Below are 144,179 nucleotides of genomic sequence, written 5' to 3'. Positions count from 1 at the left end.
GGTGCCAATTTTCTAAGTGATCCTGGGCACTACACTCCCCTCACCAGCCTAGGGAGGCCAGGGCCGAGCTCATGCCTCCTCCAATGCATGAGAGCCAACTGACCTTCTTGTCATCTGACAGGAGGGAGTTTCCATGGTTGGACGTAGCGCGTGGAAGGAACACGTTATTCCAACCAGTTCCCTTCCCCTCCATCAGGCGCCCCGGCTGTCATGGGGGAGGAGTTTAGTGACCAGGATTACTACATGTTTTTGTGAGGGTATCAACTACCCTGAGAGACACGGGGAGAACATGCAAACTCCACACAGAGTGCGGACTTTTCACTTATCAAACACAACAAGCTTTGGAAGGGAAAAATAGTGGAGTCTTACCGCCTGGCTGCCCGTCCTTCACCATGGAGAGGTTGATACTAGTAAGGGTGAGAGAGCAGAGAGTATTTGTAGCCTGTCTGGCTATTTGTAGCCTGTCTGGCCATCACACAGGTGCGCTGAATTGTAGTTGATCGAGGAGGTAGAGTGGCAGGGCGATATGGTCTATGACGCTGCGGTGGGGCGACGGCTGGCTCTCCCAGGCCTCTTTTGCAATGTCGAGGAGTCCGCGGGGCCTCCGGCCGTACACCAGCTCGAACGGGGAGAACCCTGTGGACGCTTGTGGCACCTCTCGAATAGCAAACAGAACTAGGGGATTAATTGGTCCCAATCTTTCCCATCGACATCAGTCAGTTTCTTTAACATCTTTTTCAGAGTCTGGTTAAATCGCTCCACCAACCCGTCTGTCTGGGGGTGGTAAACGGAGGTCCGAATGCGTTTAATCTTCAGCCACTTGTACAGCTGGGACATAACGCGGGACATGAAGCAGGTCCCTTGGTCCGTGAGCAGCTCCTCTGCAATACCGACTCTACTAAACATCATTAACAGTTCATGTGCTACAGCCTTGGCCGTGTCGGCGCGTAATGGTATGGCCTCCGGATAGCGCGTTGCGTAATCTAATATCACCAGAATATAGTGGTGGCCACGGGCCGACTTCGGCAGTGGGCCCACTATATCCATGGCCAGACGGGAGAACGGGGTGCTAATAATGGGGAGGGGCACCAGGGGGTTAAGGAAGGTGGGCCGAGGGGCGGTCCGCTGGCATTCGGGGCAGCCCTTGCAAAAGTCTTCGATGGCCCGTTTCAAACCGGGCCAATAGAAGCGGGCTAGAATGCGCTCGTACGTTTTCTGAACCCCCAGGTGGGCCCCTAGCTGGTGAGTGTGGCCCAAATACAAGACACGTGAGACATACTGCTTTGGCACTAACAGTTGTTCAACAATTTCCCCCCCCTTGCTCAGCACCCCTCTATACAACAAGCCTTTTTTCACTAAGAAGTCAGTTCACTCACCCCGTCACACTTCTTGCCGTCTATGGCCATTACGCGCTGGCGGGCCATCTCCAGGTTGGCGTCTGTCCACTGCGCCGTGGCGAACTCGCCGGCGTGCGCGGCGGCGTGCGTCTCGGTCACTGGAAACTCCGCGAAGGGGTCTCCTCCTTCGGTCGGGGTCGGGGTGTCGGGTTCCGCCGACCCCTGGTTCTCTTCTCCTTCCTCCTCCTCCCCCTCCTCTTCGGCTCGCCGTGGTTCCTCCTCGAGGGAGCTGTCACTCACGGGGCCCTCAATGGTGGGCCGGAACGCCGGGCAGGCACGGAGGGGTTCCGGGGCTCTGGGCCGCGGCGCTCGGCGACGGCGGCGACGGGGGGGTCCACTCTGCCGGCCGGGGGTCCAGTACCGGCCGAACAGCGAGCAGTCCGTTCCAATCAGCAGGGGAACGGGGAGGTTTGGCACCACGCCGGCGGTCACGACGGCGTTTCCCCGGGGCGTCTGGACATGGAGCTGCGTGACGGGGTAATGGCGGACGTCGCCATGGACGCAGGTCACGGGCATGGAGGCGTTGCCGGTCGGTCCCGCCAGGTCGGCGCGGACGAGTGTGACCACGCTCCCGGAGTCCAGGAGGGCGTGGGCGTCCTGGCCCCCCACCTTCACTGGCAGGGTGGCGCGCTGGCCGTCTCTGGTCCCCGTGTGCAGGCAGGCCCGCGCTCCGTCGGAGGCGGTGGCGGAGGCCATGGTGGCGTCGCGGTCTGGGCAGGTCCAGGAGATGTGGTCCGCCTTCCCACAAACGTAGCACCTCCTCTTCGGCGGGGTTCGGCTGGGCGCTGGTCCCCGGGGCCGAGTGGGGGAGGTGGGTGGCGGCGGCTGCCTGCGGTCCCGGCCGGTCCTTCCGTCGGCGGGGGTTTTCGTCGGTTCGGGTCGAGTGGTCTTCATCATCTCCACGCTTACTTGGTGGTTCTCAAGGAGAGACACAAGGGCCTCGAGTGAGGTGGGGCTCACTTGTGAGGCGTATCGGCGGGCGTCAGGCGGCAGGGCACGGATACAGCGGTCGATGACCACCCGGTCGACAATGGGGGGCTCACCTCCTCCCGCTAGCCAGCTATGCGTAATGCGGAGGAGGGCCGCCACTTGGGGCTGGGGTGGTTTTGCGGCCTGGTAGGTCCAGTTGTGGAAGCGTTGCGCACGGCCGGGGAGGCTGTGGCCCTAGCTGGCCAAGATGGCGTCTCTCAGCGCTGGGTAGTTTCGTGCGTCAGCGTGCGTTAGATCGTGGTAGACGCGCTGTGCGTCGCCGCTGAGGAACGGAGCCAGGAGGGAGGCCCAGTCGGCCACCGGCCACCGCTCTCGGGCCGCGGTGCGCTCAAACACTTCGAGGAACACTTCAATGTCGTCATCAGGGGTGAGTTTGGTGAGCACCTCTCTAGGTGCGCGTGCATTAGCTACATCTCGGGCCATTCTATCAATTAACCGTTGTACCGCTGTCTGTAACTCAGTTTGACTTTTGAGTAGCGCCGTTAGAGCCTTGGCATGTTCCATTGTTTGAGGTCTTGGCGTTGATCAGCATATACCCGTATTCTCCACCATTTGTGGGGTATCGATCAAAGCCAAGAGTCAGACAGTGGTGGTACAAGCCCAAACATGGGTTTTTATTGATATGAATGGCACAGAATCACTGCATAAACGGTCAAATAATAAGAAAGGTGAGTATCTAGCACTGTGAATAATTGTTTAACAAAAGTTCTTCCCAGGGCTGGGGCTCAGTAGACGTCAATCATTCAACAAGGTGCGATACAGCTTCAAGGGGGGGGGGGGAGCAGTGAGCGCCGCTTCACACCTTCGGCTCAGAGAGCATTGTCTTTACAGGGAATCACTTATTTAGAGGGGCCGTCCTCACCCCTTTCAGTAGGCCTCGCTCTGCCTTTGCATGTGAGGCTGCTATAAGATCCATACGGTGCCTATAACATATAAGAGACAATACTTTAGCGGACTTTTCACTTATCAAACACAACAAGCTTTGGAAGGGAAAAATAGTGGAGTCTTACCGCCTGGCTGCCCGTCCTTCACCATGGAGAGGTTGATACTAGTGAGGGTGAGAGAGCAGAGAGTATTTGTAGCCAACGCCCTGGCCATCACACAGGTGCGCTGAATTGTAGTTGATCGAGGAGGTAGAGTGGCAGGTACCGCCCCTCGATGACGCAGCCTAGACTGAGGCGCTGCCTTTTGGTCCTCTCTCTGTCTCTCTCTCCCTGCCTCTCCATGGTTATGGGCTTACCTGCCAGGTGGTCTCGTGGCGAGACTCCACAGTACACAAACAACACATTGTAGCGTCCATGTACCACCGTGGATTAAGACCTGAGGCCGCATTTTTATTAAAACATAAATACAAATAAATATGTTTCTATAGAGCATATACAGTATGCTGTCCTGGATTGAAAGGTATACAGAAGTATAGGTTAAACAGGTCTAAATGGGTTAATAGTGTTACATGTAAAATGTGTTCTGTATTTAAATCACACATCATGATGGTGGCATTATGAAGCTGGGGGGGGGACAGTATATGTGTTGGGTGGTTAGGGGTTGCAGAGGGACAGTAGGTCTGCTTGTGTGAGCTAGGGATCAGTTAGGGCTCAAGTGTCTTGCTCAGGGGCACTTGGACATTAACACTCGCGTGACTAAGCAATCAATGGGACCGATTTTGAGAATTGAAAGTGGCTTAACTTCTCTCAGGAAGCTCTGAGAAAGTTCCCCTTTCATGACTTTTCCTAAATATATGTTTCAAACCATCTCCGTTTTTTTTTTTTTTTTTAACTCATTATAAATATGAAATACATACCATGTATCCCATCCCAGCCGTTTTATTTCGGCTAAATTGATCGCTCTCCCCCTCTCTCCCCCTCCCTAGAGCACTTTACACCTCGAGACCCCCCACAGAGCGGCCCGTAGACAGCAGACTTTGCTGTGGCCATGTTGCCATGTCTGCTTATTCTAAGCGACTTTGGGCTTGTTTTTCCACGTCTTTCTATTATTATTATTATTATAATTATATATATAATTACATTATAATGGTAATAATGTTCTACTCCACTACAGCTCAGAGGCAAATCTTGTACTTTTACTCCACTACAATTATTTGAAAACTTTAGTTACTTTGCAGATATAAATATATTTTCATACTTGTTTAGATTAGAGCTCCATGTCCTTTCGTAATTTTTTTTTTATTAGGTGAATATTTATATAAAAAGGCCTAACCAGGGACTGGGGTTGCAAATTAGCTTCGGCTATAAACCCCACAATGGTTTGATGCCTCACTGTTTTGTCAGGGCACAACGCATGCAGTAACATTTTCATAGACCTGACTGCTCATTTCTCTCGCAAAATTTGGCAACCCAATGCTGCGCCAACAGTACTGATCTACCAGCAGAGGGCTCGTCAGCCAGCGACTGCTTTATGTTTGTAGATCAGATATTTAGCGCAGGAGTAGCAGGAATGAGCACATGTGTGGAACATAGCGATGTGTTCTCTTGTTACGCTGACAGGCAGGAGGAGAGGAGACGTTTCTGTCAGCGTGAACAGCTGATAGAATGAGAGCTTTACGCTCAGACAATAATGTGAATATTATATAATATAATATTGGTTTGTCAAGAGATATCCATGTGTTTTGGACAATGGAGATAGTCACGTAATTAGACAGTGGCTTCAGCGTTCATATAGGCTCCATGTTTCCCTCAAGAGTTTAATGTGACGCTACAGATTGCACTGTTTTATACGCTTTTTTAATAAACATTTTACAGAATCTGCAGTTACCATTACTACTAAATTACTACTTTTTAAAATGTTTCTGCCTGCAACAACAGAGTGAGTGAGCTAACTGACTGAGCAGAGTGGAGTTGAATGGCTATTTAAAAGACAATGGAACCCCCCACTGGGTGGGTGAGAAGGTGTCAGTCAGTCTGGTCCAAAGAGGTGAGACAGGAACCAATAGCAGAGCTTGATTTCTTGTCCAAATTGACCGTTTAGCAGGCTGTGTGTAGGATAATGCAACCCCAGTCATGCCAGTGTTAACACTCGCGTGACTAAGCAATCAATGGGACCGATTTTGAGAATTGAAAGTGGCTTAACTTCTCTCAGGAAGCTCTGAGAGAGTTCCCCTTTCATGACTTTTCCTAAATATATGTTTCAAACCATCTCCGTTTTTTTTTTTTTTTTTTAACTCATTATAAATATGAAATACATACCATGTATCCCATCCCAGCCGTTTTATTTCGGCTAAATTGATCGCTCTCCCCCTCTCTCCCCCTCCCTAGAGCACTTTACACCTCGAGACCCCCCACAGAGCGGCCCGCAGCGCACCAGAGAACTGATGCGCTGCGGGTCTATGTTGCCATGTCTGCTTATTATAAGCGACTTTGGGCTTGTTTTTCACGTCTTTCTATTATTATTATTATTATTATTACCCATATAATTACATTATAATGGTAATAATGTTCTACTCCACTACACCTCAGAGGCAAATCTTGTACTTTACTCCACTACAATTATTTGAAAACTTTAGTTACTATACTCTTTTTCGAATTCAGTCATTGTAAAGTCACTTTATAAACAAGGTCGGCTATAGTAACTTTAGTTACTAGTTAGTTTGCAGATATAAATAAAATATATAAAGCAGTCAATAATAAAACCAATCACATCACTTTATAAACAAGCACTGAAAATAACGAATGAAAAAACGATTAATGTACTTTATTTAATAAGACAAAAAAACTGAAAAACAGTACATGGAAGTAGTTTGTAGATCAGATATTTAGCGCAGGAGTAGAGCAGGAATGAGCATATTTGTGGAACATAGCGATGTGTTCACTTGTTACGCTGAGAGGAGAGGAACAGAGAGGGACAGAGAGGAGACGTTTCTGTCAGCGTGGACAGCTGATAGAATGAGAGCTTTACGCTCAGACAATTATGTGAATATTATATAATATAATATAGGTTTGTCAAGAGATATCCATGTGTTTTGGACAATGGAGATAGTCACGTAATTAGACCGTGGCTTCAGCGTTCATATAGGCTCCATGTTTCACGTTAGTGAGTTCTCTCTAACGCTCTGGAAGACCCCTCGCTCTGCGCTTGTACAAGGAATTCCACTGCCCTGCCAGCGCTCAAGTGTAGTGAAAATAAACTAAACCATTTCGCTACTCACCGAAGCAAAGGCTGTTTTGTGTTGTTGAAAGTTTATTCTCGGAGGTGGGAAGCCTCTCAGCACCCCACCTACTCTGTAAAATACACTTTTTGGGCAGAAAATAAAATATGTCAGCGAGACGGAAATTTATTTTATTTACTCCACAGTGCCCTCTACAGATCTGGAGTATTTGACTTACCATTAACCAAAATCTGTAGAGGGCACTGTGGAGTAAATACAAATAATTTCCGTCTCGCTGACATATTTTATTTTCTGCCCATAAAGTGTATTTTACAGAGGGTGCTGAGAGGCTTCCCACCTCCGAGAATAAACTTTCAACAACACAAAACAGCCTTTGCTTCGGTGAGTAGCGAAATGGTTTAGTTTATTTTCACTACTCTTGAACGCTGGCAGGGCACTGGAATTCCTTGTACAAGCGCAGAGCGAGGGCTCTTCCAGAGCGTTAGAGAGAACTCACTAACGCTCTGAACCAGGGCTAAACGTCGGGTCTGTGTGATCAATGCACAACAACAACTCCTCCACGCCGCTTGCTCTCGGTCCCAGCATATCCACGGACTTATTATTGTAATAGGCTACATATTTTATTTCATGGCCTTGGAAATGGAATTGTATACTTTAGCTCTCATAACAATATCTACTGACAAACACACTGACACGCAAATATTGATTGATTAATGTACTGTATTAAATAAGACAAAAAAACAGAAAAACAGTACATGGAAGTAAAAATGAGATCCCCACATACACAAATCACAAATCATGATGACATATAGGAGACAGACAGAAATACACACTAGCCTACTGCTTCATGTCTCACTGTTTTCTCAGGGCAAAACGCACGCAGTAACATTTTCATAGACCTGCCTGCTTATTTCTCTCTCAAGATTTGGCAACCCATTTCAACTTTCACAGTGGCTTCAGCGTGCATATAGGCTCCATGTTTCCCTCAAGAGTTTAATGTGACGCTACAGATTGCACTGTTTTATACGCTTTTTTATAAACATTTTACAGAATCTGCAGTTACCATGACTACTAAATTATTATTTTATAATGTTTCTGCCTGCAACAACATGTGAGTGAGTGAGCTAACTGACTGAGCAGAGTGGAGTTGAATGGCTATTTAAAAGACAATGGGGGCCCCCACTGGGTGGGTGAGAAGGTGTCAGTCAGTCTGGTGCAAAGAGGTGAGACAGTAACCAATCGTAGAGCTTGATTTCTAGATCAAATTGATCGTTTAGCAGGCTGTGTGTAGGATAATGAAACCCCAGTCATGCCAGTGTTAAAGTGATACATTTGTATTTTAGGATTATTATTTCTGTGCCTTCCTTTTCTAATAAATACCATAACAATGGAGTTAATGTCTGTGCTGCATTATTTCATGTAGGCCATGTATTTTCTGCATTATGTCATGTTCTTAGACAGATACTTAGAGATACAGGGGAACTGTGTCAGATGGGGACCTTATTCTGTATTGCTACTTGACATGTTTAGAAACCTCAAATGCGGGGGGGTGTAACAATGGCCGCTAAATATAGGGGATGAAAGGGAGGAGGGGGGATTCCCAAAGGGAGGGAGGGGGGGGGTATATACAGCATATTATATGACGGCCCTACGCTACCCGGCCGCTACCGACGAACGCCACGGTTGGCGTTCTCCGCCGGAGTGAGGCTGATTAGCGGCTCGGCGTGACGCGCGGCTCACGCTGATCAAGGACGCCGAGTGGACGCGGCGTGTCCCGCCCGGCGGACGCCCCGGTCGGCGTGGCGTGGGGACGGCCTCACGCCAGAAATGTGCGATATTTTGCTAGCTGGGTAGTGCTAAATAGTGTATAGTTGAAGCGTTTATCTCTTTGTTTGATAGTAAGTTTAGTAATGGATTAATAATGCTTTACAAATGATGAATTCATGATGAAACTAGAAAAAGTGCTCCTCGGAGCACAGGTTACCGCCAGGTCAGGTAGGTTATTTTGGCCTCCTGGTGGCGCTATAATAAGCCAATGTGAAAAGGGGCGCCATTTCTTCTCAGGGCTTGCATGGCAATCGGACACTGCATTCATGATTTGAGGCATTTTGTTCCAAAAATGTGTCTCGCTAAATTAGACCTGCTGGTGGCGCTATAACAGGTGAAAAGGGTGGCATACTCTCTCGCCATGCCTTTCGGCCTGGCGGAGACAATAAGTTTTAACTAATGCTTAATAGTATATAGTTAAGTACCTAAGTGATTATAATGATTATAGTGAGTAAAAAGTAACTTATTTGAGTAAAAGTACTACACGTAATCAAAGTGAGTTAAAAAAAAAACTTTATTTGTTTCACCCGAGCAACCGTCTATTAGACCGTAGCAACCATGGTTTTACCAAATGTTTTGGACTTTTAAAGTTAGTCCACTGAAATGCTGATTCCATTTGATTTATTTTGTACACATATGTATATGTATACAAAAGTATTCTATTCAATAGAATTTCTGTTAAGCTTATTAATGCCTTTAAAGTTGTAATTGTATTTAAACGTTTTGTACCTTTAAATGCACATTCTGCTTAAATACATTTTCTACTGTACATCAACTTGCGAATGTTTTCAGCGAGCGCATGCAGTTTTCTGCAGGAACAGATTTTGTAGTTATAGTACATTGTTTGCATTTTATGTAAGTCGCTCTGGATAAGCATCTGCTAAGTGCTTAAATTGTAAATTGATTGTACATTGTAAGTGTGTGTGTGTGTGTGTGTGTGTGTGTGTGTGTGTGTGTGTGTGTGCGTGCGTGCGTGCGTGCGTGCGTGCGTGCGTGCGTGCGTGCGTGTGTGTGTGTTTCCAGATTTTCAAGTGGGTCCTGACCCCACCCCTGCTCTATAGCAATGATTACTATCACAATATAGAGCTTTAACTACAACAGTCAACAGTATCCACATACAATCATTATTATTCATTATACACTAATAATGCATTTTTCATCCTACTTTGTCCATTTTGCATGTGTTTTATCATATTTACATTATTCACTATTAATCTAAATGTGAGTCCAACTAGAAAAACTTAACAGGTAAACTGTGAATTCATACCTGCCATAGCTGTATTGTCTGCAAACTGGCACAGCTGTGCCCAATGAAAGGCCATCTTCCTGGCACACATTGCAACATGTCATGGAGGGCATGGGCCAGAGCATACACAGCCTTGTACACATTATACTCTGGTCTGAGGTCAGACACATCCAACAGTGAAGTTTCTGCTGTTCCTAAGTCCTCTTGTCCAGTACACACCCTTCCACCATTATCCACCCACTCTGTAGGAAGAGGTGCAAACTTACACTGAAATGTGTGCTCCCAAAACTGCCTCACCTGAAGAAACACAATTAAGACTTAAACATAAATGAACCAGTTTAATATCAAATGAACCAAAAATACTCACAATGCTATTTTCATGGCTGTTGTCAGGGTCATTGTCAGGATGTATTTTTAACAAGAAGTCCTTGAGACCTGGTATCTCTCCACGACGGATGGCAATACCCAGGGTGCCTCTCAGGTACGGCATGAAGTTAGGAGTCTGGAGTATGGCCGATGATGTCCACCCCTCACTGGCCATCCATTGCAGACCTGTTACATTCTGCTTTACCACCTAGTGTGTTGAACAAAATATATTAGTGTATCATTTCTGTTCGACAGAAAACCAACCAAAACCGAACCTGTGTTCAAATGGATCCAATGTTGTTATTATTTAGTCACAAGCTCTTTTTAATACCTTTCATAGGTTCAAAACCCACAGACAGACTTTTTAAGAATTAGTTATAGCAGTAAGATGTTTGATTGGTGTTATTGTCTGTTTGCTTATTGTATACAGAAGCACTGAGACCAAAAGGGAAATAAGAACATGTGTAAAATAAGCACACAATTGCTGAGCATTTAAATTGATTAATCTATATTGCATTGCATTAAACATGCTTTAGACATGTATTCTTAAAGAATGTGTACACTTCAATAAAGCTATCCTATCCTTTTAATTATGAATGCATCATGAATAATAAACCAAACCTCCTCCAGGAGTTTAGCCAAATGGCTATCAATTAGAAATGCAATGACCACACAAGCTGTGGATTTCTTCATCACAGAGACAATCCTCTGAAGTTCATCTGGGTCAGAGTCCATGGGCACAACCTCCACATACGCTAGACAAGCCAAACCAGACTGGGCCAGCTCAGACTGGAAGGATCTGGCAGCATTGTGTCCGTAGTCATCATCAATCACCAGCATTCCTACCCAGGTCCACCTGAACCGCCTCATAATCTGGAGCATAGCTCGTACCTGGTTGGATATAATGGAGGGATACATGCTTAGGCTACATTATTCACATAGTGAATCAGTGAATCTCCTACATAGATTCCACAATAGAAAAGGTCTAATCGCTCTCTTTGGATGCTGTCAATAAAGACCTTAACCCTTGCATTGTGTTAGAAACCTGCATCCACTTGTGGTGTTAGAGGGGTCAAATTTGACCGGTGATTTAACTCAGCCCAAAATACTCATATAATAATAATAATTTTAATTTGTTCCCCCTCCCACCTCATAGCTGACTTGTAATGCATTAAAATCCATGCAAAACATTTTTAAAGTACTATGTTCGGTTAGGGTTTCATCTTTCAAAATATGTGGTTGTAAGCTTGTAGATCGGCTATTTTTGGTACTTTTGTGTGACACTGTAGTATGACAAAGTAGGACATTTGTTTAAAAAAAAAAGTTTCTGCTCGACAGCAACGATTATGTTCTATGTCTTTCAAGCTGTAAAAAAGACTAAAAACATTACGTATCATAGTTTAGATTAATACATAACGAAGTAACCAAAGTTAGGCATGAAATATGTCATGGGCTCCTGTTGTTTGGAGGTGAAAGACAACTCAGGGGGGACAGAGCGGAGGTGGATATAAATCAACCCACCCAGAATAAAGTCTCCAGCCTTGTACATTCTGTTCAGATTAAACTGTGCCTGTACCTCACAAGGAGAGGAAGGTGAGGAAGACAAAGCAGAGAATGAAGAGAACAATATCAAGATCAAGTACTTGTATGAAAGCAGGTGTGTGTCTAGTGAAACCCTCATGACTGTCCTCCTCTGTCTAACACCCTCCCCCCTTTCTAAATCCATTGTCCAGTTGCTGGATTTTATACACAGTGGTGTGTCATCCCCTGTGTCACCTTATGCCACTACGTAATCATTCACACCAGAGGCAGTAGAGGCAGGGCTTAATGAGGAAAAACATCACATGGATGCAACTGGGACGTACACACACACACACACACACACACACACACAAAAATATGGGTGATTCTTCAACTGTTCGAGTTTTTCTGTCCCCGGGGTAGATTTCCAAGATTTCTTTTTTTCCGGAGTTTTTCTGTCCCCGGGGTAGATTTCCAAGATTTCTTTTTTTTTTAAAGAATAATTATTTTATTTATTAGGGCTAGGTTGTAGTAGCCATGGAAAAAATCATTGTGCGTCAGTGATGACATTTTGATATTTTTTCAGCATGTTGAAAAGTACCAGAAATTCACTGTTTTGGGCTTGAACTTTTGAACTTCATCTTCATTATAAAGTGATAGAAATTGTTAAATTCTTTAAAAATGTACTTAATAACATAACTTAAAAAGACTACGACGGAGCATTAGTGCGTAGTGGTTGAAGGAAAAAAAACAAACGATGGGGGCAGGGCAATATTCCGACTTTTTACTCAGAAATCTGAGTTTAATGTAGTACATTTCCGACTTTATTATCACACAGATTTGCCACATAAAACTCCGGACATTTTACTCAGAGCGCCTCAAAATGCGGCTCAAAATGCTGTATGTGTAATACGAAGGGGAATGACAAGGTGTCCAGATAGATCATTGTCCAGCTGACATGCAAGTGGCTGAAGGAGTGGTGCTGCACTGCCACATCAAACTCCAGCCATTTCACATCCAGCTGCTTGGTTGACCACTGCTCTGGTCGGTGTGCTGGCATCACATTGGTGAGGTGCCTCCTCAGCCGCATTTTCACAGACCTCAAGGTGGAGACGCCAGGCTCACCAGAGGTTATCTTGTTAATGTGTCTGCGGGACAACTGACTGCTGCTGCACTTAATGTCGTGGCCCATTTGTCCTGCTACATTCCTTTGCATGCCAAACAACCGTTCCTGGACAAATTATGTGCTAAACTCATTGTGTGTGCTGCAAAAGTGATTGACTACAAGCGAGACGCCTACCACAAATTTGAGCTGTCTTGTGTATCTGGTTGCAGATGATGCAGCATAGTCTCCAGTAACCTTTCAATGGCCGCGAGTGCAGCAAAAGGCACGAAGAATGGTCAAGCTGCTGTACACTATCAAGCTGGCAGCATATCGCCTTGCTTCCTCAGGGCAGGGCACCATCACCACATGGCAACAGTTATGCCAACTTCATAACTTCACATCTACTCAACATGATGGCTAACCTGCGAGACAGCTGTAGATGCTGCATGGAATGACACTCGACTCTACCACCAGCTGTACGCGTACAAGTCTGTTGACGAGGGCATCGCAGCACAAGCGATGACAGTGCTGGAGAGGAGATGCTGCCTAGCACTTGCAAATTCCATTTTGTAGCACAAGCTGATCTTCCAATGCAAGCCTCACAACTGTACTTTGGTGCTGGCTTCATCAAGCCAAAGTTTCCAGCCTTTTTGGCGAACCTCGCCAACACCGACTGCTGGTTTAGCATGGACCAGCTGTGCATCGACCCAGCATTTCTCTCACTCGATGTAAAGGATTGGCTTACCAGTGCAGCATTCCAGGCAGGTGTGGTGAATGTAAATGCCATCAACACTGTGAATGACTGCGCCGAGCATGGTGTCAAACTCTCAACCAACTTTGAAGGAGCAGCCAAGAGTGAGCAGCACTTGCACCTGACATTGTCATTGATGTCCAATGACAATTTCAATGTTGCACTGAAAATCTTTCTTCTTAATAAACACATTTTGCTCTTTTGAAAAACATTTCAAAAACTATTTGTTGCATTCTTTAGAAATTGCCTTGGCATTCTGAAAGCACCCGCAAAAACAAGCTATGCTAAGGTGCCTTAAAATCAACGATGTGTATGTTAAATAGTTGTGTGTTACAGCGGTAACACGATAAAACACTGTTTTATCTAAATCTGGGTTTGAAACTGCTTCACCTTTATGCTTACCAGGTATAGGACAAGAGAATGGCCAGGTGACAATTGAGTACTACTCCCAACTGAAGACGGTCTACGTAGAGATGGGAGATGTGGACAGCCTCTTTTAGCAATGCACATCTTTGGAGTCGCTGCAAGACTGAGACTGATAACTCTTGAGTAAGACTGAGGTTAATTCTAAAGCCGGATTTGTGCTCCATCGTACGACGGTGTCACGTGCCAAAAATAGCCAGATTTGCTATTTCAGGTACGCGACACTGCTGTACGACGGAGCATTAATTAAGCATTTGACACAGCTAGTTATCTCAGAGTACCAAACTAGGATAACTGTTCAGGTCATCTTAACACACCGTGAATTTGGGCCCAATCTTTTATGCTGCTTAAATACCCATGGAAACTGAAGGATTTTTCTTTAGACATCTAAACATATATACAGTACGTCTGGAACCGAGAATCTGGTTGGAGCTCTACAGTAGTAAACTAACATTGTCATTTTGTATGCCAAATGATTCAAACCAGGGACAAGTCTTACTTTTTGCCATAGTATGTGTTTGATACAGTAGAGTCAAAGTGTCAGAGCCATAGTGATGTGTAAATATTGCACTTCTCCTGTCCTACTTATTTTACTTATTACTAATACAAAGCTATGCATTTCAAATGCACTTTATTTAACACACACATGTTTATTTCTTGAACAAATTACAGTGAAAAAGCTTGCATATAGAATAGAATAGAATAGTAGATATAGGTTGATTGTAGATATATGATATAGACATATGTTGCATATCGTTGCTGTCCGGCAGGAACCATCTTGATGCTTTTGCATTTTTTTTCCATAAATCAGGGCCATTGAACACCCTTTACCTCTTTGTGTTGGTGAGCAGCAAGGGACATGGGACAAGGTGTTTCAACAGAAACACAGAAGGATGAGCTCTGACTTTGACCAGCAGATAACAAGCTATAGAAGAATCAACATAAATGGCTCTCACGTGCACGCTGGTTGGTAGTGTTATGACACTTTTATACAGAGCATATTGTTTTCAGGCCTTTTGACCATGAAAATGTCACACAAAGTAGCTTTAACTGGAAGCCTTTAAAAAATAATAACGTTAGAACATTTGAGCTTATGTGTATATTGGCCAAATGGCTGCTTACATACAATTTGACCCATGAAGAAGTGTTCTATTGTCTTATCTACTGTATAGGTCCAAAATCACCAAGCATTGCCTTTAAGGGAGAGTAATGAACTTTTCACCAACTTGTATTTACAGATAATAGATGTTTGCTTTTGATGTACTGCTTTTGGTTTAATTTGGTATAAAGCTGAATCTATTACTAACACGGTCATTTCATATCTATTTATGACTTTTTTTTAATTAAATGTACAATAAATACATCATTATTGCATTTCTGCTTCTATGTCTTGGTGGCACCGCGACCCATGATGGACTTCTTAGTGTTTCTCTCAGGTTTCAAAATAATTATATAACACTTTGGTCCAAACAGTGCCACCAAAAGGCCTGAACTAGATGCTAAAATAGCAAATACCTCCACTACATCTGCATATTTGCCTGGAGAGCTGATATATGCTGGGATGAAGGCTATCCACACGGCACAGAAAATCAACATGCTAAAAGTGATTAACTTGGCTTCATTGAAGTTGTCTGGAAGATTCCTTGCCAAGAATGCTAGGATGAAGCTGAGGAGTGCCAGTAAACCAATGTAACCTAGTAACACTGCAAAACCAACTGTTGATCCCACCTCACACTCATAGACTATCTTATCACTGTTGTATTGTGTGTTTTTATGAGGAGTTGGTGAGGCTGACACAAGCCAGGCTGTGCAGATTATTGCCTGGATGGAAGTAAGAGCCAGAACTATTCCTCTCTGCTGCATAGCACCAAACCACTTCATAATGTCTGCACCCCCAGGCTTGGAGGATTTGAACACAGCCAACACCACCATAGTCTTTACCAGGATACACGAGACACACAGCACAAAGCTGATCCCAAATATTGCATGCCTCAGCTGACAAGTCCAGAGCCTGGGACGGCCAATGAACAGAAGTGAGCACATGAAACATAGTTTCAGTGACAGCAAAAGTTGGAAACTGAGTTCTGAGTTGTTGGCGCGTACCATGGGTGTGTCACGATGATAGATGAAGATTCCCATGACAATGGCACAGATAAGTGTGCCAAACAATGAGATGGTTGTCAAGGAGATACCCAGGGCCTCATGGTAGGAGAGGAACTCCACGCTCTTAGGGACACAGTGGTCACGCTGGGGACTGGACCAGAAGTCCTCTGGACAACTGGTACACTTTGTTGAGTCTAACAAAGACGGAAAGGTTAAAGGTACAGACAAGTAGTTGAAAAATGCTCACTTAAAATAATTTTAAACAAGGTCCCAAAGTATCTGTCAAATTACTTTTCACTTGTAAATAAAACTCGCCAGTAGGCTATTACACTCTAGGCCTAGTGGGTAAAAACTGCTTCTTGTACCTTGTAAAGCGCAGCAGTGGAATGGAACAAATTGACATAGGATTTTTCCCCCCATGTCCTTTCCTATGCTCCTTTTTTCCTTCATTGCCTTTAAAAAAAACTCACACAAATTGCTACAAAAGAATACTTAATAACCAATACAGAAACGTTTTTGGGTTAAACTAGGTTAACTGTATTAATTATTATTAAGACTATTCTTATTAATAACTATTGTTTGGATTTTATCCTCAATTTGTTACATTTCATGTCGTTTGTTTGTTTTTTTATGTCCAGAGGACCACAATGGAAATAAGCCTACAGGGTACATCACACCTAACCTTTGTGGCCGTCTTTTTGCAATGGTTTTCAATAGGAATGGAGCGTTTTGTTGCCATTGCGCAGATTTCCACAACAAAATGCTCTGTTCCCATTGCAAACCATTGCAAAAAGACGGCCACAAAGGTATTAAAGTATTAAAGTTAGGTGTGACCGTACCCTCAGACATGATTGTTTTTTTTATCCTCGGTGATTATACAATGTGTCTGTATATTGATGTCTCCGCCAGGCCGAAAGGCATGGCGAGAGAGTATGTTTTACCCTCCGTCCGTCCGTGTGTGTGTCCGTCCGTCCGTGTGTCCTGTCCGTGTGTTACCAGCTAATCTCTGGCCCCGTTGGCCCGGTCGCCTCGAAACTGTGCACACACACTCCCTAGATGCCAATTCAGAACCTCTGCCTCAAATGTTTCACATGGGCCTGTTATAGCGCCACCTGGAGGCCGATTTGTGCAAAACCCATTTTTTTTACATTACTCCTACAGATTTTATCCAAACGTCATGCAAATCGGTACACAGTATCTCTATAGTCATGTGATCAACACGGATATGTCCAATTTCCCATATTCCATCCTCATTGGCTAAGGTTCGCTTCCAACAATTTCAGGATTGGTCAGTTTTGAACAAAATGCCTCAAATCGTGAACGCAGCTTGCGATTTCCGTGAAATTTCACAAACACATTCCCACTAGGCCAAGTAAGAAATGCCACCCTTTTTCACATTGGCCTGTTATAGCGCCACCAGCAGGTCTAATTTAGCAAAACAAATTTTTGGAACAAAATGCCTCAAATCATGAATGCAGTGGCACCCTTTTCACATTGGCCTATTATAGCGCCACCAGGAGGCCAGAATAACGTACCTGACCTGGCGGAGACCTGTGCTCCGAGGATCACTTTTTCTAGTTGTGTACTAATGTGCTCTTTTCTGTGCTATCACCAAATCAATCACCACCAATCACAACTTAATTGATGAATCAAAAGACTCAATCAATCAATCAACCTGTCTGATTGCTCATCTCTCCCTCAGAACACGCAATACAGTCAAAGCAGCAGATAGGTTCTCCTTTCCTTCTGGCCACACGGGTTCCAGGAGAACAGCTCTCACTGCACACTGACCGAGGAGGCTACAGAGGAAATGAACAATGATCAGTTTCAGTCTGAATTCACATCATGAGCTCAACATTAGGTACTTTAGAAAGCCAAAGTGACCTTTTTGGATTCAAAGTTCCAGAAGATTTTGTCTTCATCAAGGATGAGTTCTTCTTCTCCGGAGGCTGATTTCTTGACCACACCCACATTGTGAACCTTCATGCTTCCATCATGGAGCCACACCCAGTTCATGACATCATAGATTGGTAAAGGATCACCATTCCCATCAAATGATACATCATCACCAAATGAAGTGGTGAACTTGACCTTTTCCAGGTAATACACAAGCTAGAAATTGTGATAAGGAAAATAATTAAGAACTTAAAGGGGATTAACACTCATTGTCAACATTTGCTGATTTTCTTTTGGGGTAATGTGATCAGTGACGATGGCAAGAGTGGTCTGTGGCCTGCCGTAGTCAGCCTGCAGTAAACATGGTGATTTTACCTCCAACAGAAACGGCTTGGCTAGAAAATAATCCTACTACTTGTTAGAGCGTTTACAGCCGATGCAGTTATACAAGTATGTCTTTTGAAAAAGAATATATAATCATATGCCATAATGTTGTAAACAACTATGACTTACTTGCAAAGCGAAGACATTTTATCAACTTAATTTGAACACTCAACTCTTTCTACTCAAATTTACCCCTTAAAGGTGCTATGCTATGGCCCGAAAATATCATATTATACTGTATGTCACGTGGTTTCTCTGAAAACAGGGTGGGATGTATCACAGATTGATTGGCATATGCTCTGAGTTCTCCTCTCGCACTCGCATCAAATAGACCAGCAAAATGGGGAAGTGACCTCAACGTAATTTGTCGTTTATTTGTAAATCTGTTTACATAAAATGTATATTTCCCCTTCAATTATCTTAGTTACACCATCATCGTTCATGTGAAGTAGTTTGTTTATGCTTGTGTGTGTGTGTGTGTGTGTGTGTGTGTGTGTGTGTGTGTGTGTGTGTGTGTGTGTGTGTGTGTGTATGTGCAGGGGCGCTGACAGGCAGGGCTAAAGGGGACAGATCCCCCCACCCGAAGCGGGGGTGCCTCAGGTGAGGGGGGCCCCGCCGTAACAGAGACGTCGCAAATGTATTTATTTATATTTGTGTGGCGACGCCGAATGGCGACGACGGTCACTGGACGGGTGTAACTCTACCTCTGTAACTAAATGTTTAATGTGCATAAATGGCCGCCGTGCCTGAGTAAAAGTGCAAAAGTATAAAATGCACTCGTATCAAAAGTAAAAGTACTCATTATGCAGAATGTCCCATTTCAAGTTTCCAAATGTATAAAAACCTTTTGAAAATAGCAGATATATTTTGATAATAGCAGATCTACAAGCTCTGTGAGCTTGTAGATCTCTGTGAGCTGTAGATCTCAGCCCTATATAGGCTACATTTCGGCCATTTGAAAATAACCATTTACGTTGCATCGTAAATTGTGTAAAAGTGAGTAAAAGTACTCACAAGGACTGGAGTACTTTTACTTTTGGTACTCAAAGTACATTTTTATACCAATACTTTTGTACCTTTACTGAAATACATTTTGAATTGACTTTTACTTGTAAGGGAGTATTTCTACATTGCAGTATTCATACTTTTACTTAAGTAAAACATGTGAATACTTTTTCCACCACTGGTTATGAACAGAACTGACTATATATTGGCTTGAGGTGGCTAAAGTGGCCAACGTGAAATCGCGCAAAGACACCCGACTTAATGTTTTGAGGTCAAAAATAATAATACATTAATTCAAAAACCGAGAAAAACCTGAATAAAATAATAAGACATTAATAAATAACCAAATTAAAACCTGTCCCCACACCCAAGAATCCTGTCATCGGCCCTGTGTGTGTGTGTGTGTGTGTGTGTGTGTGTGTGTGTGTGTGTGTGTGTGTGTGTGTGTGTGTGTGTGTGTGTGTGTGTGTGTTTTTCAAGATTTTCAACAAGTGGGTCCTGATAGCAATGATTACAATATAGAGCTTTAACAAAAAAAAAACACACACACATTTTGATTTAACGAAGTTACTGCTAAAGACACTGATACACATTTACTGCCAGGCAATTAGTATTACTATACATCACAATAAGAATATTAGTAATTTAATTTAATTCAATTTAATTTTATTTAATTTAATTTTATTTTGATAATTGTCAACAGAATCCATATACAATCATTATTATTCATAATACATTAATACTGCATTTGTCATCCAATGTGTACATTTTTCATGTGTTCTATCATATTTACATTATTCACTATTAATCTAAATGTGAGTCCAATTAGAAACACTTAACAGGTAAACTGTGAATTCATATCATACCTGCCATAGTTGTATTGTCTGCAAACTGGCACAGCTGTGCCCAATGAAAGGCCCTCTTCCTGGCACACATTGCAACATGTCATGGAGGGCATGGGCCAGAGCATACACAGCCTTGTACACATTATACTCTGGTCTGAGATCAGACACATCCAACAGTGAAGTTTCTGCTGTTCCTAGGTCCTCTTGTCCAGTACACACCCTCCACCATTATCCACCCACTCTGATGGAAGGGGTGCAAACTTACACTGAAACGTGTGCTCCCAAAACTGCCTCACCTGAAGAAACACAATTAAGACTTAAACATAAATAAACCAGTTTAATATGAAATGAACCAAAATACTCACAATGCTATTTTCATGGCTGTTGTCAGGCTCATTGTCAGGATGTATTTTTAACAAGAAGTCCTTGAGACCTGGTATATCTCCACGACGGATGGCAATACCCAGGGTGCCTCTCAGGTATGGCATGAAGTCAGGAGTCTGGAGTCCAGCATGTGTTGACCAGGATTCACTGGCCATCCATTGCAGACCTGTCACATTCTGCTTTACCACCTATTGTGTTGAACAGAATATATTAGTATATATCATTTCTGTTCGACAGAAACCTTGTATGTCCAAAACCAAACAAATTGTTCAAATGGATCCAATGTTGTTATTTAGTCACAGGCTCTTTTAATACTTTTCATAGGTTCAAAACCCACAGACAGACTTTTTAAGAATTGGTTAAGTAAGATGTTTGATTGGTGTTATTATATGTTTGTTTATTGTATTCACCTGTTATTGTGTGTTTTCCACTTCCTGTCGATTTTATCCAATGAAATCCAAGGAAACTGGTCAGATGACCAATGATATCCAATGAAATCGACAGGAAGTGGAAAACACACAGCCTAGGAAACAGGTGAATACAGAAGCACTGAGACCAAAAGGTAAATAAGAACATGTGTAAAATTAGCACAATAATAATAATAATAATGACTAGAGGTTTGGGCCGCTTCGCTGGCCTCACATCTAGATTTTTAATGTTTCTCCTCTCCTCCCCTCCTCCTCTCCTCTCCTCTGCTCTCCTCTCCTCTCCTCTCCTCTGCTCTCCTACCTAGCCCATAGCTCTGCACACACGAAGTCCATGCCAGGGCTCCCCCCTCCCTCTCCTGGCATGTTTCCCTGCCCCCTCTCTCCTCGCTCAAGCTGAGCGTCTGATCACTGGGGAAAGAAGCCTAAGTATTAGCCAGAGCACTGATCAATAGTTTGTGGCAAGTTTTGGGCAAGTGGAGTGATCGTGGGCTGACCTGAGCATTTAAATTGATGAATCTAGAGAGTGATTAAATTGCATCGCATAAAAAATGCTCATTTTGTATTCTGAAATAATGTGTACAGGAATTTCATATTCCTTATAATTATGAATGCATCATGAATAATAAACCAAACCTCCTCCAGGAGTTTAGGCATACGGCTCTCAAATACAAATGAAATGACCACACGAGCTGTGGATTTCTTCATCACAGAGACAATCCTCTGAAGTTCATCTGGGTCAGAGTCCATGGGCACAACCTCCACATACGCTAGACAAGCCAAACCAGACTGGGCCAGCTCAGACTGTAAGGATCTGGCAGCATTGTGTCCATAGTCATTATCAATAATCACCAATCCAACCCAGGTCCACCTGAACCGCCTCATAATCTGGAGCATAGCTCGCACCTGATTGGATATAATGGAGTGATAAATTAAGTTTAGGCTAGATTATTCACATAGTGAATCAGTGAATCTCCTACACAGATTCCACAATAGAAAAGGTCTAATCATTGTCTTTTGATGCTGTCAATAAAGACCTTTAGCACCAGCAGCAATACTAACAAGATATGCAATACAATAATAAACTCATTAGAGGGAGGTATTTGTCAAGTGTGTGGAACTTGTACTACTACAGTGATCCTCAAAGTGGGGTCCCGGGACCCCCAGTTGTAATTGAGCAGGTTCTGGGTTGGTCCCCAGCTAATTCAGTTAATAGCATCAAAATCAGCGTAACTATCCCTATGTACATTGGCTATTTGAACAGAGCCAAAATACAAGTTCACAACTATATGAGCTTTTACATCTTTTATTTCAAAAAATATATCTGTGAACATTTCGAATACTGTGGAAACATAATGACATGACATGAAAAAGAATATGAGAACCACTGTACTACTATACCAACAGATGTATAGTCTTCATAAATTCACCTGGAAGGCGTCACTTGGGATTGTTCTATAGAAAGATGGGAACTGGTTATGGTCACTCAGACAGGCGCAGGTGGCATAGTGACTGACCTACAAAAGGTACAACACATCTGTTCTCTAATATATTAAATCATTAACAACTGTCCACTGTAAACAGAGAATAAGAGCACAATGAGCATGTGAGAATATAACAATAATACCTGTGTTATAATCAATGGCAGATCTACAAGATCACAACGTGTCATATCGTGTCAGGTTGTAAGCTTGTAGATTAGGGTTGTCCGATATTGGCTTTTTTACCGATAACCGATATACCGATATTGTCCAACTCTTAATTACCGATACCGATATCAACCAATACCGATATATGCAGGGATTATTGTGATTAGGGTAAGCTCAAATTTCATATCACACACACCATATACAGTAAAAACTCCTGTAACTTACTTATAAAGCAAAAAAAAAAGAAAAAAAAAAACATTTTTTTTTTTTTTTTCAAAAACCGATACCGATATTTTCCCGATATCAATTTTTATGCTAATATCGGCCGATAATATCGGGAGGCCGATAAAATCGGACATCCCTATTGTAGATCGTCTATTTGTGGTGCTTTTGTGTGACACTGTAGTATGACAAACTAGTGCATTTATGTACGAAAAAGGTTTTGAGCAACAATTATGTTCTATATATTTCAAGCTGTAATAGAGTAAAAATGCATCATTTGTCATATTTTAGATTAGTAGATAACGAAGTAACCAAAATTAGGCATAGAATATGTCATGGTAAAAGGGGGTTAAAATAGGAAACTTACCTGGGGCACTCTGTATAAACCTAATATTCTAGCAATAGCAATAGAATTTGTTGAGGTAGCAGCACCTACAATTCCTAGCACTGGAGGGGAGCCAACACATCTCTCATCCAATTGAAACTGCTCCTCTCTCCCAGTGACCAATGACAATGTTGCACGGAATGTAACTCCAAGCGACATACAGGTATCATAGATACTATATCCCAGAGTCACATTGGGTAGTAGGCTGCTGTTTCTGTCGATCTCATTAATGGCAAAAGCCATGGTCTGTGCACACCTGAAGCCATCAAGGTGAAATCTAACACAAAAATCCACTGTAACCATACATGTTTATCTTGGTAGAAATATACACAATCAACTAATCCTAGGTACTATTCATCAAAACAAGTTGCTTATTGTCTTACTTGCTATTGTATTTGTGATACTCACCCATAGCAAGTAGGCACCTGTTGCTTGGAGATGAAAGACAACTCAGAGTAGACAGAGCGGAGGTGGATATGAACCAAGCCACCCAAAATAAAGTCCCCAGCCTTATAAACTCTGTTTAGATTAAACTGTTCCTGTAACTCACAAGAGGAAGGTGAGGAAGACAAAGCAGAGAATGAAGAGAACAATATCAAGATCAAGTACATGTATGAAAGCAGTTGTGTGTCAACTGAAGCCCTCATGACTGTCCTCCTCTGTCTAACACCCTCCCCCCTTTCTAAATCCATTGTCCAGTTGCTGCATGTTATACACAGTGCTATGTCGTCCCCTGTGCCACCTTTTGCCACTACGTAATCTTTCACACCACGCATCAATGCTATGCCATCCCCTGTACCACCATTACGCAATCTTTCACAGCACCTATCTGGCAGAGGCAGTAGAGGCAGGGCTTAATGTACATTAGCAAGCCTTTCTTACCAAAATAACGTTGTGTGTGTCCAGGCCTGGAATTTCGTCATTTTAGGGGCAAGGCCACTTGGCCTTTGGTGTTGTAAATTGTTTTAGGGCACAAAGGCCAAATGCCAGGGCAGGAAGGCAATCAAATAAAACAAATAAGACATAAGTCCACGGAAATAATGAATTAAACTTGAAGGTTAAGATTTATTTAAAGGGGCAACACCATGATTTTTTTTTTTTTTTTTTGGTTTTTAGTATTTTTTGGGCTACCCAGTGTCTCTTGTACCCAAAAAAATATTTTTTTTCAACATTCAGTCATTCATGCTCATTTCATGGATTTCCTGAATGGGCGTGTCTGAACAGGCCATTTCAGAATGGCAGGGCAAGTGATGTCACTTGCCCTGATTTTGCATTGATGATGGCCAGACAGAATTGCTCAGTAGCTCCCGCCTGCCCAATAGGACGTTTTGGTATTGCAGCTGAAAAAGCTTGGAATGACAGAGAGTCAGATTGTGAGAAAAAATATCTGGATGTTTTTTAGGCTTACAACCTGTTTAAAACGTATTAGGGGGCAATATTTATATATAATATATATTTTTTAAATTCATGGTGTAGCCCCTTTAATTTTAATAGTACAAGAATTGTATAACTATCTGTGAAATATAAGCCATTTAGTTCACAAAATAATGTATTGGCAAATGACCAATATTTGTACAAAGGCATAGTCTATTAGTATCAATATTTGTCACATTCAGCCCTAGACTTCACTGACTGTAGGTAGGGGTCACATTAATGACATTAGATTCACAGATTAGAGATTTTATGTATTTTCCCCACAAGTTATTTACATTCAAATGAAATGTGATTGAACTTGCACTAATAATGACTTTAGTTGATTTTTCACTATTTAAAATATTGTATTTCTAATTATTAATAACTAGAGGTTTGGGCCGCTTTGCGGCCCTCACATCTAGTGAGTTCCTCTCCTCTCCTCTCCTCTCCTCTCCTCTCCTCTCCTGTTGCTCCAAATTCAAGTTGAGCTGGGTTCAACTTCCAGATACAAAGATACAAAGCAACAACTGTAGCTCCAATATCCGCACGATTGATGACAATAGTAAATAATCATTTTAAAAAAAGGAACCTTTTTCCATCCAACAGCGACTATACAGTATATAGCCTATATAATGGTTCTGTATCAGTTTATGAGTCAGTTTTAGCAGATTTCATTTTAATAGGTCATCCTGGCCTGGCGGAGATCTCACAACAAGTGGATTCAATTAACTTCAATGAGGAGCTGTGCAGCAAAAACGGGCTCAAACTGTCACATAGCTGCTGAAATAAACTTCCCATTTGGATCATTGTGGACAAACTAACAGAACATGGATGTTGTTTGCAAAAGGATTATTTATTTCTTGTCCATCAGAGTGGTGAGGTCATTCTACTTTTATATGACATCTCCTGTTTGGCCCGGTGATGCTTTTGTGTTGTATTACACTGTATTGCGGGATTCCGACGGTTCATATAGGCTCGAAATCAAACCTACCTACCACTGGTCATGTTGTGCGCAGCTCAACCAAAGGCACTGGTGTCTAAAAAAATCACACCCAGTGTGAAGTGGGTGGTGTGTGGTCATCACAACATGACTCACTTTAAAAAAGGATAATTACCTTTTTTAAAGTCCATACTGCTATTCATAGGGCTGCACATGTGTCATGTGTTTCGCTAGCCAATCACAGTCCTGAATTTGCAAAGTCAGCCAATCACATTACAGTTAGTGGTGATGACACTAGCTGTAATGTGATTGGCTGATATGAAAAAAGTATCGATTTGCATTAACAATGGAAGGGTTAGGGGGTACGCAAATTTTTTGGTCGGTGTCCAAAACTCACTTATAGGGGGCGGCTACACCGCCCCAAAAATGAACGTATTGACAGGAAAATCGCGCAAAGGAAAAACTGTGAAATCAACTGCTGGTGCAGCTTGGGCCACTGTGGCCGTGAGGGCACGTCATTTTTCGAGCAGCAAACGGACAAAGAGAGGGGCAACGCGGCCGCCGTGAAATTCCTGCCCTGGTGTGTTCTTTCATTTATCAATTACACTATGTCACCCTGTGCGTGTGTGTGTGGCCTTGATGTTTTTTTAACCCCTTAAGACAGATTGGGTTGATGCTGGTGGAGGGGTGTGTACTGGACAAGGGGACCTAGGAACTCACAAACTACACTGTTGGATTTATTTTCATGATTTTGTTTAGGACACAGTGGTAGGCTACAATCTTTCAATCTGTTTGTGCATCTAAGACATTTTAGCCCTGGAATACAATATTTTGCCCACTAGTTGGTGGTATTGTACTGGACCATTTAATGAGGTTATGTACAGGACCTGACAGGCCCCTGTCATGTGGTGATGAGTGACATCACAGTCAGGCCCAAATATGGCTCCTGATCCACAACCACTCCAACACCGCCCAGCCACCTCAGCTCTAACACCAACACGGGCAGTTGCAAATAAACTCTTGGCCATTGGCCTTGCAGTCTTTCAATACGGTAACATGTTCCTGAGAAACTAGACATTACGACTTACCTGTCTATCAGTGGGAAGGGGCATCAATTGGCTTTGGCAAGATAAGGCAGCTCCCACCATCAATATTAGAGAACCACTTTTTTACCCTAACAACCACGTGTTTTACCAATTTTACTAGCTGATACAAAACGCTGCTTCCAGGCTTTTGACACACACACACACACACACACACACACACACACACACACACACACACACACACACACACACACACACACACACACGGCTTGGTTGAGCATCTAAATGAACACAATTGGCCCTTTTTGGGGGAGCAAACCTGAGCTGGGGAGTTACCTGTCTGCGGGGAGTGTTGGGCGGGAGGAGTAGGATGGGGATAGCCTGTGCAGCATTCCTTTTCGGGTATATGATCCGGTCGGGAGCGGACCGGATCGCGACAAACCGGAAAGACGTCTCACCCCAAAATAGGTCCGCCCTATAAAATCCTTGATGCGGCGTAGTTTAGCTTATTTTTTTAATATAAATGTGAGTGTACTTTCCGTAGACTATTTAGCGTCTGTATTATCCGTATTATCCCACGGGGAAATTCTATTCCATTTAAATAGGGATTGGGGAACCAAAACAAAGCGGCACAGCAAAACCGGATCGCGACAATCCGGAAAGAGGATTATTATTATTTTTTTTTTCAGTAGGCGTGGCCTAGACCGGATCATGTGGGTCTTTAGTAACGCATACCAGGCTTTCCTCCGAGGTGGAAAGACTGGTGACGCGAGGTTAGGACGGAGGTGCTACGAGTGCTGCAACTTGCAAAGGGCCAGGTCTTCAAGATACTGAAGGGACCAGTGCCCATGTACCTGTCTGACCACGGGCACAACACCAGAGGGACCTCCACTGATTCGTCCGTCCGTCTGTGCACGCACACTCTCTGGATGCCAGAACAGAACCTTTTTTTCACATTGGCCTGTTATAGCGCCACCAGGAGGCCGTTTTTTTGCAAAACACATTTTTTGACAGTACTCCTACAGATTTTGTTCCAGCATCACGCAAATCGGTACACAGTATCTCTACAGTCATTAAACAAAACAGGTCTTTCAGATTTATCATATTCCATCCTGATTGGCTAAGAATGGCTTCTAAAGTTTGCATGAGTGCTCTGTTTTGAACAAAATGCCTCAAATCACGAAGACAGCGTGCAATTTCCAATTTGTGTTTTTACCTATAACTGCACCGATCAGTGTAAAACTTTGTATGCACACTCCCTAGATGCCAGGGAAAAACCTTTGCCCTGCATTTTTCACATCTGCCTTTTATGGAAAACACATTTTTCGATATTTAAGGTTTCGAGGCCAATAGGCTCGAAGCCTTATTACATCTGTAAGAGTTCATTATTCTTCCGCCGGTTTTGCCAGTTCTGGCCTAACCGCGTGGTCACTTTTTATGAAATTCGGCAATATGGTAGAGGGCTATGCCAAACGGCGAAAACCCGAAACTCACAAACATTGGCCAAAGGGTGGCGCTGTAGCACTCAATTGAAATATGCCAACTTTGAACAGGTACAACTCATGCCCTGTTTGACCCACAGCCATGAAACTTCGATGCACACATGCGTCTCCTCATGCCTAACAACTTTCACACTCTGACTTTTGACCTCTGACCTTTAGATCTCCCACCATTTCGAATTCTATGAAAAGCAGTAAAAAAGACTCTTCCTTCGTACAGATTGAGCAATCTGTACGAAACTGTATACACATGAACTTTGGACCAATGCCGACAGACCTGAGCAAGCGGATTTTCCATAAGTGAAAACGTTAAGCTTTTATAAGCCAATGAAAATTGCAGTTTTATGACAATTATTCATCTGCCCCTAAAACATACATGCAGACTCGCATTTGTTTGACACTTTGCAATATTGTAGAAGGTCATTCCAAGTATCACTGAAACCAATCTTACTCCAATTGGTCAAAGGGGGGCGCTATAGCAATGTTTTGAAAATGCAAACTTTAAACAGGCAAAAGTCATGCCTCGTTTAGCCGACAGCCGTTAAACCTGCTTACACATGTGCCTTGACTCATGAGGAACACATGTATCACTTTGACCAGTAAGCTCTGCCCTTAGATTGTCTGCAATTTTGAGCAGTTTGAAAAACATTTAAATCCAGGATTTCTGAGCAATTTGCGTGAAAGTGTGTCATGTGTCTGAACTCCCTTTTCACTAGTTCAGGTGTGTAGGTTCAATAGCTTGATAGCTTAATCATCTGCCTTGAAACCACAGGGTTGCTGGTTCGAATCCCACCTCAGGTAGACTTCATTATAATTGCATTGCACACAACATGACTGTATCAATGAGGAACATATCTATCACTTTGACCAGTAAGCTCCGCCCTTAGATTGTCTGCAATTTTGAGCAGTTTGAAAAACATTTAAATCCAGCATTTCTGAGCAATTTGCGTGAAAGTGTGTCATGTGTGTGAACTCCCTTTTCATCAGTTCGGGTCTGTTGGCCCAATGGCTTAATCATCTGCCTTGATACCACAGGGCCGCCGGTTCAAATCTCACCTCATGCAGACCTCAACTCAATTGCATTGCACACAACATGACTGTATCAATGAATATACATGCAATTGTTAAATGAAACGCTTATTGAGAGTAGTTGTTTTCAATGTATGATGTACTTAATTCCCTCTTTTGTTTTGTTTTGTTTTGTTGGATTCTCTCTTCTCACTGACCAAGGCTGTGGATTGAATAGCTTGATCAATACAGTGTTAGTTCCATGTGCCAAAGGTCCACGGTTAAAACCCCACTCGTCACAGTTTACATTTAAATTGCATTATACAAAACATGACCCTGTTAATTCAGACATGTGCAATTTTTAAACAATACCATGAATTGCTTTTGAGAGTAGTTGTTTTTTATGTATGACATACTTTCTTGTGAAAATAGCTGATCTACAATCTCACACCTTTTTAGATAGCAACGCGTTGTGAGCTTGTAGATCGACTATTTTCACTAGTTTCCATTCCGAAATGTATTGAGCAGTTTGGAAAACAATTAAACCAAGGATTTCTGAGCAATTTGCGTGAAACTGTGTCAAATAAATGTTTGAGGCCCTTTTTCACAGGTTCAGGTGTGTTGGTTCAATAGTTTGATCGCTTAATCATCTGCCTTGAAACCACAGGGTCGCCGGTTCGAATCCCACCTCATGTAGACTTATAATTGCATTGCACACAACATGACTGTATCAATAAATGCATGTGCAATTGTTAAAAATAACGAGAAATGTATACTTGAAAGTAGTTATTTTTAATGCATGACGTACTTCATTCGCCCTTTTGTTTTGTTTTGTTAGATTCTCCTTTCTCACTGTCTGATCCTGTGGATTCAATAGCTCCACCAGTAGAGTGTGAGCCTCATGTGCCGAAGATCCCTGGTTCAAATCCCATTGATTTCAGTTTACATTTAAATTGCATTGTACAAAACATGACCCTGTTAATTCAGACATGTGCAACTTTTAAACAATAACATGAAATGCTTTTTTGAGATTAGTTGTTTTTTTTATGTACAACATACTTTCTTGTGAAAATAGCCAATCTACAATCTCACAACTTTTCAGATAGCAACACATTGTCAGCTTGTAGATCAACTATTTTCACTACTTTCCATTCCAAGAACACAAAACAAAACTTTATTGCTAAATATTTGTCAACCAGTAATCTAGAGTAGTTAGCAAAACAGAGGCTTGGTTCATAACGGACTGAAAAACCTATAGATATCAACAGACACCATCAGGGAGGCTATATTTCTAGTTCAATAAGAAGAGAGGCAGCCTGTGAATCCATAGGTCGCTGGTTTGATCCCTGTCCCCAACAATATATTGAGGTGATCATTATTTGGAATTCTTACTTTGTTACAAACATACTCCTGGTAGCCTGTCTGTCTGTCTGTCTGTCTGTCTGTCTGTCTGTCTGTCTGTCTGTCTGCCTCTCTCTCACTCTGTCACTGTCTGTCTGCCAATCTGCCACTCTGTCACTGTCTGCCAGTCTGCCAGTCTGCCACTCTGTCTCTGTCTGTCTGCCAGTCTGCCAGTCTGCCACTCTGTCACTGTCTGTCTGTCTGCCAGTCTGCCACTCTGTCACTGTCTGTCTGTCTGCCAGTCTGCCACTCTGTCACTGTCTGTCTGTCTGCCAGTCTGCCACTCTGTCACTGTCTGTCTGTCTGCCAGTCTGCCACTCTGTCACTGTCTGCCAGTCTGCCACTCTGTCACAGTCTGTCTGTCTGTCTGTCTGTCTGTCTGCCAGTCTGCCACTCTGTCACTGTCTGTCTGTCTGTCTGCCAGTCTGCCAGTCTGCCAGTCTGCCACTCTGTCACTGTTTGTCTGTCTGCCAGTCTGCCGGTCTGCCACTCTGTCACAGTCTGTCTGTCTGCCAGTCTGCCACTCTGTCACTGTCTGTCTGTCTGCCAGTCTGCCAGTCTGCCACAGTCTGTCTGTCTGCCAGTCTGCCAGTCTGCCACTCTGTCACAGTCTGACAGTCTGCCAGTCTGCCACTCTGTCACTGTCTGTCTGTCTGCCAGTCTGCCACTCTGCCACTCTGTCACAGTCTGTCTGTCTGTCTGTCTGTCTGTCTGTCTGTCTGTCTGTCTGTCTGTCTGTCTGCCACTCTGTCACAGTCTTCCAGTCTGCCACTCTGTCACAGTCTGCCAGTCTGCCAGTCTGCCACTCTGTCACAGTCTGCCAGTCTGCCACTCTGTCACAGTCTGCCAGTCTGCCTCTCTGTCACTGTCTGTCTGTCTGCCAGTCTGCCACAGTCTATCTGTCTGCCAGTCTGCCAGTCTGCCACTCTGTCACAGTCTGCCAGTCTGCCACTCTGTCACTGTCTGTCTGTCTGTCTGTCTGTCTGTCTGTCTGCCAGTCTGCCAGTCTGCCACTCTGTCACAGTCTGTCTGTCTGCCAGTCTGCCACTCTGTCACAGTCTGCCAGTCTGCCAGTCTGCCACTCTGTCACAGTCTGCCAGTCTGCCAGTCTGCCACTCTGTCACAGTCTGCCACTCTGTCACAGTCTGCCAGTCTGCCAGTCTGTCACAGTCTGCCAGTCTGCCAGTCTGCCACTCTGTCACTGTCTGTCTGTCTGTCTGTCTGCCAGTCTGCCAGTCTGCCACAGTCTGTCTGTCTGCCAGTCTGCCACAGTCTGTCACAGTCTGCCAGTCTGCCAGTCTGCCAGTCTGCCACTCTGTCACAGTCTTCCAGTCTGCCAGTCTGCCACTCTGTCACAGTCTGCCAGTCTGCCACTCTGTCACAGTCTGCCAGTCTGCCAGTCTGCCACTCTGCCAGTTTTCTCGAAACCGCTCATTGCTGCTTGCAGCTATATTACTCCTTCAGATTGTATTCCATTTTTTTGCAAATCGGTACAAATGAGCTCAATATGTGATCAAGACGTATCGGTTTGATTTTTCATATTCCATCCTGATTGGCTAAGATTGACATCTAAAGTTTGCAGGAGTGGCCCCTTTTGATCAAAATCCCGCAAATCTGTCCGATTGCAGTGAAACTTTGCAAGTACATTTGCACTACATTGAGGAACTAATGCCACCCTTGCAACATTGCCCTATTATAGCACCACCAGGAGGCCCCTTTTGCAACAAAAAATATATATATTACTCCTACAAATTTTGTCCAACCATCATTTGCGCGATGTTTGGACAATATTTAAGATAATATAAAACAGAATATTTCTGGTGACGCTATAATAGGGCAATGTTCAAAGGGTGGCATTTGTTCCTCAACGTGGTGTGAATGTACGTGCAAAGTTTCACCGCAATCGGACGCTGCGTTCATGATTTGCAGCATTTTGTTCAGAACGGGCCACTCCCGCAAACTTTAGATGTCGATCTTAGCCAATCAGAATGGAATATGAAAAATCAAACAGATCCGTCTTGATCACATGACTATAGAGATCATGTGTACCTATTTGCATGCAATTTTGATAAAATCTGAAGGAGTAATATCCAAAAATGTGTTTTATATATGTCGGCCTCCTGGTGGCGCTATAAAAGGCAGATGTGAAAAATGCAGGGAAAAGGTTTTTCCCTGGCCTCTAGAGTGCACATAGAAAGTTTTACACAGATCATTGCAGATATAAGTAAAAACACATATAAACCTGTTATAGCGCCATCATGAGGCTGATTTGAGAAATTTAAAGTGGCTTTTCTTCCTCGGCCTACTGAGAATGTACTAAATGTCACGGAAATTGCACGCTGTGTTCAAGATTTGAGGCATTTTGTTGAAAACGGAGCACTCCTGCAAACTGGGAAGCCATTCTTAGCCAATCAGGATGGAATATGAAAAATCTGAAAAACCTGTTTTGTTTAATGACTATAGAGATTCTGTGTACCGATTTGCTCGACGTTTGGACAAAGTCTGTAGGAGTGCTGTTAAAAAATGTGTTTTGCAAAAAGCGGCCCCCTGGTGACGCTATAACAGGCCCATGTGGAAAATATGGGGCAGAGGTTCTGAATTGGCATCCAGGGAGTGTGTGTGCACAGTTTCGCTGTGATCAAGCCAACAGTGCCGGCGATTAGCTGGTCACACACACACACACACACACACACACACACACACACACACACACACACACACACACACACACACACACACACACACACACACACACACACACACACACAGTGCAAAACATACTCTCTCGCCATGCCTTTTGGCCTGGCGGAGACAATAAATAAATGTCTGTTTTGAAGTAAAGTTTCTTACAGACATGAGGCTAAATCAAACAGTTTTAATGTATGTTTCAGTTTAGAGCTGAACATAGTGATGATGACCCTCAGTGGGTTTGTTATTTTGGCCTCATGCCTTAATGTCGCAGGAGGCAACACACACCTCCAATGTCGCACTAGTTATTAATATCTAATATTGATCACACAATAGTATACTATGGATGTAATCTAGCTGTGTCCATTAGTCCGTTCCCAATTCCAATACAGGACAGCGGATGTTAATTAGTGTGTCCCGGATTTCCCCTTGGTAATCCATAAAGCTCTGATCCATATTCTATCAGATAGCGCCGTTCCAGTATGCCAGTATATACTGTAGGTGAGCAATTGTTCAGTAGAAAAGGCTTATATTATATCCTTAAATTATTTCATATCCTATTATTTGGTCCTGTGACGTTACACTTTGTTCTTCTCATCTACACAGGAGAGCATTACTTTATTAACGTTCAGCTGAACCATCGTGTCAGAGAATAGCTTGCGCTGTCAAATCAAATCAAGCTTTATTTATATAGCACATTTACAAACAGGCAAGCTGAACCAAAGTGCTGTACAGGCAAATTAAAAACATCAATGCAAAACAACAGAGCAAGTTCACAAAAACATTTAAGAGCAACAAAGGAAAACAATTTTAAAAGACAACATAAGAGAGGGAAGGAAAAGTAAGTATAAGTGGAAATTGCATATAGGCTAGGTACATAACGAATACATACATAGACATGATTATGAATGGAGTAAGATAAGCAAACCATGTAAAATTAGATGCTATTAAAAGCAAGGGAGAAAAGATGGGTTTTGAGTTTGGCCTTGAAAGCCCCGATCGATTGGGGGGATCGGATGTGGAGGGGCAGGCTATTCCAGAGTTGCGGGGCCGTGGCCATGAAAGAGCGGTCACCCCTAGTCTTTTTGAATCTTCTGGTTGGAACCACTAGCAAAAATGTATCGGCAGACCTCAGTTCCCTAGTTGGGACATACTGTATGGTTCTACGAGTGCGGAGAGGTAGGATGGAGCCAGCCCATTTAATGATTTGTAAATAAATAAAAACATCTTAAAATCAATTCTAAAATTTACGGGGAGCCAGTGTAGAGAGGCAAGGACAGGGGTAATATGCTCACGCCTTCTAGTACCTGTAAGGAGGCGGGCAGCAGCATTTTGAACGAGTTGAAGGCGTCTGAGTGATGTATGATCTAAACCGGTATATAGAGAGTTGCAGTAGTCTAATCTAGATGAAATGAAGGCATGGATAGCCATCTCCAGTTGGTGGCGAGGGAGGTAAGGCTTAATCTTGGCCAGAAGCCTTAACTGAAAAAAGCTAGTTTTAACCACGGAGCTGATATGTTGAGTGAATTTGAAAGAACTGTCAAGGGTTACACCGAGGTTTTTGGCAGATGGGCGGATAAGAGGGGTAACGGTGTCTGGGATATTGCAGGGTGGGATATGACCAAATAGTATAATTTCTTTTTTTTTTTTACTTTCGTTAAAGTAAGAAAGTTATTGTTCATCCATGATTTAATGTCATGTAGACATGAGAGTAATGACTGGAAAGAGTTGGCGGAGTTAGTTTGTATAGGTAGGTAAATTTGGATGTCGTCGGCATAGGAGTGGAATGATATGTTATGTTTGTCAAATATGGACCCTAGAGGCAACATGTATAAAAGGAACAGGAGTGGGCCTAAGATGGAGCCTTGGGGGACCCCACATGTAAGGGGGGTGCTAGGTCAGGTAGCGGTGCAGCTCAGAAAAACGTACCCGCAAGGGCTACACAACGGTAGCCCTTGCGGGCTGTGTAGCCCACAGCGAGAAGTAGACTCAGGGCATACAGCAGAAAGGTCCCGAACGGAGCGACACTCACCGGCGTAGGCCCAGAGTATGGGCCTAGTGCGTTGATTCTGCGTATAGTATGGTTGAGATGTCTCCTCTCGGTGTCTGAAGGTGAAGTCCTCACGATGCTGAGAAGCTGTCAAAACTAGCAGCCGGCTAGCGCTCAGAAGGCTAGCTGTCAAACTAGCTCTGGGGCTAAAAAGCCGGTAGATGGCCAGACGTGCGACATAGTTGGTATAAAACTGCATAGAACACGGGATCTAAGCACCCGATCGCTTAGATCTACTGATCATATAAAAGTAGTCTGATTTAGCAACCAGTATCCAACGTTGTTAAAAGAAAAAAGTTGCTAAAATTGTAGTAAAAGTGATTTAAAAGGAGCGGCAGACGGGGCAAAACGCTGCACGCTCTCGCTCCCACATGCGCAGCGATTCGAATGACGAGGACAGGTGTTGCAAACATGCGAATGTGAAGCATCGTAAGCTTGCAGATCTTTTCTTTTTGATGAGTGACGCCGTTGAACTTGTACTATGGAGTTCTCACCACGTTGACATTGGTTTCAGGTTGGATGTTCCTGTTGCCTTTTATGGTGTTAAAGGGGTATGGAACATTGCAAATGGGACGCACATGACCAAACATTTGATTAAAGAACGGGTAGAATTCTTCATCTGATACACCTGAGATCCACACCCCTTAATGAATCACACGTCAGTCTTCGAGAGGAGCTTTGTGAATGAGGTCCATTGTTTTCCAATTCTTCAAACTAGCCTCAGTGTTGTACAACTTAAGGGAGAAACTCAGATGCTGTCTTTCTACACTGCTAGTTTCAAAAAGGTATTTTCCAGATTCGATGAACTATAATTCTTAGAGCCATGCACACATGAGTTGACAACCAGTAATGTGACCTAAACCTGAAAGTGTAAAAACACTGTGACCTGCAGTGCCACAACACTCTGCAGTTACAGATGTCCCTGCACTATGGCTCAAACCTGTGGCCCTGTATTCCCCATAACAGCCTCAGTGGTGGGAAGTAACGAAGTACATATACTCAAGTATTGCATTCCCCATAACCAAGACCTTAGGAGACAGGCGCGGCGGCTACAGCGACTCGGAGGAGAGTGTGTGTGTGTGTGTGTGTGTGTGTGTGTGTGTGTGTGTGTGTGTGTGTGTGTGTGTGTGTGTGTGTGTGTGTGTGTGTGTGTGTGTGTGTGTGTGTGTGTGTGTGATCATATATGAAATATTTATTAGGAATAGTTGCCTTTCTTTGGGCGGATACAGTACATCAGTAGCAACCATTTTTGTTATTTTAAAATCCCTAAGTTAAATCTAATAGTATCTGCCTATTTGCTGTGTGGACTTGCCTTGTGTTGTATTGTACCCCTTTTTGTTTTTTTACTACTACTTGCATGCTTTTATACATGATTTTGATATAATTCTTCATCTTTATCTAATTTACAGTGTGTTTGTGGTAGTAAAACAATACAGTCACTGTCATCCCTTGTGTCCCCTAGAGGAACAGGTTGTTAGTGAGCACCTGGAAAATAACCAGTGAGTCTCTAAACACTTCACTCAACTAGAGAATGATGTAATCTCTCTCAGCTTTCTTTGCTAAAACTGGGTGGAAACAATTAGAGTTTAAAAAAATAAAACATTGCAGAAACAATCCGAAGGTTTCAGGGTGGTCCTTCCTGAGGCGATGATATGATTGGTTTGTAAAGCAGTGGGCGTATCTATGTGTTGTCGCTGGTGATCTTGCTACTACCTCGCATTCAGAAGTGTCCAGACGTATCGGTAGGCGGACATCTCTGATTGTCTGGCAATAGCCAACTATACCCAGGTGGATACAATTAAACGTCAGCTGAACAAGCAAGGGCTGATGTTTCTCAGTGATGACATCTGGCCCAGGGGTTATGAAATAGTGTCTCAACAGGTGCACTGTTGAAAAATAATTAATTTTCAGATCCAATGAGACCATTGCGTCACCGGAGATCGTTTCAAAACATGCTAACATTAATTAACAAGGACACAAGTTGCCATGTTTACTATTTGTAGCATATGCTTAGTGTGGGCAAAGCATAACTGTTATAGGACCAGTTTACTGCAGACAGAGGTAGGTTAAGAGTGGAGGAATAAATTATATTGATGGAAACATTAAATTAAATAGACAAGAGACATGATTGAAGCAAAATAAACTGTATTCATCAAAAAGGAAAATAAAGCAAAACATACAACAGATTAGTAACTTTCAGCAAGGTATCAAAGTAAGTCCAACAGAGTCTTTAAAAGGTCAAGGTATTTCTATAGTCAAGTCAGAGGGAAGTGGCTGTGTGAGGGCAGTGTAGTGTGAATTGTTACTTGAGGGGATAATGTGTGGCTGCTGCTCTTTGGCCTACTGCAGGTAGGACAAACTTCAGTTATGGTTTGGTTCGGTTAGTTGGCTCGCCATCATGATCCTTTCAATCAAGAAAAATAACCTGGCCTGGATTAATAGAAAAGGCCAAATTAATTTCAAATAAAAAAAACAGCAGATCTACACGATCATCGATCAACTAAAAAACAGCTTTTCTACAAGCATTTCATGACTTCCAAAATAATTACATTCGAACCAAAAACAATCAAATTAGAACAAACATTTCAAATAAAAAAAAACATTCAAATGGGAAACAAACATTTCACTCATCAATTCAATCAGATTCATAGTCATAGCTAGCAGGTTGTGCCAGCCAGTTTGCGATCAGTGGGTGGAATTCTAAAAGCCACAATAAGTGTTTTTAGTAATTTGATCAAATGTAACAAGTTGGAAATGTGAGTATTGTTTGGAAATTAGTACAGACCTGCAGCAGGCCCAGAGTGATGTGCACCTCACTCTGCTACTGCAGACTGACTCTGCTTTATAGTAGGGTGTGGCTGTGATTGCAATGATTGGCAATTGCAAGCACTGGTGTGACTGACTGACTGACTGACTGATTGATTGAGACTGAGTGTGTGTGTGTGTGTGTGTGTGTGTGTGTGTGTGTGTGTGTGTGTGTGTGTGTGTGTGTGTGTGTGTGTGTGTGTGTGTGTGTGTGTGTGTGTGTGTGTGTGTGTGTGTGTGTGTGTGTGTGTGTGTGTGTGTCAGTGACACACAGACAGCAGTGACAAACCTTTTGAAAACCTTTTGATTGAGACTGAGTGTGTGTGTGTGTGTGTGTGTGTGTGTGTGTGTGTGTGTGTGTGTGTGTGTGTGTGTGTGTGTGTGTGTGTGTGTGTGTGTGTGTGATTGTGTGTGTGTGTGTGTGTGTGTGTGTGTGATTGTGTGTGTGTGTGTGTGTGTGTGTGTGTGTGTGTGTGTGTGTGTGTGTGTGTGTGTGTGTGTGTGTGTGTGTGTGTGTGTGTGTGTATGTGTGTGTGTGTGTGTGTCTCTGTCAGTGACACACAGACAGCAGTGACAAACCTTTTGAAAACCTTTTTGAAACCTGGGTTACATCTTGCTACGTCTATTGTACAGGGTCATACAGAATGAGATGAACAACAGCACATGGAAATTGTTGTTAATACAAAATACCCCAATTGTAGTTATATCTAAATAGACTAAAGTATTCTAATGAATGGTTTGTTTAACGTGTTTTTGTAGGAAAAATATTTGAGATAGATAGATACCTTTATTATCCCACGGGGGAAAATTTATCGCCAAGAGCACAGCATCTTAAGGTTACAAAGTTACAGGTAAAAAGTACTGTTTATTCTTGACATAGCAAATCAAACATCAAACTAAGGGTTGGGGAGTTTTTCCCATTCGCATTATGTCCACGGTAGGAACCTGGTCTTCCCCTCCCTGTGTCCCCGGCCAACACTGTCTCACTCCCCTAAAGGCATATTGTGAATTATTGACCAAATGTCCACCTGTGACTTGAAGGAGGTACCCTTCCAGTCCCCGGCACTTCCGCACTCCAGGAATGCAGAAGTGCAGTTCTCACAACCAAGTTTCTTTTTTAAACAACATGCCGCTTACATACCTGTATTACTTTGACCCATGAAGGAGTGCAATTCTTTCTCATCTATATGTAGGTCACCACAATCACCAAACCTTTTACCAATGTTTATTCATGATAGATAATTGGTGTTTTCATCTCTGAACAGATTACTGCAACTAGTTCACTTAGGTAGAAAACGAAATATATTACTAACAAGGTTATCATCAATCTAATATATATGTTATTGTTATAAAATACACAGAAAATGTGTTATCATTGAATTTCTGCTTCTACATCTTGGTGGCACCGCGAGCCATGATGGACTTCTTAGTGTTTCTCTCAGGTTTACAAATTATTATATAACACTTTGGTCCAAACAGTGCCACCAAAAGGCCAAAACTAGATGCTAAAATAGCAAATACCTCCACTACATCTGCATATTTGCCTGGAGAGCTGATATATGCTGGGATAAAGGCTATCCACACGGCACAGAAGATCAACATGCTGAAAGTGATTAACTTGGCTTCATTGAAGTTGTCTGGAAGATTCCTTGCCATGAATGCTAGGGCGAAGCTGAGGAGTGCCAGTAAACCAATATAACCTAGTAACACTGCAAAACCAACTGTTGATCCCACTTCACACTCATAGACTATCTTATCACTGTTGTGTTGTGTGTTTTTATGAGGAGTTGGTGAGGCAGACACAAGCCAGGCTGTGCAGATTATTGCCTGGATGGAAGTAAGAGCCAGAACTGTTCCTCTCTGCTGCATAGCACCAAAACACTTCATAATGCCTGCACCCCCAGGCTTGGAGGCCTTGAACACGGCCAACACCACCATAGTCTTTACCAGGATACATGAGACACACAGCACAAAGCTGATCCCAAATATTGCATGCCTCAGCTGACATGTCCAGAGCCTGGGACGGCCAATGAACAGAAGTGAACACATGAAACACAGTTTCAGTGACATCAAAAGTTGGAAACTGAGTTCTGAGTTGTTGGCGCGTACCATGGGTGTGTCACGATGATAGATGAAGATTCCCATGACGATGGCACAGCTAAGTGTGCCTATCAATGAGATGGTTGTCAAGGAGATACCCAGGGTCTCATGGTAGGAGAGGAACTCCATGCTCTTAGGGACACAGTGGTCACGCTGGGGACTGGACCAGAAGTCCTCTGGACAACTGGTGCACTCTGTAGAGTCTAACAAAGACGGAAAGGTTAAAGGGACAGACAAGTAGTTGAAAATTGCACAATCTACATACAAATTCTGCTCACTTAAAATAATTTTAGTATCTGTCAAATTACTTTTCACTTGTAAATAAAACTCACCAGTATTACACTCTAGGCCTAGTGGGTAAAAACTGCTTCTTGTACAGCACAGCAGTGGATTGGAACAAATTGTCAAAGGAAATTAAATTTAGTGTTTCCCTCATTGCCTTTAAAAAAACTCACAACAATTGCTCCAAAAGAATACTTAAATAATCAATACGGAAACGTTTTTGGTTCTAACTAGATTAACTTTATCAATTATTATGAAAGTATTTATTTCATATGTCCAGAGGACCACAATGGAAATAAGCCTTCAGGGTACAGTCACACCTAACCTCATGGCCGTCTTTTTGCGATAGTTTTCAATCGGAACGGAGTGTTTTGTTGCCATTGTGCTTATTTCGCTCCGCTCCGTACCAATTGAAAATTGCAAAAAGACGGCCACATATAGGCAGAATCAAAGTTAGGTGTTAGGTGTATTGTTTTTTCTTTGATACAAATGTGTCTGTATATTGCCTATGTGCTATAACCAAATCAATCACCACCAATCACAACTCAATTAATGAATCAAAAGATCCAATCAATCAATCAATCAATCAATCAATCAATCAATCAATCAATCAACCAACCAACCTGTCTGATTGCTGATCTCTCCCTCAGAACAAGCAATGCAGTCAAAGCAGCAGACAGGTTCTCCTTTCCTTCTGGCCACACGGGTTCCAGGGGAACAGCTCTCACTGCACACTGACCGAGGAGGCTACAGAGGAAAGGAACAATGATCAGTTTCAGTCTGAATTACATTCACACCATGAGCTCAACATTAGTTACTTCAGAAAGCCAAAGTGACCTTTTTGGATTCAAAGTTCCAGAAGATTTTGTCTTCATCAAGGATGAGTTCTTCATCTCCAGAGGCTGACTTCTTGACCACACCCACATTGTGAACATTCATGCTTCCATCAGGGAGCCACACCCAGTTCATGACATCATAGATTGGTAAAGAATCACCATTCTCATCAAATGATACATCATCACCAAATGAGGTGGTGAAGTTGACCTTTTCCAGGTAATAGACAAGCTAGAAATTGTGATGAGGAAAATAATTAACAACTTGATTACCACTCATTGTCAAAATGTAACCATGTCATATATATAATTTAGGGCTGATTTGCAGCCAAGAGCACGGGAACCGATTTTTGTTAGGGGTCATGTGATCAGTGACGATGGCAACAGTGGCCTGTGGCCCGCCGTAGTCAGCCTGCAGTCTAACATGGTGATTTTACCTCCAGCAGAAACGAGCGTTTACAGCCAATTCAGTTATATTGTATGTCTTGTGAAAACTAATCATATGCCATTTCATTTCGAAAACACAGGACATGATGTTAAAGATCCAAAGTGCCTAAGGACTCTGCATGGCACGGGCGTCCTACTCCCTGAGCCAGGCTTGCACTTGGCCGCATACCTAAAGATAGAAGACTTGATGCGCTGTGATGTTGAGACAGCTCGACAGACACTCCTCAGGGATTTTCAAGTTTCACCAACGATTCGCTGATTTAACCCCACGGCGTCTCCAGTAGGCTCAGAAGTGAATTCTGGCGTCCCAGAAACACTTCCCTCTGCATCTGTCCAGCCGGCTTATTTGGGAGACCAACTAGGGTCTTTCCTTTTCAGCCAAAGCCACTGGCTACTCCGCTCTGCTAAAGTTATAAACAGCTAAGATTTTCTTCCAAAGCAAAAATATTTTGTCAACTTAATCTGAACACTCCTCTTCATACTCCAGTTTACCCCTTAACACATTCCCTACCAACTTAGATCTTAGATCTACGCCCGTTCAGATCATTACATTGCATTACAGTCATTTAGCAGACGCTTTTATCCAAAGCGACTTACAATAAGTGCATTCAACATAGGTATAGGGAACGAAAACTACTGATCACCTGATCAAGTCTTAAGTGCATTTTCTGCTAAAACAAGCAACCAAGAGTATACCTAGCGCTAAGGTAAAAGTGCAATATATCAGCTACCTATTTCCTTAAACAGATGAGACAAAATAGCAAAATGAAATGAGCAGGAGCTAAAACAAATAAGTGTATCGACTAAACAAGATCCAATAAACAATACAACAATAGAAAACAAGCGTCCGTACAACTAGTTAACAACAAGTAGGCCAGGCAGAGAGGAAGGGTAGTGTTTCCAACCGTTGACTGCCATTGACATAGATCTATTTCGATTAAATTATTATTATTTATTTTTTATTCCACAAGACGGCGCTTTAACGCAACTTATGAATGATCCCTCGGCGCTGACAGAAGGACTGGACGCATGTGACGTCATCCCAAAAAACGTCCATTCCGTCCTTTCCTATATTAGGATTTGTAGAAAAACAATTCTAGCTCAGATTTTTTTTTTTGTGGAAACGAGGCATTTTCAAAGGGCAATAGCAACAAAATGGCCGATACGGTAGAAATGTTTTTGTTCCAGTGGATAGACGAGACCCTCCCCCACCCCACAGACATTTTATTTTTACACCTGCGTGCACACCGTGGTTCTCTCCAAAGATCGTTAAAACAGGTAAAAAACGCTGGCACCATTAGATAAAGCGGATGCATAGTAAGGGAGACCCAGGACAAAAGTAACAGGGGACAAAAGTAACACACTCAATAATTCTAATTAGAAAAAAGCTAGAGGGGTGAGACTTCTTGTGCACATGCTCAGTAGGGTCCTCTCTCTGCCTATGAAAGGATAGAATGATCATTTCATCTCAGCAGAAGTTTTCAACAAAAAACTGATCTTGAGGTGTAAACGTACACTCTGCTGGGTTATTTCTATAAACACATAAGGATAAGGATAATTCCTTGTGCTGGTCCGTTCATGCAAGTCCTTGCGGTCTTGTTTCCAATGAGGGACTGTGAGCAGCGGCTGCAGCCTCTCTTCTGTGGTAAAATTAAAAATACACTTTCGCTACTCAACAAAAAAAAGACGGTTTTAAGATGTTGAAAACCTACTTTCCTTAGTGGGAACACTCGTAGCCCCCACCTCACGTCTAAAATACACTTTTTGGCAAGAAAAGAAAATATTTCACTGGATGGAAAAAAATATATAGTTACTCCACTGCGCCCCCTACAGCTCTGGTCAATGGATTTTTTCTATTGACAATATATGTAGGGGCCGCAGTGGAGTAACTAAAATATTGTCCCTTTAGGATGACTGGCAGGCTTTCAACAGCGTGTTGTTTTTGTAATGATATGATATATGAATTTAGATGGGCTCACACAATATACTTAACTAACGACTAGTAACTACCTTAATAAATCACAAGTTTGACTATTTAGAAGTGTGTACATTTGTACACATAATTATGTAGACAAGGTTAGTGAGTGTGTCAATACACATTTATAAACACTTATTCATATGCAAACTGCTTAGTAAGTATGCTTAGTCATTTATGAATAATGCTATACAAATGATGAATTAATGATGAATTAAGTATACACAATCCTTTACTAGTGCTAAATAGTGTATTATTGAAGCTTTTATCACTTTGTTTACTGAGTAAGTTTAGTAATGGATTAATATGAAGAATTCATGATGAAATACGTATTAACTAATGCTTAATAGTACAGTATATAGTTAAGTACCTAAGTGATTATAGTGAGTAAAAAGTAACTTATTTGAGTAAAAGTACTACACATAATCAAAGTGAGTTAAAAATACTTTATTTGTTTCACCCTAGCAACCGTCTATTAGACCGTAGCAACCATGGTTTTACCAAACGTTTTGGACTTTTAAAGTTAGTCCACTGAATTGCTGATTCTATTTGTACACATATGTATACATATATGTATACAAAAGTATTCTAGTCAATACAATTTCTGTTAAGCTTATTAATGCTTTTACATTTATATTCCATTTAAAGTTGTAATTTGATAAAAACTGTTTGTACCTTTAAATGCATATTCTGCTTAAATACATTTTCTACTGTACATCAACTTGCGGATGTTTTCAGTGAGCCCAGGCAGTTTCTGCAGGAACTGATTTTCTAGTTATAGTGTGTGTGTGTGTGTGTGTGTGTGTGTGTGTGTGTGTGTGTGTGTGTGTGTGTGTGTGTGTGTGTGTGTGTGTGTGTGTGTGTGTGTGTTTGTGTGTGTGCAAGCCCGGTTTGGCCGCCGGGAGGAGCGGGAGAATTCCCGGTGGCCTGCCGTCTGATTGGCCTGCCTGTCCTGTCTGGACCTAGGGGGTCCTCAGAGTTACTACAGGGGGGCCGCCACATTTTTGGGGCGGTGTAGCCGCCCCCTATAAGTGAGTTTTGGACACCGACCAAAAAATTTGTGTACCCCCTAACCCTTCCATTGTTAATGCAAATCGATACTTTTGCAAAGTCAGCCAATCACATTACAGCTAGTGTCATCACCACTAACTGTAATGTGATTGGCTGACTTTACAAATTCAGGACTGTGATTGGCTAGCGAAACACATGACACATGTGCAGCCCTATGAATAGCAGTATGGACTTTAAAAAGTAATTTATCCTTTTTAAAGTGAGTCATGTTGTGATGACCACACACCGCCCACTTCACACTGGGTGTGATTTTTTTTACATTAACCACTTGAACCCTAGCATCCATTTTCTGAGGAGAACTTTAACCAAACATAGCAGATCTACTGTACAAGCTCACAGCGCCTCCCACTGTGAGGAGTTGTGAGCTTGTCGATCGGCTATTTTTGGCAAAGAGGTATAGTTGTAGAAGGAATTAAAAAAAAGTTGAATCTGTAACACAATTTTATTCAATTTAGAGGGATTCCCTGCTTCATCTCTCTCTCAGCTAGGGGGTCCATGGCCTGAAAAACGTTGAAGACCCCTGCTTTAGACCATCTATGATTAACAGTGAATCGTTTAGCAGCTCTGCAGGTCCGTGGTCTAATCAATACATTATGCACTGCAGCTGTGGGTACTTAAAATTAAAGTTGAGAATCACAGACCTAGATGCCACAACAAGATTCCACAGTTGGACATAACTGATATAATATTGAGAGAGGCAAATATTGTACTTTTACTCCACTACAATTATTTGAAAACTTTAGTTACAAGTTACTTTGTAGATTTGGATTATTATTACAAACCCTACGTTACAACTGTAACCCAGGTTTTATTAGTAATGTAAGAATGGTACTTACTATGGGATATCATCGCCCTCTAGCGATGCCACAGAGCAAACACACCGATCTCCCGAGCAACAATCCTCACAGATGATTGGTAAAGGGTTAGTGACGTAAAAAAAAACGGCGACCGGTTGTAGTATAAATACTCTTACGTCATCAGCGCTCGACCTCTGAACCTTCTACTCTGCATGCTAGCTTGCACTCAGATGGGGTTCTAACGTAAGTACCATTCTTACATTACTAATAAAACCTGGGTTACAGTTGTAACCTAGGGTTATTATAGCGTAAGTTCCAGAATGGTACTTACTATGGGACACATACACGTCCCCCGGGGGAGCCCACAGTTCCACCAACCCCACCCAATGCCACCCAAGGCCACAGGTCAAGTCCCCGACCTGACCTTGGCCACCAGGTAGCCCATGATCCCACAGGATCATGGATCAGGAGGATTTAAAGGCAAGACCTTGACAGACTTTAAGTCCTGTCCCTAGCCACCAATCCAGACAACTCCAGTCTGACTAAATGTTGCAGGGAAACCAAGGCCTCCTCCTCCCAGGACCTTGTCTATCAGGTCCCAAGAGGGCAAGGAAGGCTTAATCAGAACCATACAGAGAGACCAAGCCCCCGGCCTGTCTCGTCACCTGAATGTCTGAACCAGCCACTGCATAAAGGTGTCGAAAAACGCACGCCCTGAGGCCCTGCGTCCCCAACCTACCTTGGCGCAGCCACTACACCCAGGACTGTGTGCGCCATCTCAGATGCCGCCACGGCCAAGCTGTAGAAAAACACGAATGTCAACGGTGACGACCAGTTGGCAGCCGAGCATATGTCCTGCAGCGACACCCCTTTGTAAAGGGCCCATGATGCAGACACACTTCGAGTAGAATGCGCTCTCAGTCCCACTGGGACCGCAGTGCCACTACTCACATATGCCAACCGAATCGCCTCCACAATCCATCTGGACAGAGTCGGTTTAGCCACCGCCGCCTTACGACCTCGGTCGTAGGAGACGAAAAGCTGAGGCGACACACGACCAGCTGCCGTCATCTGACAGTAGAGCCTCAAGGCTCTCACCGGACAGAGACAATGCAACCGTTTATCTTCTGCCGAGGCAAACGGTGGAGGGTGAAAAGCCCCCAGCTCCACAGGAGCTCTGGCGACCACACCGGTTTTGGACACATATGCCAAATTGGGTTTCAACCAAAACCCTCTGGCCATCGTCCGAGAACCGCATGCAATCCTCACTCACAGAGAGTGCTTGCATGTCGCCCACATGTTTTGCCGTGCAAAGGGCCAAAAGGAGCGTCGTCTTGAAACTAACAATGCGCAAGCACGCAGTCTCAAGAGGCTCAAATGGAGGCCTACACAGTGCCGTCAGCACAAGGGCTAGGTCCCATTTAGGAAACAAAGGTCTGTTGACTGGCCTAGTCCGCTTGGCACCGTTCATGAAACGGCGCACCAGCGGGTGCTTGCCCACCGAGTCGCCATGGTAACCTTCATGGCACGCGGAAATGGCAGCCAAGTACACCTTTATAGTGGAGAAAGCCGAACCCTGATCTAGTCTGTCTTGCAGATAAGTCAGAACGGCCACCACCGATGCCTGGGAAGCCTCCACCTGAGGAGACTGTTCCAGGCACCAAGTCTCGAACATAGTCCACCTGGTGTCATACTGACTTCTGGTGGACATTGCCCTAGCCCCCTGTATAGTGGCCACCACTGCAGGGGGAAGGCCTTGTGAGATCAGACTCAACCTTTCACGGGGTAAACCCACAGGTCGAGGTCCTTGGGGTTCTCGTGGAACACCTCGTTCCCTCCTTGCGTCAGGAGGTTCCTGAGCGGGGGGATCCGCCACGGCACGTCGTAGAGCAGGGGAGCTAACTCCGACCTCCACGCGCCCCACGCTGGTGCCACCAGCAGAACCCTCACCCCCTGAGTCCTGATCCGAACCAGAGTCGGGCGGATCAGCTCCAGGGGTGGAAATGCGTAAAGCAGTACGCTTGGCCAAGCGTGAGCTAGAGCGTCTATTCCCAGGGACTGGCTCTCCATCCTGAGCGAAAAGAAGCGCTGGCACTTCGTGTTCTCACTGGATGCAAACAGATCGATCTGCGCCTGGCCGAACCGGGCCCAGATGAGATCCACTGCCCTCTGGCAGAGCGACCATTCCCCGCACCGTGGCCCCCCCCTGGACAGCAGGTCCGCCCCGCTGTTCAGGTGGCCCGGCACGTGAATGGCGCGCAACTGCGCCAAGCGTTGTATGCTCCATAGCGTCATTTCGTTGGCCAGTCTGTCCAACACAAGGGAACCCAATCCTCCTTGTTTGTTGACATAGCACATCGTTGTGGTGTTGTCCGTTCTGACCAGAACATGACACCCTCCGATTCGGCTCTCGAAGTGTTTGAGAGCCAGGAAGACCCCCAGCAGCTCCAGGTAGTTGATGTGTGCTCTCTTCTGGGAAGAGTCCCACACACCCTGGGCTGAGTAGCCTTCGTGAACAGCCCCCCAACCTGAGAGGCTGGCGTCCGTGGTAATCACTTTCCAGGACGCTACGGCGCCTATCTTGACACCCTCGGACAAGAAGGTCGCCTGCGTCCACTGTCGGAGTGACGACACACACTGTGCTGACACTACCACCTTTTGAGAGCCCATGGAATGCGGTATCCTGAGAGACTGCATCCACCTCTGAAAGGGTCTCATGTTCAGCCTGCCAAGCTGAATCAGGCTCACGGCCGAGGCCATGAGCCCGGCAGCTTACATGCAAGTCCTGTACGTGACCTTGCGCCCCAGGCGCATGGACCTCACGCAAGCCAGGAAACTCGCTATCCTGTCCTGAGACAGGCGCGCGACCATCCTGGTGGAATCCAAGGATACCCCCAGGATGGTGGTTTGTTGGGACGGAATCAGAACGCTCTTCTGAACGTTGACTGTGAAGCCCAAGGACTGTAGGTGAGCGATGGCCACTCTGGTGTGGCGCGCCACCTCTTCCCTCGACTCCGCTGACAGCAGCCAGTCGTCTATATACTTCACCAGACGCAGACCCTGCTGCCGTAGCGGGGCTTTAGCCGCCTCCGTGCATTTCACGAACACCCTGGGGCCAGTGACATGCCAAACGGTAGCACCGTGTACTCGTACACTCTGCCTTCGAAGCTGAAGCGCAGAAATTCGCGGTGCGGCGGGTAGATTGGGACGTGGAAGTAAGCATCCTTGAGATCTATACTCGTCCACCAATCTCCCTGACGAACCTGCTCCAGCAGCGTTTTCGTCGTAAGCATACGAAATTTGAAAATCATCATGTACCTGTTCAGGCCTTTGAGGTTCAGAATAGGTCTTACGCCCCCCCCCCCCCCCCCCCCCCTTCTTTTTCACCAGAAAATATTACGTGTAGAAACCGAGCCGGTTCTGATCCGGAGATAGTTCTCTGATAGCACCCTTGCTCAAAAGAGCTGACACCTCGTCCCGCAGCGTGATGGCCGCCTGGCCTGACGCCCGGGAGAACACTACCGTGGTGGACAGTGGAGGTGAGCTCCTGAATCGTAATCTGTATCCTTTTTGCACGGTGCGTAATACCCAAGGATGTGGATTGCAAGCTTTCCATCTGGAAAGACAGCGAGCGAGAGGATTCGTGGGGAAGGTGGGGGCTGCTGACTTCATCTGTCCTGTCGGATTCTGATCGTACGCTGGTGAGGGAAGCCCGTGATGTTCGTGACGTAGACGGGGATTCCAATCGACCGTCGACATCCGCCCTGTAGCATCGCATGCTAGCGTTAGCTGGGCTAATGTCGCCTTCGTCACCGAGCGAGCGCCTGTTCCCATGGGAACGCGAGGCCTCGTCGCCCTGAGTGACGAGACACTGGAACCTTTCTGCGGTGTTGTACCTACTCGGTCCGCTGCACCCTTCGGGGAGCGTTGATAGGGTTGCACCGGGGTTCGTTGCTGTAAGTTCCGTCTCTGCCTGGCCGCCATCTTGGGAAGGTTGAGAGGAACCGCCATTTTGTGAGACGTGCTTACCTTGAGCGAAACTTTCGTTCCCCCTGGGGAGTTTCGCCGGTGTAACACCGGGGTTTTCAGAGTCAACAACATCCGCCTCTCCTCCGCCATTTTGAGAGGGGAGAGAGAGGCGACCATTTTGTGTCTCTTCCGCACTGCAGAGGCGTTTGGAAGCCCTCTGCCGGACGGAAGAGGGAACTGCAAAGTTGCAGATGGAATTAATGTTTTGACTACATTGAACCCCTGTTCTACACAAGACATTTGACACACTGGGCCCTCTCCAGGTCCGCCGTGAGGGCCATGGCCCGACCCGACCACATTATGGCGTTGCAGCTGCAGAGTATGGCCCACTGTACCAGCTGGGCGAGCTCCGTGGCGTCGTCGATGAATGTGGTGTGCAGGTCCACCGCCGTGTCTGACTCCAGTAGAGGCCTGGCTACCAGCTCCTTGAGCTTCTCTGCGGCCGACTCCTGGAGCATCGACCCCGCGTTCAGCCCCTTCACAGCAGACGCGGAGGCCTTGTAGAGCACGGCGTGTGCACCGGAGAGGGCCTTCATCTTCGGGTTGGTGAAGGTGGGGTGTCCGCATCTGCGGTCCTTGCCTACCCGACCCGGTTTGGCCTTCTCGATGGCGGTGGCTAGGTCCCGGTCCATGGGTGGGAGACCTGCCACCCCCAGGTCGACCCCCGTGGCGATGTCGGCGCTGAAGCTGAGCGGCAAGACGTAAGAGTATTCATACTACAACCGGTCTCCATTTTTTTACGTCACACTAACCCTTTACCAATCATCTGTGACGATTGTTGCTCGGGAGATCGGTGTGTTTGCTCTGTGGCATCGCTAGAGGGCGATGATATCGCATAGTAAGTACCATTCTGGAACTTACGCTATAATAACATACATTACCCACTTCAGCCCTATATACATTTCGGTAATTTGGAAATAGCAGATCGAGCTTGTAGATCTGCTATTTTCAAAAGATTTTTGTATATTTGAAAACTTGAAATGGGACATTCTGCATAACGATGACTACTTTTACTGTTTACTGTTGAATTCCAGACTTTTACTTGAAACAGAGTATTTCTACAAATTGAGTACTTTTTCCACCACTGGCTGAATGTTTAGCTGTAATAAATAACCTTGGCATTAGGCTACTTGTTACTTTCAAAGCTTATTCCATTTAGTGCTAGATGTGGTTTGTTGTGGTATTATGTCTCTCATCACAAACATATAGTTGAGTGAGTTGACTGTTGTGAGTGACTGTTGTATTGACGGAAACATTTTGTTGACAAGATGTGATGGTATGTTGTATGTATGTAGGGAATAGAAAAGCACTGGACTGGATAACTTTTGTGTGACTGTTGGTATACAATAGGAATAATGATTTTCGGTGAATACTTTGCGAATGTGGAAAGGAATAAAGCTGTAACTGTTGAATTTGCTCCTGTGAATTCATATCATACCTGCCATAGTTGTATTGTCTGCAAACTGGCACAGCTGTGCCCAATGAAAGGCCCTCTTCCTGGCACACATTGCAACATGTCATGGAGGGCATGGGCCAGAGCATACACAGCCTTGTACACATTATACTCTGGTCTGAGGTCAGACACATCCAACAGTGAAGTTTCTGCTGTTCCTAAGTCCTCTTTTCCAGTACACACCCCTCCACCATTATCCACCCACTCTGTAGGAAGGGGTGCAAACTTACACTGAAACGTGTGCTCCCAAAACTGCCTCACCTGAAGAAACACAATTAAGACTTAAACATAAATGAACCAGTTTAATATCAAATTAACCAAAAATACTCACAATGCTATTTTCATGGCTGCTGTCAAGCTCATTGTCAGGATGTATTTTTAACAAGAAGTCCTTGAGACCTGGTATCTCTCCACGACGGATGGCAATACCCAGGGTGCCTCTCAGGTACGGCATGAAGTTCTGGAGTTTGGCCGATGATGTCCACGCCTCACTGGCCATCCATTGCAGACCTGTCACATTCTGCTTTACCACCTATTGTGTTGAACCAAATGTACTATATATAATTTCTGTTCGACAAAAACCTTGTATGTCCAAAACCGAACCTGTGTTCAAATGGATGGTAGTTATTATTTAGTCCCAAGCTCTTTTTAATACCTTTCATAGGTTCAAAACCCACAGACAGACTTTTTAAGAATTGGTTATAGCAGCAAGATGTTTGATTGGTGTTATCTGTTTGCTTATTGTATGCAGAAGCACTGAGACCAAAAGGGAAATAAGAACATGTTTAAAATAAGCACACATTTGCTGAGCATTTAAATTGATGAATCTAGAGAGTGATTAAATTGCATTGCATTAAACATGCTTTAAAAATGTATTCTTAAAGAATGTATACACTTCAATAAAGCTAATTTCATATTACTTTTAATTATGAATGCATCATGAATAATGAACCAAACCTCCTCCATGAGTTTAGGCATACGACTCTCAAATACAAATGCAATGACCACACGAGCTGTGGATTTCTTCATCACAGAGACAATCCTCTGAAGTTCATCTGGGTCAGAGTCAATGGGCACAACCTCCACATACGCTAGACAAGCCAAACCAGACTGGTCCAGTTCAGACTGGAAGGATCTGGCAGCATTGTGTCCATAGTCATTATCAATAATCACCAATCCAACCCAGGTCCACCTGAACAACCTCATAATCTGGAGCATAGCTCGCACCTGGTTGGATAATGGATATAATGGAGGGATACGTGCTTAGGCTAGATTATTCACTTAGTGAATTAGTGAATCTCCTACACAGATTCCACAATAGAAAAGGTCTAATCATTCTCTTTTGATGCTGTCATTAAAGACCTTCAGCACCAGCAGTAATACTAACAAGATATGCAATACTGTAATATACTCAATAGAGGGAGGTATTTGTCAAGTGTGTGGAATAGGCATGTAACAATTCACTCAACTCACGACACAATTCGAATCCAAATTTTCCACCTGTCCAAAATTTTACTCTGGCAATTTTTTGCATCGCAATTCAGTTTTTTATTAAATTGGTTTAAATCGTCACCAGTTTGAATCAATTTAAATCGATTTACAATAAATCGTTACATGCCTAGTGTGAAATATGTACTACTACAGTGATTTTCAAAGTGTCGTTGAGGGGGTTCTAGGTTGGTCCTCAGCAAATTCAGTTAATAGCATCAAAATAAGTTTAACCACTTTATCCCTATATACATAGACTATTTGAAAAGAGAGAAAATACAAGATCACAACTTTGTGAGCTTGTCGATCTTTTCTTTTTCTTTTTTTTATCTGTGAACATTTTGAAATACTGTGGAAACATATGACATGAAAAAGTATGTGAGAACCACTGTACTACTATATACTAACAGATCTAATAGTCTATAAAAAGTCACCTGAAAGGCGTCACTTGGGATTGTTCTATAGAAGGATGGGAACTGGTTATGGTCACTCAGACAGGCACAGGTGGCAAAGTAACTGACCTAAAAAAGGTACAAAACATCTGTTCTCTAATATATTAAATAATTAACAACTGTCCACTGCAAACAGAGAAATAAGAGCATATGAGCATGTGAGAATATAACAATAATCCCTGTGTTATAATCCCCCCCCTCTCCCTCTCCCCCCCCCCTCTCTCTCTCTCTCTCTCTCTCTCTCTCTCTCTCTCTCTCTCTCTCTCTCTCTCTTCTGTCAAAAACGGTTACTTTTCAGGAAATGTGGGATCCAATGTAGTTATTATTTAGTCACAAGCTCTTTTTAATACTTTTCATTGGTTCAATATTCATACAACCCACAGAAACACAAGAAATACCAAAAATAGCAGATCTACAAGATCACAAAGTCATATGGTGTCAGGTAAGCTTGTAGATCGGCTATTTGTGGTGCTTTTGTGTGACACTGTAGTATGACAAAGTAGGGCATTTATGTACGAAAAAGGTTTCTGCTCGACAGCAACAATTATATCTTATGTCTTTCAAGCTGTAAAAAAGATTAGATTAATAAATAACAAAGTAACCAAAATTAGGCGTAAAATATGCTATGGTAAAAGGGGATTCAAATAGGAAACTTACCTGGGGCACTCTGTATAAACCTAATATTCTAGCAATAGCAATAGAACTTGTTGAGGAAGCAGTACCCACAATTCCTAGCACTGGAGGGGAGCCAACACATCTCTCATCCAGTTGAAACTTATCCTCTCTCCCAGTGACCAATGACAATGTTGCACGGAATGTAACTCCAAGTGCCAAACAGGTATCATAGATACTATATCCCAGAGTCACATTGGGTAGCAGGCTGGTGTTTCTGTTGATCTCATTAATGGCAAAAGCCATGGTCTGTGCACACCTGAAGCCTTCAAGGTGAAATCTAACACAAAAATCCACTTAACCATACAAGTTTATCTTGGTAGACATATACAAAATAAACTAATCTACTGGTTTGATTGGTACTATCAATCAAAACAAGTTGCCTAATGTTATTGCTATTGTATTTGTGATACTCACCCATAGCAAGTGGGATCCTGTTGCTTGGAGATGAAAGACAACTCAGAGTAGACAGAGTAGCGGTGGATATGAAGCAAGCCACCCAGAATAAAGTCTCCAGCCTTATAAACTCTGTTCATATTAAACTGTTCCTGTAACTCACAAGTAGAGGAAGGTGAGGAAGACAAAGCAGAGAATGAAAAGAACAATATCAAGATCAAGTACATGTATGAAAGCAGGTGTGTGTCTAGTGAAACCCTCATGACTGTCCTCCTCTGTCTAACACCCTCCCCCTTTCTAAATCAATTGTACAGTTGCTACATTTTATACACACTGCTATGCCGTCCCCTGTGCCATCTGATTTCACTACGTAATCTTTCAAACCACGCATCAATACTATGCCATCCCCTGTACCAACATCACGTAATCTTTCACAGCACCTATTTGGCAGAGGCAGTAGAGGCAGGGCTTAATGTACATTAGCAAGCCTTTCTTACCAAAATAATGTTGTGTGTGTCCAGGCTTGGAATTTGTCATTTTAGGGGCAAGGCCACTTGGCCTTTGGTGTTGTAAATTGTTTTAGGGCACAAAGGCCAAATGCCAGGGCAGGAAGGCAATCATATAAAACAATGATTTTTGAACTCGAAGGTTAAGATTGATTTAATTTTAAGATAGTACAAGAATTGTATAACTATCTGTGAAATATAACCCATTTATTTCACAAAATAAGGTTTTGGCGAATTACCAATATTTGTACAAAGCCATAGTCTATTATTCTCAATATTTGTCACATTCAGCCCTAGACTTCACTGACTGTAGGTAAGGGTCACACTAATCACATTAGATTCACAGATTAGATTCACAGATGTCTATGAATTGAATACCAAGGCCCTCATTGGAAACAAGTCCGCAAGGACTTTTATGAACGGACCTGTTAGACAAAGTATTTTAAATGTAAATGTGTTGTTTTACATTTTTTTGCCTAATAAAATATTCAATCAATCAAAAAAGATTACAGATTGTATGTAGTTATTTTCATTCAAATGTAATGTGATTGAACTTGCACTAATAATGACTTTAATAGATTTTTCACTATTTAAAATTTCTAATTATTAATAACTAGAGGTTTGGGCCGCTTTGCGGCCCTCACATATACAGTAGTGAATTGTTCCTCTTCCTTCCTCTCCCCCTTCTCCTACCCTCTCCTCTCCTCCCCTCCCCTCAGGATGTTAGGATGTTAGGATTATGGCTTGTAGATTTCACCATTTGAAATTGTTTTTAAAATAATAATTTAAAATGTTGTTTCCACCAGACAGCGACTATATATAGCCTATATATGGTTCTGTATCAGTACTGTATATGAGTCAGTTTTAGCAGATTTCATTCTAATTGGCTACTATGACTGCCTGTGAATTTCATGGGCCTGGGTAGGTCATCCATGTGGTGCGCAGCAGCACAACAAGTGAATTCAATTAACGTCAATGATCCACAACCACTCCAACACTGCCCAGCCACCTCAGCTCTAACACCAACACGGGCAATTGCAAATAAGCTCTTGGCCATTGGCCTTGCAGTCTTTCAATACGGCGACATGTTCCTGAGAAACTAGACATTAGACTTACCTGTCTATCAGTGGGGAGGGGCATCAATTGGCTTTGGCAAGATACGGCAGCTGCCATACCTTGGTCCCTGATCAATATTAGGGAACCACTTTTTTACCCTAACAACCACGTGTTTTACCAGTTTTACTAGCTGATACAAAACGCTGCTTCCAGGCTTTTGACACACACGCACGCACGCACGCACGCACGCACGCACACACACACACACACACACACACACACACACACACACACACACACACACACACACACACACACACACACACACACACACACACGGCTTGGTTGAGCATCTAAATGAACACAATTGGCCCTTTTTGGGGGAGCGAACCTGAGCTGGGGAGTTACCTGTCTGCGGGGAGTGTTGGGCGGGAGGAGTAGGACGGGGGTAGCCTGGGCAGCATTCCTTTTCGGGTATATGATCCGGTCGGGAGCGGACCGGATCGCGACAAACCGGAAAGACGTCTCACCCCAAAATAGGTCTGTCCTATAAAATCCTTGATGCGGCGTAGTTTAGCTTATTTTTTAAATATAAATGTGAGTGTACTTTCCGGAGACTATTTAGCGTCTGTATTATCCGTATTATCCCACGGGGAAATTCTATTCCATTAGGGATTGGGGAACCAAAACAAAGCGGCACCGCAAAACCGGATCGCAACAATTCGGAAAGAGGATTCTTATAAGATCATATGGGTCTTTAGTAACGCATACCAGGCTTTCCTCCGAGGTGGAAAGACTGGTGACGCGAGGTTAGGACGGAGGTGCTACGAGTGCTGCAACTTGCAAAGGGCCAGGTCTTCAAGATACTGAAGGGACCAGTGCCCATGTACCTGTCTGATCACGGGCACAACACCAGAGGGAGCTCCACTGATTCGTCCGTCCGTCTGTGCACGCACACTCTCTGGATGCCAGAACAGAACCTTTTTTTCACATTGGGCTGTTATAGCGCCACCAGGAGGCCGTTTTTTTCAAAACACTTTTTTTTTTACAGTACTCCTACAGATTTTGTCCCAACATCACGCAAATCGGTAGACAGTATCTCTACGGTCATTAAACAAAACAGGTCTTTCAGATTTCTCATATTCCATCCTGATTGGCTAAGAATGGCTTCTAATGTTTGCATGAGTGCTCTGTTTTGAACAAAATGCCTCAAATCACGAAGACAGCATGCAATTTCCAATTTGTGTTTTTACCTATAACTGCACCGATCTGTGTAAAACTTTGTATGCACACTCCCTAGAGGCCAGGAAAAACCTTTGCCCTGCATTTTTCACATCTGCCTTTTATGGAAAACACATTTTTCGATATTACTCCTTCAGATTGTATTCAATTTTTTTGCAAATCGGTACACATGAGCTCAATATGTGATCAAGACGTATCTGTTTGATTTTTCATATTCCATCCTGATTGGCTAAGATTGACATCTAAAGTTTGCAGGAGTGGCCCGTTTTGATCAAAATGCCGCAAATCCGTCCGATTGCAGTGAAACTTTGCAAGCACATTTGCACTACATTGAGGAACTAATGCCACCCTTGCAACATTGCCCTATTATAGCACCACCAGGAGGCCGATTTTGCAACAAAAAATATATATATTACTCCTACAAATTTTGTCCAACCATCACGCAAATTGCTACATTTATCTCTTCAGTCAAGTGATCAAGACGGATCCAATTTTTCACATTCCAGCACGATTGGCGAATTCCGAACATTGCTGGCCCACACTAACCTACCTGACCTGGCGGCGACCTGTGCTCCGAGGAGCACTTTTTCGAGTTAGAATGCTCTATTCTTCAAGCAAAATGAATTACAATGGTGCCAAACCTAAAACAAAATGTTTATATGCACAACATTTGTCAAAACATTAAAAATTAAATAAAATAGAAAAAGTGCTCCTCCAAGCACAGGTCAGGTAGGTTAGTGTGGGCCAGCGATGTTCGGAATTCCAGCCAATTAGGCTGGAATGTGAAAAATCTGACGGATAAGACAGGGTGCAAAACATTCTCTCTCGCCGTGCCTTTTGGCCTGTCGGAGAAAATAAATAAATGTCTGTTTTGAAGTAAAGTTTCTTACAGACATGAGGCTAAATCAAACAGTTTTAATGTATGTTTCAGTTTAGAGCTGAACATAGTGATGATGACCCTCAGTGGGTTTGTTATTTTGGCCTCATGCCTTAATGTCGCAGGAGGCAACACACACACCTCCAATGTCGCACTAGTTATTAATATCTAATATTGATCACATAATAGTACACTATGGATGTAATCTAGCTGTGTCCATTAGTCCGTTCCCAATTCCAATACAGGACAGCGGATGTTAATTAGTTTGTCCAGGATTTCCCCTTGGTAATCCATAAAGCTCTGATCCATATTCTATCAGATAGCGCCGTTCCAGTATGCCAGTATATAGGTGAGCAATTGTTCAGTAGAAAAGACTTATATTATATCCTTAAATTATTTGATATCCTATTATTTGGTCCTGTGACGTTACACTTTGTTCTTCTCATCTACGCAGGAGAGCATTACTTTATTAACGTTCAGCTGAACCATCGTGTCAGAGAATAGCTTGTGCTGTCAAGGTGTTGCAAACATGCGATGTGAAGCATCGTAAGCTTGCAGATCTTTTCTTTTTGATGAGTGACGCCGTTGAACTTGTACTATGGAGTTCTCACCACGTTGACATTGGTTTCAGGTTGGATGTTCCTGTTGCCTTTTATGGTGTTAAAGGGGTATGGAACATTGCAAATGGGACGCACATGACCAAACATTTGATTAAAGAACGGGTGGAATTCTTCATCTGATACACCTGAGATCCACACCCCTTCATGAATCACACGTCAGTCTTCGAGAGGAGCTTTGTGAATGAGGTCCATTGTTTTCCAATTCTTCAAACTAGCCTCAGTGTTGTATAACTTAAAGGGAGAAACTCAGATGCTGTCTTTCTACACTGCTAGTTTAGCAAGCTAGTTTAAGGTATTTTCCACATTGGATGAACTATAATTCTTAGAGACATGCACACATGAGTTGACAACCAGTAATGTGACCTAAACCTGAAAGTGTAAAAACAACACTGTGACCTGCAGTGCCACAACACTCTGCAGTTACAGATGTCCCTGCACTATGGCTCAAACCCGTGGCCCTGTATTCCCCATAACAGCCTCAGTGGTGGGAAGTAACTAAGTACATATACTCAAGTATTGCATTCCCCGTAACCAAGACCTTAGGAGACAGGCGCGGCTACAGCGACTCGGAGGAGTGTGTGTGTGTGTGTGTGTGTGTGTGTGTGTGTGTGTGTGTGTGTGTGTGTGTGTGTGTGTGTGTGTGTGTGTGTGTGTGTTATCATATATGACATATTTATTAGCAATAGTTGCCTTTCTTTGGGCGGGTACAGTACAACAGTAGCAACCATTTTTTATTCTAAAATCCCTAAGTTAAATCTAATAGTATCTGCCTATTTGCTGTGTGGACGTGCCCTGTGTTTGCCTTGTATTTAGTCTCTCCTTTTTTTTTTACTACTATAATTGCATGCTTTTATACATTTTAATATATTTCTTCATTTCTATCTAACTTACAGTGTGTTTGTGGTAGCAAAACAATACAGTCACTGTCATCCCTTGTGTCCCTTAGAAGAACAGGTTGTTAGTGAGCTCCAGCACCTGGAAAATGACCAGTGAGTCTCTAAACACTTCACTAGAGAATGATGTAATCTCTCTCAGCCTTTGTTGCTAAAACTGGGTGGAAACAATTCGAGATCTTAAAAAAATTAAACTACATTGCAGAACAAATCCAAAGGTTTCCGGGCGGTCCTTGTTGGGGCGATGATATGATTGGTTTGTAAAGCAGTGGGCGTAGCTTTGTGTTCTCGCTGGTGTTCTTGCAACTACCTTGCATTCAGAAGTGTCCAGACGTATTGGTAGGCGGATATCTCTGATCGTCTGGCAACAGCAGACTATACCCAAGGGGATACAAATGAAACGTCAGCTGAACAAGCAAAGGCTGGTGTTTCCCAGTGATGACATCTGGCCCAGGGGTGATGAAATAGTGTCTCAAAAGGTGCACTGTTGGAAAATAATTAATTTTCAGATCCAATGAGACCATTGAGTCACTGGAGATTGTTTCAAAACATGCTAACATTAATTAACAAGGACACAAGTTGCCATGTTTACTATTGCTACGTCTATTGTACAGGGTCATACAGAATGAGATGAACAACAGCACATGGAAATTGTTGTTAATACAAAATACCCCAATTGTAGTTATATCTATATAGACTAAAGTATTCTAATGAATGGAAAATGAGTCGCCCAGAGGCGGCACAGCATCTTAAGGTTACAAAGTTACAGGTAAAAAGTACTGTTTATTCTTGACATAGCAAATCAAACATCAAACTAAGGGTTGGGGAGTTTTTTCCCATTCGCATTATGTCCACAGTACGAACCTGGTCTTCCCCTCCCTGTGTCCCCGGCCAACACTGTCTCACTCCCCAAAAGGCATATTGTGAATTATTCACCAAACGTCCACCGGTGACTGGAAGGGGGTACCCTTCCAGTCAAACGGTGCCTTCCCGGGCACTTCCGCACTCCAGGAATGCAGAAGTGCAGTTCTCACACCCAAGACGGTACGCCAAAAAATTGTTAAAACAACATGCCGCTTACATACCTGTATTACTTTGACCCATGAAGGAGTGCAATTCTTTCTCATCTATTTGTAGGTCACCACAATCACCAAACCTTGCCACCAATGTTTACAGAAAATTTACAGATACAGATTTACAGATAATTGGTGTTTGTATCACTGACCAGATTACTGCTTTTAGTTTACTTAGGTAGAAAACTAAATATATTACTAACAAGGTCATCATCAATCTAATCTATATTTTATTGTTATAAAATACACAGAAAATGTGTTATCATTGAATTTCTGCTTCTACATCTTGGTGGCACCTCGACCCATAATGGACTTCTTAGTGTTTCTCTCAGGTTTACAAATTATGATATAACACTTTGGTCCAAACAGTGCCACCAAAAGGCCAAAACTAGATGCTAAAATAGCAAATACCTCCACTACATCTGCATATTTGCCCGGAGAGCTGATATATGCTGGGATGAAGGCTATCCACACTGCACAGAAAATCAACATGCTGAAAGTGATTAACTTGGCTTCATTGAAGTTGTCTGGAAGATTCCTTGCCATGAATGCTAGGACAAAGCTGAGGAGTGCCAGTAAACCAATGTAACCTAGTAACACTGCAAAACCAACTGTTGATCCCACCTCACACTCATAGACTATCTTATCACTGTTGTATTGTGTGTTTTTATGAGGAGTTGGTGAGGCTGACACAAGCCAGGCTGTGCAGATTATTGCCTGGATGGAAGTAAGAATCAGAACTGTTCCTCTCTGCTGCATAGCACCGAACCACTTCATAATGTCTGCACCCCCAGGCTTGGAGGCCTTGAACACGGCCAACACCACCATAGTCTTTACCAGGATACATGAGACACACAGCACAAAGCTGATCCCAAATATTGCATGCCTCAGCTGACAAGTCCAGAGCCTGGGACGGCCAATGAACAGAAGTGAGCACATGAAACACAGTTTCAGTGACAGCAAAAGTAGGAAACTGAGTTCAGAGTTGTTGGCGCGTACCATGGGTGTGTCACGATGATAAATGAAGATTCCCAGGACAATGGCACAGATAAGTGTGCCTAGCAATGAGATGGTTGTCAAGGAGATACCCAGGGCCTCATGGTAGGAGAGGAACTCCACCCTCTTAGGGACACAGTGGTCACGCTGGGGACTGGACCAGAAGTCCTCTGGACAATTGGTGCACTCTGTAGAGTCTAACAAAGAGGGAATGTTAAAGGGACGGACAAGTAGTTAAAAAATGCACAATCTACATACATATTCTGCTCACCTAAAATAATGTTAAAAAAGGTCCCAAAGTATCTGTCAAATTACTTTTCACTTGTAAATAAAACTCACCAGTATTACACTCTAGGCCTAGTGGGTAAAAACTGCTTCTTGTACAGTGCAGCAGTGGAATGGAACAAATTGACAAGTGTTTCCCTCATTGCCAAAAACTCACACAAATTGCTACAAAAGAATACTTAAATAACCAATACAGAAACGTTTTTGGGTCTAACTAGGTTAGCTTTATTAATTATTATTAAGACTGTTCTTATTAATAACTATCGTTTGGATTTTATTCTCAATTTATTACATTTCATGTTGTTTGTTTTGTTTTTATGTCTAGATGACCACAATGGAAATAAGCCTATATGGTACGGTCACACCGAACCTTTGTGGCCGTCTAGATAGAAACAGAGGATTTTTTGCCATTGTGCAGATTTCCACAGCAAAACGCTCCGTTCCCATTGAAAACTGTTGTATATCCTCCTATAATTTGAGTAACCTCTGTCCGTTTGTCTGTCTGTAGTGGTGAAGCTACCCGGTTCTCCTCAGTGGCTGGAGCAATTGCTCTGATTTTGCACACAGCCCATTGACCATTACCATCTGAACTTAACTGTGAAGCCCGTTTTTCAATTTCATCAAATCTCAGCTTCTTATTAGCGTTTATGTGTCAAACAATAGGAGATAACGTTGCCAGGTTTCGCGCGTGAAACAAGCAGCAAGGTCTATGAAAACAACGCCAAACGAAGCAAGCCCTACAAGCAACAAGGTCTATGAAAAGAAGGCCAAACGAAGCGCCTTCACACATATACATTGCCTCTTGGAAAACAGCCGATATACAAGCTCAGAACGCGTACTTTCACAAACAACGCCAAAAACACACTACCACCAATATTCGCCCTAAACCGCTTACAATAAGCGAACATGGCAACACCGAGACACATGATTCCATTCACTGCGTTCCGTTCACCGCAGCACAACAGAAACATGGCGACATCATTTACGCACGTTTACACAGCAAACATTCTAACAGATCTCTGTGTGTGTGTGTGTGTGTGTGTGTGTGTGTGTGTGTGTGTGTGCGTGCGTGCGTGCGTGCGTGTGCGTGCGTGCGTGTGCGTGTGCGTGTGTGTGTGTTTGCGACGGGACACGGGGGTTCCGCGGCGGGGGTTGCCCGTGTGTGGGGGGGGGGGCTGCAACGGGACCCGCGGCGGGAGGAGGGGGGACGGCATGACGGGACGCGCGGACGATCTTTTTACCCCCGGTCTCAGTAGCGGGGGGCGGAGGCGGGGTTGGGGAGACGTCCCCTTTTAACTCTACAGGAGACGTGCATTAAACTTTAAGGAAACACGCAGTCTATAATAAATATCCAGTTGCCTAATTCACCACTACTTTTGCGTTTGAAACTTATAATTTCTCTAAATATTAAACTTTCACAACAGCTGTCGATACAGTCAATATAAGTAAATCATTATATGATAGCCTTAGGAGTAACTTTTTATAGTTTTTGGGACATGTTGTTATTTTGCACAACAACTTTGTACAACAAAGTATAAAATAGGGTTGATTAAAGTGTCTAATCAATTTATTTGATAATAAAAATTCTATTACAATTTCTCCTTTAGAAATTAAATAAATAAAAAATAAAAAATATAGCTGCAAGCAGCAATGAGCGGTTTCGAGAATAAGAGAGAGAGAGAGAGAGAGAGAGAGAGAGAGAGAGAGAGAGAGAGAGAGAGAGAGAGAGAGAGAGAGAGAGAGAGAGAGAGAGAGAGAGAGAGAGAGAGAGACACAGAGTGGCAGACAGACACGGACAGACTGTGACAGACTGGCAGAGTGGCAGACTGGCAGACTGGCATACTGTGACAGAGTGGCAGACTGGCAGACTGTGACAGACTGGCAGACTGGCAGACTGTGACAGAGTGGCAGACTGGCAGACTGGCAGACTGTGACAGAGTGGCAGACTGGCAGACAGACAGACTGTGGCAGACTGGCAGACTGGCAGACAGACAGACAGTGACAGAGTGGCAGACTGGCACACTGGCAGACTGGCAGACTGTGACAGACTGGCAGACTGTGACAGAGTGGCAGACTGTGACAGAGTGGCAGACTGGCAGACTGGCAGACTGTGACAGAGTGGCAGACTGGCAGACTGTGACAGAGTGGCAGACTGGCAGACTGGCAGACTGTGGCAGAGTGGCAGACTGGCAGACTGTGACAGAGTGGCAGACTGGCAGACAGACAGACTGTGGCAGACTGGCAGACAGACAGACAGTGACAGAGTGGCAGACTGGCAGACTGTGACAGAGTGGCAGACTGGCAGACTGTGACAGAGTGGCAGACTGGCAGACTGTGACAGAGTGGCAGACTGGCAGACTGGCAGACTGTGACAGAGTGGCAGACAGACAGACAGACAGACTGTGACAGAGTGGCAGAGTGGCAGACTGGCAGACAGACAGACAGACAGACAGACAGACAGTGACAGAGTGGCAGACTGGCAGACTGGCAGACAGACAGACTGTGGCAGACTGGCAGACTGGCAGACAGACAGACAGTGACAGAGTGGCAGACTGGCAGACAGACAGACTGTGACAGAGTGGCAGACTGGCAGACTGGCAGACAGACAGACAGACAGACAGACAGACAGACAGACAGACAGACAGACAGACAGACAGACAGACAGACAGACAGTGACAGAGTGGCAGACTGGCAGACTGGCAGACAGACAGACAGACTGTGACAGAGTGACAGAGTGGCAGACTGGCAGACAGACAGACAGACAGTGACAGAGTGGCAGACTGGCAGACAGACAGACAGTGACAGAGTGGCAGACTGGCAGACAGACAGACAGTGACAGAGTGGCAGACTGGCAGACAGACAGACAGACAGACAGACAGACAGACAGACAGAGTGGCAGAGAGAGAGAGAGAGAGAGAGAGAGAGAGAGAGAGAGAGAGAGAGAGAGAGAGAGAGAGAGAGAGAGAGAGAGAGAGAGAGAGAGAGAGAAAAGAAAGAGAGAGAGAGAGGGAGAGAGAGAGAGAGAGGGAGAGAAAAGAAAGAGAGAGAGAGAGAGAGAGAAAAGAAAGAGAGAGAGAGAGGGAGAGAGAGAGAGAGAGAGAGGGAGAGAAAAGAAAGAGAGAGAGAGAGGGAGAGAGAGAGAGAGAGAGAGAGAGAGAGAGAGAGAGAGAGAGAGAGAGAGAGAGAGAGAGAGAGAGAGAGAGAGAGAGAGAGAGGCAGTGAGAAAGAGAGGCAGTAAGAGAGAGAGCAAGAGAGAAGAAGTGAACATGCATTAATTAACAAAGTCATGATTTTTGTTCAGTAAATTATATTTGGACCGGTTAAATTGGGGTTTGAACCAGGGACCTATAGACTTGTGGGTAGACAGTGTAAAGGATAAGGATAATTCCAGGTCCGTTCATGAAAGTCCTTGCGGTCTTGTTTCCAATGAGGGCCTGTGAGCAATTAGGGGTTAAGAGTCTTGCTCAGGGACAAATTTCATTTCATCGACACGTTTGCTGGCCTAGCCTGGAATCGTACCTGGGGCAACCAGGGCCTCTGGCTCCCTAGGTGGGCTCACTAACCACTCAGCTATGGCCACAGTACAGACTGAGCCATTGGATAGACAGAATTGGATTTCATAAGTGGTAAGTTATCATACAGCATGGGTTGCTTATTATATACATACAAGCTCATAACGCGTCACATTGTAGATCGGCTGTATGTGGTTACTGTAGGTGTTGTATTAATAATTACATCTGCAAAGTAACAAGTAACTAAAGCTGTCATCTGCTGTAATTGTAGTAGAGTAGAGTAGTAAAGTAAAAGTACCTAAAAATTGTACTGTGCATGTGGCAGGTGTGATTGGTGATGAGTGAGAGCAGGTGAGAGGGGTGGATCCAATCCATGGGAATAGGGGGAATTCCAAATGATGATCACCTCAACGCATTGTTGGGGACAGGGATCGAACCAGCGACCTATGGATTCACAGGCTGCCTCTCTTCTCATTGAGCTAAAGATATGGCCTCCCTGATGGTGTCTGTTGATATCTATAGGTTTTTCCGTCCTATAGGTTCTTCCGGTGTGAGATTGTAGATCAGCTATTTTCACAAGAAAGTATGTCATACATAAAAAACAACTACTCTCAAAAGCATTTCATGTTATTGTTTAAAAATTGCACATGTCTGAATTAACAGGGTCATGTTTTGTACAATGCAAGTTAAATGTAAACTGTGACGAGTGGGGTTTGAACCGTGGACCTCTGGCACATGAGACTAACAGTGTATTGATCAAGCTATTCAATGCACAGCCTTAGTCAGTGAAAAAGGAGAATCCAACAAAACAAAACAAAAGAGGGAATGAAGTACGTCATACATTGAAAATAACTACTCTCAATAAGCATTTCATTTATCAATTGCATGTTTATTCATTGATACAATCATGTTGTGTGCAATGCAATTGAGTTGAAGTCTGCATGACGTGGGATTTGAACCGGCGACTCTGCGGTATCAAGGCAGATGATTAAGCCATTGGGCCAACACACCTGAACCTGTGAAAAGGGAGTTCACACACATGACACACTTTCACGCAAATTAGTCAGAAATCCTGGATTTAAATGTTTTAAACTGCTCAAAATTGCAGACAATCTAAGGGCAGAGCTTACTGGTCAAAGTGATACATGTGTTCCTCATGAGTCAAGGCACATGTGTAAGCAGGTTTAATGGCTGTCGGCCAAACGAGGCATGACTTTTGCCTGTTTAAAGTTTGCATTTTCAAAAAATTGCTATAGCGCCCCCCCTTTGACCAATTGGAATAAGATTGGTTTCAGTGATACTTGGAATGACCCTCTACAATATTGCAAAGTGTCAAACAAATGTGAGTCTGCATGTATGTGTTATGGGCAGATGAATAATTGTCATAAAACTGAAATTTTCATTGGCTTATAAAAGCTTAACGTTTTCACTTATGGAAAATCTGCTTGCTCACGTTTGTCGGCATTGGTCCAAAGTTCATGTGTAGACAGTTTCGTGCAGATTGCTCAAAGATCCAAAAAAGCTATGGACTTTTACTGCTTTTTACTGCTTTTCATAGAATTCGAAATGGTGGGAGATCTAAAGGTCAGAGGTCAAAAGTCAAACGTGTGCATCGAAGTTTCATGGCTGTGGGTCAAACAGGGCATGAGTTGTACCTGTTCAAAGTTGGCATATTTCAATTGAGTGCTACAGCGCCACCCTTTGGCCAATGGTTGTGAGTTTCGGGTTTTCGCCGTTTGGCATAGCCCTCTACCATATTGCCGAATTTCATAAAAAGTGACCACGCGGTTAGGCCAGAACTGGCAAATACGGCGGAAGAATAGCGAAAGCCTAGTATCCCAAGAAAGGCTTTGAGCCTGATGGCCTCAAAACCTTAATAATCCCTCAAAAACCTGCTTTTTGAAGGTTCTCAAACATTCAACTGAATCTTTTTTCTATTCCATTTTCCTCACTAATGAACCCTGGCCTGATGCCATGACATGAATTCCCCTCCGTCCTAACCCCCCGCACCCCCGCCCCCCGCTCGCACGCGGCGGGGGGGACGCGCGACAGGACATGCAATAACCCCCAGTTTTCAACTACTTTCGCCTGCGCCCTTCACCGGGTATGGTCTAGTTTCATATAACATACATACAGATGTAAGATGATTTCACTTCACAAGTAGCCTACAGACAGGAGAGTGGATTCAGACAGAAAGGTGGCTGTTGGCTCCAGCCTGGGTGGGGGATACAATTAGCATTCTCTTTGTTTTACCTGGGAGACAGAGGGTCTAGCATTTGTCATCACCCCTCCCTTCCTGCCCTATACAGTTGCAAATGTAGTGGGCCGGGAGGTGGGGTCTCACCTTTCAAGGCTGACACACCCAAACATATACCTCCTCTTTTTGTGAATGTGATCACTGCTATAAAGATTGACTCAAATGTAAGCTTAGTGTTGTGTGTCACTCAGAGGCCGAGGGGCCGATGGGGGAGCTGAGGCTCCATAGGGAAGCTGTTTGTACTATGCAATAAATCGGAAGCAAGAAACCTCACTGACTGGAGTGAAGACTCAATTCATTCTACAACCATTCATACACATAGACCGGTGGGATTTCTGAAATATGTGATTGTTAGAGGCATTTGGGGGTAAAAGTTGGGAACAAGGCCATTTTACATAATTCAAGGGTGCTGAATCAGAAAAACACTGTTCCCAAGCAAAATTCTTAGGGCTTAACCTCCTAATTTGCATATCAAAATGGCTGCCGATTTTGAAGTATTTCTTAAACAACTCTATAACAAAGCAAGCAAATCTGACAAATAAAGTGTATATATTTATGTTCTGAGGGTCATACACTGTGTGGAAGATATTTGTAATGTAATAAATGTAAATAAATGTAAATAATGTAAATAAATATGCAAATTAGAGGCCACCATTACATAAAATGATTTACCGAAGTACTCAAACGGGTCCATGTGCATCCCCCTTATTTTGTTTCTAATTATCTGTATTTTTGCAATCCTTAAGACATCTAAAATACATACTTTTCCCCCATGCTAAATGTTTAGTTTTTGACCTTTTAATCTGCATATCTGAATGGCTGCCAAATTGGCAAATTCGCACCTTTATCTTCAATAACTCTGTGGCCAGGCAAGCAAAATTGACAAATGAAGTGTCTATATACAGTTTCTACAATGTGAGTAAAGAATTTGTAAGTAATATAATATGATAATACTAGAAAAAGTGCTCCTCGGAGCACAACTCTCCGCTGTTGGGAATGTTGGGAATGTTGGGAATGTTGGGAATGTTCTATCTGTATAAGTGTCCTATCCGTCCTGTCTGTATAAGTGTCCTATCCCTCCTGTCTGTATAAGTGTCCTATCCGTCCTGTCTATGTAAGTGTCCTATCCGTCCTGTCTGTGTAAGTGTCCTATCCGTCCTGTCTGTGTAAGTGTCCTATCCAATTGTTACAGTATCCGCCATTTCTCAACCATTTCGTGATTGTTCCTGTCTTACCTCACTCTTACCAGACTTGTGCGTCTTGTCTGTATAAGTGTCCTATCCGTCCTGTCTATGTAAGTGTCCTATCCCTCCTGTCTGTGTAAGTGTCCTATCCCTCCTGTCCGTATAAGTGTCCTATCCGTCCTGTCTGTATACTGTAAGTGTCCTATCCGTCCTGTCTGTATACTGTAAGTGTCCTATCCGTCCTGTCTGTGTAAGTGTCATATCCCTCCTGTCTATGTAAGTGTCCTATCCGTCCTGTCTGTGTAAGTGTTCTATCCGTCCTGTCTGTATAAGTGTCCTATCCGTCCTGTCTGTATAAGTGTCCTATCCGTCCTGTCTGTATAAGTGTCCTATCCGTCCTGTCTGTGTACTGTAAGTGTCCTATCCGTCTGTGTAAGTGTCATATCCCTCCTGTCTATATAAGTGTCCTATCTGTCCTATCTGCCAATTATGTATCAGCCATGCAGCCATTTCGTGATGGTTCCTGTCTTACCTCACTTTGACAGTGGCACAGACACTGTCAAAGTGATGCCATGTATTTATACAGTATTTCACCGTATTGTCACGTGTCACGTGAGGCTTGACCAATCGGTGTGTCATATTTAGAAAGTGAAAACAATACTCTCCTGCGGAGAGTAATAATAATATAATAATCAGCCTACTCCGAAATATGCAAAATAGCGGCCCCCATAACAGATAACGGTTAGTACTCTAAAGATACTGTATTGGCCATTGTTGAACAAAAGTCTAGACACTAGACCACATTCATACAAGGAGGTTGATCATCACTCCGTTGCTGACATGCACACATGGCTGTGCATCGTATCCCAGATTTCCGGCATTTGCAACGACGTGTTGTGCATTGCTTATGGCATGCACATGAAATCATTTCTATAGGCTATACTAGCATGGAACAGGCTGGACTAGGCTAGAGTAGGTTGTACTAGGTTGTACCAGACTCTAATACTCTCTATTAGGCTTTACTAGTCCCTAGCTTGTCAGCCCTGTAGATACTCAGACCATAGGGACTAACCACTGTGTACACAGGCCATAACTTGTGTGTGCACGAGCAATAGTTTTGCATGAACCTTTGTAGACCATAGTACAGATCTGCCTTGTATAGCCTACTACAGCCTAACAAAGCCTACTAGAGATTAAAACAGCCTATTAGAGACCAGTAGAGTCTAGTACATACAGCCTAGTACATCCAAGACTAGTCCAGCCTTTTAGGAGAACAGACTAGGGGAGGGTGGTATAGGCTATACTAGCATGGAACAGGCTGGACTAGGCTAGACTAGGTTGTACTAGGCTGTACTAGACTCTAATAGGCTCTATTAGGCTGTACTAGGCTCTTGTCCGCCCTGTAGATCCTCAACCCATAGGGACTAACCACTGTGTACACGGGCAATAGCTTGTGTGTGCACGAGAAATAGTTTTGCATGAACAATTGTAGGCCAAAGTAAAGTACTGCCTTCTATAGCCTAATAGAGCCCAGTAAAGCCTAGCAAAGGCTGCTAGAGCTGAAAGCAGACTATTAGAGCCCAGCAGAGACTAGTACAGTAAAACCCAGGTCTAGCCTAGTCCAGCCTGGCGGGAGAACATAATAGGGGAGGGGGTACCAGGCTATGCTAGGACTGATAAGGCTGGACTAGGATAGATGAGGCTGTACTAGGCTGTACTAGACTCTAATAGGCTATATTAGACTATGCTCTTGTCAGCCCTGCAGATCCTCAACCCATAGGGACTAACCACTGTGTACACGTGCAATAGTTTTGCATGAACCCTTGTAGACCATAGTACAGATCTGCCTTGTACAGCCTAATATAGCCTTGTACAGACCAGCACAGCCTACTGGAATTTAAAACAGTCTATTAGAGACCAGTAGAGTCTACAACAGTAAAGCCTGGTACACCCAGGTCTAGCCTAGTCCAGCCTTTTGATGGAACAGACTAGGGGACGGCGATATAGGCTATACTAGCATGGAACAGACTGGACTAGTTAAGACTAGGTTCTACTAGGCTTTATTAGGTTGTACTAGGCTGTACTAGTCCCTTGTCAGCCCTGTAGATACTCAGACCATTGGGATTAACCATTGTGTACACGGGCAATAGTTCGTGTGTGCACAAGCAATAGTTTTGCATGAACATTTGTAGGCCAAAGTAAAGTACTGTCTTCTATAGCCTAATAAAGCCAAGTACAGCCTAGCAAAGCCTGCTAGAGCTGAAAACAGACTATTAGAGCCCAGCAGAGTCTAGTACAGTAAAGCCTAGTACACCCAGGTCTAGCCTAGTCCTAGGACTAGGCAGTAATAGGCTGGACTAGGCTGTACTAGGCAGGGCCCATCTGGGGTGGGGGGGGGACACAAGCCTGTATGGCAATCAACTGAAAAGCTAGGCTACATAGCTTAAAAGATTTCAGCCTTTCCCTGTTGGCCGTCTAAGTGCATCTAGGAAGTTTCATAGGTTTTCAATGCTGGGAATTGGAGTTATGGCTATTTAAAGCCCAGCCAATAGGAACACAGAGGGGGCGGGGCTTAATACATTTCAGCTAGTCCCTGTTGGCCGTCTAAGTGTACCTATAGCCATCCCCATCCCACTCTATATAGTTGTGTTGAGTTATCAGTACCAGTTCTGTGGCTTTAACTCATTCTGGGGGTGAGTTACAAGGCAGAAATCCCCATGATAGCGTATTTATGGAATGTCACATTTATTTTTTGGTCATCAGGGGCCAAATGTACCAGGATTTTTACATGATCTAAATATGTATTTTAGATGTCCTAAGGATGGTAAAAATACAGATAAGTAGAAATAAAATAAGGGGGATGCGGATGGATCACTTTAAGTACAAAACCGTTTTCTGTAATAGTGGCCTCTAATTTGCATATGTATTTACATTATTTACATTTATTTACATCTATTACATTATAAATACCTTCCACATATTGTCTGACCCTCAGAATATAAATATATACACTTTATTTGTCAGATTTGCTTGCTTTGTTATAGAGTTATTTAAGAAATACTTCAAAATCGGCAGCCATTTTGATTGCAAATTAGGAGGTTAAGCACTAAGAATTTTGCTTGGGAACAGTGTTTTTCTGATTCAGCACCCTTGAATTATGTAAAATGGCCTTGTTCCCAATTTTTACCCCCAAATGCCTCTAACCTCCTTATAGAAGGCCTTTTTTCTGAAATCCCACCGGTCTAACACCTCTGGAACATCAAACTAACTACAATATGGCGTTGTTGGCAACTAAAAGCAATAGAACCTTTACCAGACCATAGTGAAGTCTGTGGTTTCAGATACCACACAACTATTGCAAAAAGACAGCCATGTATAGGCAGAATCAAAGTTAGGTGTGACCGTATCCTCAGGCTTTATTTATTTTTTATTTTTTTTCTATACTTGTGATGATACAAATGTGACTGTATATTGTGACGCACTAATGTGCTCTTTTCTGTGCTACAACCAAACAATCACCACCAATCACAACTCAATCACTGAATCAAAAGACTCAATCAATCAATCAATCAATCAATCAATCAATCAATCAATCAATCAATCAATCAATCAATCAATCAATCAATCAATCAACCAACCTGTGTGATTGCTGATCTCTCCCTCAGAACAAGCAATGCAGTCGAAGCAGCAGACAGGTTCTCCTTTCCTTCTGGCCACACGTGTTCCAGGGGAACAGCTCTCACTGCACACTGACCGAGGAGGCTACAGAGGAAAGGAACAATGATCAGTTTCAGTCAGAATTACATTCACACCATGAGCTCAACATTAATTACTTAAAAAAGCCAAAGTGACCTTTTTGGATTCAAAGTTCCAGAAGATTTTGTCTTCATCAAGGATGAGTTCTTCATCTCCGGAGGCTGATTTCTTGACCACACCCACATTGTGAACGTTCATGCTTCCATCAGGGAGCCACACCCAGTTCATGACATCATAGATTGGTAAAGTATCACCATTCTCATCAAATGATACATCATCACCAAATGAAGTGGTGAAGTTGACCTTTTCCAGGTAATAGACAAGCTAGAAATAATGAAGAACTCAGAGGGGATTACCACTCATTGTCAACATTCAACCATGTCATTTATATAATTTAGGGCTGATTTGCAGCCACGAGCACAGGAACCGATTCTTTTGGGGGTCATGTGATCAGTGACGACGGCAAGAGTGGTATGTGGCCGGCCCTAGTCAGCCTGCAGTCTAGGCTGCCCTAGCGTGTCTGATATCTGGTCTAGAGGGGCGGGTTCAAAATCTCCGGAGAAAAAATCTGTGAGATCCCATTGGTTCACCGATCTGTCCGTCAGCCCCCGCCTTTCCCCATGCCCCTCCTCCTCCCCAATGTGCAGCATTGGGAGCCCTGACGTCACAACATTTGGAGCGACGCCCACTGCACTCCGGTTGGTTGGGGAAATTAAACACTTCCTATTCCAGGAACGTCAACAGGCTGGTCCAGGCTCTTATTTTTTAGCAAAACTAAAAAATAAAAGCTCTCTAATCTGATTAGCCTGATTAATCTTTTTTTGGATGTCATAACACCTTTAACACTTCACTCTTCCTGTACCCCCCACCTTCTGCTATTGCTATGTTATTTAAACAGATGCTAGGTTAATTTTCTACCTGGTATTCTAGAATTTCAATGTACAGATTATTATTTGTGGGCTCGCTGCAGTGAGCACACACTAGTTCTTCCCTCTTTATATTTGATTAAGTGTAACTGCGAATTCTTCCCGCAAAATTCATCTTGTAAGAGCGCTCGCACGGTTGACCCAACTCCCACAATATACACATCAAATGTGTGGCTTGGCCGGGGCGATTACTTTTCTTGCCTCACCTCACTTTGGAGCCATATTACTCTCGCATACTGTTACGCAGAAACATGATTTGAATGTGAAACAGCACACTCTAACAGGGACGTTATCGTGGTTCAAACTGTATTCGAATACGTCACACGTTTTTTCTGCAATCACAGTTCAAAGTTTTGGCATTTTAAACTTTCAAACTTAGACATGTCCACCCTCTCCTTAATGAGGCGACATACTCTGAGGTCTCCCCCGGAAATCTACCAAACAAATCGTTCTAACGGCCAAAATATTCACCTTACACGCATGTGTTTTGGCCAACTGGAGTTGGCCAATCCTCAAGGAAAAAAAATATTTGACTTGTCCGTCGGGCAGGGTCGGATCGGTTCCAATTCCCACGGGGCTTGGTCGGATCCATTTGAAATGGATAGACCCGTATGGACCCGTGAGGACCCGAGCTTTAAAAAAAAAAAAAAATATATATATATATATATATATATATATATTTATGTATGTTTTGTAATAGTTAAAATCTACAAAGTAACTAGTAACTAATGTTTTCAAGTACTCAGTGTTACAATGTTGATTTGGTATGTGGTTGCACTGTATTTTAATGACGTGATGCGCACGTCGCTTAACACCTACAACAGGACAGGCCAAACAATGGACAATTGATATGCATCTAGGCTCATTCCTATGTTCATTTATAGGTTGAGCTGGGGGGATATGAAAGTCTGTGAAAAAGTAGCTGTTCAACTTCTGTATGACGCAACCCTCACCCTCCCCCGCCTCGGAGAGGCGGGGGACTCGCTGAGATGACCAGTCTCGATGTTATGGAGAAAATAAGCATAATATAGCATTGGACACGGTTTGGGTCTAAAGACCCGGCCGGATCGGCTCTATTTTCCCCGGGTCAATTTAAGATCGGGTCCAATTTTAATCGGCTCCGTTTCGGACCGGATCCAATCATTCTGGGTGCCGTTTTGGGCAGGGCCCAGTAAATTTGATTTCTTTCTAGGGTCCGTTCGGTTCGGTTCAAATATCCTCGGATCCGTTTCGGTTCGGGTCCATTTTTTTGGATCCATGCTACCCTCTAACGACTAGTAACTACCTTGATAAATCACAAGTTTGAGCATGTATAAGTGTGTACATTTGTACACATAATTATGTAGACAAGGTTAGTGAGTGTGTCAATTCACATTTATAAACGCGTATTCATATGCAAACTGCTTAGTAAGTATGCTTAGTAATTTATGAATAATGCTATACAAATGATGAATTCATGATGAACTAGAAAAAGTGCTCCTCGGAGCACAGGTCTCCGCCAGGTCAGGAAGGTTATTGTGGGCCAGAAATGTTTGGAATTTACCAATCAGGAATATAAAAAAGCGGATCTAGAGATAATGTGTACCGATTTGCATGATGTTTGGACGAAATGTGTAGGAGTAATATGAAAAAGAAAAGTGTTTCAAAAGTCGGCCTCCTGGTCGCGCTATAATAGGGCAATGTTAAAAGGGTGGCATGTGATCTTCAACGTAATGCGAGTCTGCGTGCAAAGTTTGACTGCAATCGGATGCTGCGTTCATGATCTGCGGCATTTTGTTGAAAACGGGCCACTCCTGCAAACTTTAGATGTCAATGTTAGCCAATGAGGATGGAATATGACAAATCAAACAGATCCATCTCGATCACATGACTATAGAGATTATGTGTACCGATGTGAGTGAAATTTGGATAAAAACTGAAGGCGTAATTTCTATAGCTGGTGGCGCTATAAAAGGTAAAAGTAAAAAATGCAGGGCAGATGTTTTTCCTTGGCCTCTAGGGAGTGTGTGTGCAAAGTTTGATGCAGATCGGTGCAGTTATAGTTAAAAACACAAATTGGCTTGTTATAGCACCACCATGAGGCTGATTTTAAAATGTTCAAGTCTTCCTCAGCCTAGTGCGTGTGGGAATGTGCGTGTGAAATTTCAAGGAAATCGCAATGCGTTCATGATTTGAGGCATTTTGTTCAAAACGAAGCAATCCTGCAAACTTTGGAAGTCAACATTAGCCAATCAGGAGTGGAATATGGAAAATCAAACAGATCCGTGGTGATCACATGACTAGTTACTGTGTACCTATTTGTATGACGTTTGGATAAAATCTGTAAGAGTAATATAAAACAATGGGTTTTGCACAAAACGCTATAACAGGCCCATGCAAAGAGGTTCTGAATTGGCATGCAGGGAGTGTGTGTGCACAGTTTCGCACGACCGGGCCAATGGTGCCGGAGATTAGCTGCTTGTGGACGGACAGGATGGACACACACACGACAGACAGGGGGTAAAACATACTCTCTCGCCATGCCTCCGGCGAGACAATTAAGTATACACAATCCTTTACTAGTGCTAAATAGTGTATAGTTGAAGCGTTTATCACTTTGTTTACTAGTAAGTTTAGTAATGGATTAATAATGCTTTACAAATGATGAATTCATGATGAAACTAGAAAAAGTGCTCCTCGGAGCACAGGTTACCGCCAGGTCAGGTAGGTTATTTTGGTCTCCTGGTGGCGCCATAATAAGCCAATGTGAAAAGGGGCGACATTTCTTCTTAGGGCTTGCATGGCAATCGGACACTGCATTCATGATTTGAGGCATTTTGTTCCAAAAATGTGTCTCGCTAAATTAGACCTGCTGGTGGCGCTATAACAGGCCAATGTGAAAAGGGTGGCATACTCTCTCGCCATGCCTTTCGGCCTGGCGGAGACAATACGTTTTAACTAATGCTTAATAGTATATAGTTAAGTACCTAAGTGATTATAATGATTATAGTGAGTAAAAAGTAACTTATTTGAGTAAAAGTACTACACGTAATCAAAGTGAGTTAAAAAAAAAACTTTATTTGTTTCACCCGAGCAACCGTCTATTAGACCGTAGCAACCATGGTTTTACCAAATGTTTTGGACTTTTAACGTTAGTCCACTGAAATGCTGATTCCATTTGATTTATTTTGTACACATATGTATATGTATACAAAAGTATTCTATTCAATAGAATTTCTGTTAAGCTTATTAATGCCTTTAAAGTTGTAATTGTATTTAAACGTTTTGTACCTTTAAATGCACATTCTGCTTAAATACATTTTCTACTGTACATCAACTTGCGAATGTTTTCAGCGAGCGCATGCAGTTTCTGCAGGAACTGATTTTGTAGTTATAGTACATTGTTTGCATTTTATGTATGTGATTACCTTGCTTATTGTCGCTCTGGATAAGAGCATCTGCTAAGTGCTTAAATTGTAAATTGATTGTACAGTACATTGTAAGTGGTCAAGTGTGTGTGTGTGTGTGTGTGTGTGTGTGTGTGTGTGTGTGTGTGTGTGTGTGTGTGTGTGTGTGTGTGTGTGTGTGTGTGTGTGTGTGTGTGTGGGTGGGTGTGGGTGGGTGTGTGTGTGTGTGTGTGTGTGTGTGTGTGTGTGTGTGTGTGTGTGTGTGTGTGTGTTTCCAGGTTTTCAAGTGGGTCCTATCCCACCCCTGCTCTATAGCAATGATTACTATCACAATATAGAGCTTTAACTACAACAGTCAACAGTATCCATATACAATCATTATTATTCATTATACACCAATAATGCATTTTTCATCCTACTTTGTCCATTTTTCATGTGTTTTATCATATTTACATTATTCACTATTAATCTAAATGTGAGTCCAACTAGAAAAACTTAACAGGTAAACTGTGAATTCATACCTGCCATAGCTGTATTGTCTGCAAACTGTGAAAGGCCCTCTTCCTGTCACACATTGCAACATGTCATGGAGGGCATGGGCCAGAGCATACACAGCCTTGTACACATTATACTCTGGTCTGAGGTCAGACACATCCAACAGTGAAGTTTCTGCTGTTCCTAAGTCCTCTTGTCCAGTACACACCCCTCCACCATTATCCACCCACTCTGTAGGAAGAGGTGCAAACTTACACTGAAATGTGTGCTCCCAAAACTGCCTCACCTGAAGAAACACAATTAAGACTTAAACATAAATGAACCAGTTTAATATCAAATGAACCAAAAATACTCACAATGCTATTTTCATGGCTGTTGTCAGGGTCATTGTCAGGATGTATTTTTAACAAGAAGTCCTTGAGACCTGGTATCTCTCCACGACGGATGGCAATACCCAGGGTGCCTCTCAGGTACGGCATGAAGTTAGGAGTCTGGAGTATGGCCGATGATGTCCACCCCTCACTGGCCATCCATTGCAGACCTGTCACATTCTGCTTTACCACCTAGTGTGTTGAACAAAATATATTAGTATATCATTTCTGTTCGACAGAAAACCTGTGTCCAAAACCGAACCTGTGTTCAAATGGATCCAATGTTGTTATCATTTAGTCACAAGCTCTTTTTAATACCTTTCATAGGTTCAAAACCCACAGACAGACTTTTTAAGAATTAATTATAGCAGTAAGATGTTTGATTGGTGTTATTGTCTGTTTGCTTATTGTATACAGAAGCACTGAGACCAAAAGGGAAATAAGAACATGTGTAAAATAAGCACACAATTGCTGAGCATTTAAATTGATTAATCTATATTGCATTGCATTAAACATGCTTTAAACATGTATTCTTAAAGAATGTGTACACTTCAATAAAGCTATCCTATCCTTTTAATTATGAATGCATCATGAATAATAAACCAAACCTCCTCCAGGAGTTTAGCCAAATGGCTATCAATTAGAAATGCAATGACCACACAAGCTGTGGATTTCTTCATCACAGAGACAATCCTCTGAAGTTCATCTGGGTCAGAGTCCATGGGCACAACCTCCACATACGCTAGACAAGCCAAACCAGACTGGGCCAGCTCAGACTGGAAGGATCTGGCAGCATTGTGTCCGTAGTCATCATCAATCACCAGCATTCCTACCCAGGTCCACCTGAACCGCCTCATAATCTGGAGCATAGCTCGTACCTGGTTGGATATAATGGAGGTATACGTGCTTAGGCTACATTATTCACACGTGAATCAGTGAATCTCCTACATAGATTCCACAATAGAAAAGGTCTAATCGCTCTCTTTTGATGCTGTCAATAAAGACCTTAACCCTTGCATTGTGTTAGAAACCTGCATCCACTTGTGGTGTTAGCGGGTCAAATTTGACCGGTGATTTAACTCAGCCCAAAATACTCATATATAATGATAATTTTGTTTTTTTTCCCCCTCCCACCTCATAGCTGACTTATAATGCATTAAAATCCATGCAAAACATTTTTAAAGTATTATGTTGGCTTAGGGTTTCATCTTTCAAAATATGTCGTTTTCAATTTACTCATTGCATTTCCTATAATGAAGACAATGGATAATGATGTTATCCAACTATAATATACTTAGCGGGTAAAAATGTACCCGTATACCATAGAAGGTAAAAAGTCATTTATTTCTCACAAACTCAAACGTTACTCCTGATAGCAAATGCTAATTGAGGTCACTCTCAAACATGTAAACATTGAATATTGACAATTTGGGGGGCATTGAGCCACAATTCTCTGCACCACAGGTGTCACTTTAAAAAGAAATGTTTTAAGACCATCAGAATTAACTAAAATGGTGGTAACCTATTCTCTCGGGCTTATGGCATATAGTTGTTTGTTGTTTGTTTGTTCATTTGTCTGTTAGTTGTTCATTATGTTGATGTAAAAGGTCCTTGGGTTTATGAAAGGCGCTATATAAATTCAAGCTATTATTATTATTAATTAATGTTGTTACGTTAAAATAGTTGTCTCTGAGGATATCATGAAGCCTTGTTCCAATAAAGAAATGTAAAGGGTACGTTTTACCTATTTAAACTTGAAAACGGGTAAAAATTACCCTAACACAATGGAAGGGTTAAGCACCAGCAGCAATACTAACAAGATATGCAATACCGTAATAAACTCAATAGAGGGAGGTATTTGTCAAGTATGTGGAACATGTATATATATTGGCTATTTGAAAAGAGCCAAAATACAAGTTCACAACTATGTGAGCTTGTAGATATTTTATTTAAAAAAAATAATCTGTGAACATTTTGAATTAATGTGGAAACATATGATATAACATTGAAAAGTATGTGAGAACCACTGTACCACTATATACCAAGATATCTATAGTCTATATAAATTCACCTGAAAGGCGTCACTTGGGATTGTTCTAAAGAAGGATGGGAACTGGTTATGGTCACTCAGACAGGCACAGGTGGCAAAGTAACTGACCTACAAAAGGTACAAAACACCTGTTCTCTAATATACAATATAAAAATGATCAACAACTGTCCACTGCAAACAGAGAATAATAGCATCTCTCTCTCTCTCTCTCTCTCTCTCTCTCTCTCTCTCTCTCTCTCTCTCTCTCTCTCTCTCTCTCTCTCTCTCTCTTTCTCTCTCTCTCTCTGCTCCAACCTTCTAAAAAGCAGCTCTGTTCACATGCTCCAGCTAGCTGAAAGTCATATAGCGATACAACGTGTCATATCATGTCCGGTTGTAAGCTTGTAGATCGGCTATTTTTGGTACTTTTGTGTGACACTGTAGTATGACAAAGTAGGACATTTGTTTACAAAAAAAAGTTTCTGCTCGACAGCAACGATTATGTTCTATGTCTTTCAAGCTGTAAAAAAGACTAAAAACATTACGTATCATAGTTTAGATTAATACATAACGAAGTAACCAAAGTTAGGCATGAAATATGTCATGGTAAAAGGGGGTTCAAATAGGAAACTTACCCGGGGCACTCTGTATAAACCTAATATTCTAGCAATAGCAATAGAACTTGTTGACTGAGCAGTACCCACAATTCCTAAAACTGGAGGGGAGCCAACACATCTCTCATCCAGATGAAAACGATCCGCTCTCCCAGTGACCAATGACAATGCTGCATTTAATGCAACTCCAAGCGTCAAACAGGTATCATAGATACTATATCCCAGAGTCACATTGGGTAGTAGGCTGCTGTTTCTGTTGATCTCATTAATGGCAAAGGCCATGATCTGTGCAGACCTGAAGCCATCAATGTCAAATCTAACACACAAAACTCCACTGTAACTTTGAATATGGATATAATGGTAGAAATATACAACATCAACTAATCCTCTGGTGTTACCAATTGTCTTGCTTGCTATTGTATGTGTGATACTCACGTATAGCAAGTGGGCTCCTGTTGTTTGGAGGTGAAAGACAACTCAGGGGGGACAGAGCGGAGGTGGATATAAATCAACCCACCCAGAATAAAGTCTCCAGCCTTGTACATTCTGTTCAGATTAAACTGTGCCTGTACCTCACAAGGAGAGGAAGGTGAGGAAGACAAAGCAGAGAATGAAGAGAACAATATCAAGATCAAGTACATGTATGAAAGCAGGTGTGTGTCTAGTGAAACCCTCATAACTGTCCTCCTCTGTCTAACACCCTCCCACCTTTCTAAATCCATTGTCCAGTTGCTGGATTTTATACACAGTGGCGTGTCATCCCCTGTGTCACCTTATGCCACTACGTAATCATTCACACCAGAGGCAGTAGAGGCAGGGCTTAACATACACTAGCAATTATTTCATATAAAACATTATGTTGTGTGTGTGTGTCCTATAATGTGTCAATCAAACTATCTTACCAGGGCAGCACGCACGCACGCACGCACGCGCGCGCGCACGCACACACACACACACACACACACACACACACACACACACACACACACACACACACACACACACACACACAAATATATATGGGTGATTCTTCAACTCTTCGAGTTTTTCTGTCCCCGGGGTACATTTCCAAGATTTCTTTTTTTTTTAAAGAATAATTATTTTAGGGCTAGGTTGTAGTAGCCATGGAAAAAATCATTGTGCGTCAGTGATGACATTTTAATATTTTCTCAGCATGTTGAAAAGTACCAGAAATTCACTGTTTTGGGCTTTTGAACTTCATCTTCATTATAAAGTGATAGAAATTGTTAAATTCTTTAAACATGTACATAATAACTTAACTTAAAAAGACTACGACGGAGCATTAGTGCGTAGTGGTTGAAGGAAAAAAAAAAACGATGGGGGCGGGGCAATATTCCGACTTTTTACTCAGAAATCTGAGTTTAATGTAGTACATTTCCGACTTTATTATCAAACAGATTTGCCACATAAAACTCCGGACATTTTACTCAGAGCGCCTCAAAATGCGGCTCAAAATGCTGTATGTGTAATACGAAGGGGAATGACAAGGTGTCCAGATAGATCATTGTCCAGCTGACATGCAAGTGGCTGAAGGAGTGGTGCTGCACTGCCACATCAAACTCCAGCCATTTCACATCCAGCTGTTACTTGGTTGACCACTGCTCTGGTCGGTATGCTGGCATCACATTGGTGAGGTGCCTCCTCAGCCGCATTTTCACAGACCTCAAGGTGGAGACGCCAGGCTCACCAGAGGTTATCTTGTTAATGTGTCTGCGGGACAACTGACACCTGCTGCTGCACTTAATGTTGTGGCCCATTTGTCCTGCTACATTCCTTTGCATGCCAAACAACCGTTCCTGGACAAATTATGTGCTAAACTCATTGTGTGTGCTGCATAAGTGATTGACTACAAGCGAGACGCCTACCACGAATTTGAGCTGTCTTGTGTATCTGGTTGCAGATGATGCAGCATAGTCTCCAGTAACCTTTCAATGGCCGCGAGTGCAGCAAAAGGCACAAAGAATGGTCAAGCTGCTGTACACTATCAAGCTGGCAGCATATCGCCTTGCTTCCTCAGGGCAGGGCACCATCACCACATGGCAACAGTTATGCCAACTTCATAACTTCACATCTACTCAACATGATGGCTAACCTGCGAGACAGCTGTAGATGCTGCATGGAATGACACTCGACTCTACCACCAGCTGTACGCGTACAAGTCTGTTGACGAGGGCATCGCAGCACAAGCGATGACAGTGCTGGAGAGGAGATGCTGCCTATTACTTGCAAACTCCATTTTGTAGCACAAGCTGATCTTCCAATGCAAGCCTCACAACTGTACTTTGGCGCTGGCTTCATCAAGCCAAAGTTTCCAGCCTTTTTGGCGAACCTCGCCAACACCGACTGCACCGACTTTAGCATGGACCAGCTGTGCATCGACCCAGCATTTCTCTCACTCGATGTAAAGGATTGGCTTACCAGTGCAGCATTCCAGGCAGGTGTGGTGAATGTAAATGCCATCAACGCTGTGAATGACTGCGCCGAGCATGGTGTCAAACTCTCAACCAACTTTGAAGGAGCAGCCAAGAGTGAGCAGCACTTGCACCTGACATTGTCATTGATGTCCAATGACAATTTCAATGTTGCACTGAAAATCTTTCTTCTTAATAAACACATTTTGCTCTTTTGAAAAACATTTCAAAAACTATTTGTTGCATTCTTTAGAAATTGCCTTGGCATTCTGAAAGCACCCGCAAAAACAAGCTATGCTAAGGTGCCTTAAAATCAACAATGTGTATGTTAAATAGTTGTGTGTTACAGCGGTAACACGATAAAACACTTTTTTATCTAAATCTGGGTTTGAAACTGCTTCACCTTTATGCTTACCAGGTATAGGACAAGAGAATGGCCAGGTGACAATTGAGTACTACTCCCAACTGAAGACGGTCTACGTAGAGATGGGAGATGTGGACAGCCTCTTTTAGAAATGCACATCGTTGGAGTCGCTGCAAGACTGAGACTGATAACTCTTGAGTAAGACTGAGGTTAATTCTAAAGCCGGGTTTGTGCTCCATCGTACGACGGTGTCACGTGCCAAAAATAGCCAGATTTGCTATTTCAGGTACGCGACACTGCTGTACGACGGAGCATTAATTAAGCATTTGACACAGCTAGTGTTATCTCAGAGTACCAAACTAGGATAACTGTTCAGGTCATCTTAACACACCGTGAATTTGGGCCCAATCTTTTATGCTGCTTAAATACCCATGGAAACTCAAGGATTTTTCTTTAGATATCCAAACATATATACAGTACGTCTGGAACCGAGAATCTGGTTGGAGCTCTACAGTAGTAAACTAACATTGTCATTTTGTATGCCAAATGATTCAAACCAGGGACAAGTCTTACTTTTTGCCATAGTATGCGTTTGATACAGTAGAGTCAAAGTGTCAGAGCCATAGTGATGTGTAAATATTGCACTTCTCCTGTCCTACTTATTTTACTTATTACTAATACAAAGCTATGCATTTCAAATGCACTTTATTTAACACACACAGGTTTATTTCTTGAACAAATTACAGTGAAAAAGCTTGCATATGTTGCATATCGTTGCTGTCCGGCAGGAACCATCTTGACGCTTTTGCATTTTTTTTCCATTAATCAGGGCCATTGAACACCCTTTACGTCTTTGTGTTGGTGAGCAGCAAGGGACATGGGACAAGGTGTTTCAACAGAAACACAGAAGGATGAGCTCTGACTTTGACCAGCAGATGACACGCTATAGAAGAATCAACAGAAATGGCTCTCACGTGCACGCTGGTTGGTAGTGTTATGAAACTTTTATACAGAGCATATTGTTTTCAGGCCTTTTGACCATGAAAATGTCACACAAAGTAGCTTTAACTGGAAGCCTTTAAAAAATAATAACGTTAGAACATTTGAGCTTACAGGTATGTGTATATTGGCCAAATGGCTGCTTACATACAATTTGACCCATGAAGAAGTGTTACTGTATATTGTCTTATCTACTGTATAGGTCCAAAATCACCAAGCATTGCCTTTAAGGGAGAGTAATGAACTTTTCACCAACTTGTATTTACAGATAACAGATGTTTTTTGATGTACTGCTTTTGGTTTAATTTGGTATAAAGCTGAGCTCATATCTATTTATGACTTTTTTTTAATTAAATGTACAATAAATACATCATTATTGCATTTCTGCTTCTATGTCTTGGTGGCACCGCGACCCATGATGGACTTCTTAGTGTTTCTCTCAGGTTTCAAAATAATGATATAACACTTTGGTCCAAACAGTGCCACCAAAAGGCCTGAACTAGATGCTAAAATAGCAAATACCTCCACAACATCTGCATATTTGCCTGGAGAGCTGATATATGCTGGGATGAAGGCTATCCACACGGCACAGAAGATCAACATGCTAAAAGTGATTAACTTGGCTTCATTGAAGTTGTCTGGAAGATTCCTTGCCAAGAATGCTAAGATGAAGCTGAGGAGTGCCAGTAAACCAATGTAACCTAGTAACACTGCAAAACCAACTGTTGATCCCACCTCACACTCATAGACTATCTTATCACTGTTGTATTGTGTGTTTTTATGAGGAGTTGGTGAGGCTGACACAAGCCAGGCTGTGCAGATTATTGCCTGGATGGAAGTAAGAGCCAGAACTATTCCTCTCTGCTGCATAGCACCAAACCACTTCATAATGTCTGCACCCCCAGGCTTGGAGGATTTGAACACAGCCAACACCACCATAGTCTTTACCAGGATACACGAGACACACAGCACAAAGCTGATCCCAAATATTGCATGCCTCAGCTGACAAGTCCAGAGCCTGGGACGGCCAATGAACAGAAGTGAGCACATGAAACACAGTATCAGTGACAGCAAAAGTTGGAAACTGAGTTCTGAGTTGTTGGCGCGTACCATGGGTGTGTCACGATGATAGATGAAGATTCCCATGACAATGGCACAGATAAGTGTGCCAAACAATGAGATGGTTGTCAAGGAGATACCCAGGGCCTCATGGTAGGAGAGGAACTCCACGCTCTTAGGGACACAGTGGTCACGCTGGGGACTGGACCAGAAGTCCTCTGGACAACTGGTGCACTTTGTTGAGTCTAACAAAGACGGAAAGGTTAAAGGAACAGACAAGTAGTTGAAAAATGCTCACTTAAAATAATTTTAAACAAGGTCCCAAAGTATCTGTCAAATTACTTTTCACTTGTAAATAAAACTCGCCAGTATTACACTCTAGGCCTAGTGGGTAAAAACTGCTTCTTGTACCTTGTACAGCGCAGCAGTGGAATGGAACAAATTGACATAGGATTTGGTTTCCTATGTCCTTTCCTATGTTCCTTTTTTCCTTCATTGCCTTTAAAAAAAACTCACACAAATTGCTACAAAAGAATATTTAATAACCAATACAGAAACGTTTTTGGGTTAAACTAGGTTATCTTTATTAATTATTATTAAGACTATTCTTATTAATAACTATTGTTTGGATTTTATCCTCAATTTGTTACATTTCATGTCGTTTGTTTGTTTTTTTATGTCCAGAGGACCACAATGGAAATAAGCCTACAGGGTACGTCACACCTAACCTTTGTGGCCGTCTTTTTGCAATGGTTTTCAATGAACGGAGCGTTTTGTTGCCATTGCACAGATTTCCACAACAAAACGCTCTGTTCCCATTGCAAACCATTGCAAAAAGACGGCCACATATAGGCAGTATTAAAGTTAGGTGTGACCGTACCCTCAGACATGATTGTTTTTTTGTTTTTTTATCCTCGGTGATTATACAAAATGTGTCTTTATATTGATGTCTCCGCCAGGCCGAAAGGCATGGCGAGAGAGTATGTTTTACCCTCCGTCCGTCCGTGTGTGTGTGTGTCCGTCCGTCCGTGTGTCCTGTCCGTGTGTTACCAGCTAATCTCTGGCCCCGTTGGCCCGGTCGCCTCGAAACTGTGCACACACACTCCCTAAATGCCAATTCAGAACCTCTGCCTCAAAATTTTCACATGGGCCTGTTATAGCGCCACCTGGAGGCCGATTTGTGCAAAACCCATTTTTTTACATTACTCCTACAGATTGTATCCAAACGTCATGCAAATCGGTACATAGTATCTCTATAGTCATGTGATCAACACGGATATGTCCGATTTCCCATATTCCATCCTCATTGGCTAAGGTTCGCTTCCAACAATTTCTGGATTGGTCCGTTTTGAACAAAATGCCTCAAATCATGAACGCAGCTTGCGATTTCCGTGAAATTTCACAAACACATTCCCACTAGGCCAAGTAAGAAATGCCACCCTTTTTCACATTGGCCTGTTATAGCGCCACCGGCAGGTCTAATTTAGCAAAACACATTTTTGGAACAAAATGCCTCAAATCATGAATGCAGTGGCACCCTTTTCACATTGGCCTATTATGGCGCCACCAGGAGGCCAGAATAACATACCTGACCTGGCGGAGACCATGTGCTCCGAGAAGCACTTTTTCTAGTTATGTACTAATGTGCTATCACCAAATCAATCACCACCAATCACAACTTAATTGATGAATCAAAAGACTCAATCAATCAATCAACCTGTCTGATTGCTCATCTCTCCCTCAGAACAAGCAATACAGTCAAAGCAGCAGATAGGTTCTCCTTTCCTTCTGGCCACACGGGTTCCAGGAGAACAGCTCTCACTGCACACTGACCGAGGAGTCTACAGAGGAAATGAACAATGATCAGTTTCAGTCTGAATTCACATCATGAGCTCAACATTAGGTACTTTACAAAGCCAAAGTGACCTTTTTGGATTCAAAGTTCCAGAAGATTTTGTCTTCATCAAGGATGAGTTCTTCTTCTCCGGAGGCTGATTTCTTGACCACACCCACATTGTGAACCTTCATGCTTCCCTCAGGGAGCCACACCCAGTTCATGACATCATAGATTGGTAAAGGATCACCATTCCCATCAAATGATACATCATCACCAAATGAAGTGGTGAACTTGACCTTTTCCAGGTAATACACAAGCTAGAAATTGTGATAAGGAAAATAATTAAGAACTTAAAGGGGCTTAACACTCATTGTCAACATTTAACCATGTAATTTCTATAATTTAGGGCAGATTTGCAGCCAAGAGCACGGGAGCTGATTTAATTTTGGGGTAATGTGATCGGTGACGATGGCAAGAGTGGTCTGTGGCCCGCCGTAGTCAGCCTGCAGTAAACATGGTGATTTTACCTCCAACAGAAACGGCTTGCCTAGAAAATAATCCTACGACTTGTTAGAGCGTTTACAGCCAATGCGGTTATATTATATACAAGTATGTCTTTTGAAAAATAATATATAATCATATGCCATAATGTTGTAAACAACTATGACTTACTTGCAAAGCGAAGACATTTTATCAACTTAATTTGAACACTCTACTCTTCATACTCGAATTTACCCCTTAAAGGTGCTATGCCATGGCCCGAAAATATCATATTATACTGTATGTCACGTGGTCTCTCTGAAAACAGTCTGAAAACAGGGCGGGATGTATCACAGATTGATTGCCATATGCTCTGAGTTCTCCTCTCGCACTCGCATCAAATAGACCAGCAAAATGAGGAAGTGACCTCAACGTAATTTGTCTTTTATTTGTAAATCTGTTTACATAAAATGTATATTCCCCTTCAATTCTCTTAGTTACACCATCATCGTTCATGTGAAGTAGTTTGTTTATGCTTGTGTGTGTGTGTGTGTGTGTGTATGTGCAGGGGCGCTGACAGGCAGGGCTAAAGGGGACAGATCCCCCCACCCGAAGCGGGGGGGCCTCAGGTGAGGGGGGCCCCGCCGTAACAGAGACGTCGCAAATGTATTTATTTATATTTGTGTGGCGACGCCGAATGGCGACGACGGTCACTGGACGGGTGTAACTCTACCTCTGTAACTAAATGTTTAAAGGTTCTATGACATTAATTTTCACTTTTTTTATCTTTTATGTTTTTTTGGGGGTTTTATGACCTCAATTACCCTAAAAAAATCTGAACTTTGAACATTCAGTGGATTTTCTGTGGTCTGGGGTTTTCTGAATAATTAGGCTGAAAAGTAATCTGAGCTTGGCCCTTCAACAGTGAGGTCACTGTCGATTAATCCCGCCCACTCTCCTCCTCGCCCCTCCCCTCCCCTATTCTTTCCTTTGGGGGGGCGGAGCAGAGGCGATGATTGACAGGCAAAATCCCTCACCAGCGAAACCCGCAGGCAAAGATTTATTTTTTCATTGCAGTTGAAAAGGCTTTAGAAATGTGAGAGAAAAACACCTGCCATGGATCAATGGAGTGGAATTTTTGGTTAAAACTTTCTATACACGTTTGAAGGACCATGACAAAGACTTTTAATGTGTGGTAAAACTGAACCTCATGAAACCTTTAATGTGCATAAATGGCCGCCGTGCCTGAGTAAAAGTGCAAAAGTATAAAATGCACTCGTATCAAAAGTAAAAGTACTCATTATGCAGAATGTCCCATTTCAAGTTTCCAAATGTATAAAAATCTTTTGAAAATAGCAGATATATTTTGATAATAGCAGATCTACAAGCTCTGTGAGCTTGTAGATCTCTGTGAGCTGTAGATCTCAGCCCTATATAGGCTACATTTCGGCCATTTGAAAATAGCCATTTACGTTGCATCGCGATGTAAATTGTGTAAAAGTGAGTAAAAGTACTCACAAGGACTGGAGTACTTTTACTTTTGGTACTCAAAGTACATTTTTACACCAATACTTTTGTACCTTTACTGAAATACATTTTGTATTTCTACAACAGAACTGACTATATATTGGCTTGAGGTGGCTAAAGTGGCCAACGTGAAATCGCGCAAAGACACCCGACTTAATGTTTTGAGGTAAAAAATAATAACACATTAATTCAAAAACCGAGAAAAACCCGAATAAAATAATAAGAAATTAATAAATAACCAAATTAAAACCAGTCCCCCCACCCAAGAATCCTGTCATCGGCCCTGTGTGTGTGTGTGTGTGTGTGTGTGTGTGTGTGTGTGTGTGTGTGTGTGTGTGTGTGTGTGTGTGTGTGTGTGTGTGTGTGTGTGTGTGTGTGTGTGTTTCAAGATTTTAAACAAGTGGGTCCTGATAGCAATGATTACAATATAGAGCATTAACAAAACAAAAAAAACACACACACATTTTGATGAAGTATCCAAGTTACTGCTACAGACACTGATACACATTTACTGCCAGGCAACTAGTATTACTATACATCACAATAAGAATATTAGTAATTTAATTTAATTTAATTTAATTTTATTTAATTTTATTTCGATAATTGTCAACAGAATCCATATACAATCATTATTATTCATAATACATTAATACTGCATTTGTCATCCAATGTGTACATTTTTCATGTGTTCTATCATATTTACATTATTCACTATTAATCTAAATGTGAGTCCAATTAGAAACACTTAACAGGTAAACTGTGAATTCATATCATACCTGCCATAGTTGTATTGTCTGCAAACTGGCACAGCTGTGCCCAATGAAAGGCCCTCTTCCTGGCACACATTGCAACATGTCATGGAGGGCATGGGCCAGAGCATACACAGCCTTGTACACATTATACTCTGGTCTGAGGTCAGACACATCCAACAGTGAAGTTTCTGCTGTTCCTAGGTCCTCTTGTCCAGTACACACCCCTCCACCATTATCCACCCACTCTGTAGGAAGGGGTGCAAACTTACACTGAAATGTGTGCTCCCAAAACTGCCTCACCTGAAGAAACACAATTAAGACTTAAACATAAATAAACCAGTTTAACATGAAATTAACCAAAAATACTCACAATGTTATTTTCATGGCTGTTGTCAGGCTCATTGTCAGGATGTATTTTTAACAAGAAGTCCTTGAGACCTGGTATATCTCCACGACGGATGGCAATACCCAGGGTGCCTCTCAGGTATGGCATGAAGTCAGGAGTCTGGAGTCCAGTAAGTGTTGACCAGGATTCACTGGCCATCCATTGCAGACCTGTCACATTCTGCTTTACCACCTATTGTGTTGAACAAAAAAATATTAGTATACATCATTTCTGTTCGACAGAAACCTTGTATATCCAAAACCGAACAAATTGTTCAAATGGATCCAATGTTGTTATTTAGTCACAGGCTCTTTTTAATGCTTTTCATAGGTTCAAAACCCACAGACAGACTTTTTAAGAATTGGTTATAGCTGTAAGATGTTTGATTGGTGTTATTATATGTTTGTTTATTGTATTCACCTGTTATTGTGTGTTTCCCACTTCCTGTCGATTTTATCCAATGAAATCCAATGAAACTGGTCAGATGACCAATGATATCCAATGAAATCGACAGGAAGTGGAAAACACACAGCCTAGGAAACAGGTGAATACAGAAGCACTGAGACCAAAAGGTAAATAAGAACATGTGTAAAATTAACACAATAATAATAATAAATATAGCTGCAAGCAGCGATAATACGGGGCCAGGAGAGAGAAAGATAAATGATAATTCCTTTAACAGGTCAGTTCATGAAAGTCCTTGCGGTCTTGTTTCCAATGAGGGCCTGTGAGCAATTAGGGGTTAAGAGTCTTGCTCAGGGACAAATTTCATTGACACATTTGCTGACCTGGCCTGGAATCGTACCTGGGTCAACCAGAGCCTCTGGCTCCCTAGGCGGGCTCACTAACCACTCAGCGAGAGAGAGAGAGAGAGAGACGGAATAGATTGAAGAGACAGAGACATGGAAACGGAATAGATTGAAGATAGAAACGGAATAGATTGAAGAGACAGAGAGAGAGACATGGAAACGGAATAGATTGAAGATAGAAACGGAATAGATTGAAGAGAGAGAGAGAGAGCCATGGAAACGGAATAGATTGAGTCATGTTTTTTGCAATTCAACTTAAATGAGTCTGCATCAAGTGAGGCTTGAACCGGCAACCTTGCGATCCTGAGGCACTCTTACGTAGCTGCAACACTACCTATAGTGCTATAGCTTTGTCCAGGCTGATATTGTCTGTTGAGGATCACAAACTCTTGCCTTCTGTCATGACCCAAGCCCCTGTTTCACTAACACAAAGATCACTTGTTCACAAACCATTACCAATGAAGAAATTGTACATCTCCTCAGAACCAAAACTAGTGAAAGTAGCCGATCGACAAGCTCACAAACCATTAAAAGTTGTCAGATTGTACATCGGCTATTTTCACAATGAAGTATGTTATACATTGAAAAAACATACTCTCATTGCTATCTGAAAAGTTGTGAGATTGTAGATCAGCTATTTTCACAATGAAGTATGTAAAAAACACTCAATTAAGTATTTCATGTTATCTTTAACAATTGCAAATGTATTCATTGATAGTCATGTTGTGTGAAATGCAACTTAAATGAAGTCTGCACCAAGTGAGGCTTGAACCTGTGACCTTGAGGTTGTGAGACATACACTTAAGCGGGACGCTATTGGACCAACAGACAAACCTCTGAAAAAAGAGATCACACTGATCATACAGTTTCACGCAAATAGCTGAAAAATCCTGGGTTTAAGTGTTTTTCAAACTGCTCAAGATTGCGGACAATCTAAGGGCGGTGCTTACTGGTCAACGTGATAGATGTGTTCCTCATTAGTCAAGGCACATGTGTAAGCAGGTCTAATGGCTGTCGGCCAAACGAGGCATGACTTTTGCCTGTTTAAAGTTTCAATTTTCAAAAAATTGCTATAGCGCCCCCGTTTGACCAATTGGAGTAAGATTGGTTTCAGTGATATTTGGAATGGCCCTTTACATTTCTGCAAAGTTTCAAAGAATGGTAAGTCTGCATGTATGTGTTAGGGGCAGATGAATAATTGTCATAAAACTGCAATATTCATTGGCTCATTAAAGCTTCATTTTTTCACTTATGGAAGATATTTTGCAAACGTTTTTTGGTATAGGTCCAAAGTTCATGTGTAAAAAGTTTCGTGCAGATTACTCAAAAATCCCAGGAGGAGATAGGTTTTAACTGTTTTTCATATAATTCAAAATGGTGGGAGATCTAAAGGTCAGAGGTCAAAAGTCAGAGTGTGAAAGTTGTTCAGCATGAGGAGACGCATGTGTGCATCGAAGTTTCATGGCTGTAGGTGAAACAGGGCATGAGTTGTACCTGTTCAAAGTTGTCATTTTCAACTGAGTGCTATAGCGCCACCTTTTGACGAAAGATTGTGAGATTTATTTTTTGATCGTTTTTCATGACCATCTATCATATGGCCGAGTTTCATAAAAAGCGACTGCACGGTTCAGCCAGAACTGGCAAAAACGGCAGAAGAAGAAGAAGAAGAAATGGAAATATAGCTGCAAGCAGCGATAATACGGGGCCAGGAGAGAGAAAGAGAAATGATAATTCCTTCAACAGGTCAGTTCATGAAAGTCCTTGCGGTCTTGTTTCCAATGAGGGCCTGTGAGCAATTAGGGGTTAAGAGTCTTGCTTGTGTCGATGACAAATTTCATCGACACATTTGCTGACCTGGCCTGGAATCGTACCTGGGGCAACCAGAGCCTCTGGCTCACTAACCACTCAGCTATGGCCGCCCCTGAGAGAGAGTGAGAGAGAGAGAGAGAGAGAGAGAGAGAGAGAGAGAGAGAGAGAGAGAGAGAGAGAGAGAGAGAGAGAGAGAGAGAGAGAGAGAGAGAGAGAGAGAGAGAGATATGGAAACGGAATAGATTTAAGAGAAAGACATGGAAACGGAATAGATTGAAGAGAGAGCCATGGAAACGGAATAGATTGAGTCATGTTTTTTGCAATTCAACTTAAATGAGTGTGCATCAAGTGAGGCTTGAACCAGCAACCTTGCGGTCGTGAGGCACTCTTAGGTAGCTGCAACACTACCTATAGTGCTATAGCTTTGTCCAGGCTGATGTTGTCTGTTGAGGATGACAAACGCTTGCCTTCTGTCATGACCCAAGCCCCTGTTTCACTAACACTAAGATCACTCGTTCACAAACCATTTACCAATGAAGAAATTGTACATCTCCTCGGAAGCAAAACTAGTGAAAGTAGCCGATCTACAAGCTCACAAACCATTAAAAGTTGTCAGATTGTACATCGGCTATTTTCACAATGAAGTATGTTATACATTGAAAAAACATACTCTCATTGCTATCTGAAAAGTTGTGAGATTGTAGATCAGCTGTATGTAAAAAACACTCAATTAAGTATTTCATGTTATCTTTAACAATTGCAGATGTATTCATTGATAGTCATGTTGTGTGAAATGCAACTTAGATGAAGTCTGCACCAAGTGAGGCTTGAACTGGTGACCTTCAGGTTGTGGGGCACACATTTAAGCGAGAAGCCACCAACAGACAAAAACCTGTGAAAGGAGATCACACTGATGATACAGTTTCACGCAAATAGCTGAAAAATCCTGGGTTTAAGTGTTTTTCAAACTGCTCAAGATTGCGGACAATCTAAGGGCGGTGCTTACTGGTCAACGTGATAGATGTGTTCCTCATTAGTCAAGGCACATGTGTAAGCAGGTCTAATGGCTGTCGGCCAAACGAGGCATGACTTTTGCCTGTTTAAAGTTTGCATTTTCAAAAAATTTCTATAGCGCCCCCGTTTGACCAATTGGAGTAAGATTGGTTTCAGTGATATTTGGAATGGCCCTTTACATTTCTGCAAAGTTTCAAAGAATGGTAAGTCTGCATGTATGTGTTAGGGGCAGATGAATAATTGTCATAAACCTGCAATATTCATTGGCTCATTAAAGCTTCATTTTTTCACTTATGGAAAATATTTTGCAAACGTTTTTTGGCATAGGTCCAAAGTTCATGTGTAAAAAGTTTCGTGCAGATTACTCAAAAATCCCAGGAGGAGATAGGTTTTAACTGTTTTTCATATAATTCAAAATGGTGGGAGATCTAAAGGTCAGAGGTCAAAAGTCAGAGTGTGAAAGTTGTTCAGCATGAGGAGACGCACGTGTGCATCGAAGTTTCATGGCTGTAGGTGAAACAGGGCATGAGTTGTACCTGTTCAAAGTTGGCATTTTTCAATTGAGTGCTATAGTGCCACCTTTTGACGAAAGATTGTGAGAATTATTTCTTGATCGTTTTTCATGACCATCTATCATATGGCCGAGTTTCATAAAAAGCGACTGCACGGTTCAGCCAGAACTGCCAAAAGTGGCAGAAGAAGAAACGGAATAATCAGAATAACAATACGGGTCCATGCTGGAAGCCTGGCCCCGTAATAATGCGAATAACAATACGGGTCCATGCTGGAAGCCTGGCCCCGTAATAATAATAATAATAATAAGGGTAATAATAATAATAATAATAATAATAAGCTGAGCATTTAAATTGATGAAACTAGAGAGTGACTCAATTGCATCTCATAAAAAATGTTAATTTCTTATTCTGAAATAATGTGTTCACTTCAATATAGCTAATTTCATATTCCTTATAATTATGAATGCATTGTGAATAATAAACCAAACCTCCTCCAGGAGTTTAACCATATGGCTCTCATGTACAAATGCAATGACCACACGAGCTGTAGATTTCTTCATCACAGAGACAATCCTCTGAAGTTCATCTGGGTCAGAGTCCATGGGCACAACCTCCACATACGCTAGACAAGCCAAACCAGACTGGGCCAGCTCAGACTGGAAGGATCTGGCAGCATTGTGTCCATAGTCATCATTAATGAACAGCAATCCAACCCAGGTCCACCTGAACCGCCTCATAATCTGGAGCATAGCTCGCACCTGGTTGGATATAATGGAGGGATACGTGTTTAGGCTAGATTATTCACATAGTGAATCTCCTACACAGATTCCACAATAGAAAAGGTCTAATCATTCTCTTTTGATGCTCTCAATAAAGACCTTCAGCACCGTAATAAACTCAATAGAGGGAGATATTTGTTAAGTGTGTGGAACATGTACTACTACAATGATTATCAAAGTGTTGTTGAGGGGGTTCTAGGTAGGTCCCCAGCAAATTCAGTTAATAGCATCAAAATCAGTTTAACCACTTCATCCCTACAGTATATACATTGGCTATTTGAAAAGAGCGAAAATACAAGCTCACAACTATGTGAGCTTGTAGATCTTTTATTTCAAAAAATGTATCTGGGAACATTTTGAAATACTGTGGAAACATAATATGACATGACTTGAAAAACTAAATGTACCTGGAAGGCGTCACTTGGGATTGTTCTAAAGAAGGATGGGAACTGGTTATGGTCACTCAGACAGGCGCAGGTGGAAAAGTAACTGACCTACAAAAGGTACAACACATCTGTTCTCAAATATATTAAATAATTAACAACTGTCCACTGCAAACAGAGAATAAGAGCATGTGATAATGTGAGAATATAACAATAATACCTGTGTTATAATCAGCCCCCCCCTCCCTCCCTCTCTCTCTCTCTCTCTCTCTCTCTCTCTCTCTCTCTCTCTCTCTCTCTCTCTCTCTCTCTCTCTCTCTCTCTCTCTCTCTCTCTCTCATAAAACCCACAGAAACTTCAATTTACTATAAATACCAAAAATAGCAGATCCACAAGATCACAACGTGTCATATCATGTCAGGTTGTAAGCTTGTAGATCGGCTACTTGTGGTGCTTTTGTGTGACACTGTGGTATGACAAAGTAGGGCATTTATGTACGAAAAAGGTTTCTCCTCGACAGCAACGATTATGTTGTATGTCTGTCAAGTTGTAAAAAAGACAAAGTGCATTATTTATCATATTTTAGATTAGTAAATTACGAAGTAACCAGAATTAGTCATAAAATATGTCATGGTAAAAGGGGGTTCAAATAGGAAACTTACCTGGGCCACTCTGTATAAACCTAACATTCTAGCAATAGCAATAGAATTAGTTGAGGAAGTAGCACCCACAATTCCTAGCACTGGAGGAGAGCCAACACATCTCTCATCCAGTTGAAACTGATCCTCTCTCCCAGTGACCAATGACAATGTTGCACGGAATGTAACTCCAAGCGACTTACAGGTATCATAGATACTATATCCCAGAGTCACATTGGGTAGTAGGCTGCTGTTTCTGTTGATCTCATTAATGGCAAAGGCCATGGTCTGTGCACACCTGAAGCCTATAATGTGAAATCTAACACACAAAACTCCAATGTAACTTTGAATATTAATATTATGGTAGAAATCTACAACATCAACTAATCCTCTGGTGCTAAAACATGTTACCTATTGTCTTGCTTGCTATTGTATGTGTGATACTCACCTATAGCAAATGGGCTCCTGCTGTTTGGAGGTGAAAGACAACTCAGAGTAGACAGAGCTGAGATGAACATGAAACAACCCACCCAGGATAAAGTCTCCAGCCTTATACACTCTGTTCAGATTAAACTGTTCCTGTAACTCACAAGAAGAGGAAGGGGAGGAAGACAAAGCAGAGAAGAAAGAGAACAATATCAAGGTCAAGTACATGTATGAAAACAGGTGTGTGTCTAGTGAAACCCTCATGTCTGTCCTCCTCTGTCTAACACCCTCCCCCCTTTCTAAATTGTCCAGTGGCTGCATTTTATACACAGTGCCATGCCGTCCCCTGTGTTACCTTATGCCACTACGTAATCTTTCACACCAGAGGCAGTAGAGGCAGGGTTTAACACTAACAATCCTTTCATATAAAACATTATGTTGTGTCTGTCCTATAATGTGTCAATCAAACTATCTTACCAGGGCTACATTGGCAACACACACACACACACACACACACACACACACACACACACACACACACACACACACACACACACACACACACACACACACACACACACACACACAGATACATATATATACATATATATATATATATATATATATATATATATATATATGGGTGACTCTCTGTCCCCGGGGTAGATTTCCATTTCTTTTAAACGAATAATTATTTTAATAGCCATGGAAAAAATCATTGTGTGTCAGTGATGACATCTTAATATGTTTTCAGCATGTTGAAAAGTACCAGAAATTCACTGTTTTGGGCTTGAACCTTTGAACTTCATCTCCATTATAAAGTGATTGAAATTGTTAGATTCATTAAAAATGTACTTTGCATTTCCTCATAATAACTTAAAAAGACATATTTCAATTTCATATTGTTTATTTATGTACAATTTGAATATATTGTTTACTTAAATATCACTGTCCCTCATGCATCTGCCATTACCATTACACAAAGCATTTTAGAGAACAATAAAGTTTTTTTTCACTTAGACAGAGAGAGACGTTAATACAATGAACTGCCGTCTGATATGATGTAATGTAAAAACTATTCACCTGAGGAATGAGAATGCATTTGAATAACAAATTGGATAACGTTCACCAAAAATAGCCGATCTACAAGCTGACAAGGCGTTGTCAGCTTGTAGATCTGATCTTTTTGGTGAAGAAGTTTGGTGTAGAGGCAAAAAAAAAAAAAAACACCAAGTAATGCTTTGATCTCAACGTCAATTTCAATTATCCGAATGATAAATGCAAATGTATATGCTATATAGCCTACTAAGCACATGCTACCCCTGACATTATGGTAGAGTATATAGGCTATAAACATGAATATTATTGTATTGCTCAATGATGGGTTTGCGTCAAATCCTTTTTGTTATGTAACGATTCACCTGGGGAATAAAATGCAGTGGACAATGTTTAGCTGTTTGTCCAAAGAAACCATAAGGAACATTAAGTCAGCCGAGGAAAGCTCTCGTTCTGCAATGACAATGACTGTGGTTTGTTCAGGTTAATGTTAATGTTGCATTATCGTTGAACAAGCGGTGGCTCGTGGTAATTAAATGCTTTGATCATCTCACTTCAATTTTAACGTCTTATCTGAATGACAGATACAATGAATACAAGAGTATGTTAAGTTACGTTTCATGGTACAGTAGGTTATATATGCTACAAGCAAGCAGAGCCATAGTTGAACAAAGTTGGCTTGGGCAGGAGTCGATACCGTTCTCACGGTGCTTTTGGTTTTCTGTGATTGGCCGAACGTTGATATTTTAGTGCTGCAACCTCGACAATCAGGCGATGTCTTTGGCACAGTCGGTATACAGCACTGCCGCCTCACAGCTAGAAGGTCCTGTGTTCGATTCCTGGCGGGGACGCTGTGGGAGCTGGGGGCATGTCTTCTCCTCCGCGTCATCATTTAAGTGGTAGCCATACTAACCTGAAACAATGAAGTACAATGCTAATGCTAATGAAGCACAATGCTGTGAGGCAAAAAGGCTGCACCTTGATATGAAGAATCAGGCAATCTACTCTTTTTTTGTGTTGGCATGTACTATTATTAAGGGTCATTGTCCATGCAGTGGCGCCGGTCTCTGTTTAATTAAAAGACACCGTCCCCCCCTATGATTCAGTCCAGTCGAGAAAATAAAGATTTAGTCCAGTCCCCCGCACCTCGCGACCATCGCGAGGTGGGGGGACCCAGGCTGTGTCTCCCCACCGTGGCTGGGTGCTCCCACCATCTACACCATCTACAATTTGCAACCTGCACTGGGACAGCAAGTTGACACCCATGCTCAGCAATGTGCACCAGTTGGAGGAGCGTTTGACAGTGGTGGTTGGATATGTGGAGTGGCTCAAAGTTGCTGAAGGAGTGGTGCTGCACTGCCACATCAAACTCCAGCCATCTCACATCCAGCTGTTACTTGGTTGACCACTGCTCTGGTCGGTGTGCTGGTAGGCTGCCCTAGCGCTGCCCTCCGGACAGAGAATCCGCCTGATCTGTGCTCCCGCCCCCGTGCCCCTCCTCCTCCCCAATGTGCAGCATTGAGAGCCCTGACGTCACAACATTTGGAACAACGCCCACTCGTGCTGGTTGGGTAGGGAAATAACCCACTTCCTATTCCAGGAACGTCAACAGGCTGGTCCAGGCTCTATTTTTGAGCAAAACGCGAAGGAAAATAAAAGCCTGGAGATCAAGGCTAGTGTTTTGGCATCACATTGGTGAGGTGCCTCCTCAGCTGCATTTTCACAGACCTCAAGGTGGAGACGCCAGGCTCACCAGAGGTTATCTTGTTGTGTCTGCGGGACAACTGACACCTGCTGCTGCACTTAATGTAGTGGCCCATTTGTCTTGCTTACATTCCTGCCAACGACGAACAAACGTTCCTGGCCAAGTTATGTGCTAAACTCATCGTGTGCGCTGTAAAAGTGATTGACTACAAGCGAGGCGACTACCACGAGTTTGAGCTGTCTTGTGTATCTGGTTGCAGATGATGCAGCATAGTCTCCAGTAACCTTTCAATAGCCGCGAGCGCAGCAAAAGGCACGATGAATGGTCAAGCTGCTCTACACTATCAAGCTGGCAGCATATCGCCTTGCTTCCTCAGGGCAGGGCACCATCACCACATGGCAGCAGTTATGCCAACTTCATAACGCACATCTACTCAACATGGTGGCTAACCTGCGAAGCAGTGGTAGATGCTGCCTGGAATGACCTCACACTCGACTCTACCACCAGCTGTACACGTAGTCTGTTGACGAGGGCATCGCAGCATAAGCGATGACAGTGCTGGAGAGGAGATGCTGCCTAGCACTTGCAAATTCCATTTTGTAGCACAAGCTGATCTTCCCATGCAAGCCTCACAGCTGTACTTTGGCGCTGGCTTCGTCAAGCCAAAGTTTCCAGCCTGGTTGGCGAACCTCGCCAACCTAGACTGCTGGTTTAGCATGCGACAGCTGTGCATCGATCCAGCATTTCTCTCACTCGATGTAAAGGATTGGGCTACTAGTGCAGCATTCCAGGCAGGTGTGGTGAATGTATGTGCCATCACCGCTGTGAATGACTGCGCCGAGCATGGTGTCAAACTCATAAGTGAGCAGCACTTGCACCTGAAATTGTCAATGATCTCCAATGACAATTTCAATGTTGTACTGAAAATCTTTCTTCTTCATAAACACATTTTTCTCTTTTGAAAAACATGTTTTCAAAAACTATTTGTTGCATTCTTTAGAAGCAAGCTATGCTAAGGTGCCTTAAAATCAACGATGTGCATGTTAAATAGTTATGTGTTTTATTACAGAGGTGTAGTAGTAACATAATAAAACACGTTTAAAGGGTCTACACCATGAATTTTAACTTTTTCTTCATTTTTGTGTGTTTTTGGTCTCCCCCACCTCTCTTCTGTTCCAACAAATACCCGACTTCGAGCATGCAGGCTTTCATAGGCTATCTGTGTTTTTTATGTAAATTGGTCTGAAAACAGTCCGTCAGATTTGTTCCCCCACCCTACGTCACGTCTGGGAACAATTCCTCCCGTTTTTCAGTTCTAACCAAAAAAAAAAAATCCAAAAAAAAAATATATATATTTTTTCATTTTAATTTTTTTTTTTTTACTTTTTCCACACAGATCCAGGACATAACATACAAACTGGCTCAATAGCGCCCCGTGCCAAACAGGACAATGTGGTATTGCAGGTGAAAGTGCTTTATAAGCCAGAGAGAAGTTAGTTGGAATGAGTATATCTGAGGCTTGATTTAGGCTCAAACCTTTTGAAAAACATTTGAGGGACATAAACAATATGATATCAAATATTATTATTATTTTTTAAATTCATGGTGTAGCTCCTTTAATCTAAATCTGGGTTTCAAACTGCTTCACCTTTATGCTTACCAGGTATAGGACAAGAGAATGGCCAGGTGACAATTGAGTACTACTCCCAACTGAAGAAGTTCTACGTAGAGATGGGAGATGTTGACAGCCTCTTCTAGAAATGCACATCGTTGGAGTCGCTTTTTTAAATTTTAAAGCCAGATTTGTGCTCCATCGTACGACGGTGTCACATGCCGAAAAATCTGCCCGATCTGCTATTCCCGGTACGCAACACTTATACGACGGAGCATAAATTAAGCATTTGACACAGCTAGTGTACCAGACATCTCAAAGTACCAGACTAGGATAACTGTTCAGGTTTACACACTGTGAATTTGCATTTTATCATAAATATAAAACACCAGTCTGTACACATTAATGTAATCATAAATAGGCCTACAGTTCATAGCTATACAGTAAAAACTAATTTAAGACATTTTTGGTAACAAATATATTCAACTATTGTATATTTACATTTTGTCTGCAATACAATTATGAAAACAATATTAGCACAAGCTTTATAACTTGGATGAAGATGAATATTGGAGAAAACTATTAACTCTATACTCATTTCTGTCACACTGAAAATTAGTTCATGGCATTGCTAAACTATGCATCATGAAGTCATTGGTGTTCATTTAGACACTTCAGCTCAGAAATAACCAGACCATTAATTATCCATTTACCATTTATTAACCATTATCATATATGCAATGATATTGCATTCAAGTTTGGCGGTGTGACTCTGATCTTGTGATATAAAAGATTCCATGTGCAAACATGACACAGATCTTCAATCACAAACCCCCCAGAGGAGAGCATAAATACAGCATTACATAAACATTGAACCTTCAATGCCTAATTAAACTACCACAAATCATAGTACAATCCATAGAACCACAGTACAATACACAGAATCATAGTATAATCCATAGAACCACAGTACAATACACAGAATCAACCTATAACAATATGAACTAAGTGCCACAGGGAGGAGGCCGGGGAGGTGGAGGGAATTTGAAACCTACAGCTGTACAACCTGCAAATCACAGCTAAGCATCTAGAATGAACAGAGAGCAGAAGCTGCTTAAATGACCCGCCAGTGTTGCACTGTGGGTATAAGGGCGTGAGTGAGTTGGCTTGTAGCGAATGAGAATGCCAAAAGGTTGAACGTACTGCCTTAAAGGAGCACAACTGTATAAGCGAATGGGGGGGTCCGGGGAGAGTGAATGAAGTATATAAACATTCTGCCTTCCGTGTCTACATGAACTATCGTTACACTGAATTTCAATTAGACACTTCAGCTCAGAAATAACCAGACCATTAATTATCCATTTACCATTTATTAACCATTATCATATATGCAATGATATTGCATTCAAGTATGGCGGTGTGACTCTGATCTTGTGATATAAAAGATTCCATGTGCAAACATGACACAGATCTTCAATCACAAACCCCCAACATGCGCTCACTTGCAGTGAGCAAATACAAAGCCACACCTTAACCTATATGAGAATGTTTATCAGTTAAAGCATCAAAGTGACGCAATTTCATTTGAATCCATTTGATATAAATGAAATATGCTACATGAATTAACTATGCGAGTGTCAGCGATGACACATTTCCTTTAAATGCATACCGAAGAAGCCCTTCACATCTAAAAGCCGATATTCTGCGCCAGCATCAACCATAAGATGCACATTTGGCAAAACACTACTGTGTTCTGATGTTAAAGGAAATAAACTATGAAATTATGAATAACTATGTGTATAGACAGCAATGTCTAATTCCTTCTATATGATGGCAGCAATGCGAACCCTTTAGGCAAGTCCCGCTCGCCCGAGCGGTGACCTGATATAGAAGGAATACACTATATAGTGAATTACCCATCTAAACCTACCATCTAAACCTACCGTCTAAACCACCATAAGCAGTGTGGGACCCCCATGACCCATGCTTAATGGTGTACCATACTGAGCACAACCAATCCCCAACATGCGCTCTCGGCAGAGAGCCACGCCTTAGCCTATATGAGAATGTGTATCAGTAAAAGCATCAAGAGAGATGCAATTTCATTTAACTCCATTTGATATAAATGAAATATGCTACATGAATTAACTATGTGAGTGTCAGCAATGACACATTTCCTTTAAATGCATACCGAGATGCCCATGAAATTATGAATAACTATGTGTATAGACAGCAATGTCAAATTCCCTCTATATGATGGCAGCAGTGCGAACCCTATAAGGCAAGTCGCGCTCGCCCGAGCGGTGACCTGATATAGACGGAATATACTATTTAGTGGATTACCCATGCTAAACCTACCTTCTAAACCACCATTAAGCAACGTGAGACCCAACACGACCATGCTTAATGGAATACCACTGTAGCAACGTGAGACCCAACACGACCATGCTACTAGTGGCTACCATACCTACCATTAATACCACTGTAGCACATCAATTAACCAACCTACTATTCTAGTACCACAATTAAGCATACATGAGACCAACATGACCAATGCTTAGTGGTTTACCATCCCTTAAATTACTTGACCCCCAACCTGCGCTCTGACAAGCAATACTTAACACACAATCAATTATGCAACTCCTGAATTACCCCATAATTGACCACACATAACACTCATAACTTTTTGAGCTGCAAGAATTTCATCCGTATTTAAACAAATATAGCGTTCCTAGGCAGCAGACGACCAGCGACCCATGGCTTTTTTTTAAGTGGATGAAAAAAACAACGATGCTGCTGAGGTTGCTGCGCCGATCCGAAAGAAGTGAGGAGTATACACGTGGGGCAGAGTCCACATCGCTGGCACACTGTACGTAGCCTGGCAGCAAACCACGCCCTTGACATGCCTTCCCATCATCCATGACGAACAGGATCATTTCCTCCAGATTAACCGCCATTTCAGGTAGCAGAACATAGAAAAGAACAGACAAAGCGGCATCAGTTCTTACAATAAATGATATTCCAGTAGATGATTACTGATTTAGAGTGCTTAGTTGAACGTGTGAGCTTTCAGCAAGCAAAGTATTTCTCATATCTAAGAACCCATAGAATGCTGACAGAACTAATTCCAACAATATCTACATTAGATAATTCCTTTCTCCACTTAATAAAAGCTTAATCTGATAATCAATGTGTCCTGCAATTCACATTACTTCTCACAGTTAACTGCGTTCATCAAACATGAACCGAGTGATCCACCGCTACTCTTAAGTCAAATCGTGATTTAATTGATATTTCACAATATCACAACCCCAAGTGGAAAGTAGTGATTTGAACATCCATGAAATTAGCTCAACTTAGATATCCAATATCATTAAACAATCCATACCATTTGACATTTATACACCTGAATTGTATACATGCTGAATCCTTTAGAACATGAGTGAGTGGATACGCAGATCAAGCAGAGAGCAGCCGACAAGGCTTTCAGTAGACTTAACCAGACTGAGTTTTAGATTTGATTAATGGGTGACCTGCCTCTCATGGCTTCAGCAGAAGTAGATCCAGTTATACCACCAAGATGATCTTGAGAACTGCTCGGCAATGACCATATCGCTGCAGTAGTTATGAAGACCGGCAGCAACCCGCAACCTGAACCTTCCCAGCATCCATGATGGACAGAAGTTCATGCCATCTTCAGAATTGGGTCACCATAATGGGCAGTTGCTCAAGAAACATAAAACAGAAGCAGAATGAGTTTAAGCAGTGAATGAATATCCCTTTACAAAGACATGTTTAAGCTAAAAGTAGAGGTAACATGCGAGTTAGCTCGGCAACTAATGAATCCAATCCCTGCATCTAAGCCATAATGCTGATAGGAATTGAAGCAACAGAGAATGAGATTAACCTTTGCATGCCCTCTAAATGGCACCCCCTAGAGATAACAGTTAAAACATCACCCCATTCACAAGCTTCAATCCACAAAAAATAGAAATAGCTACCATTATCTGCTATCCTTCCAAACTACTACCATTAACCCTTCTTACAAATACTACAAGCCTTACCTCACATTAACTGTTAAGTTTTTTGACTTAGATAGCAGTACAGTGCTACATAATGATATACAACAGCCCAAATAACTATCGCAATTTAAGAATAATGGCTTTGAAATACGGCTCTAATTGAAACTTGGTGGCAACCAGAGCATAATCAAGCTAAGCCTCTGCAAACTACCCATATTATTTTTATTTGAACCGAATGATTCAACCAATTATAGCTACCTTTAACTTGAGCAGCTAGGCAGTATTAACAGATAACCTTTTACTTTAACCCCCAATTAGATCCTTTGGCCCTACTGGACTATTCATCCAAGAGACCATAACGAATACAGAAATATATATATATATATATAATACAGACCGTTCATATGAATGGTATCATCATGATGGAATACAGCCGGATGAAAGTATGTGCCATACCATCATCCAATCTTACAAATACTTTCACAATCCTTTTAATTTACGATGACCTTACATTATCTGATAAACCTTTGACTTTAAAATAGTATAACATTAATGCTTCATTAATATAAAACACAACCAATAATACCTAATGTATCGATTAGAGCCTGTTCTGTCCTCAATGAGTGTGGAGGTACACAAATAGACAGGCAGCTAACAATAGCTTGAAGAGACGGATAAATCATTGTAAAGTTTTGAATGCCTTTACTTCTCTGACCAAGATTTCAACCATTTTGTAAACGATACAAAAATGGTAGCACCAATTAAATAATGCTCACGACATATATCCAATGAAATAAGACATGAAGCATAAAGCTACAAGGAATGGAAACTAGCCTTAGCTAGCATAAAGCAAACAACCTGGATGCTAGCATTAGCCCAGCACCAAACACAACTCTGCATGGTGAAATCGAGATAACCAACACCACATGACTACAGTGCACAATCATATCATCATATCATTGCAAACAAGGTACTCACAAAAAACACTTTACAAGCACATAAAGGAAGTGTGGAGGATTACTGCAAAGCAGATGCACTGTGATCACATGGTATGTAGTCTCAGATTGAACTGAAGCTACTAGAACAATTAGAGTGTCCACTAGGGGCACAAACCCACAAACAGAAAGCACAATAACCCCAGTGTCCACTAAAGGGCACCAAACTACAAACATAAAGTTCAGTTATAGACATACAGTGCCTAAAACACATTTAACCTTAAACCTTTAGAACCTTAAACTTTAAACACTACTCATTATTTAACTATATTACCTTTAACACTACTAATACTTTAATACCTTTAACGCTACTAATACCTTAAAAAAAAAACAACACTTATAACCATCAATACTTAATACTATAAACGTTCTTAGTGATCACACTTTGTCTTTCTTTTTTTTTTCAGAAACAGTACTTCCTAGTATTTAAACGTATTGCTCTAACCTTGGAAGTAGGACTCCAAACCAAACACCCTTCCCCCTGGCCTCCACGTTACTCTAACACAGTAGAAAAAACAGTTGCATAGACTACAATACCCATGATACATTGCTGTAAGCAACTTCCTGGTTCCTCCACGTTGACAACAACAACAACCCTGTGTGTGCGAGCATTTGACGGGACCCGACCAGCTCTGTCTCGCAGACCCCATAAAATTACAACAGTGAACATTTGCGCAGTGGATTTCACCCTAGACCATGAGGCATGTCTCGCCTGAGCACTATGCTAGCCTTTATTTTTTAACTCCATCTATGGCTAGCCTCCTAGCCAGCAGCTGCTGCTAGTCACGTGACAACACCACCACGCAGCGCAGCAGCGGTGGAAAGTAACTATAAGTACATTTACTCAAGTAGCCTACAGAACTTCGATTTTGAATTACTTTTACTTTACTGGAGTATTTTCCAATTAAATACTTTTACTTCTACTCCACTGCATCTCAGAGACGATATTGAACATCTACACCACTATGATTATTTAAACTTATAGTTACTTGTAGATTTTGATTATTACAAACATACAGTTTAACCCAACTCCGCCTGCCTGGCTGAGACGCTGACATCGTTTAACACGACAAGAAAATCACATGCGCAAGAACCTTCATCTCCATACTTATCACACACGGAGACGGCTGCATTCCACTTTGATGACGACCATGATGATATTAATATCAGGATACCTTACAGACTTAAGCAGCAACATTGAAATCATTGACATTAACCGATGAACCACGCTGTTTAGCGTCTTTGTACCGTACCTGATCTTTCAACCAACACAACTGCTACTGTGACTAGAAGGACAACTCCTGGAGTGGCTGGAGCTGCTTCCAATCATGACAACCTGCACAATCCGATATTACTGGTGAGTTGCAGCAGAACAAAGTTGATGAAAAGTTTGAAAACAGCCGAGACCACCCGAACCAAATGTGAAATTTGAAACCTACAGCTGTACAACCTGCAAATGACAGCTAAGCATCTAGAATGAACAGAGAGCAGAAGCTGCTTAAATGACCCGCCAGTGTTGCACTGTGGGTATAAGGGCGTGAGTGAGTTGGCTTGTAGCGAATGAGAATGCCAAGAGGTTGAACGTACTGCCGTAAAGGAGTACAACTGTATAAGCGAATGGGGGGGTCCGGGGAGAGTGAATGAAGTATATAAACATTCTGCCTTCCGTGTCTACATGAACTATCGTTACACTGAATTTTTTCTTGCACGGAGTAATCCACATAGTGGGAAACAAGGCTATGGGAGGATGAGCAGCAAGGGACACGGGACATGTTGTTTCAACAGAGACACAGAAGGATGAGCTCTGACTTTGACCAGCAGTTATAAACACGATATATTTGCATGTTCTCCCCGTGTCTCCTAGGGTAGTTAATACCCTCACAAAAACATGTAGTAACCCTGGTCACTATACTGCTTCCCCCTGGTCAGCCGGGGCGCCTGATGGAGGGGAAGGGAACTGGTTGGAATAACGTGTTCCTTCCACGTGCAACCAGGGAAACTCCCCCCTGTCAGGTGACAAGAAGGTCAGCTGGCTCTCATGCATTGAAGGAAGTATCAGCTCGGCCCTGGCCTCCCTAAGCTGGTGGGGGGAGTGTAGTGCCCAGGATCACAACATAAATGGCTCTCACGTGCACGCTGGTTGGTAGTGTTATGAAACTTTCATACAGAGCGTATTGTTTTCAGGCCTTTTGACCATGACAATGTCACACGAAGCAGCTTTAACTTGTTGAAGCCAGAAGCCTTAATAAAATAATGAAATTATAAAAATTATAGCTTACGTGTACATTTGCCAAATGGCTAATGAAGAAGTGCTATATTTTCGTATCTACAGTACTGTATACTGTAGGTCCAAAATAACCAAGCATAGCCTTTTAGGGAGGGTAATAAACATTTCACCAACTTTTATTTACAGAAAAGAGATGTTTGCTTTTCATGTACTGCTTTTGGTTTCATTTGGTAGAAAACTAAATCTATTACTTACAAGGTAATTTCATATCAATTTATATATTTTTAGTGGCGCTAGCCGCTCGATCCTGCTCTATCTACCTAAAGCTACCTTCACACAGGGTGTGATTTTTTATTAAATGAACAGTAATTACATTATTATTGCATTTATGACTGATACTATGACTTGGTGGGACCACGACCCATGATGGACTTCTTAGTGTTTCTTTCAGGTTTCAAAAGCATTATATAACACTTTGGTCCAAACAGCGCCACCAAAAGGCCAAAACTAGATGCTAAAATAGCAAATACCTCCACTACATCTGCATATTTGCCTGGAGAGCTGATATACGCTGGGACGAAGGCTATCCACACGGCACAGAAGATCAACATGCTAAACGTGATTAACTTGGCTTCATTGAAGTTGTCTGGAAGATTCCTTGCCATGAATGCTAGGACGAAGCTGAGGAGTGCCAGTAAACCAATATAACCTAGTAACACTGCAAACCCAACTGTTGATCCCACTTCACACTCATAGACTATCTTATCACTGTTGTACTGTGTGTTTTTATGAGGAGTTGGTGAGGCAGACACAAGCCAGACTGTGCAGATTATTGCCTGGATGGAAGTAAGAGCCAGAACTGTTCCTCTTTGCTGCATAGAACCGAACCACTTCATAATGTCTGTACCCCCAGGCTTGGAGGCCTTGAACACGGCCAACACCACCATAGTCTTTACCAGGATACATGAGACACACAGCACAAAGCTGATCCCAAATACTGCATGCCTCAGCTGACATGTCCAGTGCCTGGGGCGGCCAATGAACAGAAGTGAACACATGAAACACAGTTTCAGTGACAGCAAAAGTTGGAAACTGAGTTCTGAGTTGTTGGCGCGTACCATGGGTGTGTCACGATGATAGACGAAGATTCCCATGACAATGGCACAGATAAGTGTGCCTATCAATGAGATGGTTGTCAAGGAGATACCCAGGGCCTCATGGTAGGAGAGGAACTCCACACTCTTAGGGACACAGTGGTCACGCTGGGGACTGGACCAGAAGTCCTCTGGACAACTGGTGCACTCTGTAGAGTCTAACAAAGACGGAAAAGTTAAAGGAACAGACAAGTAGTTGAAAAATGCACATCTACATACATACAAATTCTGCTCACTTAAATTTTAATTAAGGTCCCAAAGTATCTGTCAAATGACTTTCCACTTGTCAATAAAACTCACCAGTATTACACTCTAGGCCTAGTGGGTAAAAACTGCTTCTTGTACAGCACAGCAGTGGAATGGAACAAATTGACATAGGAAATTAAATCGAGTTTCCCTCATTGCATCCCAAAAAAACTCACACAAATTGCTACAAAAGAATACTTAATAACCAATACAGAAACGTTTTTGGGTCTAACTAGGTTAACTTTATTAATTATTATTAAGACTCTTCTTATTAATAACTATTGTTTGGATTTTATCCTCAATCTGTTACATTTCATGTTGTTTGTTTTGTATTTTATGTCCAGAGGACCACAATGGAAACTAGAAAATGTGCTCCTCAGAGCACAGGTCTCCGCCAGGCGAGGTGGTAAAACTGTTCCTGATTAATTCTGTCTTACCTATTTATATTACATATTGTGATATCACGTGAAGCTTGACCAATGTTAGTAGTTCACAGGACGGACACACACACACACACACACACACACACACACACACGGACGGACAAAGTGAAAACATACTCTCCACCATGCCTTCGGCCTGGCGGAGACTTCGGCCTTGGGTCCACTTTCTGACATCTTCTTTAAGAATGCGGCACCAGCTTCATCAACTTGAACGTCTTCTAGAACTTTAAGTGATCTGTAGCGTCTCCTCTTACTGGTGTAATGTGCTCGTTGATGTTGTCTTTCATCTATTGAATACTGTGACCAGTGCCTTCTTTTCCTTTCGATGTTCTTTACAGACTCTTGTACTTTTTCTTCCAGAGAATGTAGCAATCTTTGCTGTGTCATGTTGTCAGCATTTGTGGCTCGTCTTCGTTTTTTTGTCATTTAGGGATTCAAGTGCTCTTTGTCTCTGTTTCTTAGCTTTGGCCTTCTGCTGTCGGCGTTGCGCCTTTGCTTCTTCATGAGGTTTCAGACGATTATTTCCTGATTCTTCAGTTTGCGTAATGAGAGTTAGTTGCATTGTGTGATTTCAGCTGTGATCTCTGTTTGTACTGGAAAGTACTGTTCCTGATTAATCCTGTCTTACCTATTTATATTACATATTGTCACGTGTCACTTGACCAATGTTAGCTTGATCCCGCTGGCTTGACCAATGTTAGCTTGGCTAGGGGGGGGGGACTCACGCTGTGTCCCCCCCCCCCCCCCCCCCCCCCCCCAGCCAAGCTAACAATAAGCGTACAGGGTACGTCACACGTAACCTTTGTGGCCGTCTTTTTGCAATGGTTTTCAATGGGAACGGAGATTTTTGTTGCCATTCGCAGATTTCCACAACAAAAAGCTCCGTTCCCATTGCAAACCATTGCAAAAAGACGGCCACATATAGGCAGTATTAAAGTTGGGTGTGACCGTACCCTCAGACATGATTGTTTTTTTGCTTTTTTATCCTCTGTGATTATACAAATGTGTCTGTATATTGTTATGTACTAATGTGCTTTTTTCTGCGCTATCACCAAATCAATCACCACCAATCAAAACTCAATTGATGAATCAAAAGACTCAATCAATCAATCAATCAATCAATCAACCTGTCTGATTGCTGATCTCTCCCTCAGAACAAAACTGTGCACACACACTCCCTGTATGCCAGAGCAGAACCTCTGCCCCAAATTCTTCACATGGGCCTGTCATAGCGCCACCAGGGAGCCGTTTTTTGACCTTTTTTGACAGATTTTGTCCAAACGTCACACAAATCGGTATACCGTATCTCTATAGTCATGTGGCCTGTTTTGAACAAAATGCCGCAAATCATGAACGCAGCGTCCGATTGCGGTGAAACTTCTTTGCATGCACATTCACACTACGTTGAGGAACAAATGCCACCCTTTCAACATTGCCCTATTATAGCTTCATCATGAGGCCGATTTTTGCAAAACATTTATTATTATTTTGATATTACAGATGCTAGGTTAATTTTATACCTGGTATCCTAGAATTTACAATGTACAGATTATTATTTGTTGGCTCACTGCAGCGAGCTCACACTAGTTCTTCCCTTTATATTATATTTATTAAGTGTGTCTGCAAATTCTTCCTGTGAAATTCGTCCCGTAACGGCGCCCTTACGGTTGACGCAACTCCCACAATATATACATCAAAACGTGTGGCTTGGCCATACTTTTTCTTGCCGTTACACGTTACCACGGCGACGTAATATGCAAGGAACGCCGCCAAAAGAAAAAATCTATGTTTTTCTTTCAGAAAAATCTGAAAACCTCACCTCACTTTCGAGCCACATTACTCTGACATACTGTTACGCAGAAACATGATTTGAACGTGAAACAGCACACGCTAACAGGGACTTTATCGTGGTTCACACTGTATTCGAATAAGTCACACGTTTTTTCTGCAATCACAGTTCAAAATTTGGGCATTTTAAGCTAACTTTCAAACTTAGAGTGTGACGACTCATTAAGGAGAGGACTGACTCCCCCGGAAATCTACCAAACAAATCGTTGGCACGGCCAAAATATTCACCTTATGTGTTTTGGGCATTGTGTACTGTAGCCACACTTGTCTTCTTTCACACAATGTGAAAATGAGTTCCATCAGGCTCCTCCATTGTGACTCATGTTAATTGTCTCCGCCATGTGTGTGTCTGTCTGTCTGTGAACAGCTAATCTCCTAGATGCTAAAATAGCAAATACCTCCACTACATCTGCATATTTGCCTGGAAAGCTGATATATGTGGGACGAAGGCCACACGGCACAGAAGATCAACATGCTAAAAGTGATTAACTTGGCTTCATGGAAGTTGTCTGGAAGATTCCTTGCCATGAATGCTAGGACGAAGCTGAGGAGTGCCAGTAAACCAATGTAACCTACTGTATAACCAAATTAACTCAATCAATTAATCAATAAACTCAATCAATCAACCAACCAGTCTGATTGCTGATCTCTCCCTCAGAACAAGGAATGCAGTCAAAGCAGCAGACAGGTTCTCCTTTCCTTATGGCCACACGGGTTCCAGGGGAACAGCTCTCACTGCACACTGACCGAGGAGGCTACAGAGGAAAGGAACAATGATCAGTTTCAGTCTAAACTAAATTAAATTCACATCATGAGCTCAACATTAGCTACTTAAGAAAGCCAAAGTGACCTTTTTGGATTCAAAGTTCCAGAAGATTTTGTCTTCATCAAGGATGAGTTCTTCATATCCGGAGGCTGACTTTTTGACCACACCCACATTGTGAACCTTCATGCTTCCATCATGGAGCCACACCCAATTCATGACATCATAGATTGGTAAAGGATCACCATTCTCATCAAATGATACATCATCACCAAATGAAGTGGTGAAGTTGACCTTTTCCAGGTAATAGACAAGCTAGACATTGTGATGAGGAAAATTATGAAGAACTTAAAGGGGTTATCACTCATTCTCAACATTTAAGTATGTAATTTATATAATTTAGGGCTGATTTGAAGCCAAGAGCATGGGAACCAATTTGTTGGGGGTCATCAGCAGACATCCCACTCTGGAGAAAATCATTTGCGGGAGGTGCGTGCGGGAGGTGCGCGTGCACGTTTTTGGTACTTTTTTTTGTGTGTTTTTTGTAGTTTTAATTCATGTTTTTTCTTTAATTATACATTACTTATGTTTGCCTGATTTTACCATCTCTATTTGACCAATATAAATCTACAGTACAAGCACATAAATAGATCTTTATCTATCTCTCCCAAGTAGCATTCCATCTCTTATTTGATCAATATACACTGAATCAGTTATCTGAAAAACTAGCAAATCTACAAGCACTTAAACAGATCTTTATCTATACACATACAGTCACTTTAAACTCTTTCTGCCTGGAGTATTAGTTATTTGGGCATCATTAGTGTAGCTATTAAAGCCATGAGCAGATCTACAGGCAAGCTCACACCCCTTGTGAGCTTGCCTGTAGATCTTTGTAGATCTTCCAATTTCACTAGGCTATTTGAATGCTTTCGGCACACGTTTTTAGCTTTGATCTCTCTCATCAAAATTGATGTAGATAATAAATTGGCAGCAGCAGCAGCAGTTGCGCTGTGCTTTTTTTTGCAAACTTTTAATAAAGTATTCAATCAAAGCTACAAAGAGGACATAAGTGTTTTAGCTGAGCTTCATCAACAATGCTGCCAGCTTAACATACCCCGACGTGCCTTTTGCAGTCATTAAGGCCTCCGTGAGCTGAGAGAAGTCACAATCGAGATGGCAGTCGAGCGGAGCGGTCGCATTTTCGTTCGCTCCCTAGCACAAAAGAAACAACGTCTGCTTCGACTGGAAAGGATCCTAAAGGCCAGCGACTTTTTCTTGCTGTGCTACACGGCAATACTACAGGGATTAATTCTCATCGAGTCCCAGGAGGTGCTATTGCCAAGGAATACAAACTCCAATGGAACCTTACAGAACGACGCTAAAACGTTGTTTTTCAAAGCACTGAGCACACGGAAAGCGGCTTGTTCACGGAGGAAACAACCAACCCAGATCGACGGAGCGACGGTAAGGAAGATCATCTCTCTGAGTTTGTTGCTATCCGGTGGTATTCACCCAAATCCAGGGCCTACCACTGTGAATTCAACGTTAACGGGAGCTTCGTATAGTACAAGCTTCTATAGCGATGATCGCAACACAGCGTGCAGCACACGCTTCGGCGGAGAACAACAACAACATCAAACCGAACCCCCCAGTCGATCATCACACAACGGCGTTTGGTCTCAGACCCACTCACCAGACAAGGAAGTGCCCCAGTCGAAGACTGGAGAAACGAGAATGGATTATTTGTCCCGGCTAGCGACGGAGATGAAGGCACGGTTCACTGGATACACACTCGCTAACAGACCCCCGTCGACGTCACAGAGGATTCCCTCGACACGCCGACGCAGAGAGGATTTCCCCATGCAACACGGGAGACCAAAACAAACACAGGGTGTCCCACCGAGTGGAATGCTGGGAAACGGAGTTTTTCCCCCTGCTTTCTCAATGGATACAGCTCGTCGTTCACAAGGTTTCCCTTTGTGGGGAAGGCTTGTAAGCAGAGACGTTTTTCTCCCTGTTTTGCAAGGAGGACAACTACAATGTGTCCCACCGAGAGGAATGCTGGGAAACGGAGTCCTTTTCCCTGCTTTGTCAATGGACCCAGGTCGTCATTTACACAGTTTTCCTTTGTGGGGAAGGCTTGTAAACAGGGAATTTTTTCCCCCTGTTTATCACACCATGGCGCCAGCACAGAACTTCTGCTTCACCCCTCCCCCACCCCCCACTGCCCTGCTGCAATCACAAAGACCCCACCCCCCTCCCCCGATCACACCTCCACTCCCCCCCTACCCAACCTCCCCCCACCCCCAACACATCCACCACAGCAGGACAGAGGAAGGTCTGGCAGTCCCCACTGCAGAGACCACGAAACCAGCGGAACAGGTTTTAACCCAAACCCCCCTACCCCACCACCCATCAGCGACTCCAGACCCCCCCCCACCCACCCACTCCTCCCCCACCCACCTTTGAAGCTACAGGAACAAAGCTCAAGGATCCTGACTTTTTCCAGACTGAACAGATGGACACGATGTTCTCCAAAAAAGGTCTACACATCATTCACCTGAATGTGAATAGCCTCAAAAACTCCTCAAAGATGTCTGAACTAAGATCCATGTTTGGAAATGGCAAGGTAGGGATTCTCTCTTTTTCAGAGACAAAACTGGATGACTCAGTAGACGACTCTGAAATTGAGATAATAGGCTACAATGTCATTAGGAAAGACAGAAATCTTTGTGGAGGGGGGGTATGCATTTATGTGAGATCTGACATCATTTTCAATGTGTACCCAATTTTGGAGAACAACTCCACGGAATCGGTCTGGATAAAGATCATCTATCCTCACGCTAAACCCCTGATAATTGGCGCAATCTACAGGCCCCCAGATCAAAATGATTTTTATGATTTAATTGAGGAGCACATGTCAATCATTGGAAATTCGGAATTGATTCTAATTGGCGACTATAATACCGATGTACTTCGGAAAGACGCCGCTATATTTAAATCTTTCAGAAAATTCTGTGACATGCATAGCCTCACCCAAATGATAAAAAATATCACGAGGGTAGGCCCCACTTCTCAAACCATCATTGACCTCATTTTGACATCAGACCAGTCAAGGATTCCTTTAAGCGGGGTCATTGAGTGCAGTCTAAGCGACCATAACATAATTTTCTGCACGCGTAAGATTCACAGATCTGTAGTTGACTGTCATAGCACGGTCGGCTGCAGGGCTATGAAAACTTACTCATCAGAGGCGCTCACAACAGCCCTTGAGAAAATTGATTGGTCAAATGTACTCAGTGGCTCCTCGGCCGAGGAGTCTTGGACTGGTTTCAAAACTGCTTTTGTGTCTGTTATTGATAGCCTAGCGCCCAAGAAGGTGGTGAGAGTCAGAGCCCGTACACAACCCTGGATGAAGGGAGACATCCTAAATGCCATCAAACTCAGAAACAAATTGTACTCTGAGTTCAGGAAATGCAAAAATTTGCAACTACTTGAAAGATGCAGAAATCAACGAAATGTAGTAAACAAATTGGTCAAAACTGCCAAAAAGAATTTCTTAAATGAAAGCATTGAGGCAAACAAAAGCCACCCACAAAAGCTGTGGGAAGCGCTACAGAAATTGGGCTGCAACAACAAAATTCAAACCAAAACTACAAACATCTGCATTATTTCAAGTGGCGTGCTCATTACTGACAAGCAAGCGGTAGCGAACTGTTTTAACAGCTTTTTTACCACCATTGCAACCCAGTTGGTAAACAAACTTCCTCAGCATTCAGGTTTGTACGGCTCTGACCACATCCATGCTTACTATGACAAAATAGGGGCTAAAAAAGACTCATTCTCATTCAAACCAGTAAATGCTGATGATGTGCAGAAAAAAACTTTTAGCCCTCCAGCCGAACAAGGCCACCGGCCTTGACAATATCCCCACCAGATTCCTCAGAGACGCAGCTACTGCTATTGCCCCCATAGTAGCCCAAATCACAAACCTATCCATCAGCCAGTGTCACGTCCCACAGGATTTCAAATTGGCAAGAGTTATCCCTCTGCATAAAAAAGGAAGCAAATTAGAACCTGGCAACTATAGGCCTGTTTCCATCCTTTGTTCCATCTCAAAGGTTGTAGAGCGAATAATTCAAGAACAAATCAACAGCTACCTCAGCGAGCATAAACTGTTGTTTGAATTCCAATCGGGCTTCAGAACCTCCCATTCCACTGACACATGCCTGCTGTATTTGACCGACTACATCAAACGTGAGGTAGACGCGGGCAAATACTGCGGCATGGTCATGTTGGACCTCCAAAAAGCGTTCGACACTGTAAACCATTCAATTTTACTTGACAAGCTGAGGGCGATTGGTTTTGACTGCACATCACTAAACTGGATGAGATCCTACCTGGAGGGAAGAGAACAAGTGGTTGACATCAACGGAACCATGTCCTCTTCCCTCCCGGTGAGCTGTGGGGTTCCTCAGGGCAGCATTCTAGGGCCGTTACTGTTCCTTTTATACATTAACGACATGAATGCTGCCTGTAACTGCAAATTGTTCCTGTTCGCTGATGACTCGGCACTCCTGATCTCGGGAGAGGACAAGCTGCAAGTTGAGGAGGCGCTCAGCTCCGAACTCTCAAAAATCCGTACTTGGCTTACTGATAACAAACTGTCACTACACCTTGGGAAAACTGAATCCATTCTCTTTGGGACCAAACATTCCCTCAGACAGATGGATGTAAATGATTTCAAGGTCAAAGTCGATGGCACAATTATCTCTAGCAAAGAAGAGATTACCTATTTGGGTTGTATTCTCGACAAATACCTGTCAGGTGAAAGCATGGGGACAAAGGTGGTCAAAATAGTAAACCAGAGAACCAAATTTATGGGCAGAGTTTCCTCTTTTGTCAACCCTCAGGCCCTCAGGACCCTCTCAGGGGCCCTGATTCAACCACATTTTGACTATGCTAGCACCTCCTGGTACTCCAACACCTCAGTGTCACTGAAGACTAAACTTCAAACCTCCCAAAACAAACTGATTCGGCTACTCCTCGGATTGGGGCCCATGACCCACCTTTCTCCCACCCATTTTGCCAGCCTAGGCTGGCTCAGGGTGGAAGACAGGGTTAAACAACTAAAAATGGGACTGGCCTTCAAAATTGTAAATGAAAATTTGCCCGATATGCCCCCTATTCCCGCATATCTGAGTAAATACCTCCAAAAGGTTAGTGACACCCACAGTCACAATACCAGAGGGAGTGCAAACAACAATTTGGTACCACCCACCCATAAAACAAACATGGGCAAATTCTCCTTCTACAGCACTGCCACCCAGGTTTGGAATGGTCTAACCCCATCCCTCAAAAAATGCAGTTCGCTGGGCTCATTTAAAAGAGCATTAAAAAATCACTTTTCAGGAGGCCAAAAGAGGAGGTAGTACCATTTTCCCGTTAGACAGCCGACCCCCCCCCCCCCCCCCTGTTCTTGTACATATCTTTCCCCCCTTTTTTATTCCATTGGCTGTACATAGTGTTATGTGTATATATATATATATATATATATATATATATATATATATATATATATATATATATATATATATATATATATATATATGTATGTATATATATATATATATATATATATATATATATAAAAAAAAATTGCTGTTTTTTTTTTTTTATTATTATTTCATGGTGTAATGATATTCGAACTGTGGTGCCACTATATATGTCTATGAATTGAATACCAAGGCCCTCATTGGAAACAAGTCCGCAAGGACTTTTATGAACGGACCTGTTAGACAAAGTATTTTAAATGTAAATGTGTTGTTTTACATTCTTTTGCCTAATAAAATATTCAATCAATCAAAAAACTGTTACATACAGTGCAACGGGCAAAAGTTATTATTTTAGACACAGGTAACTCCTTGAGTACTGTGGGTATTTTTTTTCTCTCCATCTGAGACCAGTGGTTGGTCACTTTTAGACGCCCACTCCTCCCACAATGAATGACATTAATTATTTTTGTCAGATTGACAGTTGAGCGTCGAATGAGAACAAAGAAGGTTGCAGATCCGGTCTGTGTGAGCCTCATGTGTGCAAACCGACACAGTAGGCGGGCTCTAGTCCGGATCTGAGTAGTGAGAAGTGAATAGGAACCGTTCCCACAATTTGATCGACATTTGGTCGGCATTTGCGGGAGATTTATTGTCGCTCGTGGGTGTCGGGAGCGGACGCTAATTCCCAGGAGACTCCCGGAATTTCGGGAGAGCTGGGATGTCTGCATCAGTGATGATGGCAAGAGCGGTCTGTGGCCCGCCCTAGTCAGCCTGCAGTCTAACATGGTGATTTTACCTCCAGCAGAAACGGCTTGTCTAGAAAATAATCCTTTTAAGCCTTTTCAGCCAAGTCAGTTATATTGTATACAAGTATGTCTTGTGAAAACGAATATATAAGTATATGCCATAAAGCTATAAATAGCTATGATTTACTTGCAAAGCAAATATCTACCCCTTAACACTTCACGCTCCCTGTAGCCTACCCCCACCTTCTGCTATTGCTATGTTATTTAAACAGATGCTAGGTTCATTTTCTACCTGGTATCCTAGAAATTCAATGTACAGATTATAATTATTGTCTCTGCCAGGCCGAAAGGCATGGCGAGAGAGTATGTTTTGCCCCCTGTCCGTCCGTCCGTCATTCCGTGTGTCCGTCCGTCCTTCTGTCTGCGAGCAGCTAATCTCCGCCACCGTTGGCCCTGTCACTGTGAAATGTGCACACACACACTCCCTGGATGCCACAGCAGAACCTCTGCCCCACATTTTTCAGATCAGCATGTCATAACGCCACCATGAGGCCGACTTTTGCAAAACACATTTTTGGATATTACTCCAACAGATATTGTCCGAACAACACGCAAATCGGTACACAGTATCTCTATAGTCATGTGATCAACACGGATCTGTCCGATTTTCCATATGCCATCCTGATTGCCTAAGATTGTCTTCCAAAGTTTGCAGGATTGGTTCATTTTTAACAAAATGCCTCAAATCATGAACGCAGCATGGGATTTCCGTGAAATTTTCCATGGAGATTCCCACTTGGCCCAGGAAGAAATGCCAAACTTTCATATCAGCCTCACTTTTGTAAAACACATTTTTTTTACAAATCGGTCCACAGTATCTCCATAGTCATGTGATCAAGATGGATCTGTCCGATATTTCCTATTCCATCATATTTGGCTAACATTGGCTTCCAAAGTTTGCAGGATAGGTTATATTTCAACAAAAATCCTCAAATCATGAACGCAGTGTGCGATTTCAGTGAAGTTTTGCACGCACATTCCCAGTAGGCTGAGGAAGAAATGGCACCCTTTTCACATTGGCCTGTTATAGTGCCACCAGGAGGCCATAATAACCTACCTGACCTGGCGGAGACTTGTGCTCCGAGGAGCACTTTTTCTAGTTTATAGTATAATGTTTGCATTCTATGTATGTGATTTCCTTGCTTAATGTAAAGTCACTCTAGATAAAAGCATTTGCTAAGTGCTTAAATTGTAAATTGATTGTACTTTGTAAGTGGTCAAGCGTGTGTGTGTGTGTGTGTGTGTGTGTGTGTGTGTGTGTGTGTGTGTGTGTGTGTGTGTGTGTGTGTGTGTGTGTGTGTGTGTGTGTGTGTGTGTGTGTGTGTTTTTCAAGTGGGCCCTGATCCTACCCCTGCTCTATAGCAATTATTTTTAACAAAACGCATTTTGATTTAACCAAACACTGACAAACATTACCAGGCAATTAGTATGACTACACATCACAATCAGAACATCAGATATGTTTTTCTTTCTTTCTTTCTTTTTTTCGTTGGATCATTGTCAGTATCCATAGTACAATTGTTATTCATAATACAATAATAATGCATTTTTCATCCTGCTGTGTTCATTTTTCATGTGTTTTACCAATGTCTATTTACATAATTATTCACTATTAGACTAAATTTGAGTCTAACTACAACATTTTACAGGTAAACTGTGAATTCATGTCATACCTGCCATAGTTGTATTGTCTGCAAACTGGCACAGCTGTGCCCGATGAAAGGCCCTCTTCCTGGCACACATTGCAACATGGCATGGAGGGCATGGCCCAGAGCATACACAGCCTTGTACACATTATACTCTGGTCTGAGGTCAGACACATCCAACAGTGACGTTTCTGCTGTTCCTAGGTCCTCTTGTCCAGTACACACCCCTCCACCATTATCCACCCACTCTGTAGGAAGGGGTGCAAACTTACACTGAAATGTGTGCTCCCAAAACTGCCTCACCTGAAAAAAACAATGACAATTAAGACTTAAACAAAAATAAACCAATTTCATATTCAATTAACCAAAAATACTCACAATGCTATTTTCATGTCTGTTGTCAGGGTCATTGTCAGGATGTATTTTTAACAAGAAGTCTTTGAGACCTGGTATATCTCCACGACGGATGGCAATACCCAGGGTGCCTCTCAGGTACGGCATGAAGTTAGTCTGGAGTTTGGCCGATGATGTCCACGCCTCACTGGCCATCCATTGCAGACCTGTCACATTCTGCTTTACCACCTATTGTGTTGAATAAAATATATTAATATTGGTTAATGTGAAGTGAATATCTGTATGCTTATTGTATACAGAATCACTGAGATAAAAGGGGAAATAAAAACATGTGTAATGATTAAATTGCATTTTATGATTTTTTTTAATTAAACCTGTTGTTTTTTATTCTTAAAGAATGTGTACACTTCAATATAGTTGATTTCATATTCCTTTTAATTATGAATAATAAACCAAACCTCCTCCAGGAGTTTAGCCAAACGGCTCTCATATACAAATGCAATGACCACACGAGCTGTGGATTTCTTCATCACAGAGACAATCCTCTGAAGTTCATCTGGGTCAGAGTCCTTGGGCACAACCTCCACATACGCTAGACAAGCCAAACCAGACTGGGCCAGCTCAGACTGGAAGGATCTGGCAGCATTGTGTCCATAGTCATCATCAATCAACAGCATTCCTACCCAGGTCCACCTGAACCACCTCATAATCTGGAGCATAGCTCGCACCTGATTGGATATAATGGAGAGATACGTGCTTAGGCTAGGCTAGATTATTCACATAGTGAATCAGTGAATCTACTACACAGATTCCACAATAGAAAAGGTCTAATCATTCCCTGTTGATGCTGTCAATAAAGACCTTCAGCACCAGCCGCACTATATCAAGATATGCAATACCGTAATAAACTCAATATGGTATTTGTCAAGTGTGTGGAACACGTACTTCTAGGTAGGTCCCCAGCAAATTCAGTTAATAGCACCAACATCAGTTTAACCACTTTATCCCTACAGTATATACATTGGCTACTGTATTTGAAAAGAGCGAAAATACAAGCTCACAACTATGTGAGCTTGTAGATCTTTTATTTCAAAAAGTGTATCTGGGAACATTTTAAAAATACTGTGGAAACATATGACATGACTTGAAAAACTAAATGTACCTGGAAGGCGTCACTTGGGATTGTTCTAAAGAAGGATGGGAACTGGTTATGGTCACTCAGACAGGCGCAGGTGGAAAAGTAACTGACCTACAAAAGGTACAACACATCTGTTCTCTAATATATTAAATCATTGACAACTGTCCACTGCAAACAGAGAATAAGAGCATGTGAGCATTTGAGAATATAGCAATATTACCTGTGTTATAATCAACCCCCCCCCCCCTCATATTATTATTCATAAAACCCACAGAAACTTCAATTTACTATAAATACCAAAAATAGCAGATCCACAAGATCACAACGTGTCATATGGTGTCAGGTTGTAAGCTTGTAGATCGGCTATTTGTGGTGCTTTTGTGTGACACTGTGGTATGACAAAGTAGGGCATTTATGTACGAAAAAAAGTTTCTGCTCGACAGCGACGATTATGTTCTGTCTTTCAAGCTGTAAAAAAGACTAAATGCATTATGTATCATATTTTAGATTAATTAATAGTGAAGTAACCAAAATAAGGCATACAATATGTCATGGTATAAGGGGGTTCAAATAGGAAAGTTACCTGGGGCACTCTGTATAAACCTAACATTCTAGCAATAGCAATAGAACTTGTTGAGGAATCAGCACCCACAATTCCTAGCACTGGAGGGGAGCCAACACATCTCTCATCCAATTGAAACTGTTCCTCTCTCCCAGTGACGAATGACAATGTTGCACGGAATGTAACTCCAAGCGTTACACAGGTATCATAGAGACTATATCCCAGAGTCACATTGGGTAGTAGGCTGCTGTTTCTGTTGATCTCATTAATGGCAAAGGCCATGGTCTGTGCAGACCTGAAGCCATCAAGGTGAAATCTAACACACAAAACTCTACTGTAACCATACATGTTTATCTTGGTAGAAATATACAGAATCAACTAATCCTATATCCTATATGGTACTATAAATCAAAACAAGTTGCCTATTGTCTTGCTTGTTATTGTATTTATGATACTCACCCATAGCAAGTGGGATCCTGTTGCTTGGAGATGAAAGACAATTCAGAATAGACAGAGTAGAGGTGGATATGAAACAAGCCACCCAGAATAAAGTCTCCAGCCTTATACACTCTGTTCAGATTAAACTGTTCCTGTAACTCACAAGAAGAGGAAGGGGAGGAAGACAAAGCAGAGAAGAAAGAGAACAAAATCAAGATCAAATACATGTATGAAAACAGGTGTGTGTCTAGTGAAACCCTCATGACTGTCCTCCTCTGTCTAACACCCTCCCCCCTTTCTAAATCCATTGTCCAGTGGTTGCATTTTATACACAGTGCCATGCCGTCCCCTGTGTTATGCCACTACGTAATCATTCACACCAGAGGCAGTAGAGGCAGGGCTTAACACTAACAATCCTTTCATATAAAACATTATGTTGTGTCTGTCCTATAATGTGTCAATCAAACTATCTTACCAGGGCTACATTGGCAACACACACACACACACACACACACACACACACACACACACACACACACACAGAATAATTAATTAATAATTAAGAATAATTATTTTCTTTATTAGGGCTAGGTTGTAATAGCCATGGAAAAAAATCATTGTGTGTCAGTGATGACATCTTAATATGTTTTCAGCATGTTGAAAAGTACCAGAAATTCACTGTTTTGGGCTTGAACCTTTGAACTTCATCTCCATTATAAAGTGATTGAAATTGTTAGATTCATTAAAAATGTACTTTGCATTTCCTCATAATAACTTAAAACGACATATTTAAATTTCATATTTTTTATCCTATAATACATTGCAAAACCCAAAACCCCCCAAAAAAAACTGTCACTGTGTGGGACTAAACACAAAAACAACATATCAATGTCACTAACCACACAAGCCACAACGCGCACAATATCTTCGCGCAACCTGTAGGCCACTTCACACTGCTCAGCACACATCTGCCCCCTCGAAGCATAATTAATTGCGGCCAACACAAACTCACAACATTACGGTCGGCCATGTTGTTCCTTAGCGTCATCGCCGAACACCGCCCAGCGAGACCCAAACCGCGAGGCGGACCAAATTTCGTGTACACCATTTTACCTTTTATTTCCTCCGAGGTGGAAACTGGAAAGACTGGTGATGCGAGGTTAGTTCCCTTTAGCTCTCAGCACGCTGTGTGTGTGTGTGCGTGCGTGTGTGTGTGTGGACTACTGCACGCTTTTGCGAAATCCCGAAGTGGAGTTTATTGGTCATTGGAACGGTGATGCACGTCACCCCTTTGTCAAGTGGGTATTTTCAAACCCTGGAATGGATTTAGGGGAGCATCAGAGTGTTTGTGTTGGAGCGCCTCAGTGCGGCTGCAGAGTTCATGTGCAACCTCTTGCATGCGATGTTTCGCGGGGGTCCAAAAGGGTCCGCGATGTTTGGCGGGGGTCCCGACACTCCCAGGGGACCCCGGGGTCCCCCATATTGAATATCAGTGTTGCCACATTTGCGCCAGAAACAAGCAAACACCTTCATGAAAAAAAAAAAAAAACAGCCGAAGGGGTCCGCCATATTCCAGGGGGGTCCCAACACTCCCAGGGGGTCCGCGGACCCCCATGTAAAAAAGAAATATAAACATTTTTTTCAATTTATTTATTTTAATTTTTTTACTTTTGGAAAGTTCTATCCCACCATTTTGGTACCCCAAAATAAGCGCGCCATCACAGCCCTAGAGCCCCGTGCGCGGCTGGGTACGCCCCCTGAGACTCTAGTTTATGTACAATTTGAATATATTGTTTACTTAAATATCACTGTATGCATCTGCCATTACCATCACACAAAGCATTTTAGAGAACAATAACGTTTTTTTTTCACTTAGACAGACAAGAGAGACGTTAATACAATGAACTGCCGTCTGATATGATGTAATGTAAAAACTATTCACCTGAGGAATGAGAATGCATTTGAATAACGAATTGGATAATGTTTTAAACCAAACTAAACCACTTGAACCCCAGCATCCCTATTCTGGGGGGAACGTTCACCAAAAATAGCCAATCTACAAGCTGACAAGGCGTTGTCAGCTTGTAGATCTGCTATTTTTGGTGAAGAAGTTTGGTGTAGAGGCAAAAAAAATAAACACCAAGTACAGAGCCAAATGTCTAATGATTAATGCTTTGATCTCAACGTCAATTTCAATGTTATCCGAATGATAAATGCAAAATGTATAATGCTATATAGCCTACTAAGCACATGCTACCCCTGACATTATGGTAGAGTATATAGACGGGTTTCCTGTTAGTAAACATGAGAGGAATATGACCGCGCAGAGGAGGGGGAAGCCTATGGGTGCGTTTGGAAATTACGCACCGGAGCACACTCGCCTATTAGTTTGTATTGGCCAGTGCGCTCACTGCCGCTCAGGGCTGTATTTTCGAACGCGCCTTTCACCCGGGCATGCGCAGATTGCGCATTCTGCTCTGTGATGACGTTGCGCGGAAATCCGTCTATAGGCTATAAACATGAATATTATTGTATTGCTCAATGATGGGTTTGCGTCAAATCCTATGTTTAGCTGTTTGTCCAAAGAAGAAAAGAAACCATAAGGAACATTAAGTCAGCCGAGGAAAGCTCTCGTTCTGCAATGACAATGACTGTGGTTTGTTCAGGTTAATATTAATGTTGCATTATCGTTGAACAAGCGGTGGCTCGTGGTAATTAAATGCTTTGATCATCTCACTTCAATTTTAACGTCTTATCTGAATGACAGATACAATGAATACAAGAGTTGTTAAGTTACGTTTTATGGTACAGTAGGTTATATATGCTACAAGCAAGCAGAGCCATAGTTGAACAAAGTTGGCTTGGGCAGGAGTCGATACCGTTCTCACAGTGCTTTTGGTTTTCTGTGATTGGCCGAACGTTGATATTTTAGTGCTGCAACCTCGACAATCAGGCGATGTCTTTGGCACAGTCGGTATACAGCACTGCCGCCTCACAGCTAGAAGGTCCTGTGTTCGATTCCTGGCGGGGACGCTGTGGGAACTGGGGGCATGTCTTCTCCTCCGCGTCATCATTTAAGTGGTAGCCATACTAACCTGAAACAATGAAGTACAATGCTAATGCTAATGAAGCACAATGCTGTGAGGCAAAAAGGCTGCACCTTCATATGAAGAAAACTGAGGCAATCTACTCTTTTTTTTGTGTTGGCATGTACTATTATTAAGGGTCATTGTCCATGCAGTGGCGCCGGTGCCTGTTTAATTAAAAGACACCGCCCCCCCCATGATTCAGTCCAGTCGAGAAAATAAAGATTTAGTCCAGTCCCCCGCACCTCGCGACCATCGCGAGGTGGGGGGACCCAGGCTGTGTCTCCCCACCGTAGCGGGACACAGGCTGGGTGTTCCCACCATCTACACCATCTACACCATCTACAATTTGCAACCTGCACTGGGACAGCAAGTTGACACCCATGCTCAGCAATGTGCACCAGTTGGAGGAGCGTTTGACAGTGGTGGTTGGATATGTGGAGTGGCTCAAAATGCTCTATTATTGCCCAGCTGACATACAAGTTGCTGAAGGAGTGGTGCTGCACTGCCACATCAAACTCCAGCCATCTCACATCCAGCTGTTACTTGGTTGACCACTGCTCTGGTCGGTGTGCTGGTAGGCTGCCCTAGCGCTGCCCTCCGGACAGAGAATCCGCCTGATCTGTGCTCCCGCCCCCGCGCCCCTCCTCCTCCCCAATGTGCAGCATTGAGAGCTCTGACGTCACAACATTTGGAACGCCCATTCGTGCTGGTTGGGTAGGGAAATAACCCACTTCCTATTCCAGGAACGTCAACAGGCTGGTCCAGGCTCTATTTTTGAGCAAAACGCGAAGGAAAATAAAAGCCTGGAGATCAAGGCTAGTGTTTTCGCATCACATTGGTGAGGTGCCTCCTCAGCTGCATTTTCACAGACCTCAAGGTGGAGACGCCAGGCTCACCAGAGGTTATCTTGTTGTGTCTGCGGGACAACTGACACCTGCTGCTGCACTTAATGTAGTGGCCCATTTGTCTTGCTTACATTCCTGCCAACGACGAACAAACGTTCCTGGCCAAGTTATGTGCTAAACTCATCGTGTGCGCTGTAAAAGTGATTGACTACAAGCGAGGCGACTACCACGAGTTTGAGCTGTCTTGTGTATCTGGTTGCAGATGATGCAGCATAGTCTCCAGTAACCTTTCAATAGCCGCGAGCGCAGCAAAAGGCACGATGAATGGTCAAGCTGCTCTACACTATCAAGCTGGCAGAATATCGCCTTGCTTCCTCAGGGCAGGGCACCATCACCACATGGCAGCAGTTATGCCAACTTCATAACGCACATCTACTCAACATGGTGGCTAACCTGCGAAGCAGTGGTAGATGCTGCCTGGAATGACCTCACACTCGACTCTACCACCAGCTGTACACGTAGTCTGTTGACGAGGGCATCGCAGCATAAGCGATGACAGTGCTGGAGAGGAGATGCTGCCTAGCACTTGCAAATTCCATTTTGTAGCACAAGCTCATCTTCCCATGCAAGCCTCACAGCTGTACTTTGGCGCTAGCTTCGTCAAGCCAAAGTTTCCAGCCTGGTTGGCGAACCTCGCCAACCTATACTGCTGGTTTAGCATGCAACAGCTGTGCATCGATCCAGCATTTCTCTCACTCGATGTAAAGGATTGGGCTACTAGTGCAGCATTCCAGGCAGGTGTGGTGAATGTATGTGCCATCACCGCTGTGAATGACTGCGCCGAGCATGGTGTCAAACTCATAAGTGAGCAGCACTTGCACCTGAAATTGTCAATGATCTCCAGTGACAATTTCAATTTTGCACTGAAAATCTTTCTTCTTCATAAACACATTTTGCTCTTTTGAAAAACATGTTTTCAAAAACTATTTGTTGCATTCTTTAGAAGCAAGCTATGCTAAGGTGCCTTAAAATCAACGATGTGCATGTTAAATAGTTATGTGTTTTATTACAGAGGTGTAGTAGTAACATACTGTAATAAAACACGTTTAATCTAAATCTGGGTTTCAAACTGCTTCACCTTTATGCTTACCAGGTATAGGACAAGAGAATGGCCAGGTGACAATTGAGTACTACTCCCAACTGAAGACGTTCTACGTAGAGGTGGGAGATGTTGACAGCCTCTTCTAGAAATGCACATCGCTGGAGTCGCTTTTTTAAATTTTAAAGACAGATTTGTGCTCCATCGTACGACGGTGTCACATGCCAAAAATCTGCCCGATCTGCTATTCCCGGTACGCAACACTGTTATACGACGGAGCATAAATTAAGCATGTGACACAGCTAGTGTACCAGACATCTCAGAGTACCAGACTAGGATAACTGTTCAGGTTTACACACTGTGAATTTGCATTTTATCATAAATATAAAACACCAGTCTGTACACATTAATGTAATCATAAATAGGCCTACAGTTCATAGCTACAGTAAAAACTAATTTAAGAACTTTTTGGTAACAAATATATTCAACTATTGTATATTTACATTTTGTCTGCAATACAATTATGAAAACAATATTAGCACATATAATCGCTTTATAACTTGGATGAAGATGAATATTGGAGAAAACTATTAACTCTATACTCATTTCTGTCACACTGAAAATTAGTTCATGGCATTGCTAAACTATGCATCATGAAGTCATTGGTGTTTTTCTTGCACGGAATAATCCACATAGTGGGAAACAAGGCTATGGGAGGATGAGCAGCAAGGGACATGGGACATGGTGTTTCAACAGAAACACAGAAGGATGAGCTCTGACTTTGACCAGCAGTTATAAACACGATATATTTGCATGTTCTCCCCGTGTATCCTAGGGTAGTTAATACCCTCACAAAAACATGTAGTAATCCTGGTCACTATACTGCCTCCCCCTGGTCAGCCGGGGTGCCTGATGGAGGGGAAGGGAACTGGTTGGAATAACGTGTTCCTTCCACGCGCTACGTCCAACCAGGGAAACTCACCCCTGTCAGGTGACAAGAAGGTCAGTTGGCTCTCATGCATTGAAGGTGGCATCAGCTCGGCCCTGGCCTCCCTAAGCTGGTGGGGGGAGTGTAGTGCCTAGGATCACAACATAAATGGCTCTCACGTGCACGCTGGTTGGTAGTGTTATGAAACTTTCATACAGAGCATATTGTTTTCAGGCCTTTTGACCATGAAAATGTCACATGAAGCAGCTTTAACTTGTTGAAACCGGGAGCCTTAAAAAAATAATGAAATTAGAAAAATTATAGCTTACGTGTACATTTGCCAAAAAGTGCTATATTTTCGTATCTACTGTATACTGTAGGTCCAAAATAACCAAGCATAGCCTTTTAGGGAGGGTAATAAACGTTTCACCAACTTTTATTTACAGAAAATAGAAGTTTGCTTTTCATGTACTGCTTTTGGTTTAATTTGGTAGAAAACTAAATGTATTACTTACATGGTCATTTCATATCAATTTATATATTTTTTTATTAAATGAACAGTAATTGCATTATTGTTGTAATTCTGCTACTATGACTTGGTGGGACCACGGCCCATGATGGACTTCTTAGTGTTTCTCTCAGGTTTCAAAAGCATTATATAACACTTTGGTCCAAACAGTGCCACCAAAAGGCCAAAACTAGATGCTAAAATAGCAAATACCTCCACTACATCTGCATATTTGCCTGGAGAGCTGATATATGCTGGGATGAAGGCTATCCACACGGCACAGAAGATCAACATGCTAAAAGTGATTAACTTGGCTTCATTGAAGTTGTCTGGAAGATTCCTTGCCATGAATGCTAGGACGAAGCTGAGGAGTGACAGTAAACCAATGTAACCTAGTAACACTGCAAAACCAACTGTTGATCCCACTTCACACTCATAGACTATCTTATCACTGTTGTACTGTGTGTTTTTATGAGGAGTTGGTGAGGCAGACACAAGCCAGGCTGTGCAGATTATTGCCTGGATGGAAGTAAGAGCCAGAACTGTTCCTCTCTGCTGCATAGCACCAAAGCACTTCATAATGTCTGCACCCCCAGGCTTGGAGGCCAATGAACAGAAGTGAACACATGAAACACAGTTTCAGTGACAGCAAAAGTTGGAAACTGAGTTCTGAGTTGTTGGCGCGTACCATGGGTGTGTCACGATGATAGACAAAGATTCCCATGACAATGGCACAGATAAGTGTGCCTAGCAATGAGTTGGTTGTCAAGGCAATACCCAGGGCCTCATGGTAGGAGAGGAACTCCACACTCTTAGGGACACAGTGGTCACGCTGTGGACTGGACCAGAAGTCCTCTGGACAACTGGTGCACTCTGTAGAGTCTAATAAAGAAGAGAAGATTAAGGGACAGACAAGTACAGTATCATTCTAAAGATAACCTACTCTACATACATAATGTAAAATTACCAGTCTCATTGCTGATCTCTCCCTCAGAGCAAGCAATGCAGTCAAAGCAGCAGACAGGTTCTCCTTTCCTTCTGGCCACACGGGTTCCAGGGGAACAGCTCTCACTGCACACTGACCGAGGAGGCTACAGAGGAAAGGAACAATGATCAGTTTCAGTCTGACTTACATTCAGAACCCTGAGCTCAACATTTGTTATTTTAGAAAGCCAAAGTGACCTTTTTGGTTTCAAAGTTCCAGAAGATTTTGTCTTCATCAAGGATGAGTTCTTCATATCCGGAGGCTGACTTCTTGACCACACCCACATTGTGAACCTTTATGCTTCCATCACGGAGCCACACCCAGTTCATGACATCATAGATTGGTAAAGGATCACCATTCTCATCAAATGATACATCATCACCATTTGATGTGGTGAAGTTGACCTTTTCCAGGTAATACACAAGCTAGAAATTGTGATGGGGGAAATTATGAAGAATTTAAAGGGGATTACCACTCATTGTCAACACTGAACTATGTCATCCTACTATAATTCTAGTAACCTCACGGTGGTAGGTAGCTGTCTTGGGTGGACTCTTGATCAAACTGCGCATGCGTCGTTGCCAGGTTTCGCGAGAGAAACAAGCAGCAAGGTCTATGAAAACAAGGCCAAACCAAACAAACCCTACAAGCAACGAGGTCTATGAAAAGAAGGCCAAACGAAGCGCCTTCACACATATACCTTGCCTCGTGGAAAACAGCCGATCTACAAGCTCACAACGCGTCCCCACACCCACCTGCACTTTCACAACCAACGCCAAAACACAATACCACCAATATTGCCCCTAAAGCGCTTACAATATGCCTACATGGCAACTTAGCCTGCTTCAACACCATAGACCCCGCCCACTCTCTGAGTGCAATTCTTCTTACTGTGGCAAGTAAACGCACCAGACTTTTTTCGCACACACGATGCACATACGCACACACGCGCACTTTTAGACCCAGTCCTATTTTAAAAGTCTGCGTATGTGCGACTCGCGTATCCGCGCGCCTGGTGTAGCCGCTATCATTGATAATCACTTGGATCTAAACAAACGCGCTGTACGCACACGCTCGATTTGAAAAGCCTGGTGTCGATCGGCTGCTACGGATCTGTGTGTGTGTGTGTGTGTGTGTGTGTGTGCTTGCGACGGGACCCGGGGCGAGGGGGGGGGGGGGGGGGCGAGTAACATGCCTACTTCATTCTCCGTGCTGATATATATATACATATATATATATATATATCCGCCCGTGGGGAGGGGTGACCGCGGGCCGGGGGGTGCCGCGACGGGACCCACGGGGGGGAGGAGGGGGAGGCGCCACGACGGGACGCGCGCGGGGGAGAAACCGCGCGACAGGACGTGCATTAACCCCAAGTTTGCAACTACTTTCGCCTGCGCCCTTCACCGGGTATGGTCTAGTTTATATAAATTATGGCAGATTTGCTCTAACAATTATATTGTTTACATTCTATCTATGTGATTACCTTGCTTATTGTAAGTCGCTCTGGATAAGAGCATCTGCTAAGTGTTTAAATTGTAAGTTGATTGTACATTGTAAGTGGTCGTGTGTGTGTGTGTGTGTGTGTGTGTGTGTGTGTGTGTGTGTGTGTGTGTGTGTGTGTGTGTGTGTGTGTGTGTGTGTGTGTGTGTGTGTGTGCGTGTGCATGTGCGTGTGTGTGTGTGTGAGTGTGAGTGTGTGTGGTTCAAGATTTTCAAGTGGGCCCTGATCCCACCCCTGCTCTAAAGCAATGATCTATCTCTACTATCACAGTAGAGCTTTTAACTTTTTATTGTCCCCGCCAGGCTGAAAGGCAGGAATGGCGAGAGAGTATGTTTTACCCCTTGTCCGTCCGTCCGTCCGTCCGTCCGTGTGTCCGTGTGTCCGTGTGTCCATGTGTCCGTGTGTCCGTGTGTCCATCTGTCTGCGAGCGGCTAATGTCCGAAACCGTTGGCCCGGTCGCTGCAAAATTGTGCACACACACTCCCTGGATACCAATTCAGAACCTCTGCCCCAATTATTTTACATGGCCCTGTTATAGCGCCACCAGGAGGCCAATTTGTGCAAAATCCATTTTTTGATATTACTCCTACAGATTGTATCCAAACATCACGCAAATCAGTACAGAGTATCTCAATATTCATGTGATCAACACGGATCTGTCTGATTTTCCATATTCCATCCCGATTGGCTAAGGTTGGCTTCCAAAGTTAGGATTGGTCCATTTTGAACTAAATGCCTCAAATCATGAACGCAGCTTGCAATTTCCGTGAAATTTCACACGCACATTCCCCCTATGCCGAGGAAGAAATGCCACTTGGATTTTTTAAAATCAGCCTCATGGTGGCGCTATAAAAGGCCAAATTGCATTTTTAACTTTAACTGCACCGATCTGCGTGAAACTTTGCACGCATACTCCCTAGAGGCGAAGGAAAAACATCTGCCCTGCATTTTTCACATTAGCCTTTTATAGCACCACCAGGAGGCCGACTTATGTAAAACACATATTTTGAGATTAAGCCTTCAGATTTTATCCAAATTTCACGCAAATCGGTATAGATGATCTCTATAGTCATGTGATCAAGATGGATCTGTTTGATTTTTCATATTCCATCCTGATTGGCTAACATTGACTACTAAGGTTTGCAGGAGTGGCCCGTTTTGAACAAAATGCCGCAAATCATGAACGCAGCGTCCGATTGCGGTGGAACTTTGCGTGTACATTCGCACTACGTTTAAGAACAAACGCCACCCTTTTAACATTGCCCTATTATAGCGCCACCAGGCGCTCCTACACATATATCCCTTATATTGCTCCTACAAATGTTGTCCAAACATCATGCAAATCAGTACACACTATCTCTATAGTCAAGTGATCAAGATGGTTCCGTCCATTTTTAGCGGTGCCAACCGCTCTACACTTGACTTTGTCCGTATGTCCGTCCGTCCGTCCGTCCGTCCGTCCGGATGAGCACGGGATGAGCACGGCAAAGAAGCAAAACATACAAACACACGCGCACACACACACACACACACACACACACACACACACACAGACTTGGAGATTGCCTATGCCATCTCTCCTCTCATTGGCCACACGTGCCACTGCTTATCAAAGAGGGGTCCAGGGACCCCAGCGTATGAGCACGGGATGAGCACGGGATTTTAAACAGCTATAACTCCAGTTTCCAGCATGCCACCAAGTCCAAATTCAGTATGTGGACTTAGACCACCAATAGGGACGAGCATGCATTGCTGAAGCCCCGCCCCCTCTGTCCAGGGACCCCCAGCGTATGTTATGTCCGTCCGCCCGTATGAGCACGGGATGAGCACGGGATTTCAAACAGCTATAACTCCTGTTTCCAGCATGCCACCAAGTTCACATTTAATATGTGGACTTAGACCACCAATAGGGACGAGCATGAATTGCTGAAGCCCCGCCCCCTCTGTCCAGGGACCCCCAGCGTATGTTATGTCCGTCCGCCTGTATGAGCACGGGATGAGCACGGGATTTTAAACAGCTATAACTCCAGTTTGCAGCATGCCACCAAGTCCAAATTTGGTATGTGGACTTAGACCACCAATAGGGACGAGCATGAATTGCTGAAGCCCCGCCCCCTCTGTCTTCCCATTGGCTGGCCTTTAAACAGCCATAACTCAAGTTCGCAGCATGCTACGGAGTACAAATTTTGCACATGGACTAAAACCACCAATAGGGACGAACTGTAATTACTTAAGCCCCGCCCCCTCTGTCTGCCCATTGGCTGGCCTTTAAACAGCCATTATTCCAGTTTGCAGCATGCTACCAAGTACACATTTGGTAAGTGGACTCAGACCACCAATAGGGACGAACTGAAATGACGAACTGAAATGAGTTAAGCCCCGCCCCAAAGGCACCGCTTCCTTCACACAGGGTGTGATTTTTTATATTCCATTCTGATTGGCAAATTCTGAACATTGCTGGCCACAATAGGCCTTTTTCTAGTTTCATTTTGTTTCGATCAATGTCAACAGTATCAATAGTACAATCATTATTGTCTCCACCAGGCCGAAAGGCATGGCGAGAGAGTATGTTTTACCCCCTGTCCGTCCGTCCGTCCGTCCGTCTGTGAACAGCTAATCTCCCGCACCGTTGGCTTGATCGCAGTGAAACTGTGCACGCACACTCCTGGATGCCAATTCAGAACCTCTGCCCCAATTTTTTCACATGGCCCTGTTATAGCGCCACCAGGAGGCCGCTTTTTACAAAACCCATTTTTTCACAGTACTCCTACATATTTTGTCCAAACATCACGCAAATCGGTACGCAATATATCTATAGTCATTAAACGAAACAGGTCTTTCGAATTTTTCATATTCCACCCTGATTGGCTAAAAATGGCTTACAAAGTTTGCAGGACTGCTCCGTTTTCAACAAAATGCCTCAAATTATGAACACAGCATGCAATTTCCGTGAAACTTTGCACGCACATTCCCACTATGCCGAGGAAGAAATTCCACTTGAGATTTTTCTAATCAGCCTCATGGTGGCGCTATAATAGCCCGATTCGTGTTTTTACCTATAACTGCACCAATCCGTGTAAAACTTTGTATGCACACTCCCTAGAGGTCAAGGAAAAACCTTTGCCCTGCATTTTTCACATCTACCTTTTATAGCGCCACCAGGAGGCCGACTTATGTAAAACATATTTCTTTATATTACTCCTTCCGATTTTATCCAAATTTCACGCAAATCGGTACACATGATCTCTATGGTCATGTGATCAAGACGGATCTGTTTAATTTTTCATATTCCATCCTGATTGGCTAAGATTCACATCTGAAGTTTGCAGGAGTGGCCCGTTTAGAACAAAATGCCGCAAATCATGAATGCAGCGTCCGATTGCGATCAAACTTTGCACGCACATTCACACTATGTTGAGGAACAAATGCCACCCTTTTAACATTGGCCTGTTATAGCGCCACCAGCAGGTCTAATTTAGCAAAAAAAAAAAATTGAACAAAATTCAAATCCTCGAACCATGAATGCAGTGTCCGATTGCCTTGCAAGGCCTAAGAATAAATGCCACCCTTTTCACATTGGCCTATTATAGCGCCACCAGGAGGCCACGATAACCTACCTGACCTGGCGGAGACCTGTGCTCCGAGGAGCACTTTTTCTAGTTCATAATACATTCATATATTTCATCCTACTGTGTCCATTTTTCATGTTTTTTACCAATGTCATATTTACATAATGTCACTTTTAGTATAGATTTGAGTCCAACTAGAAAGAAATAACAGGTAAACAGTGAATTAATAACTCCAATCTCCCCCGCCAAATCAAACTCAGCTTCTTCAACGCGACAGTAGAGTCCGTTCTTCTCTATGGCAGTGAATGCTGGACCCTGAAACCAGCCCTTGAGAAGTCCCTGGACGGGTGCTACACCAGGATGCTGCGTGCAGTGCTTAACATCAGCAAGAGTGCGCATGTTACCAACAGAATCCTGTATGAGGGAATACCAAGGGTGAGCGAGAAGATTGCTGTAAGGAGAATGAGACTAGCAGGACACTGCCAAAGGCACCGAGAGCTGCCAGCCAGCAAACTGGTGCTGTGGGAACCAACACATGGGCACCGGTCAAGAGGACGCCCCACACTAACATATGTGGACACGCTCGAGAAGGATGCAGGAGCCCATAGCACCAATGAGCTGGCCAGATGTATGGAGAATCGGGATGACTGGAAGCAACGATGGAGGGCTCGTCTGAGGACGACCTAGAGAGAGAATAACCCACCTGCCATATCTGTATTCTCTGCAAACTGGCACAGCTGTGCCCAATGAAAGGCCCTCTTCCTGGCATACATTGCAACATGTCATGGAGGGCATGGGCCAGAGCATACACAGCCTTGTACACATTATACTCTATCCTGAGGTCAGACACATCCAACAGTGAAGTTTCTGCTGTTCCTAGGTCCTCTTGTCCAGTACACACCCCTCCACCATTATCCACCCACTCTGTAGGAAGGGGTGCAAACTTACACTGAAATGTGTGCTCCCAAAACTGCCTTACCTGAAGAAAGAAACAATTTAGACTTAAAAATAAATAAACCAGTTTAATATGAAATGAACCAAAATACTCACAATGCTATTTTCATGGCTGTTGTCAGGGTCATTGTCAGGATGTATTTTTAACAAGAAGTCCTTGAGACCTGGTATCTCTCCACGACGGATGGCAATACCCAGGGTGCCTCTCAGGTACGGCATGAAGTTAGGAGTCTGGAGTATGGCCGATGATGTCCAGCACTCACTGGCCATCCATTGCAGACCTGTCACATTCTGCTTTACCATCTACTGTGTTGAACAAAATATATTAGTATATGTGAGTTCTGTTCAACAGAAACCTTGTATGTCCAAAACTGAACCTGTGTTCAAATGGACCCAATAGTTATTATTTAGTGTCAAGCTCTTGTTAATACTTTTCATAGGTTCAAAACCCACAGACAGACTTTTTTAAGAATTGGTTTTAGCGGTAAGATGTTTGATTGGTGTTATTAGTTCTGTTTGCTAATTGTATACAGAAGCACTGAGATCAAGGGAAATAAGAACATGTGTAAATTAAGCACACAATTGCTGAGCATTTAAATTGATGAATCTAGAGAGTGGTTAAATTGCATTGCGTTTTGTTTTTCTGAACAAGTGTGTACACTTCAATATAGCTAATGTCACATTCCTTATAATTATGAATGCATCATGAATAATAAACCAAACCTCCTCCAGGAGTTTAGCCATACAGCTCTCAAATACAAATGCAATGACCACACGAGCTGTGGATTTCTTCATCACAGAGACAATCCTCTGAAGTTCATCTGGGTCAGAGTTCTTGGGCACAACCTCCACATAAGCTAGACAAGCCAAACCAGACTGGGCCAGCGTGGCAGCTCAGACTGGAAGGATCTGGCAGCATTGTGTCCATAGTCATCATCAATCACCAGCATTCCTACCCAGGTCCACCTGAACCACCTCATAATCTGGAGCATAGCTCGCACCTGGTTGGATATAATGGAGGGATACGTGCTTAGGCTACATTATTCACATAGTGAATCAATGAATCGCAGATTCCACAATAGAAAAGGTCTAATCATTCTCTTTTGATGCTGTCAATAAAGACCTTCAGCACCAGCAGCAATACTAACAAGATAATGCAATACTGTAATATACTCAATAGAGGGAGGTATTTGTCAAGTGTGTGGAACATGTACAGTACTACTACAGTGATTCTCAAAGTGGGGTCCAGGGACCCCCAGGTTTCTTTGAGGGAGTTCTAGGTTGGTCCACAGCAAATTCAGTTAATAGCATCAAAATACGTTTAACCACTTTATCCCTATATATATTGGCTATTTGAAAAGAGCCAAAATACAAGCTGAGATTGTTGATCTTTATTATTTTTTTTATATAATCTGTGAACATTTTGATGTGGAAACATATGACAAAACATGAAAAAAGTATATGAGAACCACTGTACTACTATATACCAACATATCTATCTACAGTCTATATACATTCACCTGGAAGGCGTCACTTGGGATTGTTCTAAAGAAGGATGGGAACTGGTTATGGTCACTCAGACAGGCGCAGGTGGAAGAGTAACTGACCTACAAAAGGTGCAACACATCGGTACTCTAATATATTAAATCATCTCTCAATGTACAAAACGATTACTTTTCAGGAAATGGGGGATCCAATGTAGTTATTTAGTCACAAGCTGTTAATACTTTTAATTGATTCAATATTTACAAAACCCACAGAAACACTTTAACCTTTACACTTAAACATTTTTACCAAATACCAAGAATAGCAGATCTAGAAGCTCACAACGTGTCATGTTGTGTCAGTATGTGAGCTTGTATATCGGCTATCTTTGCGGCTATTTTCGGTACTTCTGTGTGACAATGTAGTATGACGAAGTTCTATGTCTTTCAAGCTGTAACAATGACAATGCATTATTTATCATATTTATAAACAACGAAGTAACCAAAATTAGGCTTAAAATATGTCATGGTAAAAGGGGATTCAAATAGGAAACTTACCTGGGGCACTCTGTATAAACCTAATATTCTAGCAATAGCAATGGAATTAGTTGAGGAATATGCACCCGCAATTCCTAGCACTGGAGGGGAGCCAACACATCTCTCATTCAATTGAATCTGCTCCTCTCTCCCAGTGACCAATGACAATGTTGTACGGAATGTAACTCCAAGCGAGATACATGTATCATAGAGACTATATCCTAGAGTCACATTGGGTAGTAGGCTGCTGTTTCTGTTGATTTCATTAATGGCAAAGGCCATGGTCTGTGCACACCTAAAGCCTTCAAGGTGAAACCTAACACAAAAATCCACTGTAACCATACATGTTTATTTTGGTAGAAATATCAACAATCAACGAATCCTATAGGTAGGCTACTATCAATCAAAACAAGTTACCTACTGTCTTGCTTGCTATTGTATTTGTGATACTCACCCAAAGCAAATGGGCTCCCGTTGTTTGGAGGTGAAAGACAACTCAGAGAAGACAGAGTAGAGGTGGATATGAAACAAGCCACCCAGAATAAAGTCTCCAGCCTTATAAACTCTGTTCAGATTAAACTGTTCCTGTAACTCACACGAAGAGGAAGGTGAGGAAGACAAAGCAGAGAATGAAGAGAACACTATCAAGATCAAGTACATGTATGAAAGCAGGTGTGTGTCTAGTGAAATCCTCATGATTGTCCTCTTGTGTCCAACACCCCCCTCCCCTTTCTAAATCCATTGTCCAGTTGCTACATTTTATACACAGTGCTATGCCGTCCCCTGTACCACCTTATGGTATTACGTAATCTTTCACAGCACCCATCGTGGCAGAGGCAATAGAAACAGGGCTTGACTATCCCTGCTCTCTGTTGGTCATCGATCCCACTCATGTGTCCTTTTTTTTCTTATGTTAGTCTTGTTTCTGTATGTACAGTTGATCTTATTTTTTCTGTAATTTGTACCACCACCACCATCAGCAGCACTTTAAGCATTTTAAGTTCTTCAGCAGTTATTTTGTTTTGCCAAAACATTTGAAGGCCGTTTTTGTTCATTATTATTATTATTATTACACTTACACTTATTATTATTAGTATAACATTTATTATTATTGTGATGATTATTGTCATTCTGAAAATGTGTGGTAACAAAAACCATGTCATGTCAAGCCTACCCCTTTTCTGTGATAGCAACTTGAAACTTTTCACTGCTTCCAACTCCCTCTCCCATCTGAAATGAAGCGTATAGTACAGCAGATTAATGGCAAATTTCGAAAGAATCGTTCACGTTGTGATGCAAGCATGACATTTGGCACAAATACTCTCTAAGGGCCATTCTTATAGTAAAAGGCACTGGCCACTCAAAAATCCAAGATGGCAGCCTTTTTTTTTCAAGATGGCCGCCACCTTAGCGGAGCAGCTAGTGATATAATCTTTCAAGTTGTGATACAAGGATGACATTTGGCATATACTCCACTCTTGTGAAAAAGGGAGCTGGCCACCAAAAAAATCGACATGGCCGCCATTTTTCAAGATGACTTCCAGGAGTTCAACCAATATGTCTTATATAGTTTATTATATTGAATTTCATTGTACAACCAGGGGTCAATCCACCCAGTGTCAGCCAGAATCAGAAAGTCCAGCTGACTGGGGATGGAAGAAGTTTGGTGAAAAATGGACAGCCAATTCACCACTTGCAGAGAGTTGTCAAGTACTCACCAAATGTGCCTGCAAAAAAGGGTGCAGTGGAAGGTGCATATGCTTCAAATTGGGTTTTGTCTGCACAGCACTGTGCAGTTGCAAATGTGAGTAAAACTATTTGGGCTAAAATAACGTCTTGTAAAATGGTCACTATCTTGACATTTCATGTGTCTGTGATTGTTTTATTGTCAAGTGGCTTTTGGAGACTGCTCGTGGCAATGTGCATGCTTTTATGACCAACCAAATGCTGACATAACTTAACTGGTCCGCTAAGGTGGAGGCCATCTTGTAAAATGGTTGCCATCTTGAAAATTCAAGTGTCTGTGAGCGTTTTCAAGTGACTCATGTACACTGCTCCTACCAATTTTCTTGCTTGTATCACGACCTGAAAGATTATATCACTATCTGCTCTGCTAAGCTGGTGGCCATCTTGGATTTTTGTGTGGCTAGCACCTTTTCCATAAGAGTGGCCCTAACAGAGTATGTGTGCCAAATGTCATGCTTGTATCACAACCCGAAAGATTATATTACTACCTGCTCCACTAAGGTGGCGGGCATCTTGAAAAAACGCCATATTGGATTTTTGAGTGGCCAGTGCCTTTTTCCATAAGAGTGGCCCTTAGAGAGTATTTCTGCCAAATGCTTGCATCACAAAGTGAACGATTATGTCACTAATCTTCTTCACTAGTAGAACAAAATCCCATTTTAGAAAATATCCACAGACAAATAATTGCCTACATTGACTGCAACCATTTTTTTGTTTAGTAAGCGACTTGGAGTATTTATAAAAGTGATATATAAATTACATGTATCATTATCATTATTAGTAGCCTACTGATTGCACAAATTACTTACCAGGCTGGCTGCAGATGACATGACTAGCGCTGTCGCAGCTCTGCGACACTGCCGTCTGCACCTGCACTTCAGCTTGTTGCCTTCTAAAGTCCAGTAATAATCTGTCCTCGTTGAAGTCCAGCACTATTGGATGACGTATGGCAATGTTGTGCAACACATAAAATGCCAGGACCATACTGTAAGACCCCACCTGACTTGTCCAAGCAGCGGAAACCGCATTTTGAGCAAGCCAAGTGTTCGCTCGATGACAAAATATTATAGTTACATTTACGATGTAACTATAATATAACGTGTTACTCTTGATTACCAAGTAACACGTAATGTAATATACCTTTTTAAATAAGTAATAGGTAACTAGTAACTTATAACTCTCCTGATTAACTTGCCCAAAACTGGCCATAGGGACCGGTCGTAGCGACGTCACCGCGACGTCACAGTGTTAACCCCGCCCACTTTGGCCATCATCTTCAGTGGGTAGATTGACGTGCTGCCACAACACTCTGTGCTGGTCCTACAGTATGCTTGTTGCACTATGGAGATCAGCCGTATGGCTTGGGTGTCAGCTGATGAAATCACACAGATCACAGAGCAGAGCCCCGGCTAAGTGGCTAGCAGCTAAGCTAGCAGTTTGGATGGGACGTTTGTGGCCATATTAGCTAAATCTGGCATAAAAAAAAAAGAATGTCTATCGAATATCTTAAATACAATGAGATTGAGCTAACAGCTAAATTTTGTTTCTCTATGTGTCCAGTCTGAGAAACGTTGTCTAACGTGGGTGGCTCACGGTGGCTGAGTAAACAACCAGGGACTCTTGTCTGTTTGCCAGCAAGTGTTCAGACGTCGGAGATATCAAATAAATGTCGTATGGCTTGGGTGTCAGCTGACGAAATAACATAACCTTCAACAACATTCCCGAACACATATAAGCTCTCTACCTGTGCTCAAACGAGCATGACAGCACAATGAAAATATACACATCTGTTGTGTTCATGTTGTGAGTCTCGCAGTCAGAGCATCAGCGTTGCCATGTCGGCTTATTTTAAGCGACTTTGGGCTTCTTTTTCTGTAAAGTTGCTTGTAAAATTGGTAGTTGCGCGTTGCGTTTTTTGTGGCTTATTTATAAAGTGTACTTGCTTATTTAGGCTTGCTCCCAAAAAAATTTAAATACATTTAAACCGGTGGTTCTCAAATATTTTCATGAAAATGTTTTGTGCCAGGGAACATTTGTGTTGTTAGAAAAAAAAGTTTTTTTTTAAAATAGCTCATGTACAAGCTCACATGAGCTTGTAGATTGGCTATTTTCGAGTAGCCGATTGACTAAGCCACTTCTTTTGGGCTTGTTTTCATAGACCTGGTTGCTTATTTCGTAGCACATCGTAAGGTTTAAGATTGGACCTTTGTAGTCTTTCACACTACAGGATAATATTGCCAGATAATGGCTCCCGACCCCCGGCCCAAAATCACCCCGAACATATTGTAGGTTGAGCCCTCCTTAACCAGAATGAAGATATAATAATAGTAATATTGTGATAATAAATATCAGTCATGCAGGGTCGAAATGCAAGTTGTTATCTAATTATGAATAATACATATAAATCTTCAAAAGGTTGGCGAAAGGGCCTTTTTCTGTGGAGTTTGCATGTTCTTCCTGTGTCCCCTAGAGTAGGTACCCTCACAAATAAACAAGTAATCCAGATCTCTATACTGCCTCCCCCTGGTCAGCTGGGGCGCCTGATGGAGGGGAAAGGAACTGGTTGGAATAACGCGTCCCTTCCACGCGCTTTGTCCAACCGGGGAAACTCCCCCGTCAGGTGATAAGAAGCGGCCTGCTAGCATGAGGGAGAGTAGCGCCCAGGATTAAAGCTTAGGCAATTGGCACTGGGTGAAAAAAATGTGTTAAAAATAAATAAGTCTTCTATCAGGGAAACTGTACAATCAATATATACTTATGAATTAATAACAATGAAGTTATACATTGATGGCACGTAGTGATTCGTTTTCAATCACACATTAAACATGAATGTTTTAAATGTATAAATATATTGTACCAAGACTGATACATGACTACTAAAATAACTTATTATTAATGTGAAAACAGATATTCACTGTGAATTCACATTATTTTGACACGTTTTCATATGAAGTTACACTATTCTACTCTACATTGTGCGAAGTCACTGTCGGGGTATTCAGCGTTTGTATAAAGGTATTACACTTACACTTTTGACAATCTCGTCAAATAAGCAATTAAATCAGAACGTCTGATTGAGCAAGGCATTGACCCATGTGATATTTAATTAGTGTTGTTGCAAGTTTTCAACCTTGGGATGTTTCAATGGCCTCCAAGGCCTGAGTTAATTAAACAAAACAACACTGTTTGTGTGTTTGTGGAGCAGCCTGGCAGATTACATCACTCAGCTGTCAGTTGGGACACCGGTGAGTTGGAGATGCCTTGGGCTTCGTTCTTGTTTTCCCCCTCACATCTCAGCAGTGCTGGAAAGTAACTAAGTACGTTTACTGCACTTGACCACTTGTACGTACCCCAGCATCCTTATTCACAGCTCGCTTATTGATCTGCTATTTGTGGCGAAGACATTTGGTGTAGAGGGAATAAAGCGGTCCAAGTACAGAGCCATTTTACGAAGGGTTTAAAGTGGATAAGTAAAATTTTGAGGTACTTTTATTTTACTTCCGTTGTTGATATTTGATACTTCTACCACACTACATCTAAGAGGCAAACTTTTTTAGACCTGCCCCCCCCATCTCTCTCCCCATTTCCTGTCAGCCTATTCTCCTTTCAGTAAAGGCAGAAAAAGCCCCAACAAATATATATTTTTTAAATGTAGGTGATCTGTGCAGAGGGCCATACAATTACTCCTGAAACATGCCTCATTTTTTATTTGGGTATAATTGACCTCTGACCTCTGACAGAATGCCTGAAGCCTACCTGGTGAGATATACTACACAGTTACGACCGTGCAGGATTATGCAAAGGCTAAAATGTAACTTAAATAGCATATAGACAGATGCCAGGTCATTGTTGACCTGGCATCCTATAGTGTGTTTAGTTTCAATGTAGGCTGATGATAGGTTCTTCGTTTACGTATGTATTAGTTATTATTAGATTATTGGTTAATTTATGTATTACTTTATTACTAGATTACAACTACCTTTTACTCCAATAAAAAGAGTGATATTACATTAGCTGGTTATCAAGAGTAACTAATTATATTACAGTCTCTTTTTTTCCCTATATATATATATATATATATATATATATATATATATACATATATATTTTTTTAATCCACAGACCTGCCCTGCACGTACACGTTCCGTCATCATTGTATGCGAGGTACATGTTTAAAAAGA

At 42.6% G+C, this 144,179-nt stretch overlaps 4 protein-coding genes and 2 pseudogenes across 6 annotated transcripts; all 6 read right to left on the bottom strand.

Moving 5' to 3' along the window:
- Positions 1–15,132: 15,132 nt before the first annotated feature.
- Positions 15,133–21,688, bottom strand: LOC311044866 (extracellular calcium-sensing receptor-like; the record flags this gene model as incomplete). The annotated part of the gene is made up of 4 exons (XM_084056678.1): positions 15,133–16,046; positions 17,528–17,651; positions 17,737–17,964; positions 21,428–21,688. The coding sequence occupies 4 exons, from the start codon at positions 21,686–21,688 to the stop codon at positions 15,133–15,135; spliced, it is 1,527 nt and encodes a 508-aa protein (XP_083912804.1).
- A 17,598-nt stretch (positions 21,689–39,286) lies between these two features.
- Positions 39,287–54,032, bottom strand: LOC311044865 (extracellular calcium-sensing receptor-like; the record flags this gene model as incomplete). Its single annotated transcript, XM_084056677.1, has 9 exons — positions 39,287–40,200; positions 40,903–41,026; positions 41,117–41,344; positions 50,870–51,145; positions 51,216–51,416; positions 51,842–52,111; positions 52,807–52,893; positions 53,482–53,776; positions 53,914–54,032. 9 exons carry the CDS (start codon positions 54,030–54,032, stop codon positions 39,287–39,289), a joined length of 2,514 nt encoding a protein of 837 aa, XP_083912803.1.
- A 6,406-nt stretch (positions 54,033–60,438) lies between these two features.
- Positions 60,439–96,406, bottom strand: LOC311044864 (extracellular calcium-sensing receptor-like; annotated as a pseudogene). The gene is made up of 9 exons: positions 96,201–96,406; positions 95,777–96,071; positions 79,399–79,485; positions 77,936–78,205; positions 77,313–77,519; positions 76,983–77,242; positions 72,246–72,473; positions 72,032–72,155; positions 60,439–61,352 (listed from the first exon to the last, which is right to left on the bottom strand). The product of its transcript is annotated as an extracellular calcium-sensing receptor-like (transcript).
- On the bottom strand, positions 84,156–94,701 carry LOC311045907 (extracellular calcium-sensing receptor-like; the record flags this gene model as incomplete). The annotated part of the gene is made up of 4 exons (XM_084057981.1): positions 84,156–85,069; positions 86,542–86,665; positions 86,751–86,978; positions 94,441–94,701. 4 exons carry the CDS (start codon positions 94,699–94,701, stop codon positions 84,156–84,158), a joined length of 1,527 nt encoding a protein of 508 aa, XP_083914107.1.
- An 11,787-nt stretch (positions 96,407–108,193) lies between the features above and the next one.
- On the bottom strand, positions 108,194–122,978 carry LOC311044863 (extracellular calcium-sensing receptor-like; the record flags this gene model as incomplete). Its single annotated transcript, XM_084056676.1, has 9 exons — positions 108,194–109,107; positions 112,118–112,241; positions 112,337–112,564; positions 120,287–120,562; positions 120,638–120,841; positions 121,072–121,341; positions 121,776–121,862; positions 122,335–122,629; positions 122,773–122,978. 9 exons carry the CDS (start codon positions 122,976–122,978, stop codon positions 108,194–108,196), a joined length of 2,604 nt encoding a protein of 867 aa, XP_083912802.1.
- A 6,323-nt stretch (positions 122,979–129,301) lies between these two features.
- On the bottom strand, positions 129,302–140,982 carry LOC311044862 (extracellular calcium-sensing receptor-like; annotated as a pseudogene). The gene is made up of 8 exons: positions 140,808–140,982; positions 137,188–137,232; positions 136,955–137,088; positions 136,396–136,534; positions 135,981–136,201; positions 130,403–130,630; positions 130,188–130,311; positions 129,302–130,102 (listed from the first exon to the last, which is right to left on the bottom strand). The product of its transcript is annotated as an extracellular calcium-sensing receptor-like (transcript).
- Positions 140,983–144,179: the final 3,197 nt, after the last annotated feature.

This window comes from Gymnoscopelus microlampas (genome assembly GCF_963454915.1).
Source record: "Gymnoscopelus microlampas genome assembly, chromosome: 5".
Taxonomy (NCBI): domain Eukaryota; kingdom Metazoa; phylum Chordata; class Actinopteri; order Myctophiformes; family Myctophidae; genus Gymnoscopelus; species Gymnoscopelus microlampas.
The sequence above is the reverse complement of the archived record's forward strand: the minus strand, read 5'-3'. Positions and strand labels throughout refer to the sequence as shown.